Source organism: Sitophilus oryzae, unplaced genomic scaffold (genome assembly GCF_002938485.1).
Source record: "Sitophilus oryzae breed Bouriz unplaced genomic scaffold, Soryzae_2.0 scaffold_410_pilon_pilon, whole genome shotgun sequence".
NCBI lineage: Eukaryota > Metazoa > Arthropoda > Insecta > Coleoptera > Curculionidae > Sitophilus > Sitophilus oryzae.
In genome coordinates, this window is record NW_022146986.1 from 572,673 (window position 1) to 695,076 (window position 122,404).

General features: G+C 31.8%; 6 protein-coding genes and 1 long non-coding RNA gene across 9 annotated transcripts; 2 read left to right on the forward strand and 5 right to left on the reverse strand.

Moving 5' to 3' along the window:
• Positions 1 to 2,432: 2,432 nt before the first annotated feature.
• Positions 2,433 to 21,619, reverse strand: LOC115885639 (protein wings apart-like). Of its 3 annotated transcripts, none has more exons than XM_030904605.1 (13): positions 21,058 to 21,619; positions 20,422 to 20,577; positions 20,147 to 20,362; positions 18,132 to 18,325; positions 16,193 to 16,441; positions 12,853 to 14,336; positions 10,204 to 10,419; positions 6,989 to 7,211; positions 6,809 to 6,924; positions 4,846 to 4,945; positions 4,611 to 4,784; positions 4,352 to 4,542; positions 2,433 to 3,432 (listed from the first exon to the last, which is right to left on the reverse strand). In XM_030904605.1, exons 1-13 carry the CDS (start codon positions 21,240 to 21,242, stop codon positions 3,295 to 3,297), a joined length of 3,642 nt encoding a protein of 1,213 aa, XP_030760465.1. In that variant the 5' UTR covers positions 21,243 to 21,619; the 3' UTR covers positions 2,433 to 3,294. The 3 variants fall into 3 exon arrangements, with proteins under 3 accessions (XP_030760465.1, XP_030760463.1, XP_030760466.1); XM_030904603.1 differs by having other exon boundaries at positions 20,147 to 20,365; XM_030904606.1 differs by lacking the exon at positions 21,058 to 21,619 and adding an exon at positions 20,655 to 20,750 and having other exon boundaries at positions 20,147 to 20,365.
• A 1,204-nt stretch (positions 21,620 to 22,823) lies between these two features.
• LOC115885645 lies at positions 22,824 to 24,317 on the forward strand. Its single transcript, XR_004050775.1, has 3 exons — positions 22,824 to 22,976; positions 23,810 to 23,954; positions 24,096 to 24,317. It is a non-coding gene; the product is annotated as an uncharacterized LOC115885645 (long non-coding RNA).
• Positions 24,318 to 28,570: 4,253 nt separating this feature from the next.
• Positions 28,571 to 42,773, forward strand: LOC115885653 (galactoside 2-alpha-L-fucosyltransferase 3-like). The gene is made up of 6 exons (XM_030904630.1): positions 28,571 to 28,824; positions 31,077 to 31,388; positions 33,539 to 33,741; positions 37,065 to 37,270; positions 37,830 to 38,233; positions 40,605 to 42,773. The coding sequence occupies exons 2-5, from the start codon at positions 31,154 to 31,156 to the stop codon at positions 38,176 to 38,178; spliced, it is 993 nt and encodes a 330-aa protein (XP_030760490.1). The 5' UTR covers positions 28,571 to 28,824; positions 31,077 to 31,153; the 3' UTR covers positions 38,179 to 38,233; positions 40,605 to 42,773.
• Positions 42,774 to 46,232: 3,459 nt separating this feature from the next.
• LOC115885641 (myotubularin-related protein 2) lies at positions 46,233 to 55,451 on the reverse strand. The gene is made up of 12 exons (XM_030904608.1): positions 55,229 to 55,451; positions 54,922 to 55,014; positions 54,558 to 54,770; positions 54,239 to 54,499; positions 54,049 to 54,187; positions 53,913 to 53,989; positions 53,717 to 53,853; positions 53,457 to 53,664; positions 53,230 to 53,400; positions 49,668 to 49,875; positions 49,426 to 49,607; positions 46,233 to 46,664 (listed from the first exon to the last, which is right to left on the reverse strand). Exons 1-12 carry the CDS (start codon positions 55,340 to 55,342, stop codon positions 46,542 to 46,544), a joined length of 1,926 nt encoding a protein of 641 aa, XP_030760468.1. The 5' UTR covers positions 55,343 to 55,451; the 3' UTR covers positions 46,233 to 46,541.
• An 85-nt stretch (positions 55,452 to 55,536) lies between these two features.
• Positions 55,537 to 61,325, reverse strand: LOC115885642 (glutamine synthetase 2 cytoplasmic-like). The gene is made up of 8 exons (XM_030904609.1): positions 61,022 to 61,325; positions 58,937 to 59,100; positions 58,810 to 58,875; positions 57,759 to 57,959; positions 57,441 to 57,553; positions 56,091 to 56,250; positions 55,829 to 55,954; positions 55,537 to 55,760 (listed from the first exon to the last, which is right to left on the reverse strand). The coding sequence occupies exons 1-8, from the start codon at positions 61,156 to 61,158 to the stop codon at positions 55,552 to 55,554; spliced, it is 1,176 nt and encodes a 391-aa protein (XP_030760469.1). The 5' UTR covers positions 61,159 to 61,325; the 3' UTR covers positions 55,537 to 55,551.
• A 4,180-nt stretch (positions 61,326 to 65,505) lies between these two features.
• LOC115885646 (Bardet-Biedl syndrome 5 protein homolog) lies at positions 65,506 to 71,578 on the reverse strand. Its single transcript, XM_030904613.1, has 7 exons — positions 71,453 to 71,578; positions 68,553 to 68,701; positions 68,444 to 68,493; positions 68,118 to 68,245; positions 66,022 to 66,259; positions 65,736 to 65,972; positions 65,506 to 65,681 (listed from the first exon to the last, which is right to left on the reverse strand). The coding sequence occupies exons 1-7, from the start codon at positions 71,500 to 71,502 to the stop codon at positions 65,508 to 65,510; spliced, it is 1,026 nt and encodes a 341-aa protein (XP_030760473.1). The 5' UTR covers positions 71,503 to 71,578; the 3' UTR covers positions 65,506 to 65,507.
• Positions 71,579 to 72,093: 515 nt separating this feature from the next.
• Positions 72,094 to 101,563, reverse strand: LOC115885647 (transcription activator MSS11-like). Its single transcript, XM_030904614.1, has 6 exons — positions 101,418 to 101,563; positions 78,493 to 78,681; positions 78,176 to 78,312; positions 77,712 to 78,084; positions 75,670 to 75,825; positions 72,094 to 74,041 (listed from the first exon to the last, which is right to left on the reverse strand). The coding sequence occupies exons 1-6, from the start codon at positions 101,424 to 101,426 to the stop codon at positions 72,800 to 72,802; spliced, it is 2,106 nt and encodes a 701-aa protein (XP_030760474.1). The 5' UTR covers positions 101,427 to 101,563; the 3' UTR covers positions 72,094 to 72,799.
• Positions 101,564 to 122,404: the final 20,841 nt, after the last annotated feature.

Here is a 122,404-nt window from a genome sequence, read left to right on the forward strand (position 1 = left end):
GTTTCTATAGGGTATCTAGGAAACCGTGAGAAATATTCAAATTTTGATACTGCAGTCTCGGGTTCTTTTTTTGAAAAAATTACAATGGCGCAAACGGATCGTGGCTATCTTGATCGGTTTTCAATTCTCAAATTTTGTACTCTTTGAAGATGTTCGATGGTTTGTTTATTTCAGCAACCACGGAAAAATGAATTATACATTCTAAAGGCACTTTTCTGTGTAGAATGCAGTGGCGTAGTCAGACTTTTTTCGAAAAAAATATTTTTTGAGATATTAACTAGACTTATGTTTTTTTAAATAGGGCCCCCTGTATATTTTTAAATTTTCTTATTCAGCTTGGCATGGGCTTCTCGAAAATATATAACACTCTATATTTATTTTCACTATTAACCTCAACATTTCAATTTTTTCTTAAAATGTATGCCGCGACGAGGAACAAAGTAAACGGTTGTCATGGTGATCGGAACATACCTTTGATGGATGCAGAACATTTCATTTCAACAGATTGAAGTGTGTGTATTTTAAATAATAAAAAAATGAGTAAATTTGAAAATTTTGAGAAATATAATATTATGTTAGAATGTTATATTGAGTCTAACAAACATAGGCAAATGGCAGCTGATTTATATTTTGAGCGGTATCCAGTGCGCGAGCAACCAAACCCAGCCATTTTTAAAAGGTTAGAAAATAGTTCAATCAAATTTTGGATCTTTTCAAAAACCGCGCCCCAAAAAATTATCAGAAAGAAGATGAAGAAAATCAATATATTATTGTCTCGGAGTTAAATAAAATGGAACAATACCCAGCAAATAAAAAATAAGTGTGACAGAAACAAAAAAACATATTTTAATATAAACTCTAGAGGTTACTTCAATCGGGCTTCTCAGTTAATATAAAAAAAATAACACACAAAGACTACATTAAATGTTCAGATTGCTGCCCATTATTATCTAGACAGAGTTGGTACCGTCTCCGCACGCCGCGCCGCCGCGCGTCTGTAACAGAATTTCAATAGCTCTACTTGATGTTGTTGGATCTAGTGTTACGGCTTCGAGGACATTAATATATTGATTTTATTCATCTTCTTTCTGATAATTTTTCAGGCCCGGTTTTTGAAAAGATCAAAAATTGATTAAACTATCTTCTAACCTTTTAAAAATGGCTGGGTTTGGTTGCTCAAAATATAAATCAGCTGCCATTTGCTTATGTTTGTTAGACTAAATATAACATTCTAACATATTATATTTCTCAAAAATTTCAAATTTACTCATTTTTTTATTATTTAAAGAGATACAATACACACTCAATCTGTTGAAATGAAATGTCACGCATCCATTAAAGGTATGTTCCGATCACCATGATAACCGTTTACTTTGTTCCTCGGCGCGGCCTACTATCCACTAAGTGGATATTTTAAGAAAAAATTGAAATGTTGAGGTTAATAGTGAAAATAAATATAGAGTGTTATATATTTTCGAGAAGCCCATGCCAAGCTGAATAAGAAAATTTAAAAATATACAGGGGTTCCTATTTAAAAAAAACATAAGTATAGTTAATATCTCAAAAAATATTTTTTTCGAAAAAAGTCTGACTACGCCACTGCATTCTACACAGAAAAGTGCCTTTAGAATGTATAATTCATTTTTCCGTGGTTGCTGAAATAAACAAACTATCGAACATCTTCAAAAAGTACAAAATTTGAGAATCCCCCTGTAGCTTCGAAACCGATCAAGATAGCCACGATCCGTTTGCGCCATTGTATTTTTTTCAAAAAAAGAACCCGAGACTGCAGTATCAAAATTTGAATATTTCTCACGGTTTCCTAGATACCCTATAGAAACAACCAAAATGGTCCAACCTGTACATATTTAAGAAAAAAATATTGAATAAAAAAATGTGTGCTGGTATAAAACCATGACATGAGTTAACACCTAATGTCACTGTCAACTGTGTTTGGTCCTTGCTGTACAGTCACACACAAATGGAATTTGGTTTATCGACATAAAACGCTTTTAAAGAAAAATAGACAACAATCGATCAACTTCATCATTTTATCCCTGAAAATCATCAACAATCATCAGTCCGCCAATCTATACAAAACTAGTGTACACTGATTTATTACGTTAAGGCCAGTTCAGATAAATACAGCAAAAATGCTGCAAATGTTCTGTTTGAAAAAATATTAAAAAAGCAATACTTTCTTATTTTCTTCATTGATAATGTCATTTTATTTAAAAAAGGGCACATTTCATACTAAAACCAAATAAAAATAATAAAAAGTATTGATGTTTCTCATTGTCTTGTCTTAACTGGCCTTTATACGGAGTGTCTCTAAAAAATGCCACTGCATATTTCTGGAGATCAAATACGACAGTCCAAATCAATTTCAACAAAATGAGGTCATATTGTATTTTTAAAAATTAGAAAAAATATACTATCCAATACCAAAAAGTTTATATTAACAAGTGTGACGTTTGACAGAGTATGGTATTTTTGGTAATACACCATAAAAAACTTGACTAAAACCCTACAATTCAATTTGTTAATGAATGTTCTATCTTAAAGAACAAAAAAAAGTGTGTGCACCATATTATATACAGGTTGTTAACTGAACAATCACTTATAAGTGAACAGAATGGCAACACTGCCTATTGAGAACGCATGCACTTATAGGGTTTTCTGCCGACTCGTCCCGTCGCGTCGTCTATCGACGGGCGGGCCGAGGTTGCCATATTTCAACCATAAAGCTCTTACTGCGAGTAATAAACAAATTAACAACCTGTATATATTACACTATATCGCTAGTCAGGAATAGAAATTGAAGCCAAATTCGTGTAGTTACCAAATTGAAGTAGTTCATGTGTCACGGCCTTGAATTTTAACTCCCAACGCGTAAAGAAGTTTCACTTCAAAAAGTTATCAGTTAAAAGAGGGACAAAATAAAATAAAAGCACTATACATCAAAAACTAACTTTTGGAGTTGTGTTTGATCAGCATATTCTAGTTGAAGAAATACACAATAGAATTTTATATAAACCTCTGTATATAAAACGGAAACCTGCCGACTAAAACATATTTAATATGTACACGGTTTAAAATCCTATTAAAAAATCAGAAATATATTTTTCTACATTTTTTTTTTCGTCTTCAGGTAGATTCGCGTCACTGAAACTTTTTAAGGCATCGAAAAGGGAAAATAATAAACGTTTTTTTCTGTCTTTACATTAAAAACAACAAAATATATACCGAAATGGAGAAATCAAATTGAAGATATGGTGTTTGAAGGGCGTCAGTCTATAAAAAAGGTTTTTCGACTAATTCTGCTGGTTCCTCTTGTTCCGGCTTCGCGACATCATCGCTTTTGTCGCACTCCTCTAGGAATTTGATCACTTTCTGTGTCGCTTTCACTGCGCAGACGCTGGAGGCTTCCGTCTATTTAAAAAAATCATAATTATAATATATATATAAATGTTGTATCCGTAAGACATATTGTAGCTCTGCTCTATCAATACAGTAGCTCTGCTGTAAAAACTGTCAAGTTGCCACATTCATTTACTTATTTCCTGACATTATCATTCGTTTTGACACTTTAGTTTTGTATTACGAGTTTTTGGTTTAAGAGCCTATTACCACAGATTAGGTATACTATATGTATACAGATAAAAATCTTATCCCTAATTCGTGATACGAAAATTGTTTTTATGACGATGTGCAAACAAGTAAAATTTCCTCTGCGCAAAAATAAACTCGCGTAAAATAACAATAAACAGCGTAATAGAGAGATATCGCTAAACTGAATAGCGTGCATGGACGTTAATCAGGCCAGGTGTTATTTCCTTTACGTGAGGTGGTATTAACTCTCTTCATTTATAGTTATCGGATCGGAAAGAATTCTGTTCGCGTCGCGTCCGCTATTTAAACTTAACCTAACTTTGAATTTAAAACTTTGAAATTGTTTTGTTTACTAGGTGTTTTAAAACTAAAGGGCTAAAGTGCTTATTTCCAGTGCTTTATTGTTCAACGTTTGCTAGTGGGTTTAGGGCAACAAGCAACAAATTCTCTTAGAAGGGCTAAATCGTCATCTGCTGTAAACCTAAGCCTCTTTATAGGTTCTTTAATATTGGAAGAGGTGGAAGGCTCCATATTTTGGGCAATATTTATTTAATTAAAACTAATCCCAGCTACTTAAATATCAAATTACCTAATAAATATGAACTATATAGAACGGTTCTCTGCTATGTTGGAACAAACCTATTATAACGATCATAAATCGACTGGCTGTCTGATTGTAGTATTATTAAAAAAAATAATTTTAAACTTAAATACAAAATGGTTTGAATAGGCCACTTACCGACGCAGTCAAATTCATGAAGTTGAAGAACTTCTTAAGTAGCTCGACCATGTCGTTGAAATTGCTGCCTCTGAGGAACTGCCGAATACTGTCCTGGTAAGCTGAATTGTCCATGATCAGGAAACCGATCAGCATGACGATATACGACGCCAAAAACGTGAACTCCATGTGCGTCCCTGCTTTTTGCAACACTGGAATATGTCAGAAAAAAATGATTAGTTAGTACCATATCCGTGAATCACCCTGTAGTTTAACTTACATTTAGCCACCGTTTCTTCGATAAACTCCTCGTTGCTCTTGTTTTGTGACGTAGGCACGTCTTCTACGTCTTTTTCGCCGTCCAAGATGGCGTTGGTTTTGTTTTCGGCAATTTTGGCGCAACCCTCCCACTCATAAAACTGAATGATGAGAGCCTCCACCGCACTCTCTTCCCCTGAAAAATGTTATAACGTTAGAAAAACGCTATTCCTAGAAAAAAAAAGAAAAAAACTCACGAGAATAGATGCTTTCGAGCTTGGAAGGCGCTTTAGCATCCATCAGTAATTTCTTGTTGGCCTCCTGATCTTGGATCAGGTTGATCAACAACATAAGTACCTGAAAAGAATAATTAGATTGTTAGGAAAGTCCCGTAGTTTTGGGAAAATTACATCCTACTGGCAATACCGTCCATTCCTATAAAACAGGACAACCCTGTACAGGGTGGGTCAAATTCGCCGCTTTTAAATGGAAACATCCTTATCTATAGGAAATAGACAAAAATTAATATCGGTGTCTGGAGCTCAATTTTTGTCAAAAACATGATGGTGAAAACCGCATATCAATATCTGTTACCGTTTCGGAGTTACGGGGTGTTTTTCAAAAATATGCATTTTTAACAAATCGCTGTAACTTTTTTGCTATGGAAAATTTTGTATTTTGATGAAAACATTTCCAAAGCACCTTTTACGTAGAATTTAATGGTTTAAGTATAATTTTTTTAAAATTTATAATTTATGAATTATCAACAGAAAATTTGATTTCTTATATCGTCCCACTGCTGCCAAAAGTCACTAACTTACTTTTTATTACTTCCGAGAAAAATGCGTCTAAAGATGAATTGCATTGCATAAAGATGTTATAGTTAGTAACTATTCGGTATTAAAATAAAACATAAATAGCCACAAATCGTAGTTAATGACATTTGCAATCGATTCTCCGATTCAAAACATAGTTAGTGATTGAATTTGGTTGTTCAGAAAAATGTTAGTTAGTGACTTTTGGCAGCAATAGGACGATATGAGACACCCTGTATATTTTTAAATTACTGAAAGAATTTAAAATTACCTTTCCAAAAATATAACACACTTGATATTTTGCTCGATTCCTCTTCGAGATATAGAGTATATAAAAATTCGCCCGCTTTAAATAAGTAGGCTTTGAACGGCACCGGCTTTAATGCAAAAAAAATCTAGCTGTGAGAATCAATTAAAACGAAAATAATATTTGCTATGGGAGATGCAGAATTTTATAACAATTTAAAATATATTTTACCAACATCAACACATTTAAACTATATCTAATAACAATAAAAATAAATAGCAAACCAAGACATGAGATTTTGCTACAAGTGTTCGACATATCGACCGTCTTCTGTTATGGACAGACGGGGCCGTTTTTGAACATTTCTCGAGGAATTGATTAACTCAGTAGGGGTGAAAGATACCCTCTCATAACTGCTGTGTTTCTAATTCTTGTCTAGATTATACGGAAGAATAAGGAACCTTTATTCTTCGGCAAATATCCATAGGATTAGAGCCATGGGCACTAAGTCAGGCGGCCTCGACGGCCAACGGCTGAGATCTTGGTTAGCTATTCAATTAATCTTGAAATTGGCTACAAAAATTTGCTGATAACTTCAGCGTTCTGAGGCGGGGCGTCGTCTTGCTGGAAAAATATGTTTTCGAGTTCCAATAAGGGGTCCAAAGCCTACTAGTTAAAAGTGGCGAACTTTTAAATATTCTGTATTTCGAAGGGGATTATAACAAAATATCAAGTGTGCTATATTTTTGGAAGGGTAATTTTAAATTATTTTCAGTTAATTAAATATATAGAGGATGTCCCAAATAAAAAATCTATTTTTCTGTTGATAACTCTTAAATTATTAATTTTAAAAAAATTATACTTAAACCATTAAATTCGACGTAAAAAGGTGCTTTGGAAATGTTTTCATAGAAATACAAAATTTTCCATAGCAAAAAAGTTACAGCGATTTGTTAAAAATGTACATTTTTGAAAAACACCCCGTAACTCCGAAACGGTAACAGATATTGATATGCGGTCTTCACCATCATGTTTTTGATGAAAATTGAGCTCCAGACACCGATATTAGTTTTCGTCTATCTCCTATAGAAAAGGGTGTTTCCATTTAAAAGCGTCGAATTTGATCCACCCTGTACACAATAAAATGAAAAAACTTACCAAGACTCCAAGCTCGAACTTCTTTTGCTCGGGAATATAGTTCGGTACTTGAAGTAGCAAATGTAGACTGATCTCGATAATCCCCGACTTGGACCCTATAAGTTGACTACCTAAGGCTATAAAAATAAATACAGATATTAAAAACCTTTATGATGTTTTTTATTAGTGTTTGGAACTTACATTGTTGCCTATAGTGATGCGTCAAGTTGATCAAAACTTTAAGTGTCACTAAAAGAGCCTCTCTAATAATCGCCCCTGTGGAAACTTTATCAGTTATATCCGTCACAGGATACAATGGTATTTCCCTATCACAAAGTTTGTACAAACTGACCAATGTGTCTATCATCATGCCGCTATTGTACTTGAGAATATACGTTTGATTTTCCTCATTATTTTGTGTTACCTGCATGAAAAGAAATATTGTTAATTACCTTACAACATATAAATAATCCTCCTATGGTAATCGCAAAACATTTTCCTTTGCACGTCATCAATCATATCGACCTTGACAGTAAAGTCTATAAACCTGACTAAATAAAATTTTGGCAAAAATGTTCTAATTTGTTGTATAATCTAAGATACCGAGCAGCTCTTCATTTTACTTTTTCTTTTACTTTTTTAGAGCAAATGATTGTAACAGATATTTTATTTAGATTAAAGCTGCAAAAATTAGTTTAAACCGAATTTTACAGTTGAGGGTTGGAACCTTTGGTGTTACACAGCAAAATAAAAACACTAAATCACCACAATACACCAAAACACTTTTACTTTTACACTGGACGCGCGTTTCGCTAACCATGTTAGCATCATCAGCAGATGATTATAAACTAAAGTACAATCTACAAGTTGGGCGTTTATATACTCGCTCAGTGGGCACCGAGTGGGCGTAACAGTTAGATTTCCGCCACTAGAGTAGTAGGAACAAAGAACTTGAAGGAATTGGACCGTTGACTCTGTTCATACTATCTTTACATTTATTAATTCTGATGCTTTCATATGCATCTAATTGCCTGTAATTTGAGACTTGTTTAATTAATTTTAAATTATTAAGATCTATACAATGTTCTTTATCAACAATATGTTCGTCAACGCAAGATTTATCCGGTCTACCATATCTTGAAGGAATTACTGAACGCAAATGGTCTCGACAACAAAACTGTGACTGAATATATTGAGCTTACATCGTTATGTATGAAACAAAACTGTTTTCAATTTAATAACAACTTTTTTGAACAGCGGGAAGGTACAGTAATGGGTAATCCATTGTCTCCATTTTTGGCTAATTTATTCATGAGCAGGTTTGAAGTGGAGGCTAAGAATCAGTTTGAGTATTTTCTAAGAGTATGGTTTAGGTATGTGGATGATATTTTTGCTGTTTTTGACACACATTCAGACACCATAGATAATTTTATTTCTAAGTTAAATAATCGTTTTCCTTCCATTAAATTTACGCATGAAATTGAGAACAACGACAGATTACCATTTCTAGATGTATTAGTTATTAGAAATACTAATAATTGCCTGGAATTTGATATCTATAGGAAAAATACGACCACACGCAGATATATTCCTAATGAATCACATCATAGTGTTGAACATAAAATGGCTAGTTTAAATTTCTTAGTTCATAGATTACTTAGTTTCCCACTTTCCAACGAAAGATATGAAACAGAAAGAGATTACATTAGGAATGTAGCTGAGTGTAATGGATATTCACTAGTTGATAAATTAATTAGAAAACGTAGGTATAGATTAATGATTTCTGAAAATTCGACTTTTCAAGTGGAGAAAGATACGTCTAAATATTTTTCGATACCCTTTGATAGAGAGTTATCCCGTTGTCTAAAAGGAATTTTTAAGAATGTCAATTATAAACTTGTGTATAGTGCTAATAATAAATCACAACAATTATTAGGTAATCCAAAAGATAAAACACTTCCACTGGAAAGGTCGGGTATTTATGAAATTTCTTGTAAAGAATGTAATCAGAAATATGGGCAAACTAGAAGATCAATATTAACTAGATTTAAAGAATATTTAGCTCAGATAAGATATGGTAGACCGGATAAATCTTGCGTTGCCGAACATATTGTTGATAAAGAACATTGTATAGATCTTAATAATTTAAAATTAATTAAACAAGTCTCAAATTACAGGCAATTAGATGCATATGAAAGCATCAGAATTAATAAATGTAAAGATAGTATGAACAGAGTCAACGGTCCAATTCCTTCAAGTTCTTTGTTCCTACTACTCTAGTGGCGGAAATCTAACTGTTACGCTCAGTGGGCTCTGACTCGGTTGGCTAGATTTTGCCACGCCCACTCGGTGCCCACTGAGCGAGTATATAAACGCTCAACTTGTAGATTGTACTTTAGTTTATAATCATCTGCTGATTATGCTAACATGGTTAGCGAAACGCGCGTCCAGTGTAAAAGTAAAAGTGTTTTGGTATATTGTGGTGATTTAGTGTTTTTATTTTGCCGAATTTTATTATCGCTATGTTGGTCACATTGCGCCGTGTTCAGCAATGTTGTCCTTTATAATTTGACAATTATCCTAGTGTCAGTCATTGTTTTATATAATATCGCGTCGTTGTTAAATCTCTGTGAGTAATTCTCGTTTTTCTGCCTATTTTCATAGTCTTTTTTTTAAAATTGCTCTTTTAAGAACTAAATTTTCGAGTTTTTGTACTGCATTTCTTGAAATTGTGTGTTGAAAATATGCCGAAGCATTTAAACAGACGAAGCAAAGAACATGTAGCTCTGTTTTTTTTAACTATCTTGAACGAGAACGTGACAATAAAGGTCGTTTATTACCCTTGACTGCTGTCAGAAAAGTAACTTTGATTGATTCATTATACCACTTTCTAAGTTAGTTTTCATTAAATTCTGTGATTATTATTAGTTTGTGCATTAATAGCACCTTCTTACTTGCTATTACCACTTATGGCGTTGTAAGATGTAGATAAATAAATAAATAATCCATAATAACGATTTAATAATCTTCATAAAGGACTAGTTTTTGCCAATATGTACTAAGTAAAATAAACTATAAAACAAATAAATCAATTAAGCACTAAAATATTAGTTATTAAATTAAAAATAAAACGTAAAACTCTTTAAAAAATGATATAATAAATATGTTGTTTGTCAATTTAAAATTAAGATTCATCTCATAAATCCATCACAATCTGGCAGCGCTGTCGCCATCGCTTGTCACGCAAAGTTGATCACGTGCATGAGAAATTGTTTCGCGATAACCATATAAGGCTAGTAAAGACTTTAAGCATCTACCAAGAGAGTAAGACGGCAACAACATGCACAATGCTACAAACCAGGGTAGACAAAGGATATTAAAATGTGTTAATTTTTTTAATTTCCAAACAGACTTACATTTTCTAATACCCTAAGACACCGATCGACTTTCTTAATTTTGTCCAACAGTAGATCGGTCCAGGACACGACATAGTCCGAAACTTGCCGACAGCACTCGTGAATCGTCTTCATTATGTGCTCCAAACCTCCCAACTCTCGCAGCTCCTCCTTGAACCACTCTCCCGCTCTTTTTGACGTTAACGACAGAAGAGTTTCCATGGCCAATTGGCCAGTCTATTGATAAAAGAAATACGAATAAATAAGAATAAATAAAACAGCTACACTTAAGTGCTTAATTGTAGAAAATAGCTTAAGAGCCAGAAAACATGTTTTTTCTTTAAATAAATGTCAGAAAACATTCCTATAAATAAACCCAATCAAATCTTAAATACAACATACCGGCTGCGTCTCAAAACCCCTATAACTTTTATTTTTTCAGATAAAAAAAACGAGATTTGATATGTTAATATATGACATAAATTAGGATTGATTGACGTATTCAATTGTTTCACCGGAATTGACCTCAACTTTTGATTTTTAAGGCACTATCGGTATTTTTTACTTTATTCGATAGAAAATGACACTCTGAATCGAATGACATATCATATGTCAACTTTTGACGTTTTTGCATATGGTTTATTGAAAAAACAAAAATTTGACTCAAAATACCAAGTGTGTGGTATAAATTATCCGTAAAAAAATGCTTTTTCCAAATATGCTAATGAGCTACTCTCGTTCCATTTGAAAAAATTGAAATATGATTAAAAATACGATTTGACCATTTTCTAACTGGCCAGGACAAGACACTAAAAACATTAGACGATCAAATCTATTTTTCCAAGGCTCCTTGATTAAGAATTAGTCTTTTTAACATAGCCATGGCACTCTAGATTGAATTTTAAAATACGATTTTTTATTAAGCGAGAATCTCAAAAGTTGACATATGATATGTCATTCTATTCAGAATGTCATTTTCTATGGAATACAGTAAAAAAATACAGAGAGTGCCATTAAAAAATCAAAAGTTGTTGTCATTTCCGGTGAAACAGGAAGTAACCGAAAACAATTGAGCATGTCAATCAATCTTAATTTATGTCATATACTAACATACCAAATCTCGTTGTTTTAACTGAATAAATAAAAAAGTTATAGGGGTGAGCCACTTTTGTGACGCACTCGGTATATAAACCGTTCATAAAATAAGGCGACAGCAAACGGTAACATTGTTGGGGTGCGAGTTGACTAGTGGGACGTAAAAGCTAGTCAGAAAACATTACCATCAATCAAATCAATCAATATTTCAAGTACAGCCTATAAGATACTTAGCCTCAGATTAAAAGTAGTTAAAATGTCCCAATTTGCAAGACATCAAATAAAAAATCGGTAAAAAAACTTTTAAGTTAAACGGTTTTATCTTATGTGCACTGAAAACTAGAAAATAATAATAACAATTAGGTATTTTGAACTTCTAGTTCAGAAATATTTTAGTACTAGGCAGAATAGCTTTTAGGCATATTAGACTAAAATAAAAACGTGGGGCCCATTAACTATTGCTGTAATACTTTCTTCTAAGTGTGGATTGCATCGACTTACTATAATCGTAACTGGAGATTTTGATAATCAATAACCAGCCGTGGCGGCTTCACCAGCGAACGCCGAGCTCATGATCTACCAAAGTATAAAGATGTGCTTTGCGATAGGTAGGATTTCAGAGGGGCCCCACGTTTTTATTTTAGTCTAATATGCCTAAAAGCTATTCTGCCTAGTACTAAAATCTTTCTGAACTAGAAGTTCAAAATACCTAATTGTTATTATTATTTTCTAGTTTTCAGTGCACATAAGATAAAACCGTTTAACTTAAAAGTTTTTTACCGATTTTTTATTTTGTTTGTTTTTTATTTATTGTTTCCATGTTGTTCCCACGAGTAATGGACATTTTAACGGTCGACCCCACCAGAGGTTCAGTAGAGGGGCAAGGCTATAATATACAAGTGGCGCCCAATCTTGAGGGGAAAACGCTTGCGACATTACATTTTTAGCCACCCTAATGCCATACAGTCCTCAGCACGTTTTAACCTATTACCTTAACTTGGGTGGTAAAGCTACCGCTAACTACGTAGGTACATCTAATCGCCTATTTTTTTTATCTGTCCTAACGTCACACAATCTTGGATACAACTGTTCTGGACACAACTACTCATGCCCTCACCTAATACACCATTTTGTAACGACGTCCATCTTGGATTTTAAATTTTGTCATAATCACAGTATTCTACTAGTGTAGCCCTTTCATTTGATACCCATATTGAGGGGGTTGTGGAAAAATATGAAATCCGCCATTTTGTACCGGCGGCCATCTTAGATTTACAATGTTATTGATATTACTATATTGTATTGTCATCGGAACTAAAGGTGTGTACTAAATTTCAGATCAATCTGATAACAGGAAGGTACTTAAATTTCAATTTCTAATTTTGACCCAAATAAACAAACAAATAAATAAATACCGTACGGGTCGAGCTAAATAAAACCGTTTAAAAAACAAATTTTCTGCTTTGTCAACTTTGAATTAAATAGTTTCTTGATCAAAACCCACTAGATATTTCTAATTCAAGTAATATTTAAAAAACCTTAAAGTACTAAGATAAAAAACAAACTAATACATACCGTAATATTTTCTAAATTCAGATGCATCGCATGTCCCTGACTCTGTATGTCCGCGCACAACTCTCGCACCTTCTGCTTATTCTTCTCCAACTGTCCCGTACTAAGGCCACACACGTCCAGCGCCTGCTGATAACTCACATCAGACTCCAAGAGATTCAACATCAGCTCCAAACAGTCCCGGTCCAAGTCCATGTTCAGCCTGTCCTGACTCAGGACGAACATAACCGTCGCGGTACACAACCCCAAGCTCTGATCTTTGGTAGCGTCGTGCAAGGCCTTGAAAAACTTGGCAACGATGCCGTGAGCCCGCACGTGCATCCTGAACGGAGCGGCCATACACTTTGTTGCCAGCGTTATCGCTGACAAACATCTGGTGCTTATCGGGTTGTTATCCTGTAAAGCGTCAAGAATGTATTCCACGTCATCGTTAAATTCCTGAAACTCGCCGATTTCTTGGATTTGGTGGGCTTTTTTGACGTTTCTCACGACCATGTAGTAGGGTTTGTCAGTCTTAGGGCAATGCACGCTGGTAGGGCCGGGTTCGTCCTCGACTTTAGACAGCCTGGTTAAAGGCTCTCCGATGTATTCATCAAAATCCAGCTCTGTGGTTTCTGGATTGGTTCTGGCAGGGGTTTCCCCGCCGGGTTTCCCGTCTTTATCGTCAATCCATTTGTGCACGTACCTGGCTCTTCTTTTCTTAGAATCGTCGTCCACCAAGGCGCGGCTTTTAAAAATGCTTCCTTTCTTCTTGGAGATGAGTAATTTTACTGGAGGTGGTTCGGGAGGTTTTTCGAGGATTTTGTCCAATATTTCGTGCTTGTGCTTCTCAATTTCATTAATATTCTCGTCGGGACTAGGAACTATCTGTTTAACTTCCATTTCAGGCATCGTACTGTTGGAATCACTATCCGTACACCATTCTTCCTCTATCTCTTTTCCCTTAAATTTCTTCGCGATCTGAGTGTTCTCCTCTTTCACAACCGGAACTGGAGCCTCAACTTCCTTTACAACTTCCGGTTCAACTTCTTCGAGCGGTCGTTTATCATTGTTAACCACCTTGTTCGTCGCAGAAGCTTCTTTCCTACTCCTAGTTTCCCTAAGGAAAGGCTTCTTCACGGCATTTACTACAGGCTCCACCGGTTTTTCTACCACCTTCTCTTTGTTTCTGTTTCGACTTCGAAGCTCGCGGACGACGGGCACATTTTTGGTCTTCTTTGGAGGTGATTCTGGTTCCTTTTTCGCGGATTTGGTAAGTTCAATCTCCTTCGCAATGTTCTCGATGGTTTCCGGCGTTTCTTCGATGGATTCTTCGGTTGGTTCGGGGAGTTTTATTTCCTCTTTAATGACATCTGTTGGTGGTTCTTCTACCTTAACTGGGGTGGGTTCTGGAGGAGGCTCTGGGGATTTTCCTGACAGGTCTTCTTCTTTTATGTCCATTTCTTGTTCGCCTAACGAGGCGTGGTTTGAATGGTTCTCCTCTTGAACTGGAATTAAACGTTAGTATTACAATATAATTAAAAAATATATACAGATAAGATGAAGGTAGTTTCCTGATTTATAGTTTCCTGTGTATCAGGAAGAATATTGATTATTCATAACAATAAAGATATGCTAAAACCTTAGATCTTATAATCTTCGTGGATAAAGCTATGCCATATGTATATTACACGCGACTTCGTCTACGGGACTTTCACATGCATTTTTCTATTTATTCCTTTCTAGAACAAGATTATCTTATAAGACTATCCGTCTCTGAATACGCTACTGAGCATGCGCAGAACGATATTACACGTGAATGCTAACTTGGAGCGTTTTTTTCGCTGCGTTGACAATAATTACTAAAAATATAATCCATTAAAAAATTTTAATCAAGATATAACTGATACGTGTATTTATTATTTTGAAAATATTTGTCATAATAATAATAATAATAGCTCCCGTATATAGCGTTTAACGCCTTGGGATATATGATTTATTTTTTGTTTAAAATTTATATAAAAAGTATAATGTTATTGTTATGTAAGTATAAGTTTATATTTTCCCAAGGCGAAAATATTTGTCATATTATTTCAATATACCTTTATATATAAATTTTAAACAAAAATTAAATCTACTTGCTTCATCCACGTTACCGTAGATGGAGCTGAAGGTTTTGTAGGCTATATATAAACAAACAAAATACAAGAAGCAGAAAAGGGGCCAAGAAAACCCTACATATATGCTTATTCTCTGCATTAAGTTCATCAGACTGAAGGGAACAGCCATTCGACGACCGGTTTCGGAGATTTATCTCCATCGTCAGGCCGACTCTGCTGTAACCCTCAATCTGACTAACGAAAAGCAGAAAATAGCATTTGAGTACAAAACGTACTACTATGGAGAGTGCCAGACGCTCTCGCCATCTAGTTCTCGCCATCTCGCCATCGTTGGTCAGATTGAGGGTTACAGCATAGTCGGCGTGACGATGGAGATAAATCTCCGAAACCTGTCGTCGAATGGCTGTTCCCTTCAGTCTGATGAACTTAATGCAGAGAATAAGCATATATGTAGGGCTTTTTTGGTCCCTTTTCTGCTTCTTGTATTTTGTTTGTTTAAAAATTAAATCATATAACGATAAATTCTTTTTTAAAAATGTTTTAAAATACTACTTTGAACTTGCTATGAGGAATGGAAACGTGATTAGGAAATTTACCTTTGATTTTTTTTCTTTAAATAATTAATATACTAATAAAAAATATTATCCAATAAATAATTAATATTCGAACAAAGATATTTATTTTCTCGAATTTATATATTTATATTTTCTATTTTATGACATAAGAATGTCATATGCCTAAAAGAAAGACAGAAGAGTGGTCAATCAGTGTCAAAGGCAAACATAGGTCGCGTTCATCAGGATGTAGCGCTACCGCAGCGATCACTAATTTTCTGCTGAATGCGCCGATTAGTTGTGAGCGCTCTGGGATCAGTCGCCATTTTTTCCATCAGATTTAAAATACGCTACGCTACCGATGCATGATGGATTAAACGTCACATACGCCAAATGTCACAAAATGTTTTGGAAAACGAAAACAAAGCATTTTGTATATTGTTCTCGGTTGACTAATCCCCTCGATTTGTGCCAAAAATGGGTGAAAACAATTTAATATGCATTACTTATGATTTTGATCTAAAAAGCACGTTCAGCAGAACAACCAATCGATGGTACATCGCTCACTGATCAACTTGTCCTGATGAACGCGACCATAATCACAAAGTCGAATGTCGCTGACGCGTCTTCAACAAAAATGAAGCGAATTTACTTATCCACGAAGTGTATAAGGCCAAAACACCAATTTACCTGTTTTTTCGGCTGTATTCGCATCTACTCCGTGTAGCTCTGCCATCGCATCCTCCACGCTCTTGTCCAAAGAACTGTCAACGTCATCTTTAGCCTCATTCGCATGGTTTTCTTCAGGCTCAGGCAATACAGGTTTCTCTTCGGCTTTAGGGGAATCCGGCCTTAGAAGACTGTCATACATTGCCTTACGTTCAAGCTCGTATTTTTCTGCCGGTATGTACTGAGGCGATAAATCGTTCTCTAAGGTCTCTGTAAGAAAATAAGTCACGTATAGTCTGTACAATGACTCGGGGAAAATTTCGATACCAATTTATATATTTCGCTAAAAAAAGGACTTGGACTTTCGCTTGGACAGACTATACTTATAGTCTATAAAATGAATAACTTTGAATTTTGACCGTTATTTTTTACCAACATGGCAAATATAAAAGCCCTCTATCCAAAAAGTTACTGATATTCTTTAAAATGAGTGCCTGAACGAATCAGATAGGTAACTCTTTTTACTTTCGTGAAATAGAAAAGGAAAATAATAAAACAAGTGACAGGTTCCTCTTCTTGCAAAAAATCAACGCGAAATGTCATAATTGACAAAAGTAAAATGTCATCAGCCTTTGACATTTCTAAATATCAGACCAATGCCGTCTCTAATAGAACAGCATTGGAGCGAGATTTATGACGTCACGCTAGTTAGATACCACGGATTAATAAATATGTTGTAGAATACACGGAAAACATAATTATTCCTCGTATTTTTGGTTTGTATTTTAAAAATGATAAAGTTTACATGAACTATACATAATATACAGTTAATAAATACAATATATATACCTATTTATAGTAATAAATACTTTGGCAAATAAATTATGAACCATACAAATGCATCAAATGTTTTACAATATACAAATATTGAATAGGTACATAAGATAATGGGTAAAATGTAAAATATATTTTAAATTTTGGGGTTTAAAAATCTAATTTAACAAAAAACATTCAATATCTACTAATAGTGATGTATTATTATTTGCATTCAAAAAATTTATATGTATATTTTGCAAGCATCAATGTGCGAAAAATTATATTTGCAAATAATACAATATCATAGAAAAAAAGGCGTCAGCGATGGCTATGAAATGAAGATCGCTGTCATTTTATATGTAAAATTATTCTAAAATTTTTGATTTTTTGGGATTTAGGTTCGGGAAAAACGCTGATTAAGTTTTCATTTGGTTTTTCATTATTTTTTTTGGTTAAAAAAAACGTTATAGCTAACGTTTATAGCCTTCATCAGTGTTGTGTCATATGAAAAAAATAGTGTCGAATATAATCTAAAAATTACATATACGAGGAATGTTTTCCATGTATTCTACAACATAATTAATCAGTAGTATCTAACTAGCGTGATGTCAGAAATCTCGCTCCGAGGCTGTTCTATTAGAGACGGCATTGCATCAGCACGGCCCGCGAGTTGCTAACCTAATAAAATTAACACTAGAAAAGCCCGCGGGAACTGTCAAATTCAAAGTTATTCGTTTCACAGACTATACATCGTCCTGCACTTAACCCAAAAAAAAAAACATTTATTTAATTCTATTTTTAGTATTTGTTCTTATAGCGGCAACATAGATACATTATCTGTAAAAAATTCAACTGTCTAGCTATAACTGTTCATAAGATAGACCTTTGTGACAGACGGACGGACGGACAACGAAGTCCGAAGTAATAGGGTTCCCGTTTTTACCCTTTGGGTACGGAACCCTAAAAACGACAACTTTAAAAGAAAACTTCCATTTTTATCCCTGACATTGAATAAAATACAACAGATATACTGGTTTCTATTTAAAAAGGCCAGCTTTTATTGTTTTTAGTTAGAGAACTGGTAACGCGCTTTCAATATCTAGTGAAATCGACTGGCTGTCTAATGAATAAGCTCTGCTCTTACCTTCTTTTGGGTTAGTAAATAAGGAGAACTCGCTGGGAGTGTCCGCAGTGACTGGACTACTGCTGGGATCCATTTGCATGCTCCTTCTTGCGCTGCGAGTGATGCGACGGGTCGGAGGTTTGTTGTCAGTTTGCGAATTGGACGATTCCCGAAGAGCACGCGGTGATGTGGTGGCTGACGTAGAAGGCGTTGAACTGAAAACGAAACAAAATAAAACGTAGTAACACGTAATTCTAAAGAAATATACAACATCCTGGCAACACTGTGTTAAACCACTATGGAACCATATGCTAAGCCCGCGTAAAAGTACATTTTGGCCTTTAAATTTATAAAAATATAAAAAAACTTCTAACTTGAAATATATTTTATTGTTTACTTTATTTTACCCGGTATTTTATTTCATTTTTGGATTCTAGGACATAAAATAAGGCATTTATTATAAGGCTTTAATATGCCTAAAAGCTTTGGTTTTTTAGATATTTAGAGATATTTAAATATGCATGCTATAATAAAAAAGGTTGTTAACACCCTGTACAGGGTGGGTCAAATTCGACGCTTTTAAATGGAAACACCGTTTTCTATAGGATATAGACGAAAACTAATATTGGTGTCTGGAGCTCAATTTTCATCAAAAACATGATGGTGAAACCCGCACATCAATATCTGTTACCGTTTCGGAGTTACGGGGTGTTTTTCAAAAATGTGCATATTTATCAAATTTCCAACGCACCTTTTTACATAGAATTTAATGGTTTAAGTATAATTTTGTTAAAATTAATAATTTAAGAGTTATCAACAGAAAAATTGATTTTTTATTTGGGACACCCTCTATATTTTTAATTAACTGAAAAGAATTTAAAATTACCTTTCCAAAAATACAGCACACTTGATATTTTGTTATAATCCCCTTCGAAATACAGAATTTTTAAAAGTTCGTCACTTTTAACTAGTAGGCTTTGGACCCCTTATTGATGATATGCCCTTAATGGAACTCGAAAATATATTTTTCCAGCAAGACGACGCACCGCCTCAGAACGCTGAAGTTATCAGCAAATTTTTACAGCCAATTTCAAGAATAATTGAATAGATCCCAGCCGTTGGCCGTCGAGGCCGCCTGACTTAGTGCCCATGGATCTAATCCTATGGATATATTTGCGGAAGAATATAAAGGTTCCTTATTCTTCCGTATAATCTAGACAAGAATTAGAAATACTTAGCAGTTATGAGTGGGTATCTTTCACCCCCACTGAGTTAATGAATTACGCGGGAAATGTTCAAAAACGGCCCCGTCTGTCCATAACAGAAGACGGTCGATATGTCGAACACCTGTAGCAAAATCTCATGTCTTAATTTGCTATTTATTTTTATTGTTATTAGATATAGTTTAAATGTGTTGATGTTGGTTAAATATATTTTAAATTGTTATAAAATTCTGCATCTCTCATGGCAAATAATATTTTGCATCCAAAAATTAAGTAAAATAGCGGGTGTTCCATAAGAAAAAATATATCTTTGGTATGGATCTTAGTTCTGACACACCCTGTACATTTCAAAATAATTTTAAATTATGCACATTGTCTTCCCACATATACCCATAAAATATTTTGTTTCTATATTTTTCCGTTTTTGCATAATTAACAAAATTTATTACGAGCAGGTAAGCTAACCTATATTTTTTAATACTTATTCAATAATTAAACTGCAAAACAGTCAGCTTAAATCCATTTATTGCTCATCTTGTTTTAACTAGTCCCACAAAATTATGGAAAAAGAATTTAAATGTCTTCAAAAAAATAATCATTTAATTTTTGGTTTGTTTGGACCAAGCAGCAAAACCAGCTTGCCAACCAAAGCAGCAAAATCAGAATAACCACCTATTTCAATCTATGTTGATCACTCTGTATACCAATATAAATATCAATCACTCATTATTAACATAATAAGTAAACAAATTCTTCAGTGCAAGTACATATTTTTCAAAAACATAATTAAACTGTTTAAAATTATCTAATTACCTTGGAGTAACTGTGCTTTCGGACTCATCAGTATCATTTAACAACTGTGACTTCCCCCTACAAATCCTCAACACGATAGGAGCCCTGGGAGACTCGCTTGTGTCACTTCTGTCACTGTTTCTTCTCTTACTCGATGTGTTTGGTGGTACCGTCACCTTTTCATGTGCGTTTTTCGATGAGAAAAATTTCTTTGGTGAAGAATTTCCTTTTGTATGCCTACTAAAACATTTTTGTTATGATAAAACGCTAAAAAACTAAACAAAACATGGACTAACTTGTCTCCATCATGATTAGCTCGAGATTTTCTAGTGTTAGAGCCATAACTTGCTGTAGATTGGTAAGTAGGTGTAGTGTTGACTTCCTGAGAATCAGGATTGCGACTCTTGAAGAACTTTTTTGGTTTTGGTGTGGCATCGGCAGCTGAAGTGGAACTAAAAAATGACAAACACATTCAAAGAAATACACAAACTCAAGTTTTTCAAACAAAAATTTGAAAAACAGTAAGTACCTGTAAATGTTCATTGTCTATCAATCATAACCTTATTTAATATTAACCACTGGTGTAATTATATGTATAAAAATTATCTAAGACATACATTGTTTATCTATATCAATGCTGATAGAGTTTGGTAAATAATCTTCAAAAGATAACTTGACTTTTTAATATCTTTCAATCGTGTACTGTTGTTTATATTTTATGAATTAAAGGTAAATTATATCATTTAGTTATAATATATCCATATAAAATGAATAATCAATTAGTAGGTATCTATAAAAATATATTTAAAAACCTCTACACTGTGGAAATGTTTTGTTAACACTTATTTATCAGTATTTGATTCATTTTAACATAATTCATTAGTAAAAAAACAGTTGTTTTCAAAAACAGATACACCAAATAATTAACTAACCTGGAATCATTGTCTGGTCTTCCATTTAAAGTTCGTATACTCGTAAAGCTGGTAATGCCCCATTTACCAACCGACGCTGCAGACCTCGCAGCCGAAGGCTTATTAGCATTCTCTTTAAAGAGCGTATCAAAATGAAAATTAGAATGGCTTGCGCCCCTTCTGTACTTCCCAAAACCTCTAGACATGGTTATCTCGGTGTAAAATTTTGGATTACACTATATAGATTAATAAAAACGTTAACTTCTCGTAAAACATGTTGGTTTCCTAGATCTAATAATGAATAACTAGTAAACCGCTACTTATTATCCAGAGTTTACGGATTAAACACTATTTATAAAGGCTATTTAAACGCTGGCATTGATTAACACATCGCCATTTTTCTTTAATAAAACAACTGTTCGTTTAGCGTTTTTCTGGTTGCCAGGTTCAGTGAGATTTTCCGATTTCTTCTAATAACTTTCCCATTGAATTTCCTCTAAAGGATTTCTCGTTACTTGTTCCAATTTTAGTAAAATTTTACTTTTTCGCTTGTCAAAAACTGTGGCATAAACACGCTACGCGAGTAAATAAGTGCTACGAAAACTCTACGGATAATTACAGCGCTACGAACTTAGGTGCATATTCCTGTTTTTAGATCTATGGTACGCTTAAAATTTTAAAGAAAGAAATTTAAAATATATTTAATGAAAAATACCACACAGTTAACTGCTGAAAATAAAAATACATAATTTGAGAAGTATGGAGAATTTTTTAAATTTACCGTTATTAAATAAATTACCTATAAATTAATAATTATTACTGGTTGCCTAACATACTTTTTTAGTTTAGACATACATAGTCAACCAGCAAAACAGAGCCCGCCAAAACATTTTTATTTCCAATTTGCCCATATTTTTAAATGGTATTCTTTTCTTCCTCACAACTCACAACAGATGATATTGGTTTTGTTTCTACAACACAATTTACTGGATAGTAAATACTTTGACAAACTTGCTTTAATAAATTAATATGCATATTCCGCATTTATTTTCTTTCCATATATAACTAAATCTACAATACAATAAATGGTTCAAAATACTTTTTAGAAAAAAAATTAACGTTGTGTTAAGGTAGAACTTCATTATTATTTAATTTATTGTACATTAATAATTCTAGACACATACAGATATTGATTATAGTTATCATGATGTAAGTGGATTTTCCTAAGTATATTACAGACTCAGAAATAAACTAATTTAATAAGTATACCTAATAAGTTAGGCTTATAAGTACTAGTTTGAAAAGTTTATTTGATTCATATATTTTCTCCTACGTACACATTTTATTAAAGTAATTTTCTTTTATTAGGTAAGGATACCAAATATTAATTTTTCGAAAATAGTGTCAGGTTTATGTTTTATGAAAAAATGAGCTAAAATAAATAAGTTATAAAATGTTATAAAAAGAATGACTTTTTTTCTGACTAGTTTACTAGATATTACTTGATATTACCATAGAAGGCAAATTGTGAATCAGTAGCAAATCCCTATTTGTCAAATTTGTGTACGTGCATTTAATATGTAATTCTAATCAGTAATTAAAAAAATCTCATTTTATTACTTTAGTTATTTTTATAAACAATTCAATCAAGGTTTATTATGCTATAATTTTTCTCGATGATCCGTAATTAATTATAATATTGAATAAATATTCTCAACACGACGAACGAATCCTTCTCTGATCCATTCATACATCTAAAAATGTCGTACACGTTTGACAAAGATATTTGGAATATATTATATATTAAAACAGTAATATGACATTAATGTCAATCGCTGTTAAAGCTCAGTATCTTTTAGAGTTTGCTGGAGATCAGTGAAGAGTTTAAAGAGTTAAATTATCTTGTCAAAATGTGTCATTTTATTCGAGCAATGTTTTTGGTAAGTGAATTGATAAAAATTTGCGAGCGTCGATATCAATAAAATAATTTAGTTTTTTGATATTAAAAGAGAAATATTTTTTCTTGCAAATTGTAAAAATTAATAACCCTATACAGGGTGAGTCCTAAATAAGTGCAAATATTTTCAGTGGTTGTATATATTACGACCCCAGGAATACGTCTATGAGTTTTTTTCGGAAAAAAAAATATTGAAAATCGGTGCATTTTCTTTTAAATTTTCCTGCATATTTTAGAAAACTTTTTAGAACTGCCTGTTCACCGTAAATTTTCGCACAGTATTCGTCAATCTTTGATATTACCATGGTTACGGCACTAAAAGGGATGGAAATACTCTAAAACTCCGGTGGCTCTCAAAATTTTTTAAAAATAAATCAGTTTTTTTAATAAAAAACGGTAAAGAGGAAAATATGTCTATTTTACCGAGATCTACCAGCCCTAAAAATATTTGCACTTATTTAAGACTCACCCTGTAGAATTAGAAAATAGACTATTAAAAAATGTAAATATTGTATTTTTAGCGATTTTTTTATTGCATTCAAAAAATTATTTTTTCTCAAATTTTAAACTAATAAGTCATTTAAAAATCATTTTTACTCAGCATAAAAATAAATTACAACCTTCTTAAGTCCAACTGGTAGTAATCGCAATGGCGCCAATTAAAAAATAAAGAATACGTGCCAAGTAAATTTCTAGGGCTTGACCTCGCCAACATTATCATTATTATCGATTGTCATTCACAGCCCTTTTTAACGCCGTTTTTTTTTCGATCGTAATATAGCTATAAGTCCTCTAACACACTAATTTGTTTTTCAGTTCGTGATTATCGCATTATCACTGACAATCATCTTAGCAGCGCCTGCACCATTGCCACGCCCAAACCCTCAATGGTTAGTGAGCCCTTACGCTTACGCTTATCCATCTTATTATAACAGCTACTACTACTCAGCTCCAGCTTACGGTAAGCCATTCGAAGCATTCTATATTCACCAGATATAAATAAAATAAAAAATAGAAAACTAACATAAATAAAACACCTTAAAAAAACAAGATTTAGTAATTTAAAAAAAATGTATATTGCTAAAATGTTTTTATTTTTTAGGATACTACATTTTGTAGGATACCTAGTATAATGTAGCCAACGAAGACGATAATTTCCTGGATTTGATACTAACCGAATAATAAAACAATGTAACTAGGCAAGACAAATTTCTTGCTGCATAGAGGATGACAGTTATTACTCATAATAAATAAAAAATTTAATGTTTTTATAATAAGTGTTGAAGACAATATATTAGTGATTAAATATATAATATCGAGAAAAGTATTTTATTAATCCATTCGTAAGTGTACAAACTCTGGATAGTAATGTTGCTAATAGCCTTGTATAAGGCTAATAGTAAGTTGTTCTAGCGTAAATTTATTTAAATAATTAAATTCAATTTCAATTATTTGATATGTGTATTGGTCAAACTTTATAGATAGGTAATGCTAAGCTGATGCCAGGTCCAGACCAAGCAGACAAAACAACAACAAGCCAGAAACATTCATGTTTTACGATAAAATTGCGACAAATCCAATATATTTCTGCGACATTTTTGTCTCATTTTTGTTTTGTTTCAAAATTCGGAGACTTTTCAATGTCCCGTCTCGAGTCGGTAAAGATCAAAGTGCCTATGTTTTGTTCGCATATTTTTATATTTCGAAAAATTAAAAACTATTGAAGAAGGACCTCCAAAGCATATTTTGAATATTAATACTAAATTAAAATCGTGCATTCGTCATTTTAGTGAAAATGTTTATAAAAGTGGTTATGTGGTTGTAAGGCACTCAATAAACTTTTTTATTGGTTGGTCTACTATTTTAGCTATAAAATATACATTCACAGCTTTGTTTTTTACCGAAATATAGTACTTTTTTTTAAATTTGTTTGATTATGTTTTTAACCTGTTATTTTTTTTGTATATTTTATTTTTGTAACTTCAAAATTAATGACTTTAATAAAAAAAAGAGAAAAAACTTTATTGTGTTCGTAAAATGTTAATTGCAGTTACTTATTACATCCCCTATATTAATTTATTATTAAATATTATTAATATTAGTTATTATTACTATTAGTCCAACCCACAGCAATTTTGAATAAAAAAATAATGGTGTTTAAGATAATTACAAAGAACCTAATTTTAAAGTTTTAACATCCTGTAACTAAAATTATTTATTTCCATAACTATCTTTATAGGAACTTTTTTTCATATTTTTTGATGAGGAATCAATAAGAACTTAGTTAAAACTTTCGCAAGTTAATGATATTACATTTTTTTAAAGGTTGCTATTAGAGTTGGATCAAGGCAAATTAATAAAATTACGTTTATCTCATCAAGGAGGCCGAAATCGGCAAAATTTAAAGAGATGACTTTTGATCGGCTTTAAACTGCTTACACTACTCCGTTAACAAGAGAAAAAAAGTCAGTGGCGTACATGATTTTTAGAAAAATATTCCAGTGATAACCCATATATGCACGTCCCTGGTGAATATGTCGACACAATAACTTTTACCCTCAAAATTTCAATCGAAATGCTAAAAGTACTTAGAACATCCTGTAGCTACGAAACAAAGCAGAATCGGACCTATGTTGATATGAAAAATAAGTCTTATTTTTAAGTGAGGAATCTCCTCACGAGAGATGGCACATGTTTTTTGAAACACCCTTTATTTCGTATATTTTTCATTTTATTGATTTTATGGAAAGCACTGTTCATTAAAATGTTGTATCCTATGTTATAGGGCATGTTTCTCTCTACAATTTCCTGTCTCATAATGTACCGTTTGTGTCAAGGAAGGGTTCATATTTTCATAGTTGTCGATTTTCGAAAGAAATCAGTACATTTATTTTATTTCGTATATTTTTCATTTTATTGATTTTATGGAAAGCACTGTTCATTAAAATGTTGTATCCTATGTTATAGGGCTTGTTTCTCTCTACAATTTCCTGTCTCACAATGTACCGTTTGTGTCCAGGAAGGGTTCATATTTTCATAGTTGTCGATTTTCGAAAGAAATCAGTACATTTATTTTATTTCGTATATTTTTCATTTTATTGATTTTATGGAAAGCACTGTTCATTAAAATGTTGTATCCTCTGTTATAGGGCTTGTTTCTCTCTACAATTTCCTGTCTCACAATGTACCGTTTGTGTCCAGGAAGGGTTCATATTTTCATAGTTGTCGATTTTCGAAAGAAATCAGTACATTTATTTTATGTTGTATATTTTTCATTTTATTGATTTTATGGAAAGCACTGTTCATTAAAATGTTGTATCCTATGTTATAGGGCTTGTTTCTCTCTACAATTTCCTGTCTCAAAATGTACCGTTTGTGTCCAGGAAGGGTTCATATTTTCATAGATATCGATTTTCGAAAAAAAACGATACATTTATTTTATTTCGTATATTTTTCATTTTATTGATTTTATGGAAAGCACTGTTCATTAAAATGTTGTATCCTATGTTATAGGGCTTGTTTCTCTCTACAATTTCCTGTCTCACAATGTACCGTTTGTGTCCAGGAAGGGTTCATATTTTCATAGATATCGATTTTCGAAAAAAAACGATACATTTATTTTATTTCGTATATTTTTCATTTTATTGATTTTATGGAAAGCACTGTTCATTAAAATGTTGTATCCTATGTTATAGGGCTTGTTTCTCTCTACAATTTCCAGTCTCACAATGTACCGTTTGTGTCCAGGAAGGGTTCATATTTTCATAGTTGTCGATTTTCGAAAGAAATCAGTACATGTATATTTTTCATTTTATTGATTTTATGGAAAGCACTGTTCATTAAAATGTTGTATCCTATGTTATAGGGCTTGTTTCTCTCTACAATTTCCTGTCTCACAATGTACCGTTTGTGTCCAGGAAGGGTTCATATTTTCATAGTTGTCGATTTTCGAAAGAAATCAGTACATGTATATTTTTCATTTTATTGATTTTATGGAAAGCACTGTTCATTAAAATGTTGTATCCTATGTTATAGGGCTTGTTTCTCTCTACAATTTCCTGTCTCACAATGTACCGTTTGTGTCCAGGAAGGGTTCATATTTTCATAGTTGTCGATTTTCGAAAGAAATCAGTACATGTATATTTTTCATTTTATTGATTTTATGGAAAGCACTGTTCATTAAAATGTTGTATCCTATGTTATAGGGCTTGTTTCTCTCTACAATTTCCAGTCTCACAATGTACCGTTTGTGTCCAGGAAGGGTTCATATTTTCATAGTTGTCGATTTTCGAAAGAAATCAGTACATGTATATTTTTCATTTTATTGATTTTATGGAAAGCACTGTTCATTAAAATGTTGTATCCTATGTTATAGGGCTTGTTTCTCTCTACAATTTCCTGTCTCACAATGTACCGTTTGTGTCCAGGAAGGGTTCATATTTTCATAGTTGTCGATTTTCGAAAGAAATCAGTACATTTATTTTATTTCGTATATTTTTCGTTTTATTGATTTCATGGAAAGCACTGTTCATTAAAATGTTGTATCCTATGTTATAGGGCTTGTTTCTCTCTACAATTTCCTGTCTCACAATGTACCGTTTGTGTCCAGGAAGGGTTCATATTTTCATAGATATCGATTTTCGAAAAAAAACGATACATTTATTTTATTTCGTATATTTTTCATTTTATTGATTTTATGTACAGCACTGTTCATTAAAATGTTGTATCCTATGTTATAGGGCTTGTTTCTCTCTACAATTTCCTGTCTCACAATGTACCGTTTGTGTCCAGGAAGGGTTCATATTTTCATAGTTGTCGATTTTCGAAAGAAATCAGTACATTTATTTTATTTCGTATATTTTTCGTTTTATTGATTTTATGGAAAGCACTGTTCATTAAAATGTTGTATCCTATGTTATAGGGCTTGTTTCTCTCTACAATTTCCTGTCTCACAATGTACCGTTTGTGTCCAGGAAGGGTTCATATTTTCATAGATATCGATTTTCGAAAAAAAACGATACATTTATTTTATTTCGTATATTTTTCATTTTATTGGTTTTATGTACAGCACTGTTCATTAAAATGTTGTATCCTATGTTATAGGGCTTGTTTCTCTCTACAATTTCCTGTCTCACAATGTACCGTTTGTGTCCAGGAAGAGTTCATATTCTCATAGTTGTCGATTTTCGAAAGAAATCGATACATTTATTTTATTTCGTATATTTTTCATTTTATTGATTTTATGGAAAGCACCGTTCATTAAAATGTTGTATCCTATGTTATAGGGCTTGTTTCTCTCTACAATTTCCTGTCTCACAAGGAAGGGTTCATATTTTTATAGTTGTCGATTTTCGAAAGAAATCAGTACATTTATTTTATGTATAGAGGAAAAAACTGAAAAATTGAAAAACGCCTCATTTTTACACCACTTGACTTGACCTGACCCTACATCCAGCATACGAAAAACAATCTTCCAGTTTTCCACGCACGACATTCGCTCTGGACTCTCTGGAAAATGCGTGGAACTGTCCCGGACTACTCCGGGATGAAAATCAATACAATCTGTTCGGCGTCATGTAGAATCATCGTCGGGCGTATATTATCCGTTTTTTTCTTAGAAAAAATGCTTCATTTAGAGCGTAGGGCAGTGCTTAATTAGGATCAAACATTCTCAGCTCAATAGGACAACATTTTTTCGACCGCTTTTTGGGGAGGCAGCGTTGTAGGACCAGCCAAACGATAAAATATCATCGTATATTACGCACTTTTTACGAAGATGAAAACAGTTTGTTTTGGATACTGGAAAGATTTTTCGTAAATCATAAAATAAGGTTGGTCTAATTTAAAATTTAGTTGTTAATAATTTTTATTCGCGGGGTTGAAAATTATTGAATTAAAAAATCTTTATAATTTGTTCGTTAATTGTTAATAAGTTGTAAAATACAGGGTGGTCCGAACTGTATACCGGAAACGACAGTATATTCTGCTGATAAAAATAAGTAAAAAAGTTCGTATAAATGTATGTCCTAAAATGCTTAGTTTCGGAGATACAGGGTGTAGAAGTTTCACTTTTATTTCGATTTTTTTTTCAAATAATTTGTGAAGTAACGTCACTATTTGGATGGAAATTGGAGTCTTGAATTTTTTTAACATAAGAAATTTGATTTTGATTTCAATATGACTCCTATTTGTAGGGGGCGTCACCGACATGTGTTTTAACTGTTTTGAAGGGCAATAACTTTCCGTCCGTCCTGTATAAAACTACTGAGTGTGAAAAATATACATTTCCGTGATTTTTTACGTAAAAAATGTCTCTTGGTAAAAATCGCTACGAGCAACCGTTCTCAAGATATTTAGAATGGAAATAGTCAATACATGTCATTATTGACTAAAAATAGACATGAACCGAGAACTTTTTATTTTTTCTAATTAATCATAAAATAAAACAGTTTCTGTTAAACTTTATAATTGGAAACATTTCAAATTTATGATTTATGATGTTTAATTTGTGTCAATGATGACAGGTATTGATAATTTCGATTCCAAATATCTCGAGAATCATTATTCGTAGCGATTTTTACCGAGAGACATTTTTTACGTAAAAAACGTCGTAAATGTATATTTTTTTACTCACTAGTTTTATACAGGTACGGACGAAAAGTTATGACTTTTCAAACCAGTCAAAAAATATGTAGGTGGCGCCCTCTACATCTACAGGTAGGAGTCATATTGACATCAAAATCAAATTTCTTATGTCAAAAAACTCCCAGACACCAATTTTCATCGAAAAATTGACGTTACTTCAGAAATTATTTGGAAAAAATCGAAATACAAATGAAACTTGTACACTCTGTATCATTGCCTGGAAACTTATATTGTGAAATTTTGATAAAATAATTTAGTACTCACTAAAAACACGGTATGTCGCTAGTGGTAGGAAAAATAATTTTTAGAGGTTACTAGTTTATTTGGTTGCCTGTGATATGCATATACAGGGTGTTTCCTAATTAATCTAAAAAATAAAAAATCGTTAGAAAACGGCTTAAGGCGGGCTCTTAATAAGTATATTTATTTTTTTCTCGGCAACCGTTTGATGAACAAGAGAAACTCAAAAGATCAATTTTGTTGAAAAAGGATGGCCAGTCAAATAAAAAATATATTTTCTTTAAAAAAGGCAGTAGTGTACCATTTATGTTAAGCAAAATATCGATTTTTTTTTAATTTTTAACACCCTGTAGATCAGAAAGAAAGTACTTTAGACCCAATGGTTATATAAAAATTGTTTTAAGAACGCATGAGGAATCACACCACAATTTTTTAGACTAATTAGAAAACACCCTGTATATTGTCAACTTGACAATGATTGTTGATAAATAAAAAAATACCTTTTCTGTGAAAAAAGCCCGATTTTCGCAGGAAAAATTTTGGTTTTTATAGAATTTGGGTCTGCGTCTGCAAATACCGGTATGTTTTTTAATATTCTATCTATCTAAATTTTAAATATCATAGTCAGAAATAGTTCTATTATTTATTAACTGTAAAAATGGTATACTTATAAGTTTTATCAAATATTGTGATTTACTTTCTACCTTGAAGTCAAAATTTATATTTAATAAACTGTAATATATATATATATATATATATATATATATATTCTTATGTTTTATTAAAGTTACTCTGATACACTAATATATCAGTGTAACTTTAGAACTAAATCCTTTGAAATCAAATATAAAAATAAAAAAAAATTCCAGCAGAAAAGGCGAAGGCGCTGGGTTAAACGTAGTCTCTACTAAGAACAGGGAGGGGCGCTTTGACCCAAAATTTTACTATTAAGTTTCATATCTATCTTAATAGAAGATTATTTTCTTTTATCTATGACTCTGTATCTCCGAAACTAGGCATTTTAGGACATACATTTATACGAACTTTTTTACTTATTTTTATCTGCAGAATATGCTGCCGAAGTTTCCGGAATACAGTTCAGACCACCCTGTATAACAATAATTAATATTTTCAAGTGTATTATACTTTCTTGTAAAGTAACCAGCTATGTTATTTTAATAAAAACTCTTGTTTTTAGATAACTATATATTACTAACCTGCCAATATTATAAAAGACAAATACAAGCCCAAAAAAAAACAAGAAAAAAAAACATAATGTTGAACACAAATAGAAATATATTGTTTAAAGCCACCATCCTAGCTTTGTGCGTTATATCACTAGTGCACGTATTCCTGTTTCCGTTGTACGAAGTGGGGAGCGTCTCCCCCAGGACTTACGGGGACTTCGAACAGAGTTTGTGCATGAACAACATCAAGAAAAGAAAGGTTTGGAGACTGAGCAGGTGTCCGCAAGATGGGATTGTGACTATAATGCAAGGTGGACGCTTAGGTGATTATCTTTAATAAGTTATCTTAAAATGAAAAAAATTTACAACGTATTTCGATAGAGTATATACCGGTGTTTTTTTTTCTTAACCCTATATAAAATATTTTCAATTTCAATCCAGAGTTTTCTGTATTAAAACAACTGATTTTTAATTAAAGAGTCTTAGAAAAATATATTTAATCGTCAAATAATATCTTTTGGTCGGTTAAAAGATGCCCAAATCGTATCATAACTCAATTTTTTTAGTTATTGTGAGAGTGGCTCATTATGGACCGTGTACACTCTTAGTTATGCAAACCATAAGTATACGCAAACTAAACACAGTATAAATGGAAGCAGATATTTACTTAATTATCAATTATTAGACCCCAGTAATTGTCAATGGAATTTTTCTATTTACGAAATTAAATCAAGGGGTAATTTTCTTTGTTTAGAATATCGAATAATTATTATTTTTTATATTCGAATAATTATTATTTATTCTTGGACCTATATAGGAGTATACCGCGATTTTGTAAGGGGCCCTTTACAAAATCGCGGTATTTACCTGGAACGGTCGCGAAAGTAACGCGGCTTATATGTGGAACCGGTATTCCCATCACTTTGTCATCATAAATTGCCATTAAATATATGTAAACATTCGCTCGGGGTTTGTTTTATTAAGTCAAATTGCATTCGTTTTTCAATTTAAATGTATTATTATAAGCTTGAAAAAAATGATGTTATCGTTTTTGATACCTTTTTGAAGCTGGGGCCCTCAAGGGGGCCCTTAACTCTTTGGTCGGGGCCCGTCGCGCGTCGGGTCCCTACGTAAAAACGGCACTGCCGATGAATAACATATTTATATCTACAGTATGTCCGCGGATTGTCTTCATAAAAATTTTTGCTTCTTCTAAAATGGTAATTCATGTTTATACTTTTCCAAATTTCCATACCGTTTTAGAGAAAAATAAGAAAAACATGAAAATGTAGTTGAATTTTTGAACTAGTAAAAATAAAACGCCTTTCTATGGTAATATAACTTCGTGATAATTTTTTGATAGATTATTATTGACAGAATTTTAATTAAAGTTATATTTTTTGCTGTTTTAGCACAAAATTTATTTAGTTCAATGCTACGGAAAGGGTGATAATAGTTATCGGAAAATGTGATAGGTACTTTAACATCAAAAAATATGACGTTAATCAAAATAAATTATAACGATCTATCAAAAAATGAAATCGAAATTATATTACCATAGCGTTTTAATTTTTAGGACTTTTAGTTTTTTTAGGATTTTTTTTGGGGGAAAATTACATTAAAAAACTACATTTTTATGTTTTTTTTTTATTTTTTCTAAAACGGTATGGATATTTAGAAAATTATAAACGCCATTTTACAACAAGCAAACATTCTTATGAACGCATTTTTTTCAAAAAGAAAAGTTACAAAAAAATTTCCTTTTGTAAAGACAATCCGGGGACATACTGACTGTAATATACAGGGTGTCCCAGAAATAAGTACAAGTATTTTATGGTAATATAGTTCAACCCCAGAAACACGCCTATGAGGTTTTTTTCGCGAAAAAACAATAGAAAACTTCAGGAATTTTTTTAGTTTTTAGTTAAAAAACATAATTTCTTGTTAATATGACAACATAGGTATAAAGAAATATGTGGTAAAGAAAAAATAAGGAAAAAATGTGGTTCTTAATCTACCACCCCTTAAAATACTTGCATTTATTTCTGTGACACCCTGTATATATATATCGATTTTTATTACAATTAGTACAGGATATAAATACTTGAAAATTGTCAACCATTATTCATACGTCATTCAATCTTTACAAAATGTGCAGACCGGGGGCCACATTTAGCTTTGCCGCCCCGGGCCCCCGACAGGCTTAACAACTCAAAAATAAATAATTTTTTTAATGAGAACCTTAAATATGCGAATTATTATAACTACCTTAAAACTAAGAATTTTATTATAAACAATAAAAAAAAATTGAAGTTTAAATTTATAATTTTTTGAAAAAATTTTAAGGAGATAATAGTAAAAAATACTAGTTACCTAGGGTATGCAAAGAGCCTGTAAATCTAAATATAATGTTGAAGTTTTTTCTTTTTATATGTTTTGTTCAGTGTATTTTCAAATTTTAATATATTTGTAGGAAATCAGATGTGGGAATACGCATCCGTTTGGGCTGTATCCAGGCGTACCGGCTTGGAACCCTACGTTCCCAGGTGTATCAAACTGAAATTGGACCAAATTTTCGAGCAACTCACCGTTCCCGCTTTTGAAGAAATCGCGCATTGTCCGGTCGAGATTAAAACTTTCGTTAAGTCGCTAGAAGATTGGACGTTCACCAATCAGGTAAGAAATTTACTAATTAAAAATAATAATATCTATTAAACAGTTGTCGTCATCAACATCATATGAATAGCACCGCAAAAGGGTTTTAGATAGTGATGGAAATACAGGGTCCGGCAATAGTGCGTCCGGCATCTGTAGCTCCTAGAATAAACAAGTTGAGAATTTTGTTTAAGTGCATACCTGAAGTATGTACCAGGATGTATTTCAGGAAAATATTTTAACTTCTATAGAGTGGCTCAAAAAAGTGTGAGTGGACCTGAATGATTTTTTTTAAATGGAACACCCTGTATATTATTAAATTTTTGGCTTCCTTTCCGATCACTTTACATAACCCTAAGATATGAATAAATAAATTTTGATAGTTTCAGAGATATTAAAAAATAAATAAAAAATATAGTTTTTTCAGCCCTTCTTAAAAAAATTATTAAAAATACAAGAACTGTTCTGAAAACAAAACTATATTAGGTATTTACTTTAGATGGTCTGTACTTACTTTGCTAAAAATATGAAAATCGTAAATTATACGGGATGTTCAAAATTCTACGCCAAACTTTCTAAAATATAAAATAATTTTTCTTCGTTTTTTTTAAATGGAACACCACGTATATTATTTTTTCAATATACGGAGGATTAAAAAATTAACATTTTTTGTATTTAGAGTATTTCAAAATTTTTAACGGTTTCGCAGATATTTGCGGTTTTATATTTCATATGGCATTTTCCACAGTAAATTTTTATCAAAGCCACCCAATAATTTTTCTCTCGTATTTTACCATTGAAAGCGCTATATGAAATAATACTGCGTGTATCTGTGAAACCGTTAAAAATTTTGAAATACTCTAAATACAAAAAATGTTCATTTTTAAACTCTCCATCTAATAAAAAAATAATATACACGGTGTTCCATTTAAAAAAAACAAAGAAAAAATATTTTATATTCTAGAAAGTTTGGCGTAGAATATATACATCCTGTATGAATTACGATTATTATTATTTATAGCAAAGTAAGAACAGACTATCTAAAGTAAATACCTAATATCATTTTGATTTCAGAACAGTTCTTGTATTTTTAATATTTTTTTTAAGAAGGGCTGAAAAATACATATTTTTGATTTATTTTTTAATATCTCTGAAACTATGGAAATATATTTATCCATATCTTAGGGTTATGTAAAGTGATCTGAAAGGAAGCCAAAAATGCAATAATATACAGGGTGTTCCATTTAAAAAAAATCATCCAGGTCCGCTCACACTTTTTTGAGCCACTTTATAGAAGTTAAAATATTTTCCTGAAATACATCCTGGTACATACTTTAGGTTTGCACTAAAACAAAATTCTCAAGTTTTTTATTCTAGGAGCTACAGATGCCCGACGCACTATTGCCGGACCCTGTATAATCGGATGATGAAATTTACCTTGCATCTTTTTAGATCAGAAATGGTTACTGAACTTCTTACTTTTTATTTTCCATAAATTAAGCAAGCTTTTCATCTATACTAATATATAAAATCCTTAAGTGACTGACATACTGATTAATCACGATCCTGCTCAAACCACTCAACGTAAGAAGCTCATTGTTGGCATACAGGTTGATTCTAGGGTGTAGAGGTTCGAGAATAAGGGATTTTTCGAAATTCCAGTTCCAAGAGGGTGAAACCAACCCTCAAATATTACAATATTTTTTATTTAAAAAACGATCAAGTTTCCGAAAAAACGCTTAAACACGTATATTTTATTTCGTTGTTTTACATATTTTACGATTTTTTATAAATTTATACAGGGTGTTTCATAAAATATGACCAATGAGTAATCATGCACGATTCTGCTTAAACTGCTTGACGTTTAAAGCTGATTTTTGGCAAACGGATTGACTGTGGGGTGTAGAGTAGTGATGGGAATAATCGAATTATTTTCACCATCGAATAATTAGTAATAATTCATATTTCATAATCAAATTAATAATTCGAATTATTTAGTAGTATTATAAATTTAACCTAAAAATAAAGTCGTCCCAGCTAGTGCTCGTCTAGGGGCTATTTTAAACAAATCTGAACCATTGCCATACCTATATTCCATCACTGAATAAAAAATAAAAAAATATATTCTTTATTCAATGTATTCTATTAACTGTGCCGAAGCCGTTTAATAAATTAAACCATAATTTAAAGTTTTAAAAAAAGTGCCGAGTATCGTATTTTTTCGTATTTCTTTTTATTTTATCAGTTGCAATCAATAATTATTTAGATAAAAGAAGAAAATTAATTTTAGTGTTCGGCAGGTGTTCGATGAAATTTGGGTGAGATGGAAATGAACCAAATAATAGTAGTATTCTTTCGTTCTGAACGAAATGAAAATTTTCACTTAAACTGATTTATTCCTACGTTGTATAGGAAATAACAATGATTTCTGGATTTTTCTATATCGGATCGTTCCTTTCTTTGTCGATTCCCTTTATAAATCAGTTTAAGTGAAAATTTTCAGTTCGTTCAGAACGAAAGAATACTACTAATAGTACTATACTAATTACTAATATTCGCATTCGTCCATAAGAGGTTATGTTTTATGTTCATTTGGTTCATTTGTAATTCGGTTAACCACAGATATAATATAAAATACTACTAATTTTTATCTCGATTATATCGAAAAAGATAATTCGAATTAGTTAGTTTTAATTTACTATCGAATTAGTAGTATAATTTAATTCGAATTTTCCCAACACTAGTGTAGAGGTTCGATAAGGAGGGGTTTCTCGAATCTCAAATTCCAAGAGGGTGAAAACGCCCCTCAAATATTACAATATTTGTTATTTAAAAAACGGTTAGTCTTTCGGGAAAGTGCTTGGACAATCATATAATTTATTTGGTTTTTTTACATATTTTGAAATTTTTTAAAAAATCATACAGGGTGTTCCGAAAAGTTGTGTAATTTCTTAACCACGATTCTGCTTAAACTGCTTGACGTAAAAAGCTGATTTTTGGCAAACGGATTTTTCGAAAGTCAAATTCCAACGAGATGAAACTACCCCTCAAATATTACCAAGTTATATAATAATATCGCCATATTGTTTTTTCTCATGCTGACATAAATGTGAGAAAATTTTATCCAGTTTGTATGTTAATGGAAATTCTTGCTTTGCATTATCATCACCATTACAAATGATTAATTCGACGCGAACGAAGTCGCTGGTACACGCTAGTAATTTGATAAATTGACATAAAAACTGCTTATTTAAGTTCTACACTTTGTATCAGGTTTGCACAGATGGCCTGTGCGAAAAAACTGTAAGTGAAGGGCCCGCTTTAAAGTAATGAATAATTTCCAGAGTATTATTTTGCCGCGCTACTCCCTGCAACCAGAGCTGGTGTTAAGTTGGGTCCAAGACATAGTGCAAGAGTTCACGCTGCGCAAGAAACTTCGCGAGAAGAGCCAACAAGTGCTGAGAACTTTCGCGAAAAACCTGCCAAACAAACAATACACGTTCGTGGGAGTTCACGTCAGAAGAACAGATTATATCGGCTATCTGAGAAGGTGAGTTTTTAACTTTAAGCTGGAACAAGCAAAACTTTAGACACACAATGATCCAGAGCTGCAAGCTCACAGAAAACCTAAAAGTCCATTTCACTAGTCCGAAAAAGTAGCAAAATAAGCGTTCGGCATTTAACGTTTTATGTTAAACTGGCTAGGTATTTTTACACAAATGAAGAAGGAAATTAAAGATAAAGGATTATATTATATCCGTATTGTAGCACATTTTTATACAACTTCTTTATTTTTAAGATTTTGATGGTCAAACAGCAACAAAATATCCCTTATGTTTGTACTAAATTTTCACAAAAATAAAGACATAATTTAAAATTCCGTTACAATACGGAAATAGATTGAAGTTTTGTGATTACAGTGATATATAATTTATATGGATTTGTAACATATTGCTTGCTATTTTGTGGCAAATGCTGAAGCTCTGCAAACCTTAATCAAAGCACGTGTTTGGAATTTTGGATGTGATTCTAGAAAGACTTAAAACTTAAGTCTTTTTAAAACTCAGTTGTTGCAGCTCTGCATTGATCCAAGTTACGTCCATTTTCAGAAAACACAACATAAACCCAGCGAACCAATCTTTCTACTCAAACGCCATGCGCCACTTCAAGCTGCGATACCCCAACCCCCTGTTCATCTTCGTCAGTGATGACCCCACCTGGTGCCTGAAGCATTTCGGTCACAAGGAAAACGTTTACATCGCCTCGCATAAGAACAAAAACACCCCCGCACTGGATCTGGCAATTCTGGCGGCCTGCAACCACACCATCTACGACTACGGTACTTTCGGAGAGTGGGGGGCTATTCTGGCTGGGGGCGAGGCTGTGTTCTACAACGTCACTCGTAGTAGTTCCAGGAAGATAGGGGAGGTGATGAAGAATTGGTATGCGATGACCTAGTAATGTTATTTTGACCTTATTTAGGTAGATTATCAATAATATAGATAGTTTGACAGTAGAGGGCATAGACTTAAAATAAAATATAGACTGAGCATCTCATTCATAAATAGCTGGAACATGCGGTCAGACACTGTCTTGTTATTGTTTTAGGTTATAACGAGTGCGACACGAGCGATAGATAGGTTGTCTCTGTCGTAACGGTCGTTCCCTGACGACTCTGCCGAGAAACACAACACTGTCTTTCGTTTCTCAAGTACACCTGAACTCTCCGTATCATAGCCGGGTAATTTTTTATTTTAATGAAGCTATAATTAAATTAAAAATATATCGTATTTAAACTTTTTTATATTTTATTAAGATTTAGGACAGGTTTTTTAAATAAAAGTTTAGAAAAACCAATTTAGAGTCCAAAAAGGATAAAAATAATAAAATACACGTTATAGAAGAAATTTTATAATCGAAATTAGGTAATTTTTGAAATTCATAATAAATTATTAATTTTAGTCAAACATTTACAACCCCTAATATTAATCAAAACAGGATCTATTCCACAGATATAATAGAATCGGCGACAAGAAAAAAAATATGATTGTTGTAATTTTTTTTTCTGGTTAAGTGATGTCTTATTATGTAAAGTAGAGAAAACATAATCTGTTCCATTAAAGCAAGGAAGGTGATAGGAAGTGGATAAAATAAAAACTACATTTATTTAACTCGGTACTGTCTTTATTATACCGGGTGCGTCTCAAAAGTGCTCTCATCCCCATAATTTTTTATATTTTCAAATAAAAAATAAGATTTAGTATGTTAGTATATGAAATAAATTAGGATTGATTGACGCATTCAATTGTTTTTGGTCACTTCCTGTTTCACCGGAAATGACTATAACTTTTAATTTTTAAACGGCACCCTCGGTATATTTCTACTTTATTCGATAGAAAATGACACTCTGAATAGAATGACATATCATATGTCAACTTTTGACATTTTCGCATATGGTTTAATTGTAATTGTAACACGCGATTCATAACGACAATTTGACTCGAAATACCAAGTGTGTGGTATCAATATATTCATAAAAAATGCTTTTTCCAAATATGCTAATGAGTCACCCTTGTTCCATTTGAAAAAATTGACATATGTATGATTAAAAATACGATTTGTACATCTTTTAACCGGCCTAAACAAGACACGAAACCTATTAGACGATCAAAACTATTTTTCCAAGGCTCCTTGATTAAAACTTAGTGGATTGAAAAAAACTGGATTGAAATTTAAAATAGGATATGTTTTTAAGCGACAATGTCAAAAGTTGACATATGATATGTCATTCTATTCAGAGTGGCATTTTTTATCGAATAAAGTAGCAATATACCGAGGGTGCCTTTAAAAATCAAAAGATGTAATCATTTCGGTGAAACAGGAAGAGACCAAAAACAATTGAATACGTCCAATAAATCCTAATTTATGTCATATACCTACTAACATACAAATCTGTTTTTTATCTGAAAAAATAAAAAAAGTTATAGGGTTGAGCCACTTTTGAGACGACCCGGTATATTAAAAAATATTGTTTCATAATGTAATATCATTTTAAAATTCTTGTACGTTATTTTAGATTCTGAAGATAATTTTAGAATAAACCGGAATATATTTTTAATAAAAACATTATTAATTATTAACAGGGTTATAATTATGAATTTGTTACAATGTAAGTAAGTAAATAATGTAATGTAAAAGAAAAAATTCAGATTTTACATTTTACTAAAATATTATCTAAATAAGCGCCTTTCTACAACAACGCCACTGACTGCCAATGGGTAAATTGAGAGTTGCCTACCGGTCAAAAGTCGTTTCAAGACTTAAATGGATTATTTAAGTCAAATTTCTTGCAAATTTGGCACTGGCGAACCATATTTTATAGTTTTTGAACAGAAATAAAATGATAATAAATAAAATAAACACTTAAGGACTACAAGCTAAGAAAATGCGTTAATACAGCCGGGGAGATAGCGGCAACAAAGCTTTACCGCACACGTGCGACACGTACTACAAGGTAATAAATAAATGAATAGGCTCCCTCGCCTCTAATCGGTGTTGTCCTATTGTAAAGAACTTATCCTTATTAAACAGTATCCGACTTATAATTTAGTAGTATAAGGACTATTTAATACATCTATGGAATATTAAAACCTACTTTATTAAACTGTAGTATTAATATCTCAATATACCAAGAAAACAAGTGTATAACAGTATAAAGTGTATAACAAGAAAAAAAAATATTGATAATATTAAAGACGTGACAACATAGGCTGGATGAGGAAGGCTCGGTCGACTGTACCCAGAAGTAAACATGTGTACAAAAAAGGTTGTTTGTCCGCGTTGAGATGTAAATAGTGTAGTCTATATTTTATTTTAAGTCTATGGTAGAGGGTAATTCAAATTTTATCTTCACTTAAATTAGGGCAAAGTTGTGCATTAATGTGCCAATGAGCTTGAGGTCTAGCTAAAGTGCCTTGGATTATTTGCGCTCCAAATGTGTTTATTTTTTTTACTAAATTAGTATAAGATTATATCGTCTTGATTACTCTAACCATAAATAGAGTGATAACTCCCTTGGGACATTATTAAAACAGGAATTATAAGAGGCCATAATTCCCTCTACGAATAGAGATACATACAATAGAGATTTGGAGTAATAATATAAAATGAAAATGAACACTCATCTAACTACTTTACTAATTTATTTACATCATTAATGTCACATATAATAAACTTACAAGAGAAGTTTCATCGACAACCTCTGCTACGATATTTTTCTTCTCAGCACATTGATGCACAACTTCTCCCGAATTTAACAATCCTGGTATCTCCTATAGCTTTCGAGATCCTCACAATGGAGGTTGAATTTGAATTACCCTGTATTTGTGTGAAGGAAAAACTTAAATACTACAACCACATGGAATCTTTTTAAAAATCGAATTACTATACAGGCCCCCACAAACGTTCAATTTTCACTTTGGAGAAAATCGTAAAACTGCGAGTATGTGTGACAGGCAATAGAGCAGGTTAAACTGCGCCAACTGGCCTGCACAGTAAGCCTGCGCTGTAGAACAGCACGTCTGTGGAGGCTTTTAAACATTTTATTTTGGATCGTGATATGAGATATGAATATTTCTTTAATAACACAATTCTCTGTTATAATTTAACAAATCTTATATAATACAGGGTGTGTAGAACAACTGTAGTTAGTGAAAAAATTCATTAAATTTATTATAAACTTATAAAAATTATAATATATTTTCTTTAAAATCTCTTAATGACTATTTTCATATTAGAACTAACAAAACTAGGTCATGACGTTAAAAATAATATATATACGAGGAAAGTTATATTTCTATATTATTTATTAAGAAAACCAACTTTCATAACTAAAAATTAAATCTAAAAACAGTTTTCACATATTGTAGACGGCAAAAAAATTAGGTATCTATATATTTTGAAATGCAAAAGGCTGAATATCTATCTCATAAAACTATAACTTATTTTTTATACCGGGTGATTTATTTTTTTCGCAGAAAAAAAACGTACACTTAAAAGTAGGTGTAAAGGTTATTTTAAAATACTATTTTTAGTGTGCTTTAGGCAGATCTCTATGACAAAGTGTGTACACCTGACCAGCATACATCTATTGTGACATAAACTAGAAAATTATATAAAAAAACAATATAACTTCTATTAAACTTGCAATAATAAATTAATATAAATAAGTATAATATGTATTTTTATACATTTTTTCCAACATTTTCAAGTTTATTTTGAGTGTTTATTATTGCAATAATGATAGAAATATGATGTCCATTAATAGAGGATATGTCTCGTTATGCACGTAAAAACAGGAATATACCATTTGATAAAAAAAAAACGGCGTTACAGCAACCTTTGAAATAACGACCGATGATAATTTCTGTAGAGCCCACCTCTGTATGACATATCCTTCATTAAATGGCGCTACATAGATATGTATGGATATGTAAAATAAGGCCACTGGGTACTAACTAGTTATATACTGATAAGTCTAGAAAATATCATTTCCTAAAAAAATCGGATTGGTATTTTCTGTTTATGAATTTTTTGAAAAGAAGTGCCAAAAGAAATAATCGCATAATTCTGTTTACTATATCTCATAATTATGTTATATTATTATATTCGGTGCTATAATATATTTAATTATATTTAGTATTTAAAACAAGCCAAATGTTATGATATATGTGCCAAACTTCAACGCTTATAGTATTTATGAAATCTGTGATCTATGCTTTGTTTGTGATAGCTATTTTCTTTTTGGAATAAGCGCAAATTCATATTATTTATAAAAATATGGGTACGTTCTTAGACGCTAGATACATGATGGTAGACCAAACCCAGTCGTGTATGTATACCTTTATGAAAATTCAGTTTCCCTTAGATATGTTCATTTGAACAAAATCTGGAATAATTTAAATATAAATCAACTTACAAATTTCAAATTTTGAATTCAATAATATACTGTAATATTTACTATAGGATCTATCTTTATTATTTTTTTATAGTTATACCGGGTGCGTCTCAAAAGTGGCTCACCCCTATAACTTTTTTATATTTTTAGATAAAAAAACGAGATTTGGTATGTAAGTATATGACATAAAGTAGGATTGATTGACGTATTCAATTGTTTTCGGTTACTTCCTGTTTCACCGGAAATGACTACAACTTTTGATTTTTAAATGGCACCCTCGGTATTTTTTTACTTTATTCGATAGAAAATGACACTCCGAATGGAACGACATATCATATGTCAACTTTTGACATTCTCGCTTAAAATAATCACATTTTAAATTTCAATCTAAAGTGCCATGGCTGTGTTAAAACACTATTTTTTAATCAACAAGCCTTGGAAAAATATATTTGATCGTCTAATGTCTTAGTGTCTTGTTCTGGCCGATTAAAAAATGCCCAAATCGTATTTTTAATCATATCTCAATTTTTTCAAATAGAACAGGGGTGGCTCCTTAGCATATTTGGAAAGACCATTTTTTTAAGAATAATTTGGTACCACACACTTGGTATTTCGGGTCAAATTGTCGTTATGAACAGTATATTACAATTTCAAATAAATCCTATGCGAAAATGTCAAAAGTTGACATATGATATGTCATTCTATTCAGAGTGTCATTTTCTATCAAATAAAGTAAAAAAATAGCGATGTGCCATTTAAAAATCAAAAGTTATAGACATTTCTGGTGAAACAGGAAGTGACCGAAAATAATTGAATACGTCGTTCAATCCTAATTTATGTCACATACTAACATACCAAATATCGTTTTTTTTTATCTAAAAAAATAAAAAAGTTATAGGAGTGTGCCACTTTGGAGACGCACCCGGTATAATAATATTTCTGTAGTTCTCGTGTAATTTCAGCCGAGATGAGAACTATAGATATAATAAATTACTCGAAAAAGGTATCTATTTAAATTATTCATGGTCTTCGAATGTACCAAATATATTCTAATTTGTTGTAAATATCCTACAAAAAGGATTTACTTCAAAGTATTGTCTTAAGGCCCCCATACACCTCCGGTTATTTTGCCCGGATTAGACACATATTGAACGAACAAGTAAAACTGGACTGAACACATTCATATACTGACGTTTTTAACTGAAGAATCCTGCCCGTTCGGTTAAAACCGGGCAAAATAACCGAAGTGTATGGAGGGCTTTAAACTAAATTTATTCTATAATATGTTCTATTACCTTAAGCATGCTAATATTTCTGGTAAGGTGACCTGAAACTTATATATTTAAACAATTTCCTATTGGTTTAATAAATAAATAAACGAACAATTTAAAATTTAATTAAACAAAAAAAAAAGAAGGAAATTCTGTATTTATGTATTTTTTATGTATTAAACTAATAGGAAATGATATATAGCGACTATTCTAACTGTAAATATATATTCTCTGTGATAAAATTACTATATACAATCATCGTAGAAAAAACCACCAAAAAAAATTACAAAAATCTACTTGATGTTCTTGATTTTGCGGCTAGGTATAATATAAAAAATAATTTTATGTATGGAAACTTGTAACGAAGGTGTAGTAAAAACATTGTGTAATAAAAGAAAAATGCCTCTGAATTGACTTTTTTTAACAGTCTAGATTTTGTTGATTTTGCTGAGTGATCAATAATGAAAAATTGACGGCCTTTTTTTAGCAATTTTTTGCATTTTTTGCATCAGTAGCAATCATTAATCCTAAAATCATTGTTGATCACTCCATACCGTGCTGGCAACTATTACTTTTGAGTCGATTTACATGTGTGCAAGTAAATCGCATAGGGATCTTATTAAGTCGGAGTGAGAGAAATGCGACGGTGTGCTGTTGCGGCGTTGCCAGATTTCTCCGGTACCGCTTATTTTTAAAAGACTTTTTTCGATAAGATAACTAGATGAAATCATTAGATATGTTTCTAAGCATCTGAAATGGAATTATAAGCATATCGTTAGTTACGTTTTTCAAAAATGTGCATTTTTAACAAATCGCTGTAACTTTTTTACTATGGAAAATTTTGTATTTCTATGAAAATATTTCCAAAGCACCTTTTTACGTAGAATTTAATGGTTTAAGTTTAATTTTATTAAAATTAATAATTTAATAGTTATCAACAGAAGAATTTATTTTTTATTTGGGACACCCTCTATATTTTTAATTAACTGAAAAGAATTTAAAATTACCTTTCCAAAAATATAGCACACTTGATATTTTGTTATAATCCCCTTCGAAATACAGAATTTTTCAAAGTTCGCCACTTTTAACTAGTAGGCTTTGGACCCCTTATTGATGATCTGCCCTTAATGGAACTCGAAAACATATTTTCCAGCAAGACAGTTACATCAGTTACAGTTTATCAGCAAATTTTTGCAGCCAATTTCAAGAATAATTGAATAGCTCACCAAGATCCCAGTCGTTGGCCGTTGAGGCCGCCTGACTATCTGCCCATGGATCTAATCCTATGGATATACTTTCGAAAGAATAAAGGTTCCTTATTCTTCCATATAATATAGACAAGAATTAGAAATACTTAGCAGTTATGAGAGGGTATCTTTCACCCCCACTGAGTTAATGAATTCCGCGAGAAATGTTCAAAAACTGCCCCGTCTGTCCATAACAGAAGACGGTCGATATGTCGAATACCTGTAGCAAAATTTCAGTCTTGGTTTGCTATTTATTTTTATTGTTATTAGATATAGTTTAAATGTGTTGATGTTGGTTAAATATATTTTAAATTGTTATAAAATTCTGCATCTCTCATAGCAAATATTATTTTCGTTTTAATTGATGCTCACAGCTAGAATTTTTTTGCATTACAGTCGGTGCCGTTCAAAGCCTACTTCTTTAAAGCGGGCGAATCTTTATATACTCTATATCTCGAAGAGGAATCGAGCAAAATATCAAGTGCGTTATATTTTTGGTAAGGTAATTTTAAATTATTTTCGATAAATTAAAAATATACAGGGTGTCCCATATAAAAAATCAAATTTTCTGTTGATAATTCTTAAATTATTAATTTTAAAAAAAATATACTTAAACCATTAAATTCTACGTAAAAAGGTGCTTTGGAAGTGTTTTCATAGAAATACAAAATTTTCCATAGCAAAAAAGTTACAGCGATTTGGTCAAAATGCACATTTTTGAAAAACACTCCGTAACTCCGAAACGGTAACAGATATTGATGTGCGGTTTTCACCATCATGTTTTCGATAAAAATTGAGCTCCAGACACCGATATTTGTTTTCGTCTATCTCCTATAGAAAAGGGTGTTTCCATTTAAAAGCGTCGAATTTGACCCACCCTGTACACTTCTTAAATACGGAAATCGCAACCCAAAACTAACCTTTGCCCAGCCCTTAGTATAACCGCCACAATAGAATATGACGAATAAAAAAAACGGCGTCAAGTAGCCTATGAAATGACTTTAAATGAAATTTCACCAAAAAGAAAAACACAGAAAATACTCTATATAAATATATTCACAAATTAGAAATGATTAGATCAAAACAAAAGTTACATTAATTCGTTTTAACAGACTGAAAATCATACAAACTTATCCTAGACGTATATTACTATATTTTGGTACAAGTCGACTTCATTTCTGTTTAACAGTGCTATACAGTAATTATACAATTTTTTTATATAAAATATAAACTTCTTTTTAAAGCGGAACGTTAGCTAAGCTAATAATTCTAAACTTAACAATAGACGAACGTAAAAATACTGCAATCTGAACAGTCTTAAGCAATTGCCACGTGTATAGCTTCGTATCATGTGGGACTAGCGTTGCTTCGGGTCATCCTCTGTTGCTGTTCCCTTCGGCATTCCTGTGCAGTGTTTTCTAGCTGTTCCTTTAGCTTTAGCAGTTCTCTTATTCGTTGATACACGGGATCCTAACGAAAAAATAACGTAAACCTTCGACCGTAATAACAACTAGACACGGTCTTTTGTTTGTTAATTGTAGCCAACATATTTGACGTCATTTTGGGGCATAAATATAGAATTATCTTAGGATTTTACCAAGTAAAATTAACTGTAATCCCTTTCAATTTTTTATCAACAAGTTATTTCTATTTAATTATCAACTGAGATACAAATGGATTGGAATTGTTTGAATTATTAATCAAAAACAGTTTGACGATGAATATCTTTTAAACGGTTAATTTAATCGACTAACCATAAGAAACCATTTTTGTTGTAGAGCAGTAAATTTCCTACAAAACTATAAGTTGCGTGTATAATAATGATTTTTTGTTAACGAGTTAGAAAATTCATAAGAAAAAAGAAATCTGCCTTAAAATAATCAAACTTCAACCTTTAATAACTTTCGAACAGTGAGGTTTCCAAAAAAATTGTAAGTAACCTTTTTTGTAGAGAATTCAATTTCCCACTAACATATGAGACGATATATTTTTTCCAAATAGTAGATACCGACATATGAATTTTTCTTTCTAATAATAAGGAAAAATTAAATTAAAATTAAGAGCTCATACTTGGAGAGAATTTTTTTGAGGTGCCTACCTAGGAGGTGTGTGCGATAACCTAACCTAACTAAATAAAAAATATTTGACCTTAGACCATACCGGGTGTTGCATCGTCGAGCGGGACATAGAAAATCCCATGTAAATTTTAATGGGGTCAATTATTGGCTTCCCTAATTATTTTAGAGAATAATTCTATTTAGGGTTATTGAAGAGCGCTAAAACCCACATTCAAAAGAATAACTTTAGATATTTTTGATTATCCCGTTTACGAGTTATCGCCGATTTCTTTTTAAATATTTCTCCTTTCTTTTGGCCCTGTATTTACTTATGAGCACCAGTCAAGGTAAAAGATAACTGTCAAATGAAGTTGTCATTTCAGAAATTTATCTATTTAGTGCTTTATTATTATTATTAAAAACTCATACCTACATCGAAAATATTAGCCATGAATTACACTACCGAAGAAAAAGCATTGATGATTAAATGGTATTATCAAGGAAATAGTTATCAAAAGGTGTCGGACATGTTTGCTGCTCTGTATCCGAATAGAGCGATACCTGGAAAATCTACAATCGCAAGGAATATACAGAGATTTGAGACCAAAGGTACCCTAATAAATAACTGCAGATGTGAAGCAAGGCAGGAACAAAGAGAAGATGCAAGAAATGATACCGACTTGGAAGTTTTATTGTGCGTGGAAGAGAACGATGGAAAGATCAGCACAAGGAAACTTGAGGATGAAATAGGAATAGATCACACTACAACGTTTCGAATTTTGAAACGACATAAATACTATTCCTTCAAATATGAAAAGCACCAAGAGCTACGAGATGAGGACGAAATACGGCGGCAGGCGTTTTGTTTTGATATGATGGAAAGAGCAAACACGGATAGAGAATTTTTAAAAAACATATGTTTCACTGACGAATGCACGTTTACCTTAAATAATGAACCCAATGTTCAAAATTATCGATATTGGAACAAAGAAAACCAACACAGGTTTGTCGAAACAAGGACGCAATAGCCACAGAAAGTAAATATTTGGGCAGGGATATTCGGACACAATATTATCGTGCAATTATTTCTTACGCGAAAATTAAATGCAGAATATTATTTGGAACTACTCGAAAGTCATATTTTACCTGCTTTACATGATGCCGCTAGGGAAAACCAGGAAGTTTGGTACCAAATGGATGGCTGCCAGGCACATAGTACCCTGGCTGTTCGGGAATATTTAGACAATAGTTTTAACGGAAACGATATTGGCCTAATAAATCATACAGTAAATTGGCCAGCAAGGTCTCCTGATATTTCGCGAAATGATTTCTTTCTCTGGGGCCATTTAAAAAACAGGATATACAAGGATAAAAAATACCCAAATCTAGACGAGTTAAAAAATGCTATTTCTGCCGAATGCAATAGAATTTCAGTTTACCAACTAGCGAATGTAAGAAGAGAATTTTATGATCGCCTGGGTTATTGTCTAGCAGTCGATGGAATAATATTTGAACATCTTCTTAAATCCTAAAGTTCTAACAATTTAATAGTACCTAAATTAATGTTATTGAATATTCTAATAATACTATAATTAACCTTGTAATTGATTACTTTATTTTACTTTAATTCATATTAATTTGTATTTATAAATACATCTTTAAGATTTCCGATGTAGGAATGAGTTTTCAATAATAATAAAGCACTAAATAGGTAAATTTCTGAAATGACAACTTCATTTGACAGTTATCTTTTACCCTGACTGGTGCTCATTAGTAAATACAGGGCCATAAGAAAGGAGAAATATTTAAAAAAAAATCGGCGATAACTCGTAAACGGGCTAATCAAAAATATCTAAAGTTATTCTATTGAATGTGGGTTTTAGTGCTCTTCGATAAACCTAAATAGAATTATTCTCTAAAATAATTAGGGAAGCGAATAATTGACCCCATTAAAATTTACATGGGATTTCCTATGTCCCGCTCGACGATGCAACACCCGGTATAATAACTAGAGACATTTTTAACGATCACTTTTGTAAGCAACATATTTTACGTCAGTTTAAGGACTGTTATTTAACTATAAATACACATCTAAAAAGCTCCTTCATTAGGGAACAAGACTTTATTAAATATTAATATAGAGATTTTAATTTTTATTATAATCATAAACTTACCTGAGTTCTCATACTAGGATTCCACCTACAATAGTAAGCCTTCCACAACTGTATATGTCTTATACTAGCTATCGGAACCAGCACCTTCTCTTGTTTAGTATTGGCCCAATACAAAGGATTCCTGTACAGATCTAAATTACAATTTGTATACGACCACAAGGAAACCGTAGTATCTTTAATTCCTATTAACAATAATTAATCATTTTAAACATCATATTTCTTCTAGAATATAAGTAACTTACTCTCAGCCATTCTTTCTCTTTCACTGTTAAACAAAAATGTACCAAATCTGCACGAATAAAGATGGTCCAGGATGGTAATAAGGAAATGTTCGTTGAACTCAAAAGCATTGGGGAATTGTTGGGTAATCTGCCAAACGCAATCGATAAACTGGAGAAATATTGGAGAACGGTCGGCATCGCTGTGATAATCGTCTCCCAAACCCACTCTCTACAACATTTTTTTTAATTCAATCAAAAATAATAGGGTTGTTATGTTCATGTTTAAAACAATATTACTTGTTTTAAATTTGCATAAGTATACTCCTTTTTTTTCTCAGATAAAATTTCGACAGACGATGACAGAAAAAAAGCAGATGACGCCCATACCAATCTATTTATTTTACTAAAAAAGTTTCTAATATTTTTTAAGTTAACTATGGATAGGTTTATATATAAATCTCTTGTTTTTAACCAGTTTTATTGGATTATTTCAAAAATGACAGATCATACTTCAATATTATTTGAGGGACGTAATGATGCACGGACGTAGCTGTTGCGCATGAACTCGACTTAAGATTTTTGAGGCTTGTCAAAGTCTTGCCAAATTATAGGTTATAATTTGTGTCAAACTATGTCGAATAGAGATGGGCAGTTATTGGTAAAAAACCGGTTATAGGTCAACCGGAATTATCTTTAAAAAATAATAACTTGACAAAATTAACCGACACAAATTAACCGGTTATTCAAATAACCTAACCTAGCAAAACTAAATATTTAGTTTTCCTATAGGTTTACTTACCTCTACACTCCATAGGTCTACTTCAAATTTAGATAATAAACTTAGTTAAATCGCATGATTAAATAGAGATTGTAGCAATGTAAGTATGTATATGTACAAAATGAATTTAAATAAAAATGCTAACCTCACTTTTTGAGTAGACATGGATATAATATTAAATATTAAAACTAGTAATTACTTAACGTTTAAAAAACCACACAACTCACAAGTTCTACAATCTACAACCAAGTTATTTTAATCAAATACCAAAGAAAAATAAGGAGACTGAATGAATAGATAATGAAAGATTATCTTCATTCATTACTTGAACTTTAATTTTGTATTCTTTAGTCTAAGCTTCAAGAGAGACTTCAAACTACAAATAAAATATATTTACGGTGAAACGTGGGTGAAACTGGGCGAAACCATGGAAGACTTTTGAAGAACCGTTGAAAATCCGTTAAAGTCGGTTAAAATTTAAATATAGAATTTAGAGAATCTATTTGAAGTTAGGTTGGTATCACTTGGCTAGCTGGTGGCTAGTAGTAGTCTATGCCATTAGTACTTTGTTTTACGGCCTGACCTGTCAGGGCCATTCGGCCGTTGTTTTGATTATTATCATCAGGGTTCGCCTAATGCCTGATTTAATTTTGACATTTGATGTTTGATGTCATATATTTTCGTTTTGGGAGCGGGAGCGGGATCTCCCGTTATCGTCGTAATATCTGGAAGATCCGTGCCGTTCGCTTCTTCGAAATTTACGATTCAAACAGCTAAATATTTAATTGTTACTTGTTTTAAACAAGTACGATTTTTTAAAAAATAACCGCTATAGGTTATTGAACGTAATGCAAGGTTATTAGGTTAACTGGTGAAAAAAAAACTACCTTTAAATAACCGGTTATTTTAGAGGAAAATACCGGTTATTCAAAAAACCGGTTACTTTTGCCCATCTCTAATGTCGAATAACCTGCGTTTTGGAAGATGATGCATTGTGATTCGTGTTATTACGTGTGTTTTGTGTCTTTTGAAGTTAAGTGGAGGAAAAATCGGGGGAAAATTAACTGTAGACCCCGAGCACAGTTTATAGTTAATATTCGGTGCCCAGACGGAGAGTTTTGCACACCAGTAAAGTTTGTATACCATCTCGTATATGTTATTAAAAACTGAAGTAGCTGCAAAATAACGCCATCACACGATAGGTAAATAATAGATTTTAGTACTGCAGAAAAATAATGTTAAAAGGTATTGGTTTAAAAAAAAATGAAATTAAAATTAATTAAACAACTTTTAAGGTACAAAGGGCAACGGCCCAGCTACATCGAAACACCGGTTCCCATTAGAACACCGAAGTTAAGCGACGTAAGGCGATGCTAGTTGATGGACGGGTGACCGGTTCGAAACTTTGCATCGTGCTGTTGTCCAAGGGAAAAGTGTAAAATCTATTGATACACACTGCTCATTCACGCCGGTTCGAGGCCGGATGAGATCGGATATCTCGTGAGTAAGAGTTAATTTAGACACTTCCTAAGTCGGTAGGCCATTGACCATGATATGGCCGAGGACCGCGGTTCGGATTCCGCGTAAACAAAGTAGGTCCCGTCCAGTTTAGCCATTGCAGCAGAAAGGAGACGTTAACTTGAACCTCAATTAAGGTACAAAATTCAGTAAGTGTTATTATTAATAAAATTTTCTGTTCTATTTCTGTTGTGTTTTATTTATTCCTGTACAATATTTTTTTTTATTTGTACCTAAGTTATATTGATAAATACAAGGTGTCCCAGAAATAAGTGCAAGCATTTTAACTGGTAGTATAGTTCAACCCCAGAAACACGCCTATGAAGATTTTTCCCGAAAAAAAAAATTTGAAAATGGGTAATTTTTTGAAAATTTTTTTGGAATTTTTTTTAGTTTTTAGTTAAAAACCATAATTTCTTGATAATATGGCAACATAGGTATTAGATTAAATTTACAAGAAAGAAAATCCAGAAAAGATCCAGTGGTTCTCAAAATTTTAGCAAAAAATCATCTTTTTGGAAATTTTCAAAGTAAAATAACTCCGTTATTTTGGACTTATTTGAAAAATGATAAACAGAAAATATGTTAAGTTTCTTTTATCAAGATCTACCACCCCTTAAAATACTTGCACTTATTTCTGGGACACCCTGTATAATAATAAATGCAGGAAATTTCTTGAAGCTTGAAAGTATGAAATAGTTCTTTTTTTATTTTTTGGTATGTGGTGTTTTGTTTAAAATACACCCTTGTTTGTTTTGTATTAACACATACTGTATTTTTTTTAAATAAAATAACTCAATTAGGTTTTCTCAGTTTTATACAGTTTTTTTCACAATATTTTGAAATAATCACTCGTCACTCAAATTTTAAATATATGAATTTCCTGCTATGCATTCCAATTGTACCAACTTATTTCTTAGTAAAATAAAATAAATTACATACTTTGAAATTAAAATGACAGGCACATCTATCACTGTCAAGGATTTTGTCATCGGATAGACTATATTTGTCTAAAACTGTATAAAACATTTAAAACTCTGTTTTTTTTAAATACATCGTATTTATTTGGTTGCACGGTTTATTTTTCTATGTATGAAAATTTCGAAAAGTATAAACGGGATTAAGCATTTTTATGAAGAATGAATTTTTCTCAAAATGCAAATAATAAAAGTTTTTCCTCTTGTAAAGACAATCCGGGGACATACTGTATATTGTTTAAAACAAAAAAAAAACTGTTTTAAACCATCCAAACCAAACACATATAATTAAAAAATAAAACAAACTAACCTGTTGAAATTTGTGTCCAAAAGATACCCACTCTTTCTCTATCAAAACTTCAAAACCTTTAATGGTCCTGTAATATGGATCTAGCATCAACATTGACAAGGCTGTCAACTGAGCTGTCCTGTCCCATCCATCCGAACAATGTACCAGCACCGATGTTTTGTGGTTCTCAACCTAAAAGAGAATATTTTTTTATAAAAATTCAAATAAAACAGTTAATGATTGCCTACCTTATCCACAATTCTAACTGCCCCGGCCAAAATACTCTTAATATGTTTTAACCAGTACGTAGACTCAATTCCACTAAACCATTTCGTTTCATCAATATTCGGATAGCACAGTTCCTTCAATTTTCTCAATGACTCTCTCATTACATGGATGTTATGGATATCCAAAAATACAAGTTCTGCATTTTGATAAGCATCTTCTGACTCATAACTAAACTCACAAATCATTAAAAATCAATTAAAATATAAATATATTGTTTTACCCTCCTCCTTTAGCTTTGTTAGCAATCGCATTGGCAGTGGGTCTAGCATCCATTATAATCATTTTATGACTCTGAGCATTAGCATCCATAATCAACTGAATGTAATGTTCGTCTTCCCTACACCTTTTTCCACTAACCTATTGAAATAACATCAAAAATAATTAAAAATAAACATAACATTAATCTCTGTACTTACTCCAACTAATGGCTGTGAACATCTCGTTATTGTAGCCTGAGATTCAGTGTGAATCCAGCTTAATACAGGCAACCGACCTGTAATAAACCAAAAAAAAAATATTACAGCTATTGTAAATATATTCCTACCTAGGTACCTCTGCTTCTGAAATTCGAAACTACCCTTAGATCATCATCAGTAACTTGAGCCGGAACAGCCCAAACTGCTGGATAACTATCACATACATCGTAGCGTTCATTAATCTTTGTTATTTTCCACATATCATTATTAACCCCCTTAAAAAAACTTATTATAACATCAAATATTTTCAAAATAACCTGACATACCATTCTTTTAAGTTCAGCAATTGGTTCATATACAGCCCATCCGTTTTCAGGAAAAACTTCTGAATATTCGAAAGCAAAAAATTTCAATTTGTGACTCAGTGGAAACGCAAACATTTGTAGTTTCTCAAACACGTTTCTCCTAGAGTGATTTTCTTGCTTGTGAGCAAACCTTAGGTTCCTCATATCTTTACAGAATATCTCAATGCCGTAAGCATTCTCTCCTCGAGATAAAGCACCACCAACTTTTTCAATTCGAGAAATCTTAAACAAAATGTCATTAAATCTTTTAACAGTCAGTAACTAAAAAGATTATACATACAACACCCAAAGTGACATCAATGATATTTGAAGAATCCTTATCAGAAGGACGAAAATATAGTTTGTAATTGGTCACAGTAAGAACACCCCTGGCTGGGCCTTGATAAGGACACAAATATGTAACATCCCTTGACTGGCCAGTAATTTTTTCACCTGGTAACAACGGAGGATCATCGGGTCGATTCAAAGTAGCTGCATCATTTGAAGCCTGAGCCTAAAAATATAAAGATTATAATGAAACATTTAATACAAATTATGGATAAATAATTATATTTTCCACTATTTGCTTTTCACTTAATAGACGTTGACAATTTAAAATTAAAAAAAACTACTTAGTTTATAAATTCTAGAAAAAAAGTGAGAACCTTCTTCCTTTCCAGTGTCGATACAACATTTTCAGTTGATGTTGAACTAGAGGAGCAATAACTCTTACTTGGTGATATTTTACCCCAACTTGTCTATAAAATAAAAATAATTTGCATTTGTAATTTAATAAATATTAAGCACTTTATCATACAATAACATCTAAGAAAGTTTTAACACATTAAATAGCAGTACCGCAAGGAATAACTTATTAAGACTAACAAAGTATATGATTAGATAAAACCACTAACTTAAAAAAGCAATATTTAAATAAAATAATGATGTTATAAAGATATTTTTCTTGCTTACCGAATCTTGGCCCTTCCCTAAATTCAAACTTTTCGTTTCAGACCTGTAAGGCTCTTTACTAAAATGATTTGCGTCCATATCTAGTAACTCTAAACTTCCAGTTTTTCTACTCATTATTTAAATAAATTGTATTAGCACTTTTTTATTCTTAAATTCTAAACATCTTCATGTTATTAAAAAATTGACAGAAACCGTAAATTGTGTATTTTGTATGACATTTATTCACCACAGAATAGAATAAAAATATATCGATCCGGTAGGCAACCAAATATACACAAAGTTTAAAATTTCCCTCTAGTTTTAAGAAATAAATTACACAAAATTTACAATAAACAACTTTTTATTAGAGTCGCTATAACAAGGTAAGGGTCCGCGTTAGCACAAGGTCTTCTATCTTCGAAGAAACCCTTCTTTTTATCAATAACAGCAGGTGATAATTTAACGTGGGCTGTCCTATCTCCAACACCACTTTTAAATTTATCTAAACAAGGGCTTCCATCTTTTCCTGTGAAACGTTTTCTCATATCTCCACCTTAAAAACATGCGATATTTAATTTTCATTATTACTAAGTAGTACTGACTGATGCTCAATATACAGACCTCCAGCTAAATCAAAACTTTTAATATCATTCGCGTGATTCTTCTCCAGTTTCTTCATGAATTGTTCAATGTATTTTATACCTTCATCTTGTCTGCTATTTTTTGTGGACATTGCCGTGTGTAGAGCTAAGAAATATTGTTTTATGAGCATGAAAAATGTGAGAATTTCAGTGAAGAATCTTTGAAAATATAATATTTAATATTTATTTACCTAGGTACATGTAATCTTCGAAATTTTGATGAGTTTTTAAGTTGATTTTACCTGATCCTGGAGCATTTGGTACTAGTTTCGCCTTGAAGGACGCCGTCAAACCATAATCTTCAGAAACTCTACTGATAATGTATCTCATTAACCACAGGTCATCGGCGGCTTTAATGCTTAAGGTTGGTCCAGTAACCAGTTCCCATTGACCAAAGGCTATCTGAAATTTGAAGATAAACTTATGAGAAGAAAAATATATATGATATTTTTCTAATAAATTCCTAATTAAAAAATGTATTTGGTCATATACAGGGTGTTTCAAAACAAATGCGAAAAACTTTAGGGGGCGATTCCTTGTTCAAAATAAAGGGTAGTTTGCTTTATAAACGTTGGGTCCAAAAGTCAACCATTAGGGAGATATCGCGGTACAAAGATGGCGGAAAAATAATGTTTTAATTTTTTATCTTGAAAACGAAAAGAAATAGACTATTGAAATTTTATGGAAGCATTACTGTTATGAAAACACACTTTCAGGTAATTTTTTTTACTTTTTTAAAATGAGTGGAAGGGGTTGAAATAAACTACCCCTATCATTCTTGTTAACGAAATTTAAAGAAAAATATTATCAAACACATGCAAATGCTTTAATTTGGATAGTTTAGTTTGTTTAGAAACTTTTTTACCTCTTGTGTTTTTTTTGATAAAACTCACCGATTGGAAATTAAAAATAAAATGTAAAGCATTACATGCCGGACAAAAAACATTTTTAGATTAAGAATCTAGTGATAATAACGATAATAATAATCATCTAGATAATAACGTATTGCAGTAGAGTAATGGTCAAATAAAATAATATTAGGAACATCCTAAAAAGTAACAGCGGCCGACTAGATTTTTTCCTAAAAAAATACAGCAGCCCACTAAATTCTTTATCAGAAAATGTTTTTTGTCCTGGCGTGTAATGCTTTACATTTTATTTTTTAATTTCAAATCGGTGAGTTTTATCAAAAAAATACAAGAGATAAAAAAGTTTCTAAATAAACTAAACTATCCAAATTATTTTTTTTGCATGTGTTAGATAAGATTTTTCTTTAAATTTCGTTAACAAGAATGATAGGGGTAGTTTATTTCAACCCCTTCCGCTCATTTTAAAAAAGTGAAAAAATTACCAGAAAGTGTGTTGTCATAACAGTAATGCTTTCATAAAATTTTATTAGTCTATCTCTTTTCGTTTTCAAGATAAAAAATAAAAACATTATTTTTCCGCCATCTTTGTACCGCAATATCTCCCTAATGGTTGACTTTTGACCCAACGTTTATGAAGCAAACTACCCTTTATTTTGAACAAGGAATCACCCCCTGAAGTTTTTCGCATTTTTTTTAAACACCCTGTATATTACTCTTTGTTACCTCGGCTTTACAACTGTAAGCGTCAACGCCAGAATATAAACAGCACCTGTAGATACATTCGACCACATCTCTGCCTGTAACTCTATTAGAACCTATTCCACAGTAACTTTTGCCTAGAGAAGATTAAAAAAAACAATTATTAATATTTTTTGGGTCTTCTCTAGGTTTGAAAACTATTTTCCAAAAAGAAAAATGTATGGAATACTACCAGCTACGATGATTTATGATGAACATTGAACGTTCATTACTAGAGAGTATGAGTTACGTTACCACATTGTTGCAATTTTAGCTTGAAAATTGTCTGTAACAAGTCGTTACCTTCAGTGTCAATTTTGGCACCACAAGGCCAACCATAAGGTTTATCGTCATGGCCCACCAAGAAAAACTCTTGTTCGAAACCGAATTTCACTTCGTGATCGCAAACTTTGTTCAAAGTTTCGATGCAACACTGCCTGTTGTTCGTTTTGGTAGGTTTCTTTTCCGGAGTAAAAGCCTCACACAGAACAATCTTATTGTTACCTAAGAATCCAGAGATAATACAGAAGTATTTTACAGAATTCCAGCAAAAAATTTATCAAATTGGGTTTTCAATTCGATAATTTGTGGTTGATTTAAAACGTCTATTAGAGACACTGATTGACTTCTGAACCCTCCAATGAACTGACACATACAGGGTGTCCCACTTAAGATGGATACAGGGCAATATCTTGGTTGTTCGTTGAGTGATCTTTTTCATTTTTGGCAGGAGGCTGTATGGCTATAAGACGTACATTTTGCACAGGGTAAGAAATGCGATACCTCATAGACGTACGTTTTAATGGATTAAATAGATTATTAACTGATAATTGGATATAATTTGTTATTGATAATAAACCAGTTGTTTATCCAGTGGCGTCGTAAGTACTTAAAAAAATAATAAAAATAAAAATGTCTTATTTTAATGACACACCCTGTATCAATATTTATCAAAATTAGAACTTAAGTATCTTGGCTAAGGAGAATTCAACATAATTTATCAGATTTGAAATAAATACTGTCGTAAGGGTAGTTTACTCTTGACTCGAAAAATATCAAACTCCTTTAAAACGTACGTCTATGAGGTATCGCATTTCGTACCCTGAGCAAAATATACGTCTTATAGCCATACAGCCTCCTGCCAAAAATGAAAAAAATCGCTCAACAAACAATCAAGATATTGGCTTGTATTCTTGTATCCATCTTAAGTGTGACACCCTGTATATAAAATTGAATTAAACGAAAAAATCTCTAAGGAAGGTATAAAACTGGACCTTATTGTTTGTATAAATTGTAACTGGGGATTAATTAAAAAGATCTGTAGGAAAAACTAGATAAATAAATATTTTTTTACCTCGTCTGAATGGATCTGGATACATTGCGATCGGTACTATATAATAATCGGACTTCTCTGGACCACCTACAAAATTTTAGTGTAATTTTTAAGATATTTTTTTCTTATTTTTAATATCGTCTCTTACTGAAAAACGTACTGCTTCCATCAAATGTCCAGTTTGGGCATTCCTTATAAGTGGAAGGCACAAAATCCAGAGTTCTTGTTTTCGTTCTTAAGTCTATTCCAGTTCCGTCAATCCAGACATAACAAATTTGAGTTTTTGGTTCGGGTATAGGCAGACACATGTATCTGTTTGATCAAAACCGTTAAAATATACTATGTGGCATAGAAATTGCAACACCCAGTAAGTTTAAATATAGTTTATTAATATTTTGGGAAGTATCGCCTTTCTCTATGCCTGGGACTCTTTTAAGACCATCGTGAGACTACAAATAAAAACGTGACTCGTCACTATAAACAACCCGATTCCACTTCTGATTCCAGTGAGCCCGTTCTTGTCATCATGAGAGACATAGCTGTCTATGTTTATTGGTTGGTTAATGGCAATAATAATCGCGGACAGTATGAATGTAGCCCATAAGCTCTAATTTTTTTGATAAATGGGTTTGGCAATTGAATCTGTTAAAGAAGGGTTTAGTTTAAAAAAATTGTGGGAAGTTATTCCAACATATTGCAAAGCATATTTCCGAGACGTTCGTTTTAAAGCAGCGTATCTCCAATATAAACAGAAATAATGTCGTGATTAAAAAAACAAAATGCTCACAAAAGATAAGGCTACAATGTGATTTGATTTAGCAATAGCTACTAATAGAGCTGCACCTTACAGGGTGTCACAAAGTTCGAGCAAAACACTTCGGCTTATTGTTGTGCCCTGTATATGCTCAAAATAAATTCGGAATAAAAATGTCTGAGGTAGCATCCGTTAAGAAGGAATTAATTGACAAATTAAAAAAAAATCATCAAAATCTAATGAGTGGTTCGCGAGAAATCCAACTCTGAAACTGGGACTAGTTTTTAGTGGCCGGTTTTTTTTGCCGGTGAGTGTAGTTAAGTATATACTGGATGTTGCAATTTCTGTGTCAAGCAGTATAGTTAAAACGTCCCCTATCTCAAATACTGTTATAGCTCGCATTTTATCCCAGTATCCTTCAGGCAGAAATTTGCGCTATCGAAAGATGCGTACAATTTATCTTAGATAGGAACTATCGAAAACAGGAAATTGCCATCCTATCCGATAGTCAAGCAGCACTTAACGCGATCAACTCAGTAACCATCAATTCGAAGTTGGTTAAAGAATGCCTAGAGAAGCTCAACAAATTAGGCAAAGAAAATAAAGTCCTCCTACTCTGGGTGCCTGCTCACCAATGGATAGAAGGCAATGAAAAAGCAAATGATCTAGCTAGAAAAGGAGCGAACACTCCACTGACTGGACCAGAACCGTTCTGTTTTCCAAACGAGAACCAACTGAAAGCGGAACTGAAGAATCTGGAAGACTCCATCCGTAACTTGGAATGGGTGTCCTCCAACGGTCTAAGATACTCGAAAAAGTTCCTTAGAACCGAGAAAAATCAAAGGTTTTCCTTGATTTAAGTAAAAACAATCTTCGGATTGTCACGGGGTTTCTAACAGGACACTGTCTCCTCAACGAACATCTCAGTAGGCTGAAACTGAGAAACAACGGCGAATGCAGATTTTGTGGGGAAAATGGGGAAACACCAGAACACCTTATCACTGAGTGCGCCGAGACGACGACCATTCGTGCCATGAACCTTGGTACGTCTGATGTCGAGGATGGAGAGCTGGCCTCTGTGGAGCCGTCTCAGATACTGGCTTTTCTTAAAGCCCTGAGACTGTATAATGAGTTATAACTCGTTATAACTCAAGAAAGGGGAACACACAATAGATATATAAGGTCGCGGTGATTAACTCCCCTCCTAAACATTCTATTCTATTCTATTCTAGCTCGCATTTTTAAAATGTGTCAGTATAAAAGAAAATAAAAAATTAACTCGTAATTTTTGTGAGATACATCCAATTCAAATACTATCATTGCCTTGAGACCGTGATAGATATAGTTACAGTACTTCGTTAGATAAAAGTAGTACCTATAGGGAAGTCTCAAATAGAGTAAGATTTTTAAGTTACGCTCTTTTACTTGAGATAGAGGAGACGTTTGTATAAAAAATAAATCAAATCAAGCAGTACCTACCTGTCAGAGATATTTTTGTCTAATTGTGAGTTCGGCGAACACTGCAGCTGATTTAATTTGGGAGGGGAAAAATGAAAACGTCTTTTTGCGTTTAGAGTTCCATTGGTAATTTGTAGTATTTGTTTTAAACATTTCATTTTCACATTGATAAGCTGTCAATTTGTATGACGGAATAAGTTTTTGGTTTGAAGGAAGGTGATTTATGTTTGACAGAAAAATACCCGAAATAAATTTATATACAAGGTATCCCGAAATTTCGTGGATATAAATCTACTATGGTCTTTGAATCAGAAGACTAAGGAAGGAGCATAATGCTATCCATGTATTCATGCATGATGGGCGGAAAAAGCACTCTAGGGTGGGGATCCTTGACAGTTCTGTTTGACGATTCATTTGACACATTTGAATTTGATTTGAAATTTTGTGGATTTGTCAGTCTTTACGAAACTTATTTTATGTTATTTATTATTTATTCTACTACTGATAGTTGTATAAAGGTAGTAAATCTAGATGGAAATTGTGGCAGAACTTAAATTAACAGTGACACTATCGCGATTTATCGAAAAGACTCTAAAATAGTTGGTTGTGTAGCGTGCGGTAGATCTCGGAAAAAATTGAGTGAAATAATGGAACAACTTTTCGCTAGTAAGTGACTATATAATATACATACGTGTAGTAAACCGATCATTTATGAAATTCACTTAAATTAACTAAATTATATATTTTTCTTGCATTTTAACTTTTATTTATTACTTGTCAAAGATTAGATGTCAAAGAATTTAGATACGTTAATTTGACTTACTTACACTTTATTTTTATTATAATTATATATTTTTATAACAATTTTAGTAACTACCAACTTTTATTCACAACGTAAAATAAAACAACAAATTATTGAGTCTACCCCACGTCTACCCTACATCATAGTTTTACATTTTTTAAATAAAATTAGAACGACACTGAGAAACCGGAATTTAAGTCGGCCATATTTGAGGCCCATCGCGGTGTATTTACCTAAGATTTTTGATATGCGTCTTCTTATTCAAAATCTATAGTTCATATCAAATAAACTTTTAATCAAAATATTTTAGAAAATAAAAACAAATTAATTATAAATATATAAACAGTTATTATTTACATCAACAAAACTCACGTTCTTAACTGCACTGAAGATAAAGGGCCATTACTACAGCATTCCTGTTCAAAATATATTATAATAAAGTTGCGATGAGTTTTTTACGTCTATTAAGCTATCTTGTTGTAAAAAAGGTTCTAAAAAGAACAATGTTCGACTGCAAGGCCTGCTAGTAAAAATGTTTAAGCTTAAAATATCACAACCAAAAACTCGTAATACAAAACTAAAGTGTCAAAACGAATGATAATGTCAGGAAAAAAAATAAATGTGGCAACATGATATTTCTTTTACAGCAGAGCTACCACCTGAATCCCCAGCGGGAAATTTAAATTCCACTTAGTCAGCTTGGCGCCGAATATGTTCATGGTTGGCAACAATGAATTAAAAAACTGTGCTCTCGATTACGTACCTAATAGTTTTGTTGGTATCGAATATACATATTTTTGCAATCATTAATAAGAAAAAAAAATTGATTATAAGGAAAATTCCACACTTGTAATTTTTAACCAATCAAAACATGTTTTTTTGACAAATCACCATGGCAACGGATAAATTTTAGTGAAAATTCCACACCTGTAATTTTTAACCAATCAAAACATGTTTTTTTGACAAATCACCATGGCAACGGATAAATTTTAGTGAAAATGTTTTCCTTGTGGGCACCCAACAGCGAATTATACTGGAAATTTTTTGACGTTTATAATGACAGAATATCTTTTTGAGAGTCTGATTTTTGTTAGTTTACATGACAATTTTGACACATTTCAATTACAAAGCTGAGATGAAAGTTTGTAAACCTTCCATACGCTTGACTTTGATTTCCTAGTATTCGCGGGTGTCAACTGCTTAATCTCCTGGCGAAGATTTTCTTTGCTTTCATGACCCAAGCGAAACATTTTTTTAAGCCGTACCGCTTGACAGCTTCAAAACCATAGATAAAAGAAAATAATCTACTTGTTCAAAACCTTTGAATAAGAAGACTAAGGAAGGAGCATATCAAAAATCTTAGGTACACCGCGATGGGCCTCAAATATGGCCGACTTAAATTCCGGTTTATCAGTGTCGTTCTAATTTTATTTAAAAAATGTAAAACTATGATGTAGGGTAGACGTGGGGTAGACTCAATAATTTGTTGTTTTATTTTACGTTGTGAATAAATGTTGGTAGTTATTAAAATTGTTATAAAAATATAATATAATTCTAATAAAAATAGATAAGTTATAATAAGTATTTATTAACACAAACATCCGATACGCTACTGAAGCAGGTAAGTCAAATTAACGTATCTAAATTCTTTGACATCTAATCTTTGACAAGTAATAAATAAAAGCTAAAATGCAAGAAAAATATATAATTTAGTTAATTTAAGTGAATTTCATAAATGATCGGTTTACTACACGTATGTATATTATATAGTCACTTACTAGCGAAAAGTTGTTCCATTATTTCACTCAATTTTTGCCGAGATCTACCGCACGCTACACAACCAACTATTTTAAAGTCTTTTTCGATAAATCGCGATAGTGTCACTGTTAATTTAAGTTCTGCCACAATTACCATCTAGATTTACTACCTTTATACAACTATCAGTAATAGAATAAATAATAAATAACATAAAATAAGCTCCGTAAAGACTGACAAATCCATAAAATTTGAAATCAAATTCAAATGTGTCAAATAAATCGTCAAACAGAACTGTCAAGGATCCCCACCTTAGAGAGCTTTTTCCGCCCACCATGCATGAATACATGGATAGCATTATGCTCCTTCCTTAGAGCGCTTGCACACACACCGGCAAAATCGGTGCCGGAGTCAGCGCCGGCTTTCTACATCTTCCGACAGTTGTATCCGTTGTATTTAATTCTATTGTATTTACCGGTCGCCGACTATTTTACCGGATCGGAGTATATGTGAAGGAGCTAATTTATTTATATTGCAATCGATTTCAGCTCCGACACCGGCACCGATTTTGCCGGCGTGTGTGAAAGCGCTCTTAGTCTTCTTATTCAAAGTTCAAAACTGAAATAGTTTTTAGCAAGTTTTTAGGTTTGGGTGTCACTTAGTTATCATCATGCCCTAGACACTCAATGGTAATTTTATAGAACTACAAATTTAGTTTCTTCCGCATCGCCAGATAGCGCAAAAAATATTAAAATACAGGTTTCTAATTTATATATGAAGGTGACATGACAGTCTCTATGTTAACTACTGTCTATGGTCTAGTTTTTGTCTAGACAGAATGTTGGTGATCCGTCAAATCATTATTTATATAATTATTAATTCAGATATTCCTAATTTATCGGAAAGTTCAGTGATTTCAGTGATTTGTGTTTATAGTTTGTGTTTAGTGTCTTCTGATATTTACAGTCGATCATCATTTTCGTGTTAGATACTAAACTTTTTTGTTAAAGTCATTTTGACATTTTAGAAATGATAAATTTATGAACCAAATAAAAAAATAGTTTATAAATAAGTAAGTACATAGTTGGTAATATATAGTATTTTTAGTAACAGTTAATTAGTAGTCTATACTATTTTTACTATATTATAATTTAGTTGTTAAATCAAAAAAAATAGGCGCTATGTAATCTATTGTTGGTGTTTAAAATGTATGTATTCATAATTTTAATTTTGTTTTAATTATGTTACACTTCTAATGATCTAATAAAACATAAAATGTAGTAAAAAAGTCTATATTTATTATTTTATATTTTACAAGGAATAATTTTCCGCTTGAATAACGTTACCGTTTTAGTTAGCGTTAATACGTATCGGAACGCTAAAATTATGTTATGCTAAAACTCTCCATTAGTTTCTTCCGGATCACCAGGTGGCTCTAAATGACGGACCCATTTGTTTTATATCAGTGTCCAATCTATCTCTAGTACGTGACATTAGTCTATGTTATCATAGTAACTAAATAATCAATTCGACCAAAAATCGAAAAATACATTTTAATTTTATTTGATTTTCAAACACAATTTGGTGTGGAATTTTCTTACCGAATACCACACGAGGTCAAATTATTTCCGGAAATTTTTTCGAGCTCGACGAGAATACACGAGAAAAATTACTTTTTTATCTTCGACTCGGGATAATTTTCAAAATATTCATGAGCTCGAAAAAATTTCCGGAAATAATTTGACCTCTAGTGGTATTACTAGTGAAAAAATAGGGCAAATGTCAGTGGCACCTGATTTTTACAGTAAACTACATAAATTTTAACTTAATTAAAATTTGTGTATATATGGAAACAATTATTTATGAAACTTTAAAAAATAATTCCAACACAAAATACAAAAACATATTTTTATTGATAAATAAATAAAAAAAAACAGTAGTAGGTACTTCTTAATACGTTGGAATAACTTCCCACAATTTTTTTAAACTAAACCCCTCCTTAACAGATTCAATTGCCAATCCCAGTTCTTCAGAATATACAGGAGGTCTATCTTTTTCGTGACCCTCATCAGCCAAATACGCAGATATAGTGTTGCTTATTTCATCCTTAGGATCCTCTACAATCTAAAATATCCCTAATAGTAATATTTTTAAGAAAAATATTTTAAATTTGAGTACTTCTAAGTCGTTAAAAATGTTGCTCGTTTGAGGCGCTTCAGAAGTTTGCAAACTCCATTTATACTCAACTCCATAAATGGGATTATTCATGTAAACAGTATATAAAGAGGTGAGTTCTTTGAGAAGGTTATGTAGTTTTTCTTCTGGATCAACTTTAAAACCAAGAATGAAGTTTCCGCTACGTTCGTTACTCCTTATCACCAATGCATTTCCAAATTTGGAGTCTCTAATTTTAATCTAAAATATTATAAAGTAAAATCGTTTTATTTTAAGAGTTTAGTCTTACTGATTCAATTTGCAGGTATGGTAAAGATATGTTGAATCCTTCGTTGACGTCAGCAAACCAAACGAAGCGAATATTGCTGACTATGAACGTGCCCAGGCTGCCTTGATCGCTTGACAGGTTCCAAACGCCATGGATGTTAGAAAAAATCTGTTCCAGAGGTAAAACCTTTAATTTTTTGTTATGTACTACACCTCCTCTGAGTTTCAGTTCTCTATACAACTTTGATGTTATAAAAGCTCTAAAAATATAATAATTTGGAATTATTTTATTGAATTATTATGTTGTTAATATATCAAGACTCAATCATATTTATGCCAATCATATTAAATGTCACTCAGTTGACAGGATATAACATACAGACCATAGAATAGGTACATTAAAGAAATGCTAACTGCATGTTAAAAAATGGAAACAGGCGCCACCTGGTGTCGCCTGGCAGTACTAGCGAAATTGAGGGGAATTGGAGGGGCGGGGCTTAAAAGAGGGGAAATTAAAAAAAATATATTTTTATAAGTAGGTATTACTGACTTACTGTTTACAGTTAATAAACATATTTTTTATTACTTTAATATAATTTAATGTATTAAAAAATATGTCTATTAACTTTACACAGCAAATCAATGATATTATTAAAGACTTATTATTTTCAGAGAAAATTCATAGTAAATAAATTGCACATTAGTAAACAATATCATTTATTTTTTAGAGCTGCGATTTATATTACAATAATATTGAAATATATATATATTTTTTTAACAATGAAAAAGAATATCCCGGAACCTGAAAAAGAAAGATGATCAATTAATGACTTAAATTAGTTCAAAATACATTTTGCAAATAACTAGTGAATTGGGAAGATAAACATACTATTAAAAAGACATTTTAGTAGTATGTTATCATCTATTTACTGATAATACATTACATAAATATATAATAGGTAAATAACATGCATAAAGCACTATGATACAACTACCTGTATCATGATAACACACTAATATGACAAAAAATATATGCTAATTTAAATTCCTTTAATGATCTAATGAAACACTATCTAGCCTCAATGCATGCCATTCCAAAGGCAAAAAAAACTGTTATACCAAATAAATATAAGCTGAATAAAACATAAACCAAGCCAACGTGCATAAAAAACCAAAAAATGCATCAAAAAATACTTTTATCAGATCATACCCTTGGATATATTATGTATTTTATATATCGCACATCCCGTTCAAAAGTTTACTAACTCAAAATAGAGAATATAGAGAACATTGTCAAGAGAAGTAAAAGAAAATTTAAGTTAAGGCAATATGCTCCTTTTTGGATATTAATGGCCAAATAATATAATGTTGATTTAATAAAATTTTACTGGCATCCTTCTGAGGTATAAATCAGATTAAAAGGACATTGTTTTTGTAATAATTGTTTGTTTTGTAAACATTTTTTGAAGACAATACAGTTTTGAACGGGCTGTGCGATATAAACAAGGATCTTACTATTATTTGAGGTTAGAAAGTATTTAAATAACATAAAACATAATCAAAATCATTTGTCATCATAAATTATAGAGGTACTTACGTGTTTTGATATTATTATCAGGAAATAATACGTTTAGTTAAACAGGTACGCTGCCAGGCAAGTTCTATCGGCGGGTCTTTGCAAAAGTTGAAATCTAAAAATACAAAACTACGTTTACATCTTAGTTGTATTTACGAATAAAGTATTTGTGTGTAATTTCTGACTTACCAGTTAATTGAATAATCGCATTAAATACATCCAAATGGTAATTTAATATTGTAAAAAGCAAAATTGTTTTAAATCGCTTGCCAGGACAGCCCGGCCAGCTTCTTTGTTGACAAAATGGCCGCGGTATCATGATTTAAGCAATGTGAGTGACAAAGAAAGCCAATGCCTGGCAGATGTTGCTTTCTTTGTCGTTGGTCCTGGCACGTTTAAATTTGACTGTTGCCTGTTTTCCCATACAAGTGACACCCCCGTGATACAGACTATGCATAGAGACATAACTTAAAAATATATGATTATCTTTTCTTTACGCAGGTTAGGCAGATATTTAGATTAGGTTGCTGTTTGGTACTTACTTGTGAACACCAACCACTGAAGTAAAATGCCTCATATTATCTTGCTCTAAATTAGTAAATATAAATTCGTATCTGGTACCATTAGAAATTGTTAGGAGGTGTAAAGCGTGTGTGGTTCCTTTAGTTTTCTGAAAGAATGACTATTAACCTTAGTACAATGCTAGACCCAACTTAAGTCTCTAAAAAATATTCTGTTATTATAGATATTTATAATTTTAAGATAAAACCAGTTATTATGAAGTGCGTTATTTGTTTTATTTAGCATAATATAAATAATAATAATGATGATAGTAATACTCATAATAATAAATTTGGTCTCGACTTACCGAATTAACAATTTTTGTATTTATTGAAATTATGGTGTTCAATCCAATACCTAAAAAAATAAAATAAAAATAATAACAAATATTTTAGACTAGGATTTTTTTGGTTTACTTAAATTTACTCTTGGACTGATCATGGAATGCCAAAGAATCCTCAGATTAGTAATGATTAAACGTCCACGATCACCTGCATTGCCTTTTGTGTCTTCTATGTTGTCCAATTTATCAATTACTTTTTCTCCCAATCTTAATCTCATTTCACTAAAAAGAGTATTAATTTAATCATGTTATATTTAAAATCGGTTGAATGTTTTGTTAAATCTTTTGTTAAAAAAAGCAAAGATGACACACTGGTACTGAATATGTTGTGATCTAAATTATACTGTTTTTTTTTATTAATTTTGTTGAATATTTTGTGACTATATATGATAATTACAACAATATACAGAGTGTCTCTGGCTGAGCGTGCATTAGAAGTTTCAAAAGAAACTAAATCTTAAATAACTTAAAGACGATTTATTTTAGGTATAGGAACATGTACAGTGTGACCCACTCAAGACCGGGCACCCTCCATAAAATCTGTGTTTATAGTCCGATTTTGATGATTTTTTTTTCAAATATAAAGTTTCAAAAAATGTACTTTAGGGCTCAATGTCATGTTATTTCACAAAAAACAAGGCCTACTTAATAAAGTTTTTGTGGTGAAAAATTTGCAAAAATCATATTAGCGATTTTTTTTCAAAAATTTGAGTACACCCCCTACATTCGGCATCCCCAAAACAGTTCTGTACCAAATTTCGTTTAAAAATATTAATTATTAATAATTCTGCAGTTAAATTAAATAATTCCCTATTTTTGCCAATTTAACGATGAGTTATCAAGTAACCCTTGAAAAAAACAATCCACGACAACGAGTTTTATTAAAAACAATGATAAAAATACTACAAGCAACACAATAACCGAATAATAAGTTAAACATATTCAAATAATTCTAGTTGCTTCTACCAGCCCTCCATTCAGTTCAATACATTTGTCGCATCTTTTTCTTAGATTAACAGTTACATTCCTAAGCTGCTGTGTTGTAATATTTGCAAAAGCCTCTGTAATTCTAATACGTAATTCATCTACAGATTGAGGTTTAGACTTGTAAACTTGTTGCTTTAAGAAACCCCAAAGAAAGAAATCAAGGGGTGTTAGGTCCGGGGATCTCGGTGGCCACTCAATTAGCGGGCTATTTCGACCTATCCACTTATTTTCAAAATTTTCATTTAACCATTCCCTGACAACTGCCGCGTTATGCACAGGTGATCCGTCCAATTGAAATTTTAAATTCAAACGGGTTTGGCATGGTAAATTATGTATTGCATCCCAAAAGTCATTAATCAGAAAATTCAAAAACGTTGGACTATTCAAATTTCTCTCAAAAAAATATGGACCAATGATTCTATCATCAAGTATGCCACACCACACATTTAATTTCTGAGAATACTGTCTTCTTGTATTGATCACCCATTCAGGGTTTTCGACTGCCCAGAATCGCGAATTTTGAGAGGATACTACTCCGTTTGTACTAAATGTTGCCTCATCACTAAATAAAATTTCTTTTAAGAAATTTCTATTATTTAAATACTCTGCTTGAGCCCATAAGCAGAATTCTAATCGTCTAACATCATCTCCGTTTTCCAAAGTGTGTAAAATCTTTGGTTTAAAGGGTTTAACTTTATTAGTTCGCAAACATCTCCTAATATTTTCCCTTGGTATATCCAAATCAACACTGGCGCCTCTAATGCTTGCACGAGGATTGTTACGAAAATATTCTAATATTTCCTCATTCCGCCTATTTATTCGATGTTCCGGCCTTCTGTTTTTTAGTAAGTATTTTGACACACAACCAGTTTCATTAAAAACTCTATTTATTCGTTGAACCGTGCTTCTACTTACTGCAGGTCTGTCGGGATGTCTGTTGTTAAATTCTCTGGCAGCTTCTCCTGCTTGAAGATAGTTATCACCCACTAAACGAATAATTTCAATTTTATCCCTAATATTTAATTGTTCCATAATGCAAATAATATTTCTTGATACAACACTTTCTGCGTGCTATTAAATTAATATTCAATTCTACGCTGCAAGAATTGACAGCTAATAAAACCCATTGTTGTGGATTGTTTTTTTCAAGGGTTACGTGATAACTCATCGTTAAATTGGCAAAAATAGGGAATTATTTAATTTAACTGCAGAATTATTAATAATTAATATTTTTAAACGAAATTTGGTACAGAACTGTTTTGGAGGATGCCGAATGTAGGGGTGTACTCAAATTTTTTGAAAAAAAATCGCTAATATGATTTTGCAAATTTTTCACCACAAAAACTTTATTAAGTAGGCCTTGTTTTTTTGTGAAATAACATGACATTGAGCCCTAAAGTACATTTTTTGAAACTTTATATTTGAAAAAAAAAATCATCAAAATCGGACTATAAACACAGATTTTATGGAGGGTGCCCGGTCTTGAGTGGGTCACACTGTATAATCAAAAAGTAACGAAATAAAAAACATTTTCATTAGTGAATCAAAAATGTGGGTTTCCATTTGAACGTTTGAACGCATTTGTATGCCACAGCGGCTGTGTTAATCACTAAATTTGTTGTTTAGGTTTAGGCTATACAGATTTTTTTGACAGGCAGTTTTTTTCCTCCAAAAATTTTAAATATTTTTTTTTCTCAAAAACGGCTAATGTTAGGTACTGAGTGTTTGATATCGAGGTTCATAAAATTTTACAGATAATTTAAGTGTGTAATAAAATATGGGGGTACCTAATTAAAATAAAAAAGTTGCTGTCAACTTCCGGTATTTTCGGAAGTGCCGCCATATTGAAAATATTTTTAATCTATAGATCTCGTTGTGAAACAGTAATGTGCAAAAAGATATCCAGATATTGTAGTTCTCTAAAAACTTCTAATGCACGCTCAGCCTGGGACACATTGTATATAATAATTAATATTGCGTACTTACGAGAAGGACACATCAAAATTAACTTCTCTATCTTCGTAGGTTAATGCCATTGTATATAAAATTCTTCAAAATTATTTCAGAAATTAATAAAAATAATTCTTTCTCTGCTGGTAAACTATACGCTTGGATAGGCTTTTATCGATCATAAAAAGAGTTGCTATGGTTACACTGTATGGATACAAATAAAATTTGTCCCACTGTCCAAAGAGACGATACCTGAGAGTGACAGTTGTATTCTGCCTTTTTAATTTAGAGGTTAAGGTAAACTGTTTTTTTGCCATTTTTTGGATCTCGTCTGTCGAAATCTTGTTAGACAGAAGAAGGACTGGATCGATTTTAATAATTTCTGATTTGTTGGAAAGATTGTTGGAGAATTTAAAATTTAGTCTAGGATTTGTCTTATTTCAAAATCACTAAATAGATTTTAGCATGGTAAGGTATTTTGGTTCTTTCGAAAAAGAAATTGTATAGTAAATGAACTGAGTAGAAAAATATAAATCCATTTAAAAGACTTATTTAACTTAAGATAATATGAGCGAATCACCCCGTATATTTTTTAAAATATATGCTACCATTGCCCGCAGGTATAAAATATGGAAATTCTTCGGAACAGTAGATCAAATCTAGAGAAAACCAAATACTTTTCTAAAATACTTTTATTTATATATAACGTAAATTCGTAAAATATAACAACAAAGTTCGATACACATAAATAATAATGACTTTCCATTAATTATACCTAATTATAACAATAAATATTATTTTTTGTACATAACAATCTTACGTCCTTAAAAACTAAGAACTTGAATTTGAAAAATGTCTAAACAATTACTGATATATTAAAACTATTAAACTAATTGAGAGTTATAGTTTACATCATCTAAAATATCATAATTTATTCGATTTTTTTTTCATTTTACATATATCCTTTCATATCTCAAGTTAAACATAAATCATAACTAATATCAGAAGTTGGATTTTGAATATATATGATAATTTTTGTTTATTTTCCATTTTATCTACACATAATATACTATTGTTCTAAATTTGAAAGAAATATGGCATATTAACAATCAATAAATTTATAAAGATTTTTTATACATTTATATCTTAACAATAATTATTGTGCCCAGCTAATTTTTGCTTCATTATTTTTAATAACTGTGAATGTACAATTTAAAGTCCATATAATATTAAAAATAACACTTAAAACAATCAGATAAGCTGACTTAGTTTATGTAAAATACTGGAGATGAACGACATCATGGTTGAGCTCTAACTCTACAAATAAATACGTACAATCTGTACCAATGCCACACTTGCTTGATTCAACAAGATGATTCGTTCCTACAAGTTCCTAAAACCAAACGAATTATCGAAAAACGTGATTTTTGGTGGAGTTAATCCTATAGGAACCTCATTGGGATCGTTATTAGAAAAACTCGACTCTTGATTTGACCTGAAAACCCTAGTATTAGGAACCAAAGCTGCGAAGCTCTGAGTTTCAAACGGTTGAACACTTTGTTGAATGTTAAAACTGTTCAAATTCGTCACAGTTCCCTCATGGTTTGACCTCAAAAATCGACTGCTTTGAGGATTGTTATTGAAGTTTTGAGGCTGGAAAGCAGAGAACCCTGAGTTTTGATTGAGATTCGAATTGAGTTTAGGAGACAGGAAAGAAATTTCGTTATTCTGTCTTAAGAACCCGTTTGTTCTGACTAGGCTGATCTCATGTTTTGGTCTAAAAGGCTCGTCTGAGGGTAGTATCGAGAAAGTACTCTGACCAAATCCGTTATTAATGGGTTCCTGTCGTAGAAACAGGTTTTGGTTTGGGTTATTAAAGCTTGGAAAATTGTTCGTATTCTGAACCTGAGTATTTTTAGCAATGTTACTCCTGATATTGGGTGGTATCAGATTAGAACTTGGTAAAAAGTTCTGATTATTACTGTGAAAATTGACTGGAGCACTTAAAGTCGGTAACGAAATAGGAATATTGTTAAAGTTTGTATTAAAACCTTCTATCTGGTTTGGTCTGAACTTAGAAGATTTCTCTTTGTTGGGTAACAAAAAAGACTGAACGACTGGTAGAGTATTCCTGGCTTCTACCAAAGGATTAAAAGAAACACTCGGCAAGAAAGATACATCCGCAGAATTCTTAATATTCGATTGAAAGTTATTGGGGTTGAATTTATTCAAAATCGACACTGCATTTTCGTCTAAAAGTTTTTCAGGATCTACAGAAGCCAGTTTGGTAACAATGCTTCGATCTGGTTCACTAAACACTGGTTCAAGTTGTTTAAAATGTTGAGTTTTGCCTTGGTTAAAACCGTTCTGTAGTAGAGACTGGAAATTTGAGTTTTGATTAAAACTAGGGAAGCTGTTAGATGTGAAAGATGGGTTGCTGTTTCGCAGTTTCAAGCTTTCATCTTGCAAAGTTTGTTGGTTGCGTATGTTGGCCAGTTCTAGTTCCAAAATTTGTTGTTTCTTCTTGAGATCGAAATTATTAAACTCGGGAGATTGAAGCAGTTGTTGCTGTTGTTGCGGTTGTTGTTTCTGTTGTTGCTGGGACTGTGGCTGTTGCTGAGGTTGCTGAAATAGCACATAAACATACATTTATTAATAAATATAAATAAATATTAACTTTGCAATTATTAAAAAAAGTATTTTATCTTATTCTAATAAAAAATACTGATTTGAATTAATTTATTTTCTATAGGGTGGTCCAAATTGTATTCTGGAAACTTCGGCAGCATATTCTGCAGATAGAAATAAGTAAAAAAGTTCGTATAAATGTATGTCCTGAAATGCTTAGTTTCGGAGATACAGGGTGTAGAAGTTTAAAAATAAATAAAAATAAAACAGTTTCTTTTGAAGTTTTATTATACATTTTTCTATTGAACTTTATATTTCAAATTTATGATTTCAGTCTAGTAAACTATTCTCCGGATATTCTCCTTCACGAGTTGATAAATTAATTAGAAAACGTAGGTATAGGTTAATGATTTCTGAAAATTCGACTTTTCAAGTGGAGAAAGATACGTCTAAATATTTTTCGATACCGTTTGATAGAGAGTTATCCCGTGGTCTAAAAGGAATTTTTAAGAATGTCAATTATAAACTTGTGTATAGTGCTAATAATAAATTACAACAATTATTAGGTAATCCAAAAGATAAAACACCTCCACTGGAAAGATCGGGTATTTATGAAATTTCTTGTAAAGATTGTAATCAGAAATATGTTGGGCAAACTAGAAGATCAATATTAACTAGATTTAAAGAACATTTAGCTCAGATTAGATACGGTAGACCGGATAAATCTTGCGTTGCCGAACATATTGTTGATAATGAACATTGTATAGATCTTAATAATTTAAAATTAATTATACAAGTCTCAAATTACAGGCAATTAGATGCATATGAAAGCATCAGAATTAATAAATGTAAAGATAGTATGAACAGAGTCAACGGTCCAATTCCTTCAAGTTCTTTGTTCCTACTACTCTAGTGGCGGAAATCTAACTGTTACGCTCAGTTGGCTCTGACTCGGTTGGCTAGATTTTGCCACGCCCACTCGTTGCCCACTGAGCGTGTATATAAACGCTCAACTTTTAGATTGTACTTTAGTTTATAATCATCTGCTGATGATGCTAACATGGTTAGCGAAACGCGCGTCCAGTGTAAAAGTAAAAGTGTTTTGGTGTATTGTGGTGATTTAGTGTTTTTATTTTGCTAGTAAACTGTTTATAGTCAATATGTTTAATTTATGTCGATGATAAGTATTGATAATTTCGATTCCAAATATCTTAAGAACCATTACTCGTAGCGATTTTTAGCAACAGACCTTTTTTACGGAAAAAACTTCGTAAATGTATATTTTTATACTCAGTAGTTTTATACAGGTACGGACGAAAAGTCCGTACATACTCTTCAAACTGGTTAAAAAATATGTAGATGGCGCCCTCTATCAGTAGGAGTCATTTGGACATCAAAATCAAATTTCTCATGTCAAAAAACTCCCAGACACCAATTTTCATCCAAATATTGACGTTACTTTATAAATTATTTGGAAAAAATCGAAATAAAAATGAAATTTCTACACCCTGTATCTCCGAAACTAAGCATTTTAGGACATACATTTATACGAACTTTTTACTTATTTTTATCTGTAAAATATGCTGCCGAAGTTTCCGGAAAACAGTTCGGACAATCCTGTATACCTGGCTTCGTGGAACTACTGGCCTAGCCTCTCCCTTGCTTTCTTGCTTGATTGGATCCAAACTACTTTTAAAAATAGGTTCAACTTTCTTTGGTTGACCCTGTTCATCCTGGTGGACGGTAAATGCAGCTACCAAGGGTGCGGAAAAAAACTGTACCTAAAAAAAGTAAATTTTTGTATTCAGAAACTTCTATATTTCCATTTCGTAATTACACATAATAAGTGATAATTCTTGAAAAATTCAGACAGTTCTACAGTCAATAGATAAAAGTTAGTTTGTGTTTAATGATTATAGATTTCCTCATAAGATAAACACTCTGAACTAGTAGTGGGAACTATCGAATGAATACTATCGAAACATTCGATAGTTGCAATTCGGCAGCAAAAACCATTCATTTATAAAATTCATTCATTTATCAAATTCATTTATTCGTCAGGATTGATTTTAATAAAATATAAACTGGATTTTAGTTGTCGTCCGGCGACGTAGGTTTCTTACCTAGAAACCCAACAGTGGTCGGTGACAATGCTATGAAAGAAGCCGGCATCTTTGATTTTTTGCACAGTCTAATAAAGATAAGGACACATTATTTTTTTTATTGAGGTGCTAGTATTTACACAGAAAATACATTATGTAGGGCGCTGTTGCCATATATTCATATTAGTTGGTATTAGCAAAGAATATTATTCTTTAGCATTAGTTAGTTAGGGATAGTATGTCTATATGTTTTGCATTTTTTTATTAATATTCTGTTGTTACAATGCAATAATACTTTTTATTTTGGATGTAGGAAAATGATTTTTAATGTTTTTAAGCAAAGACTGGTTTAATAAATAATAATTACAGTAATAATTTGTTGTACCTATTAACAACAAAATTTAAAATCATTTAATAATATAAACATTTTTTTAAGTAGTAGCAAAATATAAACAACAAATAGAAGTCAAAAGTATTTATATTAGATCCTATTTAAAAATAATATAGTCTCTAAATGGCAACGTTGGTTTATTAAATAATAATAATTACAGAACTAATTTGTTATATTAACAACAAATTTTAAAATCATGAAATATAAACATTTATTAATTTTCTAATCATGAAGTGTAATGAAAGGAAAATATAAATAAAAAATTAGAAATCAAAATTATTTATATTACTTTTTATTACTTTATATTACTATTTAAAAATAATATTTACTTTTACTGGCATTTACTTTAAAAAATAAATTAAATATTTCTTCGCAAAAACTACATGTAAGAGAATCAGCATAAACAAAATAAAAACATTGTTAACTTTTTTTTTAAATTGGCACGTGTAAAACTTTCAATTTAAGTTTCTCACCCCAAAATTTGAGTTCGATAACCATTTACTTAACCACATTACTTAAATATGATTATTAAGTTCAACTAATTCATATTATTAAAACATATAAAATTCAAATATGTATTTTTAAAATTAATTGTAAGTTCATCTCATCTCTCTTAAAAATTGCTACTTCTCAAAATTTCCCATTAAAAAAATGCAATCTAACCTAACCATAATATTCCATATAAAATTAAATAATTGAAAGATCGGGCTACGGAAAATCACACAAATTTTCGGAAAAATTTTGACCACTTCGCACACAATCGTAAATTAAAAAAAACCTACTGTTTTAGTATTTTAAATATTTTAATAAAGGCAAAAATAGCATAGTATTTACAAGGCGAAGTTATAAAAATTTGGAAGAACTAATAATGCCACTGACGCACACAAAAATCAAACGAATACTAAATTTCATTTATCAAAAGCATTCGATAGTCGTGGCTCGTGGCGCAACGATAACCATTTAGTCGCACGGCGAGGTTGTCACATATGCTTTAGTATACAAATGAATGAATGATTTTATTCGAATAAAACCATTCGATAGTTGAAATCATTCATTCAGTAACCATTCGATAGTCTAATTCATTCGATAGTTCCCATCGCTACTCTGAACAACAATACTTTGAATTAATGTCATGAAAAAATGTACTTAACAGAAATTTTATGTTCAAACATACCTGTTCAACTTTGGCTTCGTTTTCTTCAGTAGACGAAGTTATAATTGCCACGGTTGTCGTTTCGATCTGTTTATTCTCTTCTTCGTTTTGAATTGAAGATTTTTCACCTGGAAGGCTCTTTGACGGCTTTTCCGGTTCCGTTATGGAATTAAACGAGTTGGAACTAGCCAGTTTTATATAAACCGGACTTCTGTTTTCATCGCTAACGAAATTGTTAGAAGAACTGGTGACGAAAACTTCAGAACTCTTGGCAGGGTCCACAGAATTCCCTGGATCATCGTTGTCATCGTTTTTCTGCGTGTCTCTGCTTGATAAGGTTTTTGTGGTTTCGCTGTTTTCTTTTTCGAGCTGCGTTGCATTGGAATGTACCAATCTGGAAGAAAATTCTAGCTTAGCGTCTTATAAATTTCGATTTATATTCTGCAATTTGTCATCTTTTTGATATTTTTCTATTTCTTACTTACCGGTAAACTGATTGTTCATTGGTACTGTCTGTTTTAGTGACAATTGCGATACTGCTAGCTCTAGCTTTTTCGATATTTTTTGCCTCGTCCAAAAATGGATTCTCGCTGCTGTCATCATTTTCCAATTCTGTTAAGGCCTACAAAATAATCATTATTAAGAATAAAACACATTTATTTTCACTAAATCTTAGTAAATCATTATCTGAAAAAGCTTCTGTGGAGATAATTTAAGCTTTAAGATGAAATAAGTAGAATTTGATGTTTAATATAATGAGAAATTTGTATTTATTAGGATTATATGCAATATAAAACCTTACTTTTAATAATGCGCTTCTTAGATTAGCATCGAGTTTGTTGTGTTCTGAAGATGAAGCGATATCGTTTGATGAAACGTCGATGTTGACTGTAGTACTTGTACTTGTAATACTTTCTGTCGTTTCAGTGTTTTCAGATAGCGTAAACTGTAGTGCTAGTATCAGTTCCAACAGAAATAAGATGTGTTTTGCCTGAAAAGAAATAATCCATGTTATTACCTATATTTGTTTAATATTCATTTTGTTTAAGAGTCTATTACGTTGTAATGTTCGGGTCGCTTTCAGGGGTCGAGTAAAGAGGGTTTGATTGAAAAAAGGAAAATTAATAATATATTTGAGAAATCTGTCTAGCTTAGCCCGATCCTGTCGTGTTAAGCCACACCCAAAATTCCAAACACACGTACTTTGATTAAGACTTGATTAAGGTTTGTAGAGCTTCAGCATTTGTCATAAAATAGCGAGTAATTTATGACAAAACCATATAAATTATATATCACTGTAATCACAAAACTTCAATCTATTTCCGTATTGTAACGAAATTTTAAATTATGTCTTTATTTTCGAGAAAATTTAGTTCAAACATAAGGAATATTTTGTTGATGTTTGACCATCAAAATCTTAAAAATAAAGAAGTTATCTAAGAATGTGCTACAATACGGATATAGTATAATCCTTTATCTTTAATTTCCTTCTTCATTTGTGTAAAAACACCTAGTCAGTTTTACATAAAACGTTAAATGCCGAACGCTTATTTTGCTACTTTTTTGGACTAGTGAAATGGACTCTTAAGGTTTTCTTTTTGACTATCTGATCTTGATTTTTTTCTTTTTTCATTTACTACCCCTTCGTACGGCGACTCCCACTATAAAGACTGGCAGATTAGTATCCCTCCCTTATCAGGAATACGTGAAACGCATTCACTTAACATAAACAAACAAAAGGAGAAGTGTTTTAACTTCTTTTAAATATAAAAGGTCGTTTTCACTCGTTCATAGCATTTAATTATACAGATTAGTAATTATTTAGCACTTCTGAGAGACCTGTCAACGAAATTAAATGGATAATTTAAACGCAGTTTTAATACCGCTGAGCATCTGTTATTGTCATATGGCTCGAGAAATTGAGTCAACGAGTTACTATATAAAGAACTTTGCTGTTTCCAGTAATTCTCTTACAAGCAAACAATTTTTTTTATAATCATTGATTTTTATCATTTTAGAACATCAATAGTCTACTTCATATTATTTTTTTTGCATTTTGTTTCATGTACAGGGTGGTCGAAATTGGTCTGTTTTGACAGAGAAAACCTATTTCCTGACTAGACAGAGCAAAACTGAAAAAAGACAAAAAGAGCACGCATAGAAAAAAACTGACTACGTCACTGCCTTGTTATAAAAAGTTATGGGCAATTTTACAAATCGTAAAAAATTGAAAAAGACCCCGTATCTCAGTTGGCAGTGAAAATATCAATAGGCGGTTTACGCCATTAAACATGTCTCAGAAATCGAGCCCATGACATCTATGTCGGTTTTGATCTATCTAGTCAGGAAATAGGGGTTCTCTGTTAAAACAGACCAATTTCGACCACCCTGTACAAATTTTTCAACCTCTTTTTTTTATATGAATTAACAAGAACATTACATTAGTAGATAGTAGAACATTATATTGTGTCCTTCTTTCTTCAGTTATCAACCTCAAACAGTCTCAGGACTTTGACAGAAGCCAGTATCCGAGACGCTTTTATAGAGGTTAGTTCTCCATCTTCGATATCAGTCGTACCAATGTTTATGGTAGGAATGGTTGCCGTCTCGGCGCAGTCAGTGATGAGGTGTTCTGGTGTTTCCCCAATTCCTCCACAGAATCTGCGTTCGTCGTTGCTTCTTAGCTTCAGTCTACTGAGGTGTTCATAGAGACTGTGATTATAGAGACTGTGTGACATTCTTCTGAGACTGTGTTCTGTTAAAAACCTCGTGACAATCCGAAGATTGTTCTTACTTAAATTAAGGAAAATCATTGATTTTTCTTGCTCGTAAGTTCAGATAAATTTCTTTGGGTGTCTTTGACCGTTGGAGGATTTCCATTTCTTATTATGGATGGTAGAGGTGTGTAGTTCGTGAACGAACTTGTTCCAATGAACTATTCCGACCCTGGAACGAAAGGAACTAGCTCCCTGTTTCTCAAAGAACTAGTTTCTTAGGACCTATTCCGGGATCGAGACTGTACGGATCGGCCAGCGCGATCGTAGCCCGATGCTAGGCGAGAATAGAGAGTGCCAGCCATATGTTACCTGTCCCGGACCGAAAGGACTGAGAGGAACTAATTAAAAGACTAGTTCACGGGAATCTGTTCAGTCGGTAGATCCGAGATATAATACAAGGCGACGACGATAGATTCGGCCTTGTCTATTGCCACAGCCGGCGTATAATTACCACAGAAAATTGTCGTGGGTACTGTGTTTGATTTTTAGTTTGTTCTTTGAATATTTTATGGGAATGTTTCACTTTAGGTCCCTAAAATTAAGAAATATCTTATAAAAAGAAATAAGGAAAAATGCAATTTTTCGTAAAATTGTCGTATTATTTGCTCCAATTGATCTGTGATATAGTTTTTTAAACTCTGATTTGAGTTTCTTTTTTCTTTTTTCTTTTTTTTATCTGCAATAAAACTTACCTATATATTTTTAACATACGCAATTACACCTCTCGTTATATTTCGTACATTATAAAAAATATACAGATCATACTGTGAATAGTTCTGACTGCCAACGAAAGTCATTAGCAAGCAACGGGGACGTCAATGTTAGTCGGGAACTATTGTGAACTAAATACCTAGTTCAACTATTCCTCTGGAGGAACTAGAACTAAGGAACGAGTTCCTCCCAAGGAATTGGAATTCCCACCATTAATGGATGGTGTCCTTCAGGTTCTTGAGTTCCGCTTTATGGGAAGCAGAACGGTTTTGGTCCATTTAGTGGAGTGCTCGCTGATATTTTATATTGTATCAGTAACTTATACCGGGTGTTGCATCGTCGAGCGGGACATAGGAAATCCCATGTAAATTTTAATGGAGTCAATTATTGGCTTACCTAATTATTTTTGAGAATAATTCTATTTAGGTTTATTGAAGAGCACTAAAACCCACAATCAAAACTTTAGATATTTTTGATTAGCCCGTTTACGAGTTATCGCCGATTTCTTTTTAAATATTTCTCCTTTCTTATGGCCCTGTATTTACTTATGAGCACCAGTCAAGGTAAAAGATAACTGTCAAATGAAGTTGTCATTTCAGAAATTTATCTATTTAGTGCTTTATTATTATTATTAAAAACTCATACCTACATCGAAAATATTAGCCATGAATTACACTACCGAAGAAAAAGTATTGATGATTAAATGGTATTATCAAGAAAATAGTTATCAAAAGGTGTCGGACATGTTTGCTGCTCTGTATCCGAATAGACCGATACCTGGAAAATCTACAATCGCAAGGAATATCCAGAGATTTGAAACCAAAAGTACCCTAATAAAAAACTGCAGATGTGAAGCAAGGCAGGAACAAAAAGAAGATGCAAGAAATGATACCGACTTGGAAGTTTTATTGTGCGTGGAAGAGAACGACGGAAAGATCAGCACAAAGAAACTTGAGGATGAAATAGGAATAGATCACACTACAGCGTTTCGAATTTTGAAACGACAAAAATACTATTCCTTCAAATATGAAAAGCACAAAGAGCTACGAGATGGGGACGAAATACGGCGGCAGGCGTTTTGTTTTGATATGATGGAAAGAGCAAACACGGATAGGGAATTTTTAAAAAACATATGTTTCACTGACGAATGCACGTTTACCTTAAGTAATGAACCCAATGTTCAAAATTATCGATATTGGAACAAAGAAAACCAACACAGGTTTGTCGAAACAAGGACGCAATATCCACAGAAAGTAAATGTTTGGGCAGGGATATTCGGACACAATATTATCGGGCCATTATTTGTTACGCGAAATTTAAATGCAGAATATTATTTGGAACTACTCGAAAATCATATTTTACCTGCTTTACATGATGGCGCTAGGGAAAATCAGGAAGTTTGGTACCAAATGGATGGCTGCCCGGCACATAGTACCATGGCTGTTCGGGAATATTGAGACAATAGTTTTAACGGAAACGTTATTGGCCTAAATCATACAGTAAATTGGCCAGCAAGGTCTCCTGATATTTCGCCAAATGATTTCTTTCTCTGGGGCCATTTAAAAAACAGGATATACAAGGATAAAAAATACCCAAATCTAGACGAGTTAAAAAATGCTATTTCTGCCGAATGCAATAGAATTTTAGTTTACCAACTAGCGAATGTAAGAAGAGAATTTTATGGTCGCCTGCGTTATTGTCTAGCAGTAGATGGAGGAATATTTGAACATCTTCTTAAATCCTAAAGTTCTAACAATTTAATTGTACCTAAATTAATAAGTTATTGAATATTGTAATAATACTATAATTAACCTTGTAATTGATTACTTTATTTTACTTTAATTCGTATTAATTTGGGTTTTAGTACTCTTCAATAGATGTAAATCAATAGAGTTCAATAGAGTAAATAGAATTATTCTCTAAAATAATTAGGGAAGCCAATAATTGACCCCATTAAAATTTACATGGGATTTTCAATGTCCGTCCGACGATGCAACACCCGGTATAATTGTACACAAACAAAATACAAAAAAATGTTCTCTTCTTGATACTATAGGCTAAAATGATCATAAGTGTGACAAACTCTCAAAACGGAATTAGGTGGTTAAACGCTAATGGATACACGGCATTAGGTTTTTCTATAAAAAGTGAAATTCTTCGATTTTTTGCAAGAGAAAGTTCTGCGGCTCATCTTTAAGAAATATGGTAATCCTTCCTTGAACGATCATCGAGCTATTAAATAACAATAAAACCTGCGTTTCTTCCGGCAATAAAGTGCGAGATTTAGAGGAGGCAGATGGAACATAGCAATATATTTTTTAATAAGCAATATTTGGTATTGGTAAACGTTCAGCGACCCAATATGAGTACATAATAAATAGTTAAAATCCTGTACTGAGGGACAGAGAGACTCAAAATCACAGTCTTGTATAAAAAAATTATTTTAAACTTTTACTATTAAATAAAGGGGGCAATAATATATTTTTCTAGGAGTTTATTTCAGTCCATTTTTTTGGAAACAACATAACTTACCACCGCACCGATGAAAATTAGGTTATACTTCCTCTAATAGACTCAAATTTATCAGTCGATTGATCAATACACAGGGTTGTTCACCACATACGACACGGAGTATTGTAGCTAAACGATTAGATTTTTACAAATTGTAAGTTTTGGGTTCGTTGAAGGACTATTAGAGCTACAATTTAAAAATAATTTTACCAAATACAGAGTGTCCCAAATAAGTAAAAAATATTAAAGTTGTATTTTTTTAAAGGGAACACCCTGTATATTATTCTATTTTTAGATTCTACGATTGAAATAAAGGTAAATTTGATTAAGGTTTATCACATTTAAACCTTACCGTTTTTGAAATATATTCAATTTTGTGAAATTGCAGTAAAAAAATTAAGGTTTCATTTCTCCAAGGTTATCGAAGTTTTTTAATACTAAATATTTACTGAAGTTTATTTATTGATCAGATATTGTGTTGCAATAATAAAAATTATACTACCTCATACAGAGTGTCCAAAAATTTATATTAAATAATTACCAGCTTTAAACGGCAATAACTTGTTTAATTTAAATAGAACACCCTGTATATTTTACCGGAAACAGATGCACAATTTAATTGTCTATGAAATTGTATTAAACCATTTTTTACCTATCTCTTGATGTTTTCGTGGAAAATGAATTTTCTTATAATTTAGACCTCATTTATCATTATACCCATGGAATATTGACATTTTAGATTTTTTTAAAGCAACACGTACAAAATGTACATACATTACAGGTGGTAAAAATTATAATATTGTAAGCCTATTTGTTTAAAAAAAGAAAACTATATTTAAATCTTTGTAAAAGAGGATACCAATTATTACTAATTATTAATATACCACCATTATTTCCGCCCAAAAATTAGTTAATTACATACTTAATTGTTTTAATTAATGAATTATTCATAAAATAAAATAAATAAATGTGCATTTGATTCAGAAATCAATAAAATAATACGTTATGAAAATGAACGTCTCTGTTTTTATAAATAAGCATTCGTCAAGAAATTAAAAAAAATTATAAGGTGTTACTTTTTACCACACTGTCTAATTTACACACAAAATTAATTTTTTTAGTATTTGGAGCAATTATTATTAATCCACGTAAACAATCAATTAATGTAGTTTGAATAATGGAATGATATTAATTGGTCCTTCTTTAACAAAAAATATTTAAACAATTTTTTTATCTTTTAATAAAATAAGCGAAATATATCGATAATATTAGTAACTGTACTCTTCCAAAACTTCTTACATCTTTAAAATAATCTAAAATGTCAATATTCCATGGGTACAGTGATAAATGAGGTCTAAATTATAAGAAAATGCATTTTCTACGAAAACTTGAAGAGATAGGTAAAAAATGGTATAATACAGTTTGATAGACAATCAATTGTGCATCTGATTCTCGTTAAATATACAGGGTGTTCCATTTAAATTAAACAAGTTATTGTCGTTTAAAGCTAGTAATTATTTAATATAAATTTTTAGACACTCTGTATAAGATAGTATTTTGTTTATTATTGCAACATAATATCTGATCAATAAATAAACTTCAGTAAATATTTAGTATTAAAAACTTGGATTCCCTTGACGAAATGAAGCCTTAAAATTTTTACTGCAATTTCATAAAATTGAAAATATTTCAAAAACGGTAAGGTTTAAGTGTAATATACCTTAATCAAATTTACCTTTATTTGAATTGTAGAATCTAAAAATAGAATAATATACAGGGTGTTCTATTTAAAAAAACACAACTATAATATTTTTCACTTATTTGGGACACTCTGTGTCTTGTAAAAATATTTTTAAATTGTAGCTCTAATAGCCCTTCAACGAACCCAAAATTTACAGCTTGTAAAAATCTAATTGTTTAGCTTCAATACTCCGTGTCGTATGTGGTGAACAACCCTGTATACCGGGTGAGTCTTAAAAGTGGCTCACCCCTATAACTTTTTATTTTTTCAGATAAAAAAACGAGATTTAGTATGTTAGTAAATGACATAAATTAGGATTGATTGACGTATTCTATTATTTTCGACCACTTCCTGTTTCACCGAAAATGACTACAACTTTTTATTTTTAAATAGCACCCTCGGTATTTTTCTACTTCATTTGATAGAAAATGACACTCTGAATATAATGACATATATCATATGTCATTTTTTGACATTTTCGTTTAAAACAAAATTGTTAAATTTCAATCTTAAATTTCAATCAAGAGTGTCATGGCGGTCAATATTTTTTTTCTTAAATAAAATGGGTAAGTTTTATTCTTAATTTTTTTTTTAATTTACGGATGCACGCGTTAAATCTGTGGATGCACGCACTTAAACCACTCTAAGCTATTGAACACGCTTCTTCGATGTACCTGCAGAATATTTGTCGCCCGTCTGCCGAAAGAGAAAGCAATATTACCGAGCATCTCTTTTCTCGAGCAAAGAGAGGACAAGAGGAACACCATACCTACTTAATTATATTTCGGTAAACGAATTCGAGATTGCGATGATGCCGCCGGTTTCTCTCAGACACCGGCCATATGTGGTGTAAGGTCAATAAACGGCTTAAATCGCGGGCAATTTGCTTGGTGCAATTGGAACGAAAGGAGAACTGATTTATTATTGGCCAAAATGCTGTCGGCAATATTTTATCTTGCTTATATTTTCTGGTTATAAGGTTCAATAACTACGTTTGATTTCTTTCTGTTGGTTTTGATTTTTTTGTGGGTTACAGGAAATCCAACCACAGTAGTATCAGGTTGACAACAAGTATTTCACGTCTCATTATCATTTTAGGAACTCTTGTTTTTCAACCTCAGGGTTTTTGTTAATATGTCCCAGTCATCTCAGTCTTTGTGCTCTTGCTATTCCCGTTATACTCGGAGCACAACATAGTCGCTTTGTCTGTTCGTTTGTTCTTCTGATCCACCATTTTATCTATCTTCTTTCCTCCAAAAATCTTCCTCAGTATTTTCCTTTCCCAAATTTCTATCCTCGAATTCTCCATTGCATTGAACGTTCATTCACATTTCATTCCTTCACACGGCTATTTTCTGTCATTATTGTTGACACAATTTCCTGGGTTACATTTGGTTTCCTTATAAATACGGTTCCTAGATATGTGAATGTATTCCTAGATATGTCACTATATCCAGTGACTTACACACCATTAAATCTTGGTGCGATTCTAATCTCCTATGCCTCAACCTTTCAAAAACTAAAGTTTTGTCATATAAAAGCACTATACAACCTTTTGTACTTAATAACACCACTATTGACGTCGTGGACTCGTCGTGAAATTCTTAGGACTTGTTGTAGATAACTCGTTAAAATGGGACTTGCACATCGAAGATTTGTCGAAGAAACTAAGCGCTGCCTGTTTTGCACTAAGATCAGTTTCTAAGGAACTTAACTCTAGACCTCTAGAATGTCTATTATGCCCTTTTTGAGTCGCATCTTCGTTATGCCCTTCCATTCTGGGGTAGTTGCTGCGCGACAAAATTTGATCGTATTTTCAAACTTCAAAAGAGAGCAGTTTGATACTTATTGGGACTGAACAATAGAACTCACTGCCAGAATTTCTTTAAAAATTTCAAAATACTGACTCTTCCTTCTTTATTCATTTTTGAATCCGTTTGCTTAATCCGTAATCTGCTATTCCCGAAAGGCCATCTCATAACTATCCACACGGAGCACGATCTTTATCTGCCAACCCCGAGCTCAGAACTAGTTAAGGGCTCAATACTGTACAATGCCAAGAAAATGTACTGTATTTGCCTTTGAATATCAAGTCACTTTCATTCTTTCCCGCATTTCGCAAAGCTCTGAAATCATACTTACTGGAGAGAGCTCTATATGCGGTAAACGCATATAGAGCTCTATATGCGTTTTTTGTTGATGTTTAATCATGAACAATTTTGAATTTTAAAATTTTGATCATCTCACACACTGGTTAAAGGTCTAGTATTTAATATTTGGTAGTTTATAACTCATTGCATGATTTTATCCATTTACAATTTTCCTTTTGTAAAATTTTCTTGATACGCCTGTATTCTACAACGTCCATGTATGTTTTATTTGTAATTTTAATGACGTAAATTTTTTTGAATTGATTTGTATTGTATGACATTTTTTCTTATTTGTATATTTGTTTTTGTGCTTTTGTTTGTTTTGTAAATGCTTTGTCGATGAAGTTATTTTAGCTTTTTGTACAATAAAGCGTTGTTTATTATTTATTAATGTATCTACTTCCTCGTAACATCTTCTCTTCTCAAAATCCCTATATGACCACGCCATAAACATAGTTTTCTTCTCATTAAACACCAAGTCTACATTTTGCGCTTGATTTTCAAGCCTTTTGGTCGTTGATATCGGCTCTTTCCAATATCTTGCGTCACGCAAAAAAAAGATCATGGCTCCCATATGGAATTTTTGAGTTATATCACAATTATACGAAAACACAAACACATTGCATCATACAGGTAAATTCAAAATACTTTAAGAAACGTATATAAATTAAGTATCTTGAGTCATCGAAAGCATCTCTACGGGAAGTAATCTTTCGAATCTGTTTCACAATGGATGAAATACCGGCAAAAATTCTGATCATATATGACCTACTGGTCGAAAAGAAAGTCGGTAAACGAAGTGCATGCGAATATATATTTAGATTTGATGCAAATAATTGCAATTCTATCGAAAATGCATCTAGGAACTGTACGCACAACACATGTAATGAGGAACAGTTGCAACGGTATTGTTATGCATTCAAAGTGCGAAGTTAGGTTTTTTAAAGTGGTTCTATTAGCCTAATGTCTTGTCTTATAGTGTTACTCAAAAGAGGTGTTCTTTAGTTACTAGAAAAAAAAAACAGTTAAGGTGTAACTAGCCCCAATTTAATTTATTTAGATTATTAGTTCTTTTGGCATTAAATCAACGGAAAATTAATAATAGAATAATTAAATGAAATACTAAAATATGATTATTATTACCATCGTTATGTAGTTTGCTAAGTAGAATTAACATTTCAATTCTATGATTTATACAATTTGCATAGAAATGTTTAAGATGTCTTTAATTAAAATTAATTGCATTTAATACGCCTATTAACTGACAGGCCCACTATTGTGCATGAAAACAATTTACAATAGGGATTGTTTTAATTGAAATGAAGACAGACCACCTCATGTAAAGAATTCTATAATTAGATATAAGAAGATGAAGCCACTTTGTAATTACTGAACATTAGAATTAAAATATATATTTCATATCAATTAAACTTTTAGTTACGTAATCGAGGGCGCGATTTTTAAATTCATTGTTGCCATCCATGGACATATTCGGCGCCGGGATGACTAACTGGAATTTAAATTTCGCGCTGGGGATTCAGGTGGTAGCTCTACTGTAAAAAATGTCATGTTGCCGCATATATTTATTTATTTCCTGGCATTGTCATTCGTTTTGACACTTCAGTTTTGTATTACGAGTTTTTGGTTTAAATAAATAGTGTTGTGATATTTTATACTTAAAAATGTTTATCAGCAAATCTTGTAGTCGAACATTGTTCTATTTAGAACCTCTTTTAGTGCGAAGTGTACAAGGTAACTTAATAGCCGTAAAAAATCATCGCAACTTTTTATTAGAATAATTTGAACGGAAAAGCGGTAATAATGACCCTATATTATGTCCCTTAAGTGTTGTTAACAAGGTAAATTTTGTTGATGTATATAATAACTGTTTATATATTTATAATTAATTTATTTTTGTTTCCTAAAATATTTTGGTAAAAAGAAAATATGTTAGAGTGGGCAATGCTGTGCCGGTCAAGCTTAACCACGTGACTAAAAGTTTATTTGATATGAATTATATATTATATAAGATAGTTTGTGATTTAAAGTCTGTTCAGATAGTAAAGATATTATTTTGACAGACAACTATAGAAAATACTTGAATGGAAATGCAAACAAAAACATACAGAACAAACGACAAAAACTGTCAAATAGATTGGTCTCAATAATTCCAGATCATTTGATCAATCACACGTACTACAATATTAGCAAAAAACTGGCACTTCAGTTCACCTAGTAACGTTTTGTGACGACTTTTTCTGTCATCACTCAAACAGAAAGAAAAAGGTATCCGTTGCTCAGGGTTAGAGGAGAGCTGGGTTCGTAGGTAAGACTTGTGACCTGTGGTGACTTAATAATGTTGTTAAATAATAAAATAAAAGTAATAATGTATAGGCTGCAAAGATTCTTAAATTGATGTTAAGTATTCAAATAGTAATGGTCAAAGACAGTAAAAAGGGCGCCACTTACTTTGGGTATGAAAAGGTAAAGTAAGAAACCAGTAAGAAAATTTGATCATGAAATAGCTAAAATAAAATAATCAACAGCAATAAGGGTCTATTATGTTCATCAAGAATAAAAGTCAGATATAACTATCCTACGTTGAACATTTATTTAAAAACGAACACAATTATCAATCAGTTTAAACCCAGTTTCAATTATCCCAATGAAATCGTTAGTTGCTTTAAGTAAACTCAAATTTAGTTAAAGTTCTCTTCAGTATACTATACTACGTAATATATAAACAGGTGAAATTTATGTAAGTACCAATACGATGATGTTTCGAAACAAATCGTGTACAATAACCTTCAAAAATGAATCCGTGTTAGCGATTCTCACATAAAAGATCATACTGAAGTAAAACGTACCGTTAAGGACAAAGCATGACTTATAATGTTAACTAAAAGGTAAATTTTGACTATAATATATGGAATAAATGACAACAATTTACAGAGATATTCAAAATATTATCTCAAAGTAAAAAAAATTTAGGGAATACCTTGTGTGTTGAACTTAGAACTTATCTGTATTTTTTTTTTAATTTATGACGTAGTGAACAGATAGGCAGGCAGTCTCCAGACTAACGGAAGTGGATGTAGACTCTTCGATAGTAGCAGGAGTCTTCGATATCAGTAGAATAAATGTAGAGTCATAAATACTGTCTCAAAAGTGGTTACTCATATGCCAATTACTTATACGTCAATTTCTTATACGCCAGTTGCTCTATAAAAAAACTCTCAGAACAGTCACCGAATACCAAAAAAAACAACTTACGGTCTGAAAATCAGCTGTACACATTCCAAAATATAGCCAAACTAAATGCCGATCCAAACCAGTAATGCACAATCAAACATTATCAAAATAAATAAAAAACGGGAATAACTGAAATAAAATTTAGTTAGACATGGCGATACAAAATGGTAGATACACTTACTGTGATCTTATTCCAGGAAAAGGCCAAAAAAACACGAACTAGGCTCTGAACAGCATATTCTACAGGATTTCAAATCTCCACCTTTGGATACCCGTGCCTTTACTGTTAGGAAAAGTGTTTCAGAAAGCCCTTTTTCTCTGAGATTCGTCGGACGCTGAACCACGCGTCTTTTTCTGATCTCAATCTCTCGGAAAAAGTCTCCTTCCTCCTTTTCGCAAAACGGAAGTCTTCGAATTGACAGGTCATATGACCAAAGGCAATTAAGCGAACTCTATCGTCTATACTGAATGAAATTTGTTTTTATGGAAAGGAACCGCTACCTGTACTGAATGAAGTTTAACATCTAGCGAATAGATGGCGCCAGCAATATTAAAATTTGGAATTTTATAAAAAGAAAAATAAAACGCTACAGTTTGTCATTTTTTTAATATCTATAGTAAATAAAATAAACCCATCTGCATATCTTAATGTTCGCTTTCCCTGGTTACACAATCTTGTAATCTATTCATTTGTAGAAAAAGAAAATCTTTTGAAGACTGTACAAGTATCTTCTCTATTTCTATGCGTATTCTCGCGATTTATCAAAATGTCACTGAATGAAATTGCGTATCCATGTTCTCTACTATGACATTTCAATAGATGTACAGAAAAAAATCTTTTAAGCAAACCCGCTTGCCTTAATAGGAAAAACTAACTAATAAATTCTCATGTCGGGTCCTTTTGCGAGCATAATATACCAGACATTTAATATTATCATTGGCTCTAAAGTCTTAAATTTTAACCTTTACTCAGTTATATACTAATCGGTTTAAAACGTTCTACGTGTTCCGATGGCATCTCTCCATGCAGTCTGTCTCTCCATGCACCGTCTCCGGGAGCTCTTTCCTCCATAAATTTGTCAATCCCTTCCTGCCAACTTCTTCTCGGTCTACCCGGTTTTCTTCTTCCTGCAGGTTTCCAGTTTATGATTTGCTTTGGGATGCTTCTTTTTGCCATTCTTTGGACATACGAGTTGTCTGTTCTTTATCTCGTCCGCTATTGTATGTTTGTATGTAACGCCCATAATTTTTCTGAGGCGTTCACTAGTTATTCGTTCAAATCTTGATTTGCCTGCTGCTCTCCTCCAAAAATCCATCTCTGTAGCTTCCAGCAGTCGTTTTGATGTTTCCTTAATTGGCCACACTTCGCAGCTGTATGTTTTTTTAATACCATCATAACATTCCTTCCAAGTTGGTTTCGTTTTTTAATTCTGTATCCAACAGCCTATCATTTGTGATTTCCATACCCAGATATTTGTATTTTGTGCAGCACTTAATTTTTTCCCTTCTTCTAGTATTAGATCTTGTGATTCTCCTCCGATACACATATATTCTGTTTTGTTAGTATTGATCTCGAGACCCCATTTTCGATATTCTTCTATAAGCTTAGGTGTCATATAATTTATGTCATCGTAATCTTGTGCTATGAACACCTGATCGTCCGCGAAGCACAGTGTGTAGAACATGTTATCCCCTAAGTGTACTTCCATATTTCTACATTTTTGCTTCCAATCTTTGAGAACTTGTACGAGATAGATCTTGAACAGAGTTGGTAAAATACAGCACCATTGTTTCAGACCTTTGGTTCCATTAAATCCTGTTGTTAACTTGTTGCCGACTTTTATTCTAGCTTTTCTTTGTTTATATAATTATATTATATGGCTTTTATTAGCTTCACATTTATATTGTTTTTTTCCATAGCTTCCCAAAGTCTCACATGGGGAATGCTGTCGTATGCCTCGTGCAGGTCCACGAACAGAAGATGTAGCTCTTGGTTTATATCGCCCTTTTTACTTATTACTTAAGTGACTGTAAATAAGTGGTACACCGTCGATCTTCCGGCTCTAAATCCTGCTTGTTCTTCGGCATCTATTTCTTGGTATTCGTTTTCGATTCTATTTCTACTCACGATGGCTGTTACTGATATTCCCCTGTAGTTTTCGCACTTAATACGATCTCCCTTTTTGTATATGGTTGATAGGTAAGCCTCATTCCATTCTTGTGGTACATCCGTTCCGTTTATGCAGTCCTAGAATATTTTTCTTACTCAGTAATGGCCATTAAAACATCGGTAAAAAAACGGTTGAATCTGGCGCTCTGACTGGCGCAGCAGCTAACACTCAACAAGGGAAGTCGACCCGCTGGTACTGAAAAAGCTGTGGTTATACTATCTTTCTAATATAATGAAATCTTAAGCATAGTAAGCTGAATCTCGCTAATGCCAAGGCGTGTCAGTCTATATAAGAGAGACCATTATTATAGATTTCTTATTAAGTTCCCAACAATTTCATTCCAATTTTGTTATAAATTACAGTAATTACCTTTTCACCGGATGGAAGCAAAAGTTTGACATTAATTATACAATTTATTCATTCCTTTTTGAAGGATCCGATATTGATGACGTAAAAATAAGTGTCTTAAGTATCTACAAATAATTATGTCAGTATAAAGGATGTTCTTAGTTATTGGAAATAAGCCGATATATTTTTTAGTACTAATTTCTGTGCAATTTTATTGAAGAATGATTGAATACAGGTTTTAACGTCACTCAGTTATAAAATACACTCCTAAATGAAGCTGTAATTACCAGAACTAAACCGACCGCAAATTTTCAACAAATCCAACAGAGATATTTTATAATTTCATATTTGATTGGTAATTTAGATCAGCAGTTCGCAATGCTAAAATACTAAATTAACAATTAATATTAAATTACTATAACAACATTTTTTTCTATACCAGGTAAAAAGCAAACAAAAAAAAATGTTTGCAATAATTATTACTGAATGAAAATAATAGGGAAAAATTGCTTATGATTGCAACTGATATAATAGAAATATCAATTATTTTGTTGTTTATTCAGAAAAACAAGAGTGTGAGATGGAAAAACAGAGGACTTAAATTCTCAAAAAACAATTCTAAATATTTCAGATGGCATATGAAGGTATTCTGTACCAAATACACGTGGGTATTTGAGTGTAGTCAATAATCGCAGTAAAATTAAGTGTTGTTATGTAGAGTTGCGATTTTAGGTGATAAAATAGTGATAAAACGACGCTCTAATCTAATTTCATCGATCTGCTACCTATCGGAGTCCCGTTTTCTAATGTTAGGTAAGTTTTCTATTTTTAATCTGAATTTTCCAAGTCGTTTTTAGATCTTTCTAGGCGTTATGTCACTGGGCGTCGAACAAGCTAAGATTCTGGTAATTGCTTAGTATTTTCTGCTGATTATCGATTGATTGCTGCCGGCGGCTCTCAAAATGTTGCCATTATTTTTTTTTAATTTTAAAGTTACATAACTAGGTTCAAGAACGGTAAACTAATAGGATTGCTCATCCTCATAAGACGTACGTTCGCCTCTTCCCGCGCTTCAGCTGACAGTTGTGACGTCATTGTAGTCCTTGTCATGATAGTGTGTATTATTAGTTGCCTATGGTAAACTTATTAAAATAACAACTGAGAAATTTTGAGTTAATTATTATGTCAAATTTAAATGTGAAAAAGGTGTTTTTAAAGTTTTTAGTGCTATAGAGTGTATAAATACGTTCATTTTGATTGTGACAAAGTGCTTACTAAGTGCCTACGATATTGTTTATTAATTATTTTAAAGCAAAATATGGAAGTACTCCAAGAAGAATGTCTGCAAAAGGTGATGCTTGGAACTGCTGTTCTTAAAAATGCATTATCCGAGTATTTAATACGATTTATGCAGTTAATTTTCTATACTGCATACATATGAGGTGTTTAAATAAATTAACTATATAATGAACGTTTTGCAACCGGCAACCAATAATTCACGTGTGTGTATTATTGGTTGCCGGATGATGACTAATAATTTTTGACAAAGACTACAATGACGTCACAAAGCAAAGAGTTTTCGCATGCACCTGGCAGACACTTTTGGCAGAATGAGCAGTTCTATTAGGTTTACTGTTCTTGAACTAGGTTGTTATCAATTTCTTTTTAAAGTGGTAAAGAGAAAATATGTTTCTTTTGGCCAGATCTACCATTCCTTAAAATACTTGCACTTATTTCTGGTAGACCCTGTATATACAATTTAAAATTTTTTGTAACCTTTTGCCTTCTGTCCCGAACTGAACATACTGTGCCAAGAAAACGTGCAGAACCAAATCGAACGAAAATACCGAATGTACCAAATGTATTATTGAGCCACCAGTACGAAACCACATATTTCTGAAGAAATCAGGAAGAAAAAAATCTTTCAACGGTCGTAACATCTTCTTTAGTAAATAAAAATTAAAAGCTTGTTTTACTGTAGCCGGAAGAATAAAAAACGAAGCGACTAAATAAGCAATTTTTATGTTTGTGACATAGATATAACACTAAAGAAGACGCTGTAATAACTTAAAAAATATTAAAATGTACGTATAAATATTGAAACTTATTAATATCAACTAATTTATAGTTATTTTTTATACAAGACGATAAAATGGTATTTTATCGTCGACCGAAAAGATTAATTCACGAGCGATGAAGTCGCGAGTGAATTAATTTCGGGAGACGATAATGCAATTTTATCGTCGTGTATAAAATAATATTTTTTTCCATTAGCGAGTTTAAGTTTTAAAAAATATTCAGAAATTATTATTTCAAGGAATTTATTACGAGTAGAGAAAATATTGTGCTGGGTTGGCGTTGGTTTTTATGTAATTTGACAAATAAATAAAGCTGTCTTGTGAGTTTTGAGTCAATATGTTTTAATTATCTTTCCTGTCGATTGCTGATTGAATTGGAGCCAGAAATGGCTCAAAACGAAATAAGTAAATTACCAACAGATGTTCAGGCCAGGGTTCGGAAAGCTACATGTTACTTTTAAAAACTACATAAACTACATTACATGTAGTTAATGTAGTTTATGTAGAGGGTGTAGTTTATGTAACCTATGTATGTAACTTTCAAATATCAAAGGTTTGAGGTGAGGCTATAATAAGTTGAAGCTTTAAAAACACATAATGTATTTAAGAAAACAGAAGAAATATGGCTTTAAATATAATATTTACATCATATTATCTCTATTACACCTCATACAAATGAAAATTATTCATAATATTAATACATAGTTTATTAACGTAGTTTTCATGTAGTTAATGAACGAGAAAAGACGTAGTTTTTGAAGAAAAACTACACGTAGTTAATCAGGTAAATTACGTCTTAATTAACTACTTCCGAACCCTGGTTCAGGCTGAGGCGACAAACGACATATCCAAACTACTTCCATTTAAATCCCGAATAACTTATGAAAAGGAATACAAAATGTTCAAAAATCGAAGCAATTAAAAAACGTGCGAGAAGAAATAAAGTTTTTAACCTATCCTCGCCGTTAAAGTATTTTTTTTTATTTATATATTTTATCTACTATTTTTGATAGATATAAGGCAATTTTAACAGTTGCAATGGAATTTTTTTTATTTTATGTCTTTTTAGTTTTATTTATGCCGAGATAGCCGAAGTTATGTCTCCACTAGCAAAACTATGCTCGTTACGGTAGTCGAAATCATCTAAAAAGTTGTATTAGCTTCAATAAAAAATTATAATACAAGTTAGACCTTCTGAAGATATCAAAATACTTACTTTTATATTTTTCACAAATTATTCTTCCTAAGATTTTTGGAATAATTATATGTATAAACTTTTTTCGTATATTCGCTATTTAAACCCGTGTATTTGTACGTGCCTGTTTTGAAACAGATTTCCTGTCTCACAATGTACCGTTTGTGTCCAGGAAGGTTTCATAGTTTCATAAATGTCGATTTTCGAAAGAAATCAGAACATGTATATTATTTCGTATATTTTTCATTTTATTGATTTTATGGAAAGCACTGTTCATTAAAATGTTGTATTCTATGTTATAGGGCTTGTTTCTCTCTACAATTTCCTGTCTCACAATGTACCGTTTGTGTCCAGGAAGGGTTCATAGTTTCATAAATGTCGATTTTCGAAAGAAATCAGAACAAGTATATTATTTCGTATATTTTTCATTTTATTGATTTTATGGAAAGCACTGTTCATTAAAATGTTGTATTCTATGTTATAGGGCTTGTTTCTCTCTACAATTTCCTGTCTCACAATGTACCGTTTGTGTCCAGGAAGGGTTCATAGTTTCATAAATGTCGATTTTCGAAAGAAATCAGAACAAGTATATTATTTCGTATATTTTTCATTTTATTGATTTTATGGAAAGCACTGTTCATTAAAATGTTGTATCCTATGTTATAGGGCTTGTTTTTCTCTACAATTTCCTGTCTCACAATGTACCGGTTGTGTCCAGGAAGGGTTCATATTTTCATAGTTGTCGATTTTCGAAAGAAATCAGTACATTTATTTTATTTCGTATATTTTTCATTTTATTGATTTTATGGAAAGCACTGTTCATTAAAATGTTGTATCCTATGTTATAGGGCTTGTTTCTCTCTACAATTTCCTGTCTCACAATGTACCGTTTGTGTCCAGGAAGGGTTCATAGTTTCATAGATGTCGATTTTCGAAAGAAATCAGAACATGTATATTATTTCGTATATTTTTCATTTTATTGATTAGATGGAAAGCACTGTTCATTAAAATGTTGAATCCTATGTTATAGGGCTTGTTTCTCTCTACAATTTCCTGTCTCACAATGTACCGGTTGTGTCCAGGAAGGGTTCATATTTTCATAGTTGTCGATTTTCGAAAGAAATCAGTACATTTATTTTATTTCGTATATTTTTCATTTTATTGATTTTATGGAAAGCACTGTTCATTAAAATGTTGTATCCTATGTTATAGGGCTTGTTTCTTCTACAATTTCCTGTCTCACAATGTACCGTTTGTGTCCAGGAAGGGTTCATAGTTTCATAGATGTCGATTTTCGAAAGAAATCAGAACATGTATATTATTTCGTATATTTTTCATTTTATTGATTAGATGGAAAGCACTGTTCATTAAAATGTTGAATCCTATGTTATAGGGCTTGTTTCTCTCTACAATTTCCTGTCTCACAATGTACCGTTTGTGTCCAGGAAGGGTTCATAGTTTCATAGATGTCGATTTTCGAAAGAAATCAGAACATGTATATTATTTCGTATATTTTTCATTTTATTGATTAGATGGAAAGCACTGTTCATTAAAATGTTGAATCCTATGTTATAGGGCTTGTTTCTCTCTACAATTTCTTGTCTCACAATGTACCGTTTGTGTCTAATCTGTTTCAGTTGTTTACGATAATCTTCGATGGGGGCAGAACCGGCGGAGAATGCACCAAGTCTATAGTAAAATCAAACACAATTTAGATGTTTTGATTGACAGTGGATCTGATACCACTCGATCAGACAATAGCTTTTATAAAAAAGGAGTCGAATGATGTGATTGCAATCCATTAATCTTATACAGAGATGTAATCTAAAACGTTCTAATTCATTAGTGTACATTGATACCTGTCGTAATCCTATTGTTCAATATTTAAAAGTCAACATAGAATAAGAAGTACGATTGTTGTATAACCAAAACGGTTTTTTGACGAATGGCAAAACACCTATGATACCGACAGTCAGACAAATTGCAATGAGGTCTACGTTAATATTTTGTATCACTTAATGTCAATATTATTATTAATTTTATGTGCTGTATTTTCCATTTTTTACCTTGGTTATGGGTTTAACAGAACAGAGCATATCTCCATTTTCTTAGTTTTTAGGGTTCCGTACCCAAAGGGTAAAAACGGGAACCCTATTACTAAGACTTCGCTGTCCGTCCGTCTGTCAAAAAAGGCTATCTTATGAACCGTTATAGCTAGACAGTTGAAATTTTTACAGATAATGTATCTATGTTGCCGTTGTAAGAACAAATACTAAAAACAGAATTAAATAAATGTTTATAAATAAAAAAGTACTTTCACTAAACATTATCTTTTAAGTAAGAATTTTACATAGAATCTTTCAAGTTCTCGGTGGCCGCATGGTTAAAACGTTAGGACTTTACGCTGCTATGACGTTGGAGCCGTAGTAAGGCAGGTTCGAATCCTAGTCAAGGCGACTTTTTTTTAATCGTTTTTTTTTTAATTTTTACATATTTATTTTTACTTTTTACATATTTATTATTGATTAATACAATTTTTAGTAATGTGTTTCTTCATTTTTTTTTTAATTACTTATACGCGCATTCAAAATTTCAGCTAAATCGGAAAGAAGTTTATAATAATATAGTGTCTAATGTTGTATAGATAATGAATGGTATGGAACCCTTCGTGGGCGAGTCCGACTCGTACTTGACCAATTTTTTATAGATTTTTTGTTATAAACTGATTTTATCTAGTAATTTTGTTAGCTCTAGTTACAAAAGAGATTTTAGGACCTAATAAACAGCCAATTATTACACATCTAACCTTTAATAGTCGCATCAATACATCGCTCAGAACAAATGAATAGAAAGTTATATTTTTATAGGTGCAAAGGTTATGACATAAATTCTAGTTTTTTAATTATATACTCTAATAGATTTTTCTCCGGCCATGCCATTTTCTTTTCTTTCCTAATAATATATACGGTTTGAAAACTCACGAATCTTCTGCGAAGTGATAAAATCTATTTTGTCGCACGAACAAATATTTGCTTTAAATGTGAAAGCGATGTGTACTTAGTATTATAGAGAAGTACTTAGTACCGTTAAAGTGGGCTGAAGGTGTCACTAGAATCACTTAAAAACATAATATCAGAAGTGTCAACTCTGTCTTTTATCATTAGAACTAATTTTCTTTCATTTTTCTCTCTGAGTAATCTTTTTTTTTGTTATATAAATAAATAATTAAAAATAAATAATTTATTACGAGTAGAAAAAATATTGTGCTGGGTTGGCGTTGGTTTCTATGTAATTTGACAAATTAATAAAGCTGTCTCTTCAGTTGTCAGTTTTGAGTCAATATTTTTTAATTCTCTTTCGTGTCGATTGCTGATTGAATTGGAGCCAGAAATGGCTCAAAACGAAATAAGTAAATTCCCAACAGATATTCAGGCTGACGCGACAAACGCCATATCCAAACTACTTCCATTTAAAAATTCCAAAAATTTGCAAAAATGGATGCGAGAAGAAATAAAGTTTTTAACCTATCCTCGCTGTTAAAGTATCATTTAATCTACCCTTGCGGTTGAAGTACTATTTTATCTACTATTTTTGATAGATATAAGACAATTTTAAAAGTTGCCATGGAAAAAATATATATAATAACTGTTTTTTTTCAATTACTCCTATTATCAATTATTAAAATCTAAAAAATAAGGACTTAAATATACATAAAATTTGTTAAAAATAGGCTAAAAGGATTATTAATAGGATTAAACGTTTCTTAAAAGAAGCACCGAACGCCAAAAATTAGCATACCATTAATATTAATTAGTTATCTTCTATCTGCTTACACAGACATGTTTGTAGATTAATGATAAATATGTAAATTAGCTTTCTCAAAATATCTTTTAGTTAGTATTAAAATTAAACACTTAAATAAACATATATTTCAATATTTAGCATTACAATAATGATCACTTGAATCATGTATTTCTAATGTAAAATTATATATTTGAAAATTAAATTTATATGTTATTTTATAAATTTCTTATGAAAATTCTGAAATCTTTGATGCATAAGGTTTTTTTATTTAATTTGTACCATAATTGTAAATTAGGAACACCACGAACACCAGGCCCACACAGGGTGAATCTTAAAAATAAGTACAAATATTTTCAGGGCTGGTAGATCTCGATAAAAGAAACATATTTTCCCTTTACCATTTTTCAAATAAGTCCAAAATAACTGAGTTATTCAAGTTTCAAAATTAAAAAAAAAATGATTTATTTTTAAAAAAATTTGAGAGCCACCGGATTTTTTTTGTATCCTTTTTAGTGCCGTAACCATGGTAATATCAGAGATTAAGAAATTATACGTGGGAACATATGGAGTGAACAGGCAGTTCTAAAAAGTTTTCTAAAATATACAGGAAAATTTAAAAGAAAATGCACGATTTTCAACCCTAGTTTTCAACATATTTTTTTACGAAAAAACCTCATAGAAAAAATAAATAGTAGATGCTCTAATAATTTCGTAATGTCTACAAATATCATTGAAACTTTTAAATGAAATTGTAACTGGATATTCATAAAAAACACTAGTTTTCAGGAGATGCCAACAGTCATTTTTATGAATAAGGCATTTTTCTCAGACTGTCAATAATAAAAAAGATTTTCCTCTTGTTAAGACAATCCGGGGACATACTGTAGAGCACAATATTACGAAAAAGTGTAGAATAAGTATCACTTTAAACGTTTTATATGACTGAATAAAATTCTCATTATTGAATGATTGTGAATTAAAATATTTACCCAACGCATCTTGTTGAAGTCCTTGTACTAAACCAAAAACCAAAAAAATAATAAAGCACTACACTATTTTGAGTCGCAAGTCTACACGGTAGAGCCAGCTTATTGGGGCTCTGTCTTGCCGAATCTGCCGAACGCGCCAAACTCAACTAAACCCCAAACAGTCATTGTCTTTGGTCTTTGGCAGGCAGCGCGAATTCCGATTTCACTCTCTTCCATTATCATCATCGTCGTGGTTCAGAGTGAAAAGAAATCGTGCAGTGTAGCACACTGAAAAAATTATAATGAATTTTACTTAAAAAATATTACAGTGAGATTAACCTCCTATTTAAAAATAAACATATTTAAATTCAAAACATTCATTTTTAAGACACTGTATACATACAGGGTGACAATTTGAAAACGAACAGTATTTATTATTGCCTCTACTGATGATAGTATGAATATTTGGCGAAACACGTCAATTTACATATCAAGGGGGACAATTTTTGAGGCATTTGTTGTCGTGTTACTTTCAACCCCTTGACCCCCAGGGCACCTACCCCTAAAATTTAAAATAGCAACCCCTATTTCTTTTACTATTTTTGTATTTCTTATACAATTCTACATAAACTGCATTATTTTTTTGAGATGTGTATCAAATTGTCACCCTGTATATAAAATTATTGATTTTTAAAATATTATTTGTAAACTCAGGAGAGGGAAATCAGACAACGAATAGAGATGATAGGTGTTAAATAATAGCTTTTCGATTAAGATTCGAGACGCGTTGGTGTTATTTTTGGTTTGTAAATTTTGGTTATTGTAAGAAAGAAGTTTATTAAAGGTAAAGTAAATGTTTCCTCATTATTTAACTAATGTTATCTAAAGCATGTATTTTTTTTTGTTGTAATATTCTGTGCTCAAGCTTTTCCTTATTTCTTTGACCTGACAAAGATAAAATATAACGTGTATGTATTTAATGGATTCAATTTATGCTGTGAATAATTTCTAGTTCAAAATTAAATCTAAATGAAATCGTGGTTCAGTATAACTTTTTGAGACACAACTTATGACAACAGTATGACTTTTTGACAGAATAATAATGTGACAATAAGGGCCTTGTTGCGTGTACTAATAATTTCCAACCGTGCCTGGACGAATATCTTAGCACACAAATGAGCAGTCAAAACCAATAAATGGTGTAGTATAACTCATAGTCTAAAGATATTGGCACCAACCATATCAACTCTAGCTAAGTAGCTTCCCGAATCCCAGGGATCTCAATACTTGCAGGTGTTAACCTGCTAACTAACAAAACCTCTTCAGTTGTGAATGTAGTAAACCTCAAATCTTGGTAAAAAGACAGTATTTGTATTATTATTATTTCTCTTTAATTAAAGTTCAGAACAGCATAGTTGGATCCTCTGGAATAGCGATCAGGGTTTTCTCTGCCATGCTCTTTTACTTCTGTATTCTATGCAGAGTACAGCACTCCTTTCATTTCATTTAATAAAATAAGTACGGCTATTTACACATTTAGCGTTTGATTTACATAACCTATCCAAAAATATTGCTTCTGTCGAGTGCATCCGAGGTAATCACAATAAAAAATATTTTTATCACAACGTAGGTTCCTTTAATTCACTTAAATTGTTTGTTATACAGTTGTCCAAAATATTACTTCTTCAACTTTGTTGACGACCCTGGGTTGCTACACTACAGCATTTTTCTGAAAATGTCAATGAGTTCTGTAAGCTTTTAAATTAAATTTAAATCAGAAATACAAATCTTGTAGTAAAATTGCATATCTCTAGATATATTTAGTAAAAAATGACGCCACATCGCGTGACTTCTTGTGAAGCTGATGCGAATAAGGTAGTATACAGGGTTGTTCACCACATACGACACGGAGTATTGTAGCTGAACGATTATATTTTTACAAATTTCAAGTTTTGGGTTCGATGAAGGACTATTAGAGGTACAATTTAAAAATAATTTTACAAGATACAGAGTGTCCCAAATAAGTAAAAAATATCAAAGTTGTATTTTTTTAAATGGAACACCCTGTATATTATTTCATTTTTAGTTTCTACGATTAAAATAAAGGTAAATTTGATTAAGGTTTATTATACTTAAACCTTACCGTTTTTGAAATATTTTCAATTTTGTGAAATTGCAGTAAAAATTTTAAGGCTTCATTTCTCCAAGGGTATCAAAGTTTTTAATACTAAATATTTACTGAAGTTTATTTACTGATTAGTTATTGTGTTGCAATAATAAAAATAATACTACCTTATACAGAGTGTCTAAAAATTTATTTTAAATAATTTCTTGCTTTAAACGCCAATAACTTCTTTAATTTAAATGGGACGCTCTGTATATTTTAGGAGAATCAGATGCACAATTTAATTGTCTATCAAATTATATTATACCATTTTTACCTATCCCTTCAAGTTTTCGTAGAAAATGCATTTTCTTATAATTTAGACCCTATTTATCAATATACCCATGGAATATTGACATTTTAGATTGTTTTTAAAGCAACAAATGTACAAAATGTACAGGCTAGTAATATTATCGTTTTTAGCAAAACGATAATATTACTAGCTCATTTGTATGCAAAAAGAAAACTATTTAAATCTTTATAAAAGAGTATACCATTAATTAAATATAACACCATTATTTCCGCCCATATCCTAATTAATTACATACTTAATTGTGTTCGTTAATAAATTATTCTAAATAAATGTGGATTTGAGTAAGAAATCAATATAATAATAAGTTATCAAAATTAAAGTCTCTGTTGTTATAAATAAGTATTTATTAAAAAATGAAATATCATTTTTAAGGTGTTTCTTTTTATCACACTGTCTAATAGCCATACAAAATTCAGTTTTTTAGTATTTGGAGTAATTATTATTAATCAACGCAAACAGTCAGTTAATGTATTTTGAATACTGGAATCATATTAATTGGTCCCCTTTAACAAATATTTAAACAGTTTTTTTATTTTTTAATAAAAAAAACAAATTATATCGACAATATTAGTATCTGTACTCTTTAAAAATTTGGTACATCTTTAAAAATAATCTAAAATGTCAATATTCCATGGGTATATTGATAAATATGTTCTAAATTACAAGAAAATGCATTTTCTACGGAAACTTAAAGAGAGGTAAAAAATGGTATAATATAATTTGATAGACAATTAAATTGTGCATCTGATTCTCTTAAAATATACAAGGTGTTCCGTTTAAATTAAACAAGTTATTGCCGTTTGAAGCTAATAATTATTTAAAATAAATTTTTAGGCGCTCTGTATAACGTAGTATTATTTTTATAATTGCAACAAAATAACTGATCAATAAATAAACTTCAGTAAATATTTAGTATTAAAAACTTTGATACCCTTGGAGAAATGAAGCCTTAAAATTTTTACTGCAATTTCACAAAATTGAAAATATTTCAAAAACGGTAAGGTTTAAGTATAATAAACCTTAATCAAATTTACCTTTATTTTAATCGTAGAAACTAAAAATGAAATAATATACAGGGTGTTCCATTTAAAAAAAATACAACTTTGATATTTTTTACTTATTTGGGACACTCTGTATCTTGTAAAATTATTTTTAAATTGTACCTCTAATAGTCCTTCATCGAACCCAAAACTTACAATTTGTAAAAATCTCATCCTTTAGCTACAATACTCCGTGTCGTACGTGGTGAACAACCCTGTATAGATTGAAAACGTAGTTAGAGGAAAGACGAAGAATAAACACGTTTGAAATTAATCTTCTTCTGTTGCTCTGAGTTATCATCGCCGATCGGCATCATCTTCACTGGATGCTGCGCTTCTTTTTATCTGCTCTTCGGTGGTAATTTCTTTTCCGTAGGCCATTGATACCTTGATCGTCGAAGATTTCGATTTCGTATACGTATGACCCGTTTAAAAGCCACATGTCGAGAGGTCGACAATTCTCGACGTTTGTCGGAAGTGGTTGTTTGCAAATTCGTTTAGTCATCGTATTGTCATTTTTCCTCAATCAGTTTTGATGAGGAGTGCCAATTGATAGACGGATTAATCAAGAAGATATTTGTTATCTTTATTAAGAATGTCACTTCGTAAAGAAATATCCCAATAAGAATATCGACTTTTTCTTTAGACAAGTTCTTTTTAGAAAAAAAAATGATTTTATTTGAAAGAACATTGAACATTAACTGTTTTAGATTTGATTCATTTTTAATTATGTAGAATAAAGAAATATGGTCCTTGTATCGGTTTTTTAATCACACCAAAGCATTGAATCTTTTAAAGCTGTATATTTTCTAACGGTACATATACATACAGGGTTTAGCAATAGTGCGTCGGGCATCTGTAGCTCCTAGAAAAAAAACTTGGGAATTCTGTTTAAGTGCAAACCTAAAGTATGTCCTAAGATGTATTTCAGGAAAATATTTTAACTTCTATAGGGTGGCTCAAAAAAGTGTGAGTGGATCGGGATGATTTTTTAAAATGGAACACCCTGTATATTATAGCATATTTTGCTTCCTTTCAGATCACTTTACATAATCCTAAGATATGAGTAAATATATTTCGATAGTTTTAGAGATATTAATAAATAAATAAAAAAAATATTTTTTTCAGCCTTTCTTAAGAAAATTATTAAAAATACTAGAACTGTCCTGAAATCAAAACTATATCAGATATTTACTTTAAATGGTATGTACTTACTTTGCTATAAATATGGTAATCGTTAATCATACAGGATGTTCAAAATTCTACGCCAAACTTTCTAAAATATAAAATAATTTTTCTTCTTTTTTTTTAAATGGAACACCCTGTATATTATTTTTTCAATAGATGGAGAATTAAAAAATGAACGTTTTTTTGTATTTAGAGTATTTCAAAATTTTTAACGGTTTCGCAGATATTCTGGGTTTTATATTTCATATGGCATTTTCCACAGTACATTTTTATCAAAGTGGGTGACTTTTGAATGATTTTTCTCTTGTATTTTACCATTGAAGAGCCATATAAAATATTACTGCGTATATCTGCGAAACCACTAAATATTTTGAAATACTTTAAATACAAAAAATGTTCAGTTTTTAACTCTCCATCTAATAAAAAATAGTATACGGAATGTTCCTTTTAAAAAACCAAAAAAAAAATATATATTATTTTAGAAAGTTTTTTATTTTAGGAGCTACAGATACCCGACGTATTATTGCCGGACCCTGTACAATTTCCTACAAATGGTATCACTGTGATTTTAGATTACGATCTAAACAATCTCAAATACTAGTCTTAACAAAAAAAATCGTTGAAAATAGGTTGAATAAAGGCAATTTTGTTAATTAGAATTATTTAGTAACTTATCCTCTTTAACGACTCTGACCATAGATTTAAATTAATTTAATGCAACCACGTAATAATTTCGGAAAAATACTTTATTTCGATTTCATTAAAAACGTTTGACGTAATCTTAAAAATTCGTGCCATTCGCAAATAAATTTCTATAGCAAACGAGCCAAAATGAGCCATTTAAAAGCAGCTTTCGTTAAACAACCAACCCACAAATGTTTTACTGAAATATCCATAAACAAATATCACCTTACAATATTTTGTTGACTTTAAAAGAGAGGCAGTAAAGGTATGTTTAACATTGCCTGAAACAATGGAAAGATATGCACATTAATAAAATATACTAAAACTGTTGGACTTACTCGAGCTTTACAAGAAGCATGTTCCTGCGTTAAAACAATGAAAATAATATGTCATTGTATTTTTTAAAATTTTTCTGGTATGAGCCCATACTAAAATTAATCCAATAAAATTGTCATTTGAAAAAAAAATTACGGGCCAGCTGATTTTTTCAGAGTTTGTCAGCGACTGTCTTCTGAGTGTAAAATAGACAAAATCGGAAATTTTCCCCTTGCGATTTTTGTGCAATAGAGGTGTTTTTTTTTAAACTTTACTACAACAAAATAATTAGACGCAAATTGTACATAAGATCATTCTCTATAAGTTCGCCTAAAGAATTTTTTTTATATGTTTATTATTTCCGGACTTAGCGGCCGTTTCAAGAGCCCTTTGCTTTGAGGTGGTTTTCAAAAAGTTTGTTTACAGCAAATCGACCCGTATGAAATTTGTTCGTAATAAACGGACAACCAACTTTTCCTCATGATTTTTTTTTGTAGCTTCATCATTTTTGGAGATAGCGTCCAGTGCATGACCAAATTGGGGTAGTTTCATAATTTTTGTTTAGTTCTACAAATTTACCAACTTAAAGGTCTTCATATTAAAATTACATGCTAACTTCCCTATGATATGTATTTATTTCCCCAATAGCACTTGTGAATTTCCTGAAAAAAAAGTCATTTAAAGCTACTACCACTTGTTCAGGATCTGGGCGCTATCTCCAAAAATAGTCAAGTTACAAAGAAAGTTCATAAAGCAAAGGTATATGTACTCTTATTTTGAACAAGTTTCCTAGGGTGAATTTGCTGAAAAAAAGAGTAACATTGAAAACTACCCTAATTTGTTCATGAACTGGACGCTATCTCCAAAAATAATAAAGCTACAAAAAAAAATCATGAAGAAAAGTTGCTTGTCCATTTATTATGAACAACTTTCATACGGGTCAATCTGCTGTAAAACAGACTTTTTAAAAACCACCCCAAAGGGCTCTTGAAATGGCCGCTAAGTCCGGAAATAATAAACTTATAAAAAAAATCATTAGGCGAACTTATAGAGAATGTTCTTATGTACAATTTGCGTCTAATTATTTTTTGTACAGTTTTAAAAAAACACCCCTATTGTGCAAAAACCGCAAGGGGATAATTTCCGATTTTGTTAATTTTACACTCAGAAAACAGTCGCTGACAAACTCTGAAAAAATCGGCTTGGCCGTAATTTATTTTTTACTCTCTATACGGCGATACAATTTTACTGGATTAAATATGTTAATAAAAAGTTAGTAGGCAGTTCTTTTAGTTTCAAAGTAAAGGAATTTTTCCAATTTTGGTCCTCGGTTACTTCCCCTATTCGCCACCTGGGGTCGTGTCTGATGGGAGTTTGGAGTTTTCCACACGGATTTTCTCAAAAACGGACTACGGAAACACGGAATATCTCAAAAACTGCGGCTTTGACTGATTTTGATGTTATTACAAATTTCGTTGCAAATATTATTCCTAATCTTAAATTGAAAACCGCGTTTCGCTAGCTACTGTAATTTTGGAGTTACGATTTTTTTAAATTTTTAATCCCCTCCCATACCCCGTTACCAACCCCCCACCCCCACCAAAAACTAATGGTCAGATTCTCGGGTGCCACAGTATTTTTGTGCCAAATTTGGTTAAAATCGGTTTAGCGGTTTTTGAGTTATCGTGTTACAGACGGACAGACGGACAGAAAGACAGACACCATGAAAATATTTTGTATTTAGGTCATTTATGACCCAAATAACTCATTTTGAGTGAAATTAAAAAAAAACTTTTTTTTGCCGATCTTAATAAAATGTACTGGTGTTGAATATACAGGGTATACACACCGGGCACACCGCAAGGCATAACGGCCAGGATATTGTTTTTTTCAAAAAATCCAAAAACACGTCAATTTTGTTTGTGAGGGGGACAACTTTTGCCCCAAAAATGATTGCAAAATCTTCAACCCTCTAAGCGGGGGTGGCATCCCCAACTTTTTTCAAATGGGAAGGGGGGTCAAGTGGTACCGCAATGAAAAGGGCTTTTTATTCTCTATACTTTCCCGCTTCGTTTTTGAAAATAGGTCGAGTCATTGAGAAAATATGAAGGATTGAAATTTGAAAAGTTTATTTAAACATTTATCAGAGTAAATGATAAGGATAAATTCCTTCGACCAATTTGCTGTTTTTTCTTATTATTTCTAGATGTTTACGCATTTTTTCACTTGCCACTAGGTTGAACGATCAGGTGCGGCAGTTGCTAGATAGCTGTTCTGTGGACTTGTGAGTTGAAGTTCTTCTCAATATCTTTAAACTGACCCAAAATAGAATTTCCAAAAATACCAGCCCACACGTTCAATTTCTGAGGGTTTTGTGTGTGCACCTCGTGAAAAACCCTTCAGCCCAGTACCGACAGTTATGCCGATTAACTACACCGTTCAAAAAGAAAGTACACTCATCCGAAAAACACACATTAAATAGGAAATTATTATCATTCGTCACTCGTTCACTCACTTCTTCTTCTTAAAGTGCCTTCTCCATTCAGTGAAGATCGGCAACAACCATGGCAAATTCCTCTCTATTTTTCGCTCTTCTCAGCAAAGTATGTGAGTCCAGGCCTGTCCAATCTCTGATGTTCTTCAGCCAGGAGCATTGCCGTCGTCCGGGTCCGCGCTTTCCCTCAATTTTACCCTCGATGATGAGCTGAAGGAATTCATACTTGCTATGTCTCATGATATGGCCCAAATAGGCTGCTTTCCTCTTTTTTATTATGTCGAGGAGTTCTCGGTCCTTGTTCATTTGGTTTAGAACTCGTTCATTCGAGACACGGTCAGTCCATGGTATTCTCAGCATTCTGCGATATACCCACATCTCAAATGCTTCCAACTTATTCATTGCGCTTACTTTGAGTGTCCACGACTCAACCCCGTAGAGAAGTGTGGAAAGTACGTAGCACTTGACGAAGTTGTCTTTTATATGGATGTTGAGACGTTTATCGCACAGTAGGTTCCGCAATTTTAGGAAGTTTGATCTAGCCATCTCAATTCGAGCTCTGATCTCAATGTCTGGGTTTAGGTCTTCACTAATCCAACTGCCCAAATATCTAAACTTTGAGACTCTTGCTATTGGTGTCCCACCTACGACTACCTCCGTTGCCTGTCTTGCATCTCTATTTATCACCATGACTTTTGTTTTGTTTGTATTTATCCTGAGACCCATTGAGTCGCCCACCGAGGACAGTCTATCAAGAAGTCTTTGCAGGCCCTCAGTGGTGTCTGCAATAACGACGGTATCATCAGCATATCTCATGTTGTTAATCAGCCTGCCATTCACTTTTATGCCGTCTTCTGATCCCTCAAGCGCATTTCGAAATATTAGTTCGGAGTACATATTGAAGAGCATAGGGCTCAATACGCATCCTTGCCTAACTCCACGCTTGATAGGTATTGCTGTTGTTTCAGTGTCCTGTAGTTTTACTGTCGCTACTTGTTGTTCGTATAGCTTTTGGATAATTTTCAGGTCTTGGGTATCCAGGCCTCTTCTTTCAAGGATGCTCAGCAATTCCCTGTGGTTGACGCAGTCGAATGCCTTCGTGTAGTCTATGAAGCATAGGTGTACCTCCTTTCGTTGATCTCTGCACTTCTGCAAAAGCACCGATAGCGCAAACAGGGCTTCTCTCGTCCCCAGTCCCTCGCGAAATCCCATTTGCTGTTCACTTATGTCTAGCTCACATTTTCTTCGGATTCGATTATGCAGAACCTTTAAAAACAGCTTTAGGACTTGACTCATCAGACTTATTAAACGAAACTCATCACATCTTTTTGCACCAGTTTTTTTAGGAATAGGTATAAATGTCGACCTTAGCCAGTCCTGCGGTATGTTTCCGGTATTGTATACAGAATTGAAGAGGTTTACCAATAACTTTAAATTGTCTCCTTTATTAGTTTTATCAATTCTGGGTAGATGTTGTCCGGTCCAGCTGCTTTCCCGTTTTTGGTGTTCTTTAAAGCTCTCTCGATTTCTGAGATCATTATATCTGGACCATTTTCAGTTTCTATTTAGGAGTGAAAAGAGGGGCCACCGTCATCGAACAGTTCCCTTATGTAATTGGTCCATATCTCCTCTAGTTTTTGTTCGGTTAGGATTGGTTTATTCTCACCGTCCACGATTCTGGTACATGTTCGAGGTTTGTGTTTCCCAGTAACTTTCTTTTTTTTTCCGTTCCACCATCAAAATCGTCTTCGTTGAGTTCTTGTACCAACTGAATTTTGTACGGGTGGGACTTGTGTTTTTTTAATATCCTTTGGACACTGGCACGGTTCACGCCGGCTAATTTTGCATTGGCTAATTTTCTTGTACTCAGCGTACTATCCATGGTAACTTGGCCCAATACGAATACCTCCATAGCTTCATTTACTACAGGGTTTTCCCTCTGTCTCTTTTTATTCATAACGGAACCAGTTTCGCGAAATTTTGCTACTAACTCGCAAACAATTTTGCCATAAAGGTGTTTTTCAGGATGGCAATGAAATATCTGCGGAACCCGATTGCTACATTCATTATTTTTAAAATAAAGTTCGATTATTTCTACTTTTTCTGCAAGTAAGTACACCATAATAATTGTTAAAAAATTTAACGATATTGAGAAGAACTTCAACGCATAAGTCACAGAACAGCTATCTAGCAACTACCGCACCTGATCGTTCCACCTTGTGACAAGTGAAAAAATGCGTAAACATCTAGAAATAATAAGAAAAAACAGCAAATTGATCGAAGGAATTTATCCTGATCATTTACTCTGATAAATGTTTAAATAAACTTTCAGATAGGTATAATATACCTACTTTTACTAATATTGTATTACGAAAAACATAAACAATATTGAAAAAAATATGCATATCTCTATATCCATTGACTTAGAAAAATTAAAAATGCTCGGTAAATATATCCCTATCAAGAAAGTCGAATTTGTCAAACAAATTGAAAAAAAAAAACAAATAAAAACCTGAAATTTATCACTTGTTTCAAAAATATCAAAAATACTGTTAAGTACTGAGTACTGAGAACTTACTGATCTTTTCGGCTGCTCATTAAATAAGGAATTACTCAACTCTGACCTCTTGAATCGAATTTCTAAAAAAAATCTTAAAGTTGAAGGTCGAACAAAATTGACGTGTTTTTGAATTTTCTGAAAAAAAAATTACCCTGTCCGTTATGCCTTGCGGAACGTTTTCGATGGGCCACCCTGTATGTAGCTCTTCAATAATTTTCTTTTTTACTGTTAGACAAAGAATTACATAATATATACCGATAAAATATTTCCATACTTGTCTTTAAAATATACTTTTCAATCAATGGCTCTCATTGTGGCATTGATCATAATGATTTCGCTCTCACAATGAGATGTTGTTAAGCTAATTTATAATTAACAAAATCAGGTCTAGTATTTGTAAGCAAACATATAATCTATTCATTAATTATGTTGTTATATCACAGTATAATTAGAAGGCCATCAGTGTTAATATTTTTGTTGAGTAATAAAAATTAAAATCTTCCGAATATCTTTTACTTTATTTCTGATATTTTTTTTTGAGTTTTTATTTAATTGATTTTTGTCTATCTGTGAAAATTATTGATTTGGGCTTGATTCAACTATAAGAAATGAAAATCTATATTTTGTTTCTTTTTTTTCAGATTTTTAAAAATTAAATTAAGTTGCCCTCTGTATCTTACAAATTATCAGTTAATTTTAAAATCTAAAAATACTATCAGATAGCCCTAATAAAGTGAATATGAGAATGTGCAATTAGTTTTTTGATTTTCTAATAACTAATGACAGGAAAAAATAAAATTCATTTTTTTTTTCAAAAAACTCAGCAATCCTTGAAATTTATTTTTGAAACTTTTTTGATGACATCTTGGTGAACATCCTAAAGCACTACCTTGTCCCAATTTAAGCATGTTTGTATATATTAGTTACCGAGATAAAATGCTCGTACCTCGATGGATATGTGAAATTTTATATTGTTAATGAAGAAATCTTGCTAATAATCTATTGTCAATACATTAATGATTTATTACATCACGAGTACCTACAGAGATATCTTTTCCGAATACGTGCTACTTTTTCGCTCATTATTAATAGTCTTTTGTGACAATACGTGTTTATCTCAAGTGTCACGATGGAGAAAGTACCACACCTGATCCTCTTCGCTTATTTAGCTGTAATTTTGTAAAATTTACGCAGTTCAACCACTCATAACTCATTCACGTTTGACATTTTGGAAGAAAAAAAAATGTTATAATGTAAGTTTAAAATTGGTATAATATTTAAACTTAATATTTTTAGCATAATATCTTTATATCTTAATCAAATTTTTCATGTCAAAAAAAACCCAAACATATAGAATTTTCATCCAAATATTGACGTTACTTCAGAAATTATTTGGAAAAAATCGAAATAAAAATGAAACTTTTACACCCTGTATCTCCTACAGTAAGCATTTTAGGACATACATTTATACGAACTTTTTGACTTATTTTTATCTGAAAAATACGCTGCCGAAGATTCCGGAATACAGTTTGGACCACCCTGTATATCAATACTATAATATTCATGGATTTTAATATAGAGAAGAATTATGTGAGATTTCGACATATTTTAGTCCAGAAACATGTTTTACATTAAATTATTTTATTATTTTGATCCCTACCTTGATTTCCTTAGGGAATGAATGAAGCCTTTTAATTGATAGAAATTTCTGTCTACTAATTGTATTAAAATAATCTGTAATTATTAACTTACAAATTTATTTATTATATACTAAAAAATTACACTGGGATTAGAAAATGTTTCCTTGTCAATTCGTCCTACTTTGCCCATTGAACATTATTAATAGTCTTCTATAATATTTCACAGGTATTCGTGTCTGCCCTGTACTCTGGTGTTACGTCTAGGCAGAAAACAAATCAAGCAAAGGCTAGAGGAGAGAGTGCCACACCTGAGTCGTCTTCCTATTTTCTTCACGAGCAGCAAAACTTAGCTTAAGAGTCCTTCTACTTAAGACATACCACATATTTATACGATACCTTTTTTACCTTAAAGTTAAATTATAGTTATTAATGATACAAGTTCGATACGAACATCATCATCAGTTACACAAGTTTCATTAAAAAGTTCGTATCGAACGCGTATCATTCAAAATTTAATCTACGACGCGACACGAGGGACGATCCAAAGAGATTTGATTTAATTTAAAATATTAGAGATGTTGAGTAATAAAAGGAATTCCACAAATCTTCGAATATCTTTTGCTTTCTTTAGTATTTTTTTTCGGGGTTTATTTTGTTGGTTTTATTCTATCTGTGAAAATTATTGATTTGGGCTTGATTCAACTATAAGAAATGAAAATCTATATTTTGTTTCTTTTTTTTTCAGATTTTTAAAAAAATTAAGTTGCTCTCTGTATCTTACAAATTATCAGTTAATTTTAAAATCTAAAAATACTATCAGATAGCCCTAATAAAGCGGATATGAGAATGTGCAATTAGTTTTTTGATTTTCTAAAAACTAATGGCAGGAAAAAATAAAATTCATTTTTTTTTAAAAACTCAGCAATCCTTGAAATTTATTTTTGAAACTTTTTTGATGACGTCTTGATGAACATCCTAAAGCACTGCTTTACCCCAATTTAACTATGTTTATTATATAGTTACCGAGATAAAATGCTCGTACCTCGATGTATATGTGAAATTTTATATTGTTAATGAAGAAATCTTGCTAATAATCTATTGTCAATACATTTATGATTTATTACATCACGAGTACCTACAGAGATATCTTTTCCGAATACGTGCTACTTTTTCGCTCATTATTAATAGTCTTTTGTGACAATACGTGTTTATCTCAAGTGTCACGACGGAGAAAGTACCACACCTGATCCTCTTCGCTTATTTAGTTGTAATTTTGTAAAATTTATGCAGTTCAACCACTCATAACTTATTCACGTTTGACATTTTAGAAGAAAAAAAAATTGGTATAATGTTAGTTCAAGTTTAAGCGTAATATATGTTCTTTTTAGTAGAAACAGAGAGAAATAAAAATATCATAACGATCGAAAAAAGAACGGCGTCATAGTGGGCTTTGAAATGATAACCGATGGACAGCTTTTGGTCTGGTTTTTTTTGTTCTAAAAATAAATATTGATTAAGTTTTTACTGTTTTTCATTACAATTCTGATTTTTGGCAAGCTTTTATGTCATTATACACTATAGCAAAAGTTATCACAGATCGTCATTTCAAAGAACACTGTGACTTTTTTTACGATAAGGTTTATGATTATATATTTTTCCTAGAAATGTTTGGTAATAATAAGGGATTGAGAAATCTCTCGTAGGTATTTATAAATATAATTTATATTATATCATAAATATCTACCTATAAAACAATCATAAAAGATGTATGTTTACTTAATTGGATGATTTAAACAAGTAATAAAATTTTACCATATTTTTATTTTTGTAAAGATTTGAATGTTACGTTTACTCATTTATACGTTTACTAGCCTGTACCAGCGACTTTATTCGCGTCGAATTAATCATTTGTAATGGTGATGATAAAGCAAAGCAAGAATTTCCATTAACATACAAACTGGATAAAATTTTCTTATATTTATGTCAGCATGAGAAAAAACAATATGGGGATATTATTATATAACTTGGTAATATTTGAGGGGTAGTTTCATCTCGTTGGAATTTGACTTTCGAAAAATCCGTTTGCCAAAAATAAGCTTTTTACGTCAAGCAGTTTAAGCAGAATCGTGGTTAAGAAATTACCCAACTTTTTGGAACACTCTGTATGATTTTTTAAAAAATTTCAAAATACATATGTAAAAAAACCAAATAAATTATGCTTGTCCAAGCGTTTTCCCGAAAGATTAACCGTTTTTTAAATAACAAATATTGTAATATTTGGGGGGCGTTTTCAGCCTCTTGGAATTTGAGATTCGAGAAACCCCTCCTTATCGAACCTCTACACCCCAGAGTCAAACCGTTTGCCAAAAATCAGCTTTAAACGTCAAGCAGTTTAAGCAGAATCGTGATTACTCAATGGTCATATTTTATGAAACACCCTGTATAAATTAATAAAAATTCTAAAAATATGTAAAACAACAAAATGAAATATACGTGTTTAAGAGTTTTTCCGAAAAACTCACCGGTTTTTAATTAAAAAAATATTTTAATATTTGAGGGATAGTTTCACCCCCTTAGAATTCGAGTTTCGAAAAATCCCTTCTTATCGAACCTCTACACCCTAAAGTCAATCTGTTTTCCAAAAATCAGCTTTTTACGTCAAACGCTTTAAGCAGGATCGTGATTAATCAATGACCAGATTTTTTTGACTACAGATTTTTTTGACCACCCTTAGAATTCGAGTTTCGAAAAATCCCTTCTTATCGAACCTCTACACCCTAAAGTCAATCTGTTTTCCAAAAATCAGCTTTTTACGCCAAGCGCTTTAAGCAGGATCGTGATTAATCAATGACCAGATTTTTTGAAACACCCTGTATACATTTTTAAAAAATCATAAAATATGTAAAAAAACAAAATAAAATATACGTGTTTAAGCGTTTTTTCGGAAACTTGACCGTTTTTTAAATAAAAAATATTGTAATATTTGAGGGGTGGTTTCACTCTCTTGGAACTGGAATTTCGAAAATTCCCTTATTATCGAACCTCTACAACCTAGAATCAACCTGTATGCCAAAATTGAGCTTCTTACGTTGAGTGGTTTGAGCAGGATCGCGTGATTAATCAGTATGTCAGTTACTTAAGGATTTTATATCGTCCCATTGCTGCCAAAAGTCACTAACCCAGGGGCGGGAAAGTGAAATAGCAAAAGCGGTTCCACTGTTTCCAAGGAAATTTCAAATAAAATAGTTCCAGCCTCAGGCGCTAGGTGGTAGTGCAATTAATATTTAGGTTAAGAAGTTGCTCCTAGTTATTGCCAGATGGCGTTAAATCAGAATTTTTTTGTAGTTTCCATAGTTTCCAACGGCCATTGTCATACCATTGTCAAATTCTCAAAAAATATTGTCGTTGTCATAGCGCCAATCATAATTTTATCAAATTATTATCAAAACGTTTTTCAAACTATAATTTGTTATATGTGTTTTAATTGGACAATTCCTTTTGTTTGTGGCCCTAAAAATATAATGTAAGTCTTTTATTTTTGCCATCATTTAAGTACCTATTTATATTTACTTCATTTACAAAACTTTGGGCGTATTACGTTGGTCTTGTTTTATTATAATAAACGATGTTTAAATATTTGACTTATAAATAAAAACTTTAAATAATAAATATTATTTACACATGCTTGGCTTTAATTCTATTTAATATTTGTATAAATTATACTGTTAAATCTTATTTTTTACACATCACAACGATACTAACTTGTTATTAGTATTGTTGAATTTGTGTAAAAAATAAGATTTAATAATCAAATTTAATTATATTTTAGAGTAAAATTCAATAAATACGCTCATTTAAAAAGCCCGCGCTTCGACCCATTTAAAACAAGCCCTACTCAATAGATGGCGCCAGTTCTGTAGGACCAGTTTTCAGTATAGCAGAGTCCATTCTTTTTCTAGCTAGGTATATTCTTTGCACTAACCTACTTTTTTATTACTTCCGAGAAAAATGCGTCTAAAGATGAATTGCATTGCATAAAGATGTTATAGTTAGTAACTATTCGGTATTAAAATAAAACATAAATAGACAGAAATCGTTGTTAATGACTTTTACAATCGATTCTCCGCTTCAAAACATAGTTAGTGATTGAATTTGGTTGTTCGGAAAAATGTTAGTTAGTGACTTTTGGCAGCAATAAGACGATATATTAGTATAGATTAGCTGATACTTGCCCGTTTAATTGTGCATAAAAATTTGGAACAATATTTTTTTACGTATTCTTTGGTATAGGCCTGGTGGATTTCAGTTGAATTTGAATTTCTATTTTTAGAATTTTCACAAATTATACTTCCTAACCCTTTTAGAATAATTATATAATAATTTTTTCATATATTCGCTATTTAAACTCGTGTGTTTGTGTATAATAGTTGTTTATGATATTCTTCGATGCGGTGGCAGCACCGGCGGAGAATGCACTAAATCTATACAGTGTGAGCTTTTAAAGTGGAATAAATTTATTATATGAGACACATAAATTAAACAATACGCTTGCATTATTATTATTTTAAATTGCTCATAATTTTACGTAAAAAATATTCTTCAGAAAGCAGATATACCTACAGAAAAATTTCTAAGAAGAGAATCGGGCAATAAAATTGCCAGATTTCGAATAAGCTTCTTCTAAAATCTGCAAGTACCTCTGGCCATTTAGGTTATCCTTGACGATATACCGTTGATGATTACTTATAACTCATAAAATATTAAATGACATATAAAATTATATGATATGAAGGGCCTTATATATAGTAATGCCTTTAAAATATTAAATAATACAGTAGAGGAATAATTGTTGAAATTCCAGCACATCACGTCATCTTTGACGTACGTGACCGCTTTTACTTTTCCGATATACCGTTAACAGTCAGAGACGATTCATATAGCACGCTGACGCTCCCACACACTAGACAACTAAAATACACGTTTATAAATTTCTTTGCTTCTAGCTATAATACATTATCTCTATACGTACTACTGTACCACAATGCTTTAAGACCTCCACTCACACCACTTATAACAATACTAATTATTATTACTTACTTACTAACCAATAGAAATTCGGAAAGAATAGGGTATAAATAAAAAAATAACTAAAATTTAAAATATATTTAAATTAGGAGATATAACTCATCGTATAGTCTTTGACAAAAGCCAGTATCTGAGACGGTTTTACAGAGGTTAGTTCTCTATCTCCGATATCAGTCGTACCAAAGTTACTCAGTGAGGAGGAGTTCTAGTGTTTCCTCATTTTCCCCACAGAATCTGAATTCGCCATTGTTTCTTAGCTTCAATCTGCTGAGGTATTCGTTGAGGAGAGAGTATTCTGTTAAATCAAGTCAAATTTAAGTCCTGAAAAACTTCTTCGAGTGTCTTAGACTCTTGGTAATGAAGAAAAATGGTAATATGGCCATCAACACCATCAACCTGAAGTTATTTTAGTAAACGTAGAAAACAGGCTCTAGAATTTGTATTTTGTTATTACTTTGTCATTATTTTATCATTATATGATTCTATTTTACGTTAATAGTTCTCTACTCCTATTGGTAATATGGCCATCAACATCTGAAGACATGAAGGACTCCTTGTACCAAATGTCTAGTATTTTATTGTGTTATTATTTGGATTTTTGAATTATTTTATACACGTATTATACATTAATAGCCAATAAACAAGACGCAATTGATAAAAATACCAAAATATATGTTATTTCTTTAGTAGGAGGACTCTTAAGATAGATGTTGCTGCTCGTGAAGAAAATAGGAAGAAGTCTCAGGTGTGGCACTCTCTCCTCTGGCCTTTGCTTGATTTGTTTTCTTCTAGACGTAACACCAGAGTACAACACAGGCACGAATACCTGTGAAATATTATGGAAGACTATTAATATTAATAATGTTCAGTGAACAAATTGACATTTCTAATCCTCAAGTCATTTTTGAGTGTAAATATATTTTTTTTGTTATTAACTTTTTGAGAAAATTCATTCTTTATTATTAATAAGTTTTTTGCTTGTTCTAAAATAATTCATTTGGACTTTTCGAAATTTCTGATTAAAATATCTATAAAATTTGAGAAAAAATGTCAGAGTGACATATAAGAAAAAAAACAGCGTCAAAGAATGCAAATCGATAATAATTTTGACGAGGACAAGCCCTAGAGGTCATTACTCTTCTTTATTTTTTAATGGCGCTAACTGCCAGTTGGCTTTAAGAAGGTTGTAATTTATTTTTATTTGAGTAAATATGATATTTGAATGTTGTAGTTTAAAATTCGAGAAAAAATATTTTTTTAGAAATGGATTTGTGTATCTGGAAACTTCTATTCTTTTTTTAATCTTTCTATAATTAGTGTTAATTTTTGAGAAGTTTTATGTCAATTTTTAGTAAATGACGTCTAGAGATTGACCTCGTCAAAATTATTATCGATTGTCATTCCCCAGCCCTCTTTGACGCCGTTTTTTTTTCGATTATACGATATACACCCACATTAGCAAAAAATATAAAGAAATGCTTCGTTGTAAATGTTTGCGCACATCAAAGTGGTCGGGTACCAAATAGTAATATAATAACTGACATTTAAAAAAAAATAAAAAAGTTGAATATCAACAAATTACTTACACACTACCATACTAAATTATTTTTAAAAATTCCATTAATATATTTTAGTTTTGCTACTTTCTAATCCAAGGAAACATCATTGCTAAATTTTTGTAACTAGTCTTTTTCCATATTCTATGCCGCTATTACCATATTTATATTTAAATAATGTTCTTGTCGAAATATCGGTCAGGAGAATATTATCATAAAATATAAATATTATGTCATGAGAAAAAGTTAACGATGCCTTATAGAACTGTTATTATAGTAATTTAAAGATATATGATCGGATCGTTACAATTAAGGCAATTCTTTGAATTAATAAGATTTCCGTAGCATTAATCATGATGGAATTAAATACAGTGTTTCTAAGATAAGAAAAAACAACGTAACAATTATTAAATAATAGTAATGAATAATTAAAAAATCTTCTACTCTTGAACTAAAAATGAAATCTTTAAATAAAAATTTCTATTTATTGCCTACGTAAGTGAGTATAATTTCTCTCTATTTCAATTGTATTTCTCCAACCGTACATACCAGAACACTTAAAGGTCAACCGAACTTTAATGCAAAGTTTACCTTTAGGGTTTTGAAGCTCACGAAAATTGAATGCCGATCGCGAAGCTAAAATCGGTTTTCTTTTAGCATCAAAATAACCGAAATGTTTTGAATTAATAGCCCAGTCAATATGAAAGTGGAAAAAATTAGTAACCAACCAATTTCAGCGGGAATGTGCAGATAATGATCTCCTATTTAACCCCTCAAAAGTTCCATTCGGTCCCAGTGGAGAAAATTTGAAAAAAAAATTTTTTTTTCAAAAATATCGAAATCTTTTTACTTATCATATTGTTGCAGACCCGTGTGGACTCGACCTAACCTAACTATATGTCCCGCCCTCAGATGACCTTAACATCGCATTAAGGAATAGACACCGTAATGATGCATTCGTTCGAGAAGAATCGAGTCCCAATGGAATGGACTAGTACATACGAGAACATTCGAAAACCTTCTCTACGCACCTAACGATCTATGGACTATTCTAGAGTTCTTTACCTGTCGGTATAAAAGCCGGCGGCCGTGGCCTACAGGGGGCAGTTATAAATATACCAGTGCAGTTGACGCGCTAAAATTCAAAATAAATTCTTAGTTATCTCCTTTTTCCTGTTTTTCACACAGCCCACTCCAGAAATTTTAAATTCATTTTTTAAAGCAAGAATGTCAAAAGTTGACATATGATATGTCATTCTATTCAGAGTGTCATTTCCGGTAAAACAGGAAGTGGCCGAAAACAATTGAATACGACAATCAATCCTGATTTATGTCATATACTAACGTAACAAATCTCGTTTATTTATCTGAAAAATAAAAAAGTTATAGGGGTGATCCACTTTTGAGAAACACCCGGTATTAAACTCGAAACTATACAGGGTGTCACAGAAATAGGTGCAAATATTTTAACTGGTAGTATAGATCAAACCCAGAAACACGTCTAAGGTTTTTTTCGCGAAAAAAAATTTTGAAAATTCGAAATTTTTTGAAAAATTGTTAGGAATTTTTTTAGTTTTTAGTTAAGAAACATAATTTTTTTGATAATATGGAAACATAGGTATTAGATTAAATTTACATGAAAGAAAATCCAGAAAAGATCCAGTGGTTCTCAAAATTTTAGCAAAAAATCATTTTTTTTGGAAGTTTTCAGGGTAAAATAACTCGAACGTGAAAAACGATAAAGAGAAAATATGTTTTTTTTATCGAGATCTACCACCCCTTAAAATACTTGCACTTATTTCTGGGACACCCTGTATAAACATTTTAAGGTTATCTACTGTTATTGTTGTCATGAGACATCAACAGTCCATAGGACGGGAAACCCCTTTTATGAGACTGCATGTTAAAATCTATTTTAGAAATAATATTGAACTGATGGCAAGGCAACAACCTTCTGAACCTTAGAAAA

Bases quoted from the DNA above. Each gene is read 5' to 3' on its own strand.
- LOC115885639 (XM_030904603.1), bottom strand. From the start codon at position 21,242: ATGTCTAGAGGTTTTGGGAAGTACAGAAGGGGCGCAAGCCATTCTAAT. The intron at 4,543-4,610 runs GTAAGTTAAACT...GACATATTCCAG, and splicing joins CGAAGAAACGGTGGCTAAAT to TGTTGCAAAAAGCAGGGACG. The intron at 3,433-4,351 runs GTAAGTGGCCTA...TTTTTTAAATAG, and splicing joins TCATGAATTTGACTGCGTCG to ACGGAAGCCTCCAGCGTCTG.
- LOC115885653 (XM_030904630.1), top strand. From the start codon at position 31,154: ATGTTGAACACAAATAGAAATATATTGTTTAAAGCCACCATCCTAGCT. The intron at 31,389-33,538 runs GTGATTATCTTT...ATATATTTGTAG, and splicing joins AATGCAAGGTGGACGCTTAG to GAAATCAGATGTGGGAATAC. The intron at 37,271-37,829 runs GTGAGTTTTTAA...GTCCATTTTCAG, and splicing joins TATATCGGCTATCTGAGAAG to AAAACACAACATAAACCCAG.
- LOC115885641 (XM_030904608.1), bottom strand. From the start codon at position 55,342: ATGAGTAGAAAAACTGGAAGTTTAGAGTTACTAGATATGGACGCAAAT. The intron at 54,500-54,557 runs GTATGTATAATC...ATTTTGTTTAAG, and splicing joins TTGATGTCACTTTGGGTGTT to ATTTCTCGAATTGAAAAAGT. The intron at 53,401-53,456 runs GTAGGCAATCAT...ATTCTCTTTTAG, and splicing joins CAGTTAGAATTGTGGATAAG to GTTGAGAACCACAAAACATC.
- LOC115885642 (XM_030904609.1), bottom strand. From the start codon at position 61,158: ATGAAATGTTTAAAACAAATACTACAAATTACCAATGGAACTCTAAAC. The intron at 58,876-58,936 runs GTAAGAGACGAT...AAAATTTTGTAG, and splicing joins TGGAAGCAGTACGTTTTTCA to GTGGTCCAGAGAAGTCCGAT. The intron at 56,251-57,440 runs GTAACAAAGAGT...TTCAAATTTCAG, and splicing joins CTTACAGTTGTAAAGCCGAG to ATAGCCTTTGGTCAATGGGA.
- LOC115885646 (XM_030904613.1), bottom strand. From the start codon at position 71,502: ATGGCATTAACCTACGAAGATAGAGAAGTTAATTTTGATGTGTCCTTC. The intron at 68,702-71,452 runs GTAAGTACGCAA...TACTCTTTTTAG, and splicing joins AATTTTGATGTGTCCTTCTC to TGAAATGAGATTAAGATTGG. The intron at 66,260-68,117 runs GTAAGTACCAAA...TTATATTTTTAG, and splicing joins TCAGTGGTTGGTGTTCACAA to AGCTTTTATAACATCAAAGT.
- LOC115885647 (XM_030904614.1), bottom strand. The intron at 78,313-78,492 runs GTAAGGTTTTAT...ATTATTTTGTAG, and splicing joins TAAGAAGCGCATTATTAAAA to GCCTTAACAGAATTGGAAAA. The intron at 75,826-77,711 runs GTATGTTTGAAC...TACTTTTTTTAG, and splicing joins ACGAAGCCAAAGTTGAACAG to GTACAGTTTTTTTCCGCACC.